The sequence below is a fragment of the Platalea leucorodia genome (assembly GCF_965183815.1).
Source record: "Platalea leucorodia genome assembly, chromosome: 11".
NCBI lineage: Eukaryota > Metazoa > Chordata > Aves > Pelecaniformes > Threskiornithidae > Platalea > Platalea leucorodia.
The window spans coordinates 1,705,099-1,849,277 of NC_138833.1; the positions used below are offsets into that span (position 1 = coordinate 1,705,099).

The window sequence follows — 144,179 nt, forward strand, 5'->3', positions numbered from 1 at the left end:
CCTCAGCTTAGCAATTGTTTACAAGAATATAAACCAATCAATAGCATCACACAGGGGAAATGGCGAGTGAGCATCTTGCTTCATGTTACCCCACAACGTACTGGTTAGAAGGCTGTTGTAGGTGCTGTAGGTTGAGATCCCCTTATGCAGTAGAAGGAATTGAACCTAGGTGTTACCCAATGCTGGATCAATCACAATTTTAAACATCCTTTTTTTTTTCTCTCCCTGAAAACACAGGAAGGGTCTTCCCTGTGCTTTTGGCAATTTGTAAATCTAACTCTTTGTTGCCTTTGCTATTGCTTCAGGTGTTTGATAATTTAAAAAAAAAAAAAAAAAAAGGAAATATTCTGGTTATATGACGATTTTATTTGAACTACCTTAAATTTTCTTTTAACTAGCTGAACTGAAACCATCACTTACTTATACAGTTTTAGTAATAAAACCTGTATACAAAGGGGTTCTCCATTCATTGGTGAAAAAAGTGAACAAGTTTAAAAGAGTAGAAGCATAATCTGAAAGTAGGATAGATGAACAGGAAAAAACCCCACTGTAAATGATTTAAGAGATGAATGTTTTATACCGACTCACGTGTTCCTTTGTATTCCCTGTGAATGTTTCACGTTAATATTGATTTAAAGTGGGATCATAAAGTATTCTGAAGCCTATAATTCCTACCAATAGTTTGTTTTTTTTCTTGACTTGTCATGAAAATTGCTGTACCCAATTTCTATTCCCAATGTACGTAAACTACAAGTTTATTTATATTACTAAAATTTTTTAATTGTGATTCGTCTACGGTACTTTGAAATGATTTGAAACTTTTTATTTTTACCCTCCTGCATAATATCAGCCATTTGCATCATAACTTCTAATGGACCTCATGTGAGAATGGTAATCATGGGAAAATATCACCTTATTGCTAAGCTCCATTATACTAAGCCAAAATGAAAAATCCCTGTAGTTAATTCATGTCTCCCTTGTTCTCATTATTGAACCTTATTTTCAAAATAGTGGAAAAGAACTAATTTCTAAGGGAACTGAATTAATACCAAGGGAAAATAAAAAAGATGAGAGTGAAAATAAAGCTAAAAGGCAGGTAGGAAGTCAAAAGCAACTAGAGAAGTAAAATGTTAGCAGGGTTATGCTATCAATATCCAAGAATATGCAAAGACTTAGTACGTTACTCTCACTTTTCTTGCTCATAGTAGACAGCCTGATCATCAACTAATACATACAGAGCTACACACACCCTTTAACCCATGATAAGCATATTTACAGCTGTATGATTTACCTCGAGTCTGTGCAAGCCTACAGGAAAAGAAAAAACTAGTTGATTTGGCACCAGAGATACTCCTGACTTTAGCAGCTACTTGATGTATATGCACACAGTAAAAAGTCTGAAAAGTTTCCGGAAACATAGGAACAGAAAATACGCAGTACAGAAAACCTTCATGGCATCATTTTTACCTAGTTTTATTTCACAAGTTTTCTTGTAACGACTGCTCAATCAAGGGGAATAAACTTAATTACAATTAAAGAACGGAGTGCATGGTTCCTAAATTATAAGACAGTTTATAAAAGATCATCGGATATTATTTTTGTGTCATGATATGAATATTCTACTACAACGAAACACTTCTCAAAAAGCAAGATCCAACCACAGAGGCTAACACAATGTAGACAGTTCCTGTGTGGATGATAACTGACCACCTAAAGGCCTTTTTCCACTCAGACCCACTTCTAGGCTCAGTAATATAATGGTAGACTCTTCACCCTGCCTTCAGGCTTGTTTATTGTATTTCCACAAGGTTTTCTCTCCCTCTGATACGATTAACATACATTGCCAGTTCAGCAGAGCCTGAAAGAAGTCTATGGGAACACTTCTATCAAAGCCAGTTATATTTAACAGATAGTGTTATTTACAGCTGGTTCAATTGCTATGGGAAAACTATCAATCGACTCTTGACTTCAGTTTTTCCTCTCTACCACTAGCCTAAATAAGAACTATTTTGCAACAAAATAAAATTGTCCTCCCTGGAAATTAGTCATTTACTTCTAGGAGGAGAGCATCTGTACATAAAAGAATATTTGAATATATATGGTTTTCTTAATTATGATACATTTCTCCTTCTGGTGTTACAAAACTGTATCAAGAATAAAATAAAATAAATATGACACAAAGATTAATAAATCAGGTCAGACATGAAAATACTTTTAAGCCCTATACTAATTCATTATGGACAGATTTATTTATAGATCCATCTGGAATGTGATGAAATTTGATCACTCATTTGGTGTGCCTACTTCTGGAATTGATACAAGCATTTTTCAGCTATGTTAAGACAAGTTAATAATCCCATGGAAAGCCAACATCACTTCCTTTAATCTACTCTGAGGCTTCGCTGATAAAGAAGAGATATTTCAATGCTAAAGAGCACAGTATTGTCCAAGAAAGTGAGTGTGAGTATAGAAAGAAAACTTCCCAAAAAGATGCAGAGAAAAAAACCAAACAACTTTGGGTGAGCCTAGGCAGTGAGCTGTGTACTTTTAAAGGTTCATCTCCTGAGGTCCTTCTTCCTATTGTGCCTCTCAGGCACCATAAATTCCCCCCAAATTAATGGTGTGCTTGATTTATCAAGGTGGCTATTTTTCACAGATTCTTGCCTGGTCTTTAAACAACACAATATTCATAGCACAATTTAGGAAAAATTTACAATTTATTGCAGGAATATAATCCAGTAAGGCTACGAAAGTCGTTGAATGCATGTGAAAGTATAGCTCTTAAATTGAATTTACCAGCAGTACTCTGTCAGTAAGCAGGCAAGTAGGCCAACAAAATGTCTACAAGAAAGATTACAGAGACTGTGAAAGACGTCTAAAAACTGTTTGAAAATCTGAAAAATCCTGCCATTACAGTGTTAAAGCTTACGAACACTAGAGGTTCAGCTGAAGAGAGGATCTGACTGCAGTCTGGTCTTCTGATCTGAGTATAGCACAGCTCTACTCTATAATGTACTGTATTTTAGTCCTTAATGTATCTATTCAATGAACCAATGAACTATACTTCATCAAGATAAACCCCTTTGTCTATGTTTTTTCTGAATCATGCGCTCATCAATGTTTGCCTATGCTTTTAAACAAATATTGATGGCATAAATGGAAGCAAATCCAGAGGAAACAATTTTTCATTTTTTTCCTGGTATAGACAAAGCTTCTAAAAGTAGAGAGACAGTTTCTTCAGACAACTAAATCTGTTAATGGTGAGCCTCATTCACAGCACTCTTTAACATCATGTCGTCTTAACAAATTATGTAATTTAATTATCCATTATCTATTTGAAAATACTTCTTTGAAGATATACAATAAGAACATGATATTAAACATAATTACAAAAACAAACTATAAAATGACAGAAATAAATAATTTTTGCATTCATTCTCATTGCACAGATGAACATGACCCACGACAGTGGCTCACAGAAGAACTTTGATTCCTATGACATTTTGACTAGCATATTGTAAATGACATGTTCTTTGAATGGCAAAGACATCAAAAGGTAAAGGAAAATGGCTATTTATAATGTAGGGGAGCGTTACTTTGTTCAAAGCTGTGAATACAATGAAACTATCTGATTTTCCATATGAAATAGGCACAGTCATAAAAAGGTTTATGGCTATATTATGAACAGCTGCTCAGGTCTTATCTAATTTGAAAGATACATTGTAGCCAAACTAAATGGCTTAGTGAAATGTGTTTAATACTTGTATTAAAAATTGCTTTAGACAGGAATAGAGAAATAGCATGTCTTAAATGAGTAAGTAAGAAAAGTTTCTTAGCTAATAAATCAGTGAAGAACACCTGGCTTCAATACTAAATTTTACCATCTAAAGAGGAAACTCCTATTGTGGTTTGGGCCTTAATGGATTCACTAAAATGCTCAATCTTTGGTAGGTAAATGCATGTTTTAGAAATTATTTTTCATTTTACCCTTTCTTCATCCTCTGTCCTTATTTATATCTTCGATGTATTTGTCCAGACTCAGAAAAGGATTCAAGGACCTGAAGGGAACTTTCATTTTGGGTGTAGGCACCTACGTTTTGATGTGACTCTTGACACCAGTCACTCAGCTTCTGTGTGACCTTGATGGGGCCCAGATGCTGTCACTGAGAGACTCCTGATGCTCCTGATTCTGCTTTTACCCCCAGCACCTCTTTTGACCACACTAATCAGTTCTGCACTTAGTCTTCCTAAATATCACCACAAGTAGTACACTTTGTGTTCTGCTCCCAGTCTCATCCTAGCTAATCAGGCCGGTAAATGTTTTTGGAGCACATGAGCATATGTAATGAAGAGTGTTTTGACAAATTTCAGATATGGCTGATTTCTCCTTTAAACCAGGCAGGCCTGCATTTTTCATTAAAAAAACCCATTCATTTCTGTTACAGGTTCAAAGCCCTCTTCTGCCTTAAACAAATTCAAATCTACATTGCATACCTCCAAAGAGCATATCCTAACCAGGTGCCTAAAAGCTAAGTACTTCAAAATACTTCAGTGTTTTGGGTAGCAACTTTCTCGGGCACGACACAATGATTAACCACTATCCCAGACCATTTTCAGAATCACTGCACCTCTGGTACTACTCTTTACATTTTAAACATGACCTACATTCTTTAATCTTGTACGTATAACTGTGTTTTAATATGATGCCAGGGACAATTTAACAATCTGAAGACCTGTGGATCTGTGCAGTTTCCATTTTACATAATGATGCAAAAAAAAAAAAAGCTTTTGTCTAGTCCCAGCCACTACGTTGAATAACCTTTCACTACGCAGAACATGCAAGAGAGTCTATTCTGTTTTTCTTTTCACACAATAAAATAAGAAGTGCTGCCTGAATTCAGCTGGAAGTTTCTTGGCAATGTTACAAAATTTTGGGTAGTAACTGAGCTCCTAAATAAAGAGTTAGATATTGGAGAAATCAAGCATGAAGTGTGGCAGACAGCTTCAAGCCAGAAACTAGAGACACTCCTCTTTCCTTTGGAGACACGTTGTGGCAGAGTGTCTCTGATGGATATTACTGTGAATTTAACTTGCAAATGAGTTGTGCAGATCCGATCATGTAAAATAATAAATACTGTCTTTCAAATAAATGCAAAAGTCTTAAGAAGCCACACAGATCAGATACTCATAATCATTGTAGGTATCTTTGCAATTCCAATTTAACTAATTAACCAGTTTCACATTGAAATTGGTACTATTTAGCAGTGTGATTTTCAGTTTTCATCTCCATACAAGACAGAGAGAATAACTACCACTTATTAAGGCTATCTGTTTACTTCATTACTGTAGACGAGCTTGGATAGGAGAGTATCAACAGAACATTTCTACTATTAAAAAGGTTGCTATTTACCTTTTTAGTTTCCCTCCTACTGCTTTATGTAATATAATATCTAAAAATGCTAACTTAGGCCATCTGTTCATATTCCTATTTCCAGCGCACTTTCCCCCGCCCCCCCCCCCCCCCCCCCCCCGTTTCATTCCCCTAGTTTAACTCATTTTAGCAGTACTGGAGCTCATTCTGTGACATTTTGCTACGGGGAAAATCCATGTTTATTTCCATACAATTTAATAGACCCAATCAAACAATGAATATGCAAATTCTGGAAATAGCAAAATTTTGAAAAAGAGAGCTGTGAAAAAAAAGAAAACTGCCTACTTATAAATACAGAACTGAAATGTTAGAGAGCAGCTGTAATGAATGTTACAACACAAAACAGTATTATAATTAGCCTCTAGACACTACAAAGGAACATGTGAGACACTGCCCAGATCAACAAATAGAATAAAGAAAAAATGAATGGGGACAGAACTAGAACTCTGTGAAGTTTCGTAGATTAATAGTTTATTCACTGCCAAAAGGAGAACAGAAGTGACAAGAAATATTTGCATATATGGATGGCATTTCAAGCAAAAAAGGGGACAATTTTCTCTTTCAACATTTTGCTTTCTAAGTTGTTGAGAAGGACAAGAATAAGTGGCAAAAAGCCTGGCCTAAGCTTGGCTGGCATTACCTTTGGGATCCTGATGCCAAGAATCTCCCAGCTGCTTAAGCAAATTTCTGTCCGTACTTTGAAGCAGTGTAAAAGAACCAGGGCTGGGAATGTGATCTGACAGAACACATCTGAAATTCGGTTAAACCACCCTTGAAGAAAACAGGAGGAAGTAGCTAAGCCAATGTTGTTATGTATAAATAACTCTGGGTCCTTGTGCAGTCATTTGTCTGTTTAAAAGAGCCTAGTTTATTTGTTTTCCCAGGATTTCCTTTCACAGATGCTGCAAAGAGATTTTTTTTCTGCTCGCTCTTTCTGCAGGATTGTGACTGCAATGTCCATCAGGGAGGATTATTTTGAGCAGTAGTCTCCCCATCTGTCGTCTCTTTTAAACAGTGTTAAGTAGTATTTTTCCTCCCTGGAAAAACCATCCACATATTCTGTTACCGCTGTGCAGCAGCAGCCTGGAATGAACACCTAGGAAACCCAACCGAGTGGAGCAGTCTCAGAGAGCAATGTCTGTTTAACTGGAAGTAAGAATGGTCTTACATTCGGAGAGAAAATTATAGTCACAAACCCAAAGAGTGCATCTATTAACGCACTGTAACCTGTGGCTTAAATCCCTTCATATCGCAACAATGTCCTCTGCCCGCAAGAAATGCCCCTTGTTCTCCCCGCTGGCGAGGCCGCGGCGGAGGGGAGCGGCAGCGGCAGCCCAGGGGCGCAGCACTGCTCTTCCTCACCCGCCAGGAGCAGCTGTCCAAGCGGCACTGGGGGAGCTCCGTCCTTCCCTGCCCCGGTACTTCAAAGCCAAACTCCGGGCAGGAGGGTGAGCCTATCTATTTCAAGAGTGGAAAGAAAGAAATTGCACATTAAAACCCTAGTAAAAAACTGCTGCAGGTCCAGTAGGATAATCAGCTTTAAAACAAGCTAAAGTTTCTGAATTTATGATTTCCCATATCTCCACTGAGGTCTGTGAAATTTCTGTTTTGAATCTAAACTTGTGAGCTTGGCCACACCTCTCTGTGTTTTTCCTAGAATCCGTTTCATAGACCCTGATGAATAATACATAAATAAGTAAATGTTTTGCCAGTGGTTATGCAAACGTGCTACCTCAGAGGCACAAAAAGTGGCTTCTGTTATTCCTCAGTGTTGCTCTAAAATTATACAAAACTTAGTTAAGAAGCATCTCTGAAAAAAATAACGACTTCTTTTCCCTTTGAGTTCTAGTTTAAATAATGGGGCAGATGCCTACTGCTAAACATCCAGATACAAAAGCAGCAGGTTCGCCTTTATTCCTGGATCCACTCCGACATCACTGTTGTTGCCATCATCTGACAACGATGGAAGCGTACAGGCCATTAGTTTCTTGGTTTGCTCTTTGGGAAAAGTATGAAAAATTAAATCAATATTTGCTGAATGAAAAATATTCAGGAAAATACATCTTGGTTTATAGCTTCTGAGACACTATTCTAAAGAAAGAGGAGTGTGGAACATGTAACCAATAATTAAAAAGCACTTGAAAGCCTCCTCCTAATGGTTCCTTGCGGTATCAGTTCACTAGTGGATACACCACTGTGTCAGAGGACAGTACGCTTCATTTTCAAGTGGATAAATTTTCGGATTCTGCCATTTTAATTTCTGCCTGCCTCTAAGTATCTGACAGTGACAGTAGATACAGGAATATTCAAAACGAAGCTTTCTCATAGTACTTGGTCTAATTCAATTCTTCTTGTTTTGCTTTATTTTTTATTAATATATACACTAATATTCATTTTAGTCTAAGCCCCTAGAATAATAGCACACACATGTCATGGCCTTCAGATCTCAAACTAGGCAATGCCACCTAATCATGATTATCACATGATCAATTTTAATAATAGCACAATTGTTTAATAATTACCATTGCTAATAATCATCAGTATCCTAACCTGACTAGACATTATAGTGTTTTGTATGTTTAAATTTATTTGAATGTACATATTTTTTCAATTATTTATGCTTCAAATTACTGAAGTTCTAATGGGATTGTGTTGAAACATGAACTCATTAGTTGTAACAGCCCCTCTGATAATAAAGCCTTTACCGTAAGAGAACTGGGAAACTAAACTAGCTTCCTTTGAAAATAAAGGCAGATTACAGAGAAATTTTTTTTTTTTTTTACCATGAGAAGGTGCACGAAGGACCTAGCATACAAAGCAGGCACAAATAAAAAAAAAAAAAAAAAAAAAAAGCCCTGAGAAGCTGCCAGTGATGGTATTTTACAATTAATTTTATTACTTTAATTTTTTAATGCAAAAGAAATATTAATTATAGTTATTCTCAGTCTGGTTTAGCTAGCAGTTTCACATTTTACATTTTGTTGTTAATAAAATTCTGTACTAGAGGAGACTGGACACACCACGATCACGTTTGTGGATGACACCAAGCCGGGGCAAGCTGTCGACGTGCTTGAGGGCAGGGCTGCCATTCAGAGAGGCTTCAGTAGGCTGAAGGAACGGGCCAACAGGAACACATGAAGTTCAGCAGGAAGAGGTACAAAGTACTGCCTATGGGATGGACTAATCCCCACCAAGGCAAGGGCTGGGGACGGAAGCCGGAAGAAAGGGGACTGCTGTGTGCTGGCAGTGACGAAGGCAAACAGTAAGGAGGTCACCATTCACCTCTGCCTGGCCCTCATCGGACCACCTCTGGAGCATCATGTCCTTTTTCGGGATCCCAAGACAAGAAAGTTATTGATAAACTTGAGCGAGTCCCCGGAGGGGCATGAAAGTGGGTGCACATGGAGCAGCTCCCCAGGACCCCCAGGGAGGTGGCTCAGAAGGCAGTGCCAGAGACAAGGGTCGTTAATCGAAGCGGGGTAAAAAATAACTCACTATGAGCATCATTAAGGATTGGAATGAATTGCCCAGAGAGGTTCCGAAATCTCTGTCCTTGAAGCTTTTCTAGACCTGGCCAGGCAAAGTCTGGTTTAAGTTCAGTCAGTGCTGACACTGCTTTTGAGCAGGAGGCTGGAAGAGAGACCTCATGGCGTCCCTTCCGGCCTGGCGTCCGATTCTATGGGTACACCCCAACAACGCACTCAGGCCTCAGGTTTCAGCCTGACGATAAGTTGCTTTTTTCTATGACAGGTTTTTAGAGAGATTTTGTGTTCTCAGTCCCAGTTCTGAGAGCTTTATAGTGCTGAAAAGAGTCAAGTACTAAATTCCTACAATTTCTGTACATCCTGTCACTGTGTGGCCTCAGAGCAGCTCCTGAAGCCTCACTGCATCTGAGAAAATTAACGGTGGCAGCCAGTTAAGGCCCAAGGTGTGCATATAAGCCTTCTTACGTTTCTTCCAGTTTACACTTAACTTACTAAGCCGCATATATGGATGATATAGAACTACATCACTTCCCTTTGATGAGTCACTGTTTAAAATATATGAGGAAGTTTATATTTTGGGGGCATTAGGGTTCTTGAAAACTTAAAACCATAGGGAAACATTGAAACAGAAACCTGCTAACAGGTAAAAGCTAGGATTTAGGCTGCAGCTGAGATCATTACACAATCTACATTTCAGTGGAGGAGGGGTGATTCAGATCTCATTTCTCTGTTATTACATGGTCTGTGTCATTTATAGGTGCAAAAGAGGACGCCGTAAGAGAATGATGCTACTCTTCAATGGTTACAAAACAACCACACAAAAAAGACAAGTAGACAAACAAACAGGAAAGAGGAATAAAAGCCTTACGGGTCTCTTCCAGTCCCAGCAATTTGAAGAGATTTTCAATGCAGTTACAGTTCTGAGTATGTCGTAAGTAATACAAGACCAAATAACATGAAAAGTAATCAGGTTCAGGTTTTTCTTAGGAATATTTTCCTGAAAGCCATTACTTAGCAGTGGACTTTCATGTCAGAAACCTGAACTTGAGAGACAGAGATAAAAAGAGACTATAAACTTTATGTAACATCCTTGGACATCACTTTCTTTTCCTTCATTTTCTTTTGATCTTGTAAACAATACTCCTAATTTCCCATTACTTTTTCTCCATTTCCTTTTTAACTCATACGCCTGATTTCTCATTGCCTTTAATATGTGTGGTTTTCCTAATTATTTTTTTCTCATCTAAATCATGAAAAATGCATGCCTTTATTTTTGTGACATCAAATGTTTTCATTGCCCTTTAACCTATTAAATGAATGAATTTCTATCAGTTCTTACAGGTAAAAAGGTATGTAGGAGGCTGCCTTTTTACTTTTGCGTTTAAAAGCTTAACTGAACAATTCTCTGTTTGTTTCATCTCAGCCCATTATTTAACTTATACACAGCACTTATCTATCGGTCAGAGAAAGCAACATTGAAGGGAGCTCATATACGTATTTGACCTCAGCAAACTGTTCCAGTGCTCTGGGGTTCCTACCATAGGAAATTTTTTCTGAGTTATCCAAAGACAATTAATCTAAGAAGCTGTGATAAATCTCTGTCACCCTACAAAACAGAAATACCAGCTATTCCCTTCCTTATTCCACCAGTACATATTTGAAAACTTAGCATAATTCCTTTCAGACTAAACTGCATTTACCCCATTTCTTCACTTTTCCTTTAAAAAGGTTTTTCAAGACTTCTGGCCATTCTTTCTGAACATGCTGAAATTCATCATATTTTTTCAGATCCGCTTCTATGTTTTTAAGGTCTAACCCTATTCCCTGCCGTGCCCAACCCCCTCGTGCCTCTGGCTTGGCATCCTCACTGAATATAGTAAGGATATTATTCATACTATCATCCAGATCATTAATTAATATATTTAGTAATAAGAAGTCCAGAATAAACACCTGATGAATCCTACTCAGCACCCACCTGCATTTTAAAAGCAAACCATTGAAAATAACTGAGAACAAATTTCTAGAACTAGATCATATATCCCTAGTTTGCTCATGACAATATCATACACAGAGTCAAAACGTGTACTCCTTGCCTGCTGGCACAGGTGCTCTGCTATCAGGTGTCATTTCCAATGGGTATTTGCATCCACTGTATGGAATGTGATCCTTCAAAATGCCGAAAGTTTGTTTACAGAGATCAAAAGAGCTCACCCTGAACAGAAAACACGGTCACACTACGAGACGACTTCTTCCGCATTATATAAAGGCAGAACCATGAACAAAAAATAAGTTGACCTTATAACTCAAATGACACATGAAAAACGGATGTTGAATACTGTATTGATAACTATTTATACTGTTGTGTATCCTTACTCTTGCATAATTAATGTAACACTGTAGCACAGATTTTTTCTGTTTTTTTTTTTTTCTTGAAAGGAGAGAATGGACTGCTTCCTTTCTGCAGGAAAAAACATTCTTTATGGCCTACTACTTCCATTAATGTTTTGGAGGAAGATACCAAAAGCCATTTGGAATGATTACACAGAATGGACATAACATTCTCTTGGCAAGGCTGCCTGTAAGGCTTTCACAGCAAAGGCTGCACAGAGCTCAGTACTCTGGATCCATTCCTGATGCAGGCATTCCCGCCCCACTCAACCTGCGCAAACACATATGTGTGCCCAAATGTGTTCTTCCACAAATGGCAGGATGTTTTTCCGCACGTTTACTTGGGAAGGAGATACTGCTTTGCTGATGGAAATAGACTTTGGATATTGCAGTCATAGGAACAAATGATACATCAAAATACATCTTAAGAGTATGTAAACTGTCTAAAGGAAATACCGAATCTGGCATGGAAATACAGAGCTTTTTGCTCTGTTAGTGAACACTAAGTAAAATGTCAAACCTACATTGTATGTCAAATCAGATTGTCACCACAAAAGGGATGACAACCACAGAAAAAGTCACTGAGGCTAGGTCTGATAGAAAGAGTGGCATGCTCTGAATGTTTGCTGTAATACAGACATCGGAGACCGGTGTCTTCAAATACTCACTGATGAACAAAGTCAGGTTTTGTGTTGCTAAATCTCACCTTTTTACTTTTAGATCTCACCTTCCTGGTATGAGAGAAAATCAGGGACAGCAAAAATATCTTTACTGAGAAAACAGTGATTACAGTTGTGAAAACTGACATTCTGAGGTCGAACTGTTTTCTGTCAAGTAGTGACCTTTCCTTGCGTTAAAGAAAAAAAAGGCTGCACCTCCCTGTGCAAAGTAAGACCTGGACTTAGATGTTATAGGCGGCAGTTAAACATGCTCTTAATTCTCATCAAAGTTTGTGAGACTTGAGCTTGGGCTTTATTCTAAGCACACATCTCAAGCTGCTTCCTGTGGCCTCTTGTGTCAGGAATTTGCAGGCTTTACTCTTCTGAAAAATACATATATTTGTGGAAAAACTGATAAAATACTTCTTTCAGAAAGAAGTAATCACTCTTAAGATAGCTGAGGTCTTTTTCTTGTGTGGAAACCAAGTACCTGGTGTCGATGTTCTTGTTGCATTACAGATTGGGGAAAACTAATGAGTGAATGAACCATGTATTCTTGGTCTATGAGAATTCTAATTCTTCATCTGGGAATAAAAATAATATTGTCGATGTGCACAGTTTAAATGAACAGATCTCGCATCCTCAAGAGTGTTATTTTTTTGGTAAGAGTAAATAAGAAAAATTCTTAAATTTTTAATTTTCCAAAAGCATAAAAAATCACCCTCTATAAAGAAATTTCAAAGATTGAATTGAACAACTAAAGGAAAAATGCAGGACTCTATTCCTCACTTTATCACTCACCTATACCTTAATATAAAATAGAGTGATAGCGAATGCTTTTAATATAATGGCAAACTGGCCATTAGCAGTATGAAATAACTGAGCGTTGATAGCTCTCGGTTCTATATACAGTGCTTTAGAACATTAACAAATCATTTACAGAACACATTAATCCTGCCCATTGTGAGTGTACAAAGATGGAAATGTATTTGCAAGCATATTGGCCCATCAAATGTGCTGTTTCTTAGATGATTTCAAGAATACCTGTTGGGTTTCATTCCAATACACATATATTCAAGTACCAGAACATAGTTATTGAAAAGTACCCTTTCAAAGTTGTTTCCTCAAAGTTCTAATGTGTCTTTCCCTTTGGTATTCAGCGCTGCTTCTGTACATGTTGTCTTTCTTCCTCTGTCATGGCTAAATAGAGAAGACACGCAGTTACAAGTTTACTTATGCTGTGCAGGTACTGAAAGATAACTTCCAAAAGAAGCGTGCAAGTAGGTTGAATGACCACTGATCATGATCAGACTCGAAACAACGGAACTAAACTTGTCGCGCTGCAAGTACGTACTGTGTGCACAGGGTTCCCTCGTGCCTCCCTGGAAAGATTCTGCCATCATCCCAGAGGAGACGACAGCACTGCCTGGCTGCCGTCCCTCGCTCTTTGCTCTCGGGGGCGAGAGAAGGACAACTCCAGCATTCTCCGTCCCCCTTCAGGCCGGTGCTTGACTGCAGGAAGGGGAGGCTGCCCTCCTGGGATGGTTTCAAAAGCCATGGGTCTTACACTTAGAGATTTAGCACAAGGTATGGGGAGAAAGCTATAGTTTGAACACAGGGTTTTGACCTAAGCTCTTTACGCAGTATAAACACGCTCAAAAGACTGTGCACAAGAAACACTGTTAAAGTCTAATATATATGAATATATATCAATATATCGCTCCTGAAAATCATGCTTTTTTGAAACTCTTGTGGAGCAGAGACTTCTCTCAGGCATTAATAGAACTGTTCAGAAAACAACCATTATTGCGTTCCTCAGAAAGGAACTCCTCTCTTAGCATGGTGAGTCCTTCACCTAAGAATGTAGTGTAACGGAACGGGGTCCTCTAGCTTATATTACAGGATAAGAAAGCTTTCTCGGGTCAGTGGCAGGGAGATGGGGAATGCAGTTTGCCAAAAGAGGTTTATGATAAGAGAATCTTAGATGTTTACAGCACAAAATTGCATTTGTTAAGTCTGTTGCTGGCAGGAGCTTGTAAATCTAAGTACAGTGAGAGAGCGCTCAGCCAAAAACTTGTTTTCTTTACTGTTTTAGCACAAGATCAAAGCATATAAACAAACACAGTAGTTTGGGTTTGTGCTTTGGTTGTATTTAGGCTACCAGCATTTTTTCTTGTAAGTCAAATACTCAGAAAGTGATTGCTTGGAATAGAAACCTGATGAAGCAGTTTAAATAAAAACCTTTCTGAAAAAATGTTCACTTTGCATAAAAACCTGAAATACCACTGTATACGTATTTTAGGAAAGAATTCCCATTTTTTAATTGCTAAGCTCTAAAATAATTCTTTAAAAAATAATTTCCCAAGCAACACAAGATTTTGGCTTTTTTAAAAATGCAGTAGGTTGAATCCTCTAAGAAGTTAGCTTCAGCTTGATCGCTTTCTTGAAAGAATAATTATTTTCACATTTTTAGTCTTATTTTTTCTGTTATTCTGACAGCTCAAGTGAATCATCTTAATTCTAATAAATAGCACTGAAACAACGCTGAAATGATACTTCTTCAGTTAAATAGTAAATTCCATCGGGAGTCCTACTTTGCCAATCTAGGATATCCATATTCTACACAATAATACGCACTTTGTCTGACTCCTCCAATATTTACCAGAGTCAAGTAGCAGTGAGATTCAATATTAAGAATTTACTGTTTTTAGTTATATATCAGTAAATAATTAGACTTAAGTTACCTTTGCCAAAACAGACAGATCTGTATTTGGATACATGATACACTATAGTTTGAGTTCATCTACTTAGTACTGATATGAATGTATAAATTGATGCAGTTGCAATAATGTTCAGTTAGACTTGATTAAAAAAGCTTTGAAAGGCCCAGATTTCCTGTCCATTGGGAAGTCAATAATCACCTCTAAACTATGATTGTAGTCTAGCACTAAAGAGGGTACTTTCAGTCCACCTCCATACCACTCTTGCATGAAATATCTGTATTTTGTGCACGTGAATTAAAAGAGAAGTAGACGTCTGGGTCTTCTAAACGAAATGTCCACCCACAGCCCCCTGACTTGGCAGTAAGTAGTCAGACCTGGCAGCTCCTGCTCTAGTACAGAGTTTTGTTTATCAGTGAGATAATAAACTAATAAGCTTATAGGAAAACACGCCCCCCTCCCACACACAACCACAAACACATATGTACATTGATAAATGTACAAAAACACGAGCTACCTTTCTTCTAGGAGTTTTGCAAGATTCATTTCTAGTTGCTTCCATTTTTAAATATACATTTATACCCCTACAGAAAATGTATTAGAAGATAGGCCACAGGAAAAGTGAGACACTGCGTCAAATCCTGGAATTCCACCTAAGAAATGGTTTCTATTGGATGCTATTTTCCTCAGGAGCTCAGTATCAGTATATTTCCCCAGGGCTAGAATGTGCTAGGAGAATCTTGGAGGAAACCAAAATGTTATCAATGTTATTACTACTACTATAAAATGTATATTTATACATAGCTTTAAACGAGCTATTTTTTAAAATATGTGGATTCATGCAGTTCAAAAGGCTTTTTTTTTTTATAACTAGGATATTTTATTTCTGGATAAAAATAATTTGAAACATTTAATGTATTTTTCTAAGCATCAAAACATTGCTTGATATGTAACTAACAGTCTCCTAAATCATCACTCGGCAATTTAGCTACCCAGATGTTTCCTTCTTTTGCCTTTAAGAAACCATCCTTAACATGACCCATAAAAAACAGTAACCTCTTACCCACATCTTATGCCATTTGAGAGAGAGTGAAGTTAGCATTTTTTTTGTCTTTTGTCTAAAGCAACACAAGGCATTACAAGCTGAAACAAAAAGAGCTTCCAGATACGAACATGTGATAAAAGAAAAAAAAAAAAAGTACTCTTTTTTGTGGATAACCTGGCAATACGTTGACATTGACTGTGTCCTTTTATTACTTTACCTATCTTTTATAACACTTTTATTTTTGCATTTGCTTTTTCATATCTATCTTTTGTCTTCTTTGTTAATGTATGATGTAATGTTTGATACACAGGAAAAAATAATTTTAGAGTAAGGAAAAGCCACGTTTTCTTTGGGCTTAAAGATACAGACACCTAGGGAAATCAATGGGAGCCAAGAACCTCCTTGTAAACGGACAAGCTGTCTGCCAAAGTATAGTAAGATGCTCTTGTGAATGTTTTTCTGGTCTGATACAGAATGCATGTTTTTGGAATAATCGCTTCTGTGTTTAATTATTTTTCATAAGACATTTTTTCCATAAAAAATCTTTAAGCCATTTCTTGTGAAGATATCACATTGGTGCTCAGGGGCAAACTACTATGTGGGATTGGTTTATCACACAAAAGGTATCAGGAAAACATTTCACACTAGGCAGTGTCCTCATGTAAATTTGGTCCTTTGTGATAATTTATTATGATGGAATTCTAAAACATGACTGTCTGATCTGAGCTTGTGGGCACAAAAAGCAGAACCCTGTGCTTCAAAGACAACATGTTGGAAGAGAAAATAGGTTATTAGATTTTTGTTTTCTGTAGCAGTTATATCTGCTACAGATAAACAATTTTTTCCCCAACAAAGGTTATCATTGTAACCAGAGATTATAATATTGAAATGCATTAAGCATAAAACCTGGTTATGCTTTCTCTTCCTTCAGACCATGGTTGCAAAGGACTGCAAGGATAATTTTGCATTTGAAATTACTTACAGCCAAAATTGCTGTTGCTTGATTATTGCTGGATAAGTTTTATGTATCGTAGTCAAGTATTTTGATATCTAAATGTTGTTAGCTCTGATATCTACTATCTAGGAGCGCTGAAAAACCTGACTTGGCCTTTGTGTGGTCAACTGACTGTGTCAGAGGCCGAAGACCCGAATTCCCACTACCTAAGTTGGTGCCTAAATGTCAAGTGCACACATCTGAAACCAAAATTAAAGTAGATGCATCTGAGATGAAAAATTGATCATAAAATTATGATGCAAGTTTTAATATGCAGAACAATCTACACAATCTTCAGTGTATGCTTGTCCATCAAACCCCATTCATATCCAATTAACAATGTGAATAGAAGCTACAGCTAATAAAATACCTACAGGAATAATATTATCAATGAGCTATGTCTCTGTACATCTTAATGAACTCTACGCAGTCAAGGTATTACAGTATCTAACTCCTTTTGACATACCCTCTGTGTGATGGGAAGCCTGGAAAAAACGCTTAAGATTTGACGTCAGCAGGTTCTTCTTCTATTGCAGAACCCTTGCCTCTCTCAACGAGAATAATGAGCTGAACCTCTGGAGTGAAACTGCACAACAGTTTTGTAGGAAGTCCAGGAGCTATTTTCAGACAAGAATGATGTGAAACATTTTGCTATGGGACAAATTTCAGTAAATAAAGTGCAGTGTGAAGCTGATATTCCCTATGTTACAGCAGATACAGTAACTATTTGCACGGTTCAAATTCTTAGCTATCAACAATTGTGATTCCTTCATCAAAATATACACAGCGTTGTTAACCTTCAAACGAATGCTTTGATAACTAATGAGAAAGATTACAGCAATAGTCTTTTTACGAGAGCATGTAGTGATAGGACAAGGGGTAATGGCTTTCAACTGAAAGAGGGTAGATGTAGATTAGATAACAGGAAGAAATTTGTCACTGTGAGGGTGGGGAGGCACTGGCACAGGTTGCCCAGAGGAGCTGTGGATGCCCCTCCCTGGAAGTGCTCAGGCCCAGGCTGGATGGGGCTCTGAGCAACCCGGGCTGGTGGAAGGCGTCCCTGCCCATGGCAGGGGGTTGGAACCAGATGATCTTTAAGGTCCCTTCCAACCCAAACCATGCTATGAATCTATGATAAAATCACAAAAGTGTCGTGTTCACAGGTAATGAAGTGAACCACGAGCAAATGTTGATATTTGAATATGCATATGTATATATACACACACACACCCCGAGAGAGAGAGAGATATACGGGGAGAGCATTTCGAATATTTTATAGCTTTTTATCTCTGATTTCACTGTACTTCACAAGTTGGTAAAGTGACTTAATTAAGAATAGAACCATTGACTGGAAATATTAAGAACCAGGTTCATAACTTGTTACTTTGGAAACAATGATAAAAATACAGTGACAGAGTTAGATATGCGCTTGAATTATCACAGAACTATCCAGGGGCCAAGATGTATTTCATTCAACAAATACCATTGTTCAATTGCTTATTGTTACACTTAAATATATCGTGTTTGGAAACAAAAAAAATTAGCTTGATGGCTGAAGGCTGGATCTATGTTTTTTGAGAATCTGGGACAGCAACTACTGTAACTATCTATTTTTGACACATTCATAAATAGATAAATTTCATTCTGCGGTTGGACATTGGGAATGACCAGATTGGCCTGGGAATTGGCAGGTTTGAGCAGGATCCACACGTCAAATTTGGTTCAGACTAGACTCAGTCCAGAGGAAAATTTTGATGTATTTATTTTATTAGGAGCATTTCATTTTCTCTCCATTTAAGTGTTCTATAGAAGAATTACTTCTTTATTTCTCCGTTGAGTTTTACAAAGATGGGCTTTGAACTGAAATAGTGTCCGGTCACATCTCCCAGTTCCTGATGATTATGCCTGCACACCTCCCAGTTTATAAACAGCATTGGGGAGGCTTGATGCTGTCTATATTTGCCTTGGTTTTAGGCAAAAGAAATTGAGGAGATAAAAAATTTGTTATTGTAGGTCATGGTCCAAGTACTTACTTTAGACTGAGGTGCTCTTACTTCGGGAAACCATGGGATTCCCTGAATTTTTTACTTCACTAGTAGCTGCTAAATTGCATTTTTGGACAATGGAACTTGGGATTCTGGTTCCAAAATGTGGCAAGGTCCAGCTTTTCCAGCCGCCCGGTGCTTCCCCTCTGGCCAGGAAGCATTTCCTGTGGCTGTGTAGCTTGGCTTTATCAGGGGGAGGGGAGAGAAAAACCTTGCACATTCCCCCTAGTCACATCGCTAAATCACCTCATTCATCCTGACTCCACCAATGCTGCTTTCCCCATTTCCTGAGTTACTTAGCAACAACCACCCCTCCCTTTTCCACTCCCCCATCCATCCTTTCATTTTTTTTCCCTTTGCAATCACGATTTCCAGGCTCTTTAGAAAAATGAGGATGCTCAGCAGCATAGGGCAAGCTTTTCCTTCCAACCTCCCTTTTTATGCCTGCCAAATCCTTCTCGCCTCCAAAATGAAAACCCAGGCTGCCTGCATATGTGTAATCAAAGGTTAAAAAGCACCCCGGCTGACACCACGCATGTGTTAATCTGTGCTGCAGCAGAGTGCATCATTTCCACTTTGACCTCAGAGTTAATCTGCGTTCAGGCAGAAGCTCCATTGCTTTATTCTTTCTTTTCTTCATTTTTTCCTCTCGTTTACTCTTTCTATTGCTTTATCGGATTTTGCTGCATGTGCGTGAGTGTTTCTGTAAATGTGTGCATGTGTATGTGTTTCTTTTTTCCCTGACTGTTTTTATTCTGTGAGTGTCTGTGGTTTTGGTTTTTTTTTTTTCCTTTTCTCCCAATTATATTATTCCCCTAGATTCAGAAGCTGCTGCCTGCTGCCTGAGCTGACGTTTTCTGATTATATCTGCAAAGGGCTTGTGCAGATCTAATTTCTGTCCCCCTGCATATTAATTCCCGCAGCTGGGCGCAATGTATCATCCCACTGACGGGACCTGGTAGGGAGGGGGGAGAACCACTACCAAAAAAAATTAAAGAAGGGGACGGATCCATCTGCAACCAAGAGGAAAGGGGAAAAAAACTGGGGGGGGGGGGGGAGAAAAAGAGATGTTTCCTCCAAATCCAACAAGCCTGGGGAGCACTGCATTCTTGAATCCTGCATTTTCTCTCAAAATGATGGTGTGGGCACTTCTGTTCCTCTCTCTCATCCAGTGGTAAGATGTGCTTTCTGATTCTGTTGCGGGGGGGGGGGAGAGGGAGGGCTGGGGGGTGAAGAATCTGTTTGCAAATTTGCAGAGCTGTGGTGCGAATGCCGGAGGTTTGGATAATGGCATTACATTCATCTATCTCCGAGCAGCTGGGATCTTACAGTGTTTTATTTCTCTTACAATTGTTGTTGCTCTGAAATGGACAGGGAGGGTAAGCAGCGGGCGTGTGTGATAGTGGTACATGCCGGGTGTTTCATAGAATTTGATGCCATATTAATGAAGCCTTTTATCTCTGAATTGTTGTTTGCTACAGTGCATGGAGTTATAACGCGTCTGTGTTTTGTGGGCAGAATGTCAGTGCATTCGTGCTTGTTTTCACCTAAGCAGCCACATCATGGCTGTGCCTGGGCTCTGGGCTCCGAAGCGCCGTGCGTTTGTTCCGTCCGTGAGCAGCCAGTGCAAGGATTTAGGACCAAGGACAGAGATGCAGATCTCTGCACAACCCTCCCAAGGCAGGCGGCGAGGTGCTGCCTGCATTTCCCAGTCACCAAAACGCTTTTAATGCTGATGGAACAGGCAATGGGATGCAATAGTGCTCGCCAATCGTATGAGATGAATGTTTACAATAGCACTTACCCCCCCGACACATGGACTGTTTGAAGACAACCTGTGCATACTGCATGCATGTATTGTACACATAAATGTAAAGAGGTAAAAATCTTAACAGCAGAGGAAGAAGGAGTTTGTATGTGGATGAGTAGAAAGTGGAGGGGGGGAGCGAGTACCGCTGCAGCGCCAAGCATTACGCTGAACCAGATATTCTTGCAAAAATTTGTGGACTGTGCATTTAACAGGTTAGATGAGAAAGCAGCGCTGCACTGCAAAGTACCTGGCCTTCCAAGTGGTAATAGACTTTTCCTCACAGCTGCATACGCCACGTTGTCAGTCATACATTAGAGAAGTTAGTGCCCACTCTCTTTTCTACTATTAATGCTGTGTTCATATAGGCTCCTCATTCAAATTTACCTTCTTTCTTCCCCCCTCCTTTTACCTGGACGCTACCATACTAAAAAGTGGGTTCTTTCGGTTTGCTTTTTTGTTTGCTTGTTTAAGAAAAATCAGACTTTGTAGCTCCAGTGGTAGGATTTTAGTTCTAAGCAAAATAAAAGGCCAAAACTATTGGCCAGGGAAATTAGAAGTTGCTGGGTGTTAGAGTAACTTTCTTGCCTCAGAAAGGACTTTGTGAAAAATTCCTGTGAAAAGAAACTTAAAATGGTTGAAAATGGAGTAGAAAGTGAAATAAAACTTGGTGAACCTACCATGAGGGACACTTTAATACTGGGAGTAAGAGAGGTGTTAAGGTATCTGATTCTTCCAGAATCGTTTATGATTACTATGTGAATACAGCAATGGAAAATGAGCTTTTACAGGATTTCATGACTGCAGGGTCTCAGATTACTCTGACACAAAACTCTGACTAAAATAATCCCAGATATTTATTTTAGCATACTTCCTTCTTTTCACTCATCTTTCAGAATAACATAGCCTGAGAGGAATTTTGCCAAAATTATTTCATAAGCTTTAAAAGAAACTCTTCATAATGCAAATTAAAGTTTTATCTCAGCAAAAGATATGTTTTCTGTTCATAGCCATCTGATAGCCAAGATGGTTTCTTCTGACAGCTTCCTGACCTCACCATTTTAAAGAATAAATAATAGACAGAGAAACAGTATTAAAAACCTACAAGTAAAGGGGAACATTATCCTTACTGCTTTATGAAAATATTTTAAATGTGTCAACACACAAATATGACTTTAATTCTAATAATCAGGATGCTTTTCTCCTTCTGTTGTGAAAGAAACCTTACTATTAGTTTTGGAAACTCATGGACCAAGACAGAGTTATAAAAGTTGAACTTAGATACCATTTATTTGTAAGCCAGGATGAAAGTTTCTCTGTTAAAACCTCACAAACACTTCAGAAGGAGGGGAATATCATTGTACTATGTGTCACTTGTCTTGGACACTGAAATTCTTGAAGGCCAATGCAACTGAACACTAACGTACGTGCTCCACGTTAGGCACCCGTGTTGACGTCCATCAGAACGCGCGCACAGAAGTTTAAGTATTTGCAGAATCTGATCAAAGTAATTGAACACATAAAAAATGATTAACAATATTGTGCAGAAGTTTTCCCCTTATTAATAAAAAAAATACTATATAGAGAAAATAATTGTTGCACAATTGTTGATATTCAGAAGATTAGAGAAAGAAGAGGAAAGTTAAGGCATCATTCAGGCATTAATGGAAGTACCTAAATTCTGTCACTGACTTCAGCAAACCACGATCTGAATGAATTCAGAACAAATGTCATATTACACTACTGCAGTATTTTACCTTTACAATAATTTTATGCATTAGTTTTAGTACCTGCACACAGTACATCCTTACAATTGTACACACTAAGGTTTTAGGAAGTGCTTTCTTCCAAATTGTTTCTGACATTCATAACTGTACTGCAAACTCCTTGCATAAAGTTCCCCCACCATCTTACCACTCAGACTAGCATAACAGCACTGTGCAGTCCATCATATGGGCTGAAGCTGTGTTTCAGTGCAAATGAGTCAAACCAAATTCCAAATTTCTGAAAATTGTGCATCAAAATCTTGGGGTTTAGAAACACTTCAAAAATGTAAATAAAATAGTTTAATCTTTGCACACCTCAATATGGGGCTTAATTGGAACTAATTATTTGATTACACTTATTGAACATATAATAGGTAATTAACACATTATATGTAATAGACCTCACTCACTAGCAAAGTTTCAAATAGATTTAAAGCTATACTCTGCACGCTCTTTACATATAGGCTTTATTAGTTATTTTTGCATAGTCCTTAGCTTTAACAACTTGTCTGCAAAAGACACGTGAACACAGCGCAAAGTAATGTCTAGATGTGAAATGTTGGACACGAGCTACTTTTCTTTTTTCACCCGTCAGTGCCCAAGTAGTGTCATGGCAATGTTTCTATGCTGCAGCTAGATACCTAAAACTGAAAACTGTCAAGACTAAGCAGTAAAAAGCATAAATAAAGCAATCATTTTAGCACCAAAACAGTTTGGTGCATATGTGAATATACATATTTTTACCTGGAAATTACTGAACACGGGAGTAAATGAAGTTGTTTTGTTCTTGTAAAGCACTAGCAGTATCAGCTGGGTTCTGGCACTGCGTGATAAGTGATATAGTAACAATGATTAAAAGGGGCATGAATATCCCTGAGCTGAACAGACATTTAGAATTACTGTAAAGGTTGCTAACATCGGTTTGGTATTAATCCTGCAGCTGTAGTTATTCAGACACTAGCTTCCAATACTTTCACACAGTGTATAGCTCTCATACTAAGTCAGGGGTCCCACTGAAGTCACTTGGAGCATTACTGGAACAAGATGTTGCTCAGCAAGAGACAATTTCTCAACTAACGAGGAATGGTCCCTTTTAAAGAAGTGTCATGACAGAAGATGAGAATCTAGGAGCTGTTAAATGACGACTTTATCCTTGTCTATGATACTATGAAAGTCAATGTTTAGTGCTGACTGGCCTATACACTACAGCGTGTGTTTCTGCAGAGCTGAGGCTACATGGACACAGGACGTGCACTCTACTTGAACATTTCTGGGGCAGCAAGGAGAGTGAGACTGCCTTTGAGTTCTTCACAGCCATGCTGCATTCCTGACTGCTATCAGCCGTAATGCTGGGATACAAACTTAGAACAACTATTATTGTAATAAAAAGACTATCAAAACCACTGATGTAAAGTAGATTTGAACAATTAAGTAAAATTCTCACTATATCGTTATTAATAACTTGACGGGGCAAAAAAGATTACACACACTGTCTCCCTACTTGCAAGTATATTATGATTTGGAGATGTGGATTAAGCCCTTTAACTAACTTCTGCTTTAGTGACTATACCACCTAACCATAACCTGCATGCCAAAATTCATGTATTCCAAAATACTCTGATGAATATACACAGTGATGTTAGAAAGGCAGAAAATTTGAATTCTTGAAAATCTGAGAAGTGAAACTTGTTAATAAAAAAATATAGAAACTAACTACAGTAAAAGTAGCTTAGGAAATGAATCTACTCTTAATGCGGAATTTCCCATATGATTCACATTACATATCTTCTTCACGGACATCCAAATCATGCTTTTGGGTCTTAAGTTTAAACTGTTCTTGATTACTGCTGATCTGGAAAAAATATCGTGTTGATTTGGATTGTGATCACGTTGCTTTCCCCTTTATGCTACCTTTGCTCTGTTGGCATACGTCAAGAAATTCTATAACAGTTGCACAAAAATTTAAAAGGGAAGAAGACTCTGATAGGAGCGAACAGATGGAGGGAAAAGAAGCAAATGTCTGGTCAAAGGAAACTCATTTGAAGCCTCAGTCCCAGTACAATTAAATTCTTATATACCTAAGTCATGAGCACTACTTTCTCCAACAAAGAACTGAATTGTGAATTGAAAGCATGAATTACTAAAGGATTAGATAAAGCATTAGACACTGGTGAACAATAACAGATGCACATGCTGATAGGAAGGTCGATTTTTTTTCATGCCCTGCCTCTTATGCCTGCTTAGAGTCTATCTGTACTGATCAGTACAGTACCTGGTAGAGACACATTCAAGTAAGCGCCAAAGCAGCGGCAGCTTTAAGGTCCCTACCGCTGACCGGCACTGTCCTGCAAGGTGGAGGTGCACCAGCTCATTTGAAGCTGGCTCAGGAGCCTGTAGCCTTTCCCTGGTTATGTTCAGCCATGCTAGCTATAAAAGTTCTGTATAGTCCTAGATACAAAGATTTTATCAGGATGATGATTTGATTTTTTTTTAAACATTCAACAGAATAACTAGAGTGTACTGTGGTTCTCTGCTTCATTGGTACAGTCTGAACTGATGCTTTACAAACTATTGTACCTGCAGCCCCACTCACAGTCTTATACAGAAAAAGAGGTAGGTTATGTGAAAATGGCAGTGAAGAATACAATGCGAGCTATGGGCTTGCTTAATATGAATTCAGGCTTAGAAACTATACACACAAAAAAAAAATGATTGACATAGGGATGTTAGAACTGAAGTTTTTTTTTAATTTTCACACTTCATAGCCTATCTAGTGTTGTACTTTTTTTATGGACATTTATTGCAATATAAATTCCATTTAACACAGATGGTAAGGTTTGATTGTCCATTTTCCCAGCTATGTCTGCTAAGAAATCAACACCCTATCCTACACCTAATGCTGAAAATCTCAGCAGTTTTAGGAATCTCCTCACATGATGGGCCTACTTTTATCCTCTCAGTAATCCCTGACCCACTGAAGTCAGCCTGTTGCTGAGGGAAAAGCCAGGACCTATACAGCATAAATTCTTACAGGTAGTTATGTGTTCATAAGTGAGAACTGGAAAATAACCCAAAGTTAAATTATAACTCAGTAAGAATCTTCAAGAAGTGTTTCTTACACTGCATAATGCTTCTACTTTTTGCAGAAAGCTCTCAACCTACATTCCAGCTAACTGATTTACAATACCTCTAAACACTTTTTTTCTCATTCCTTCTTTTTTATTCCACATAGAAGATCAGCTTAAACTTTGCACTCCACTTCAGCCCACAGACTGTAATGTAAATTGATCTTAAGTAGCACATAGGTCTTGTTCTGGCCCTCTGGACGTAAAGGAATTTCTCCATTCAAGAACAGAGCTTGTTTTCTGTGAATGGAACTTCTGAACAAGAACTAGGGAGACTTTGTGGCAATGAAAGAGAAAGAGATGTTTATTTATCTCTTTTTAGAAAAGATATGACAACTGATGATAGAAATAGACGTCCAGGTAACTTCACTGGAAGTAGAGGTATGCTTCCGGGCTTCCAAGGTGGAGGGTGTTTACTTAGAACCCAATACATTCATTATATGATGAATAAAAAGACTGCAGAAAGTACCAGGAAAGAACTATGAATTGCAGAATAATAAAAGTCCACCACCATAGTCAGGTAACTGTAATTATTATTAGGTAAGGAAGAGCCTATTTCATAGAATGAGACTAAAACCAAACTTGTTGAGCACTAATGAAATCAGGGACTACAATTGCGCCTAGTGAATATCCAAAGCACAAAAAACAGGGTGAAGAGCTATTTTAGCTGAAGGAGAGATGAGAAAGGAACAGCATAGAGTGTCCATTCCAAATGTACTCATTTTTTTAGACTTTAGATTCAATATGATGAGTGACTTCTGATGACTGAAAACTTAACATTCATTGCGTCCTTCCTTTTGATACTGGGTTATGGCCCAAACGGTCATGATACTAATAAAAAGCATACCACAAGAGTCTGAATTCGCCTAGTGTGTACACCTATAGAGGTGTGTTGTCTTTACAGGCATTTTCTTTAGGTGAGCTCCTGGCTCAGAAGAGCTTCAGTGCAGCAAGTAAGAGCTTTGCTGTTTTTTGAATTGGTTCCAGTTTTCCATTTATGATGTCCAGAAGTAACCTCCTTGTCTGATTCTTCCAACTAAGAAGAAATTCTGCTTTACACTAAGCCAGAAGGTGGAGAAAAAAGTATTAATTTTATCTTTGGAAACAAGAAAATAATATTACTTGCTTTTAAACTTGTCACATGCAGTGGTTAGAAATTCATTTATATCAGAATGTGTAACCATCTCCTTCAATGTGAGAAACTTACAAAAACCATTTTTTTTTTCATCCGTATGAAAAAAGAGTGGGAAGAGGGAGATAGTGGGTACATATTTTCACAAGTCCCAGCACCTACCAACTGGCTGAGACAAACCGAGGTAAAAGAGGGCGCAGGTGGTAGGCTGAAGAAAGCTACTGAGAGAACAGTGAGGATGGGGTATTTGTACAGTTGTGACAGCAAATTAATAAGCAAGTCTTGTCAGACTGAATATTGGGTATTCAGACTGACACATGGCGATATCCTCTTATTTATATGACTGGGTAATATTTTTAACACAACTACTGTCAAAAAAAGGAGAGTTTAATGCTGTTGAAAACCACCAGCGACTGCATAAGCAGAAGAGAAAACACAGCAAACACCTTCCCATGTAAATAACTACCTCAGCTGCATAATGCTCTTTCATGTGATGTCCTATGCAACACGGAAAAAGCCAACTACAGAAGCGTTACTCGTTTTCTCTTACATAAAGGGCATAGGGCACCTAATGAAATTATCATTGGCTGCCTGAAAACTTATGAAAATGGTTTTCTTTCTAATCAGTGAGGTAATGCAGAGCCCAGAGATTTATATAGATTCACAAAGAAGAAAATACTTCAAAGTGCATTCAACTCAGTGAGAACATTTCATTACAGGAAATCTCTAGCTGCATGTTTCTGTAAGCAGAGAGATTTTACCAGGGAAGCATCATTATATTCTTGCCCTGATCTTTTGCTCTTAGCTTCTGCTATTGGCATCTGCCAGATGCAAAATACATGGCACGATATATAGCTGATGTGGCCCAGAGTAATCATTACATTATGATTACCACAAAGTGATAGCAGGTAATAGAACTTCAGTAATTTATACAAGAATCTCAATGCAACAAATGATTATCATTAAGGAAGAAAATCACTAATGCATAAGTCAGATTTTCTTATCTACAGGATCAGTTCTATTTTTTTCAGATTTAGTGGAAGGACATTTTCACACATATTCAGTAAAGTACAACACAATGCGTAGGCCTAGCTGTGAAATCTGGCCATTGTATATGAAATTAAATATTACTCTTACAAGATAGAACTTTCATCTGTTTGCAGACGACCAGCAAAACATTAAAGAAATAGCATTTTTACAAAACCTAAGCCGACGTATACAGATAATGACCAGAAATAAAACATCAATACACAGAAAAAAACCCTATTTAAAAGAAATGAAGGATAATAACGAGCATTTGGAAGAAATGGAATGAGAAGAAGATATCTACTTTTTATGCTTGCATTAGCTCTTACCAAATGATGCAGGTAATCACCTATGAAATTGTATTTTTACTGAATGTCATCTTGGACTTTGGTGTGAACCCTTGAGATGAAAGACTAGCTTTTTTCTGAGTTATTTATCATCTTAAGCTTTTTGAATGCTCCATGTTCTACAGAAAAATACCTATCGTTCTATACATTGATGAGAAATGCATCTTGAAGAGGATCTCATGCATACCCAAAATAACCTTCTGACAGAATTCCCTGGAAAACAGTGGGTGAGATGAGAAAATGAATGTTTTCCTTCAACAGTGATTCAATGTTATATTGTGTAACACAAATAGCATGTTCTGGTCATATGAAGCTTTTGTTAATCTGTACTAAGATATCTTCAGATCTAAACAGAAATCTGCCTGCTGGGACAGATTGAGGATTATCTACTGAATTCCACTTTCATTTAATTCCCTTAGATTATTTTTCAAGAGAGAGAAAAAGAGAAGGAGAAAGAATGAGAAAGAGAACAATTAAGAACAATTAATATTAATGAGATAATGCTAGAAAGCCTTACTAAACTATTCAATGTATTATTCAATATATTATTAAGTGATAAGGCACTTTTGGGACATACTGATCCATGCATATATTTGATAAAGCTGGAGAAAGTGTGTCACCAAACTAGAATGAATTATACTCGTAACGGTCAGATAAAGAGAGCAGTCATCTCTTGGCCATTTCGTGTATATCCTATGAAAAGCTGGTATAGGATGTACTCTGCTTTTCCTCTCCAAAACCTGATGAAGACACAGAGACTTCACTGCAGATTAACACTAAAAAGGCTTCAGTCAGGTGTATAGCAGGTGCTGGTGCAGGCAAGGGAGAACAGTTCATCAAGGAGTCTGCAATCATCTTTCCCCTCCTGCTACCCTGAACGACGTCTCTGGTTTCTACTTTTATCGGCCTAAGAGCCATTCTTCGAAAATCTAGGTATTCAAACTGCTTCTGCGTGCAGAAAAGTAATCACCTGACCTCCAAAAAATCAATAATATAATTCTATATGCAGATCATTAGCTCAGGCTTATTTGTGGTATTGGCCCATATTTTTAAAACAATTGTGAAGCCATTGCCCAAATAGATACCGCACCAAAGGCAAACAAGCACACAAATGTCAGTGAATGAAGAATGCCACCAAGTCACTGAAATATAATTGAAGTTACAGTCAGCTTGACCTCCTACAGATGAATCACTGAGAGCTCTTAGAGTTACTTAATACAGAGAGTAAGGACTTTAACTGTGAGCCCAGAAAGGCTGTACAGTTACTGTGAATAGGAGGCAGAACTGAAGGAGATATGGAAGTGAATTATGAAGGCTGGAATTATACAGAATTTTTAACACAGTGACAAGAAGTCTGATATTACTTCAAACAGAAAATTGGTGCAGGGATTCAGAAGATGAGTTATTATGATCAAATTAACAAAGATGACAAATGCAGAGCAACCTTTTACATGAAGTGAGGACAGCCTGTGTATAAGTTTTGGAAGTTAGAGGCCAGGGAAATGCCCCACCCAAATAAGAACACCGGTGAGAAAGCTGGTAGCAGCTCTCAGTAATGCAGTAAAAGGAGACAGAAGCAGAGAAAGTAACTCCCTTACTACAATAAGTAACTTTGGTTGGAGGAGTGATCATGCTATAAGATGGCTTGGAAAAGAGGATGAGGCATGTGAATCATGTAATAATACCTACACTGCCAAGAACTGTCTTAGTAGCTGAACTTGAAGACTGAAAAGACACCTTTTGGCTACTGCACGCGTAACTGAAATGATGCATTTTGCTCCTACAGCCTGTGAGGGCTGTGAACCCAAATATGTTGGAGTACTACACTTTTGTTTTGTAACGCAGTAAACGAATCACTATTTTCTTGGAAAGTAAGGATTTGGAAGAGGGGAAGGTTACCGGCAGTAAAGTATTCGGAGGACCTTAGAATACAATCACAAATATTGCTGCTCATTTATTGGACGAAAATAATTAACTACTATCAAAGACTGCATTGTATTGAATAAACATATTGGATATCTGTAAGCTCTTTGGGGAAAGGACAATCAACATTACACTAATAATGGCTTTTTTCATTTTATTTCCCTGGTTTATAAAGGAAATGCTAAAAAACCTCACTAAGCTGCTTTAAAGACTTAAAGCATGCACTTAAAATGACTTAAAACCTTAATAAAGCTCTAATGCAGCACATGAGATTGAAGTCGCCACAAATCTTTAGGGCCAAATTCTTAACTTCCAAGTCCAGCACAACTAATGAGGCTCTGAACACCATATTTAAGAGGCAATGGCGATCAACATGAAAATATTCTTCTCTGCCGCTCGTTATTGTGATACAGATCCGCAACTCTGCCTCCTTGATGTCAAAAGGCTGTACACCGAGGATATCTCTGTTTCACCCAGGTGAGGAGCGTGTTTTGTTCCTCTCGCGACATTCCACCACTGCCTCTAGAGCGTTCATTTCTCCGAAATGAAATGAAGCCATTCCAAATTATTTCCTGTTAATATGCAACCACTTTTACATCCACTTAATAGCTTTAACCACTTAATATCCAGTCACTTTTACTCTGGGTCTACTTCTTAATAAGGATTATTTCTATAACAAGTTCCAGAATTTACTATTCAGTCATCCAGGGATTATATGTGTGAAAACAAACCCTATATAGACTTGATTTCAAAAGGGAATAGGTATAATTTTAGCCTTACAGATTTCAAAAAGTGGGTTTTATTTTAAGCTTTGAAATAAAATTAATCTTTGGCCAGAAACCAAGAATTTTAGTTCACATGGTAACTTTGAAAAAGTTCGGAGTATGTGAAGGCTTTTGGAGAGTATTAGAAGAGAAAATTGTTTGCTGCTTTAATTATACAATTTGTTAAGGAAGAAAAAAAAAAGAAGAGGAAACACACTATATCTGTAAAATCAGTTCTGTTATGGTCCCCAAAATACTACCTCTTCTAATCTCCCTATAGCAGATAAGCAGCAGAGGTGATTACATTCAATGCAATATATATTCAGATTAAAAAATGAGAAACATTTGTTATCTGCAGTTGTTGCCTGAATACGCAATGTTCTGAGCTCCTCAATAAAACAGTAATGGAAAGATTTAATGAAAAAAACCAGAAGCTTAATAGTCAAATTATGTTCAATCATAAATAGTACATATTTTAAATAGGACTTCTCATTTCAGTTTACCTGCAAGAATTCGAAACAGCATGGGAAGAATGTGTTTCTTTAACAGAGATGTCATGTCTGCAATGACACCTTGGGAAACTGGCTGAGGCAGCTAAACTGGGGTTCAATTCTGCCAGGTTTTAAGCATTCAAGCCTTCATCCAGGAAAGCACTTTTACTTGTGTTTAAATGTTTACCAACATCATTTTCTGCACCAGGATCAGAACACTGAGCAGGTGGCAGTATGAAAAGCCTAATCCTGGAAAATCTGACAGATATAAGCTAAAAATGCCAACATCGCCAGCAAGTGTGTTCCAGTTATATCCTCTCTTATAAATTTTTTCAGCCGTAATGTCTCCTGGAAAACTGTAGGACTTGGAATAGCACCTGTTCTTTATTTAACAAATTATTTTGAGGTAAGTTTGCCAAATTCCTCAGGGATTCAGGAGGATAAATTGCACGTAGAAGTTTTGCTTCAGTGGCCTCCAGTGGAATTTCTTCTCGTCAATATTCTGACAGTTATTCTGCTTAAGTCTGTAGCTCATAAAAAGCTGCTGGAGCTGTAGCAAGGGAAACTGAAGATGAATTTATCCACATGGAAGATATGCTATGATTAGTAAAACATCTTTATCCTTCCTTAGTTTCTGCTCATGTTCCATTAAGTTCAGGGGTTTGTGCTCTTCCCAAGTTTTCAGGTCTCCATCCTCACCTGATGGTCCCATCTGGCATCTGCTCGATTCATGAAAAGACTCTTCCTGTTTTTCAAATGTTCCCGATTATGCAGTTTGGACAAGATCCACAAAGGACCAACAAAATCTCTGAAGCATCATGGTGCTTTCTCTGTACCCATAGAAAATGAGATGTGAAACCATCTGCATTTTGCCAATTAGCTTATTCTTTGTTGCCATGATGCTTTGTGCGGCTACCCTAAATATTTTCACGGATCTTGCTTCAGTGCCCACAAACAGTACAACCTCCATGAATGACACCACATGTAGCTGGCACTCACATCTCTTAAATGGAGCCCCCCCAGCTGGGAATGAGCTAGTTCAAGACGACCTAGTAACGTCAGATGGTAGCAGCTGCCTATCGCTGCTTGGTCTTGTATTGATTCACCTTTAAAGCTTATTGCTGTCATGCCATGGTGGATGCTCCAGAGAGCTCCGAGAGAGGGCCAAGGAAACCTGCTGGGGATCTGGACATTGTGGCCTGAATATATGGATGTTTTAGTTTACAGCTGAAACAGTCTTTGCAGCACATTTACTGGATCCTTTGATATAGCCACAGTACAGAGCTGCAGTGCAGACAAGGAGGAAAAAAAATCCCCTTATATAATCTTTTGAACTGAAGGAAACATTTTCACCTCTGTATGTCTTTCTGTACTTTGTATCATTCTCTATAGTATCTTCTGCGCTCTGTATTATTCCATTGCTAAACATATTTTGAAACTCTAGTTACATGAGTCTACATTCCCTCCAGGAATTTCAGAAATAAATCGGTAATAGTTGTACCTTATAAACTTGGTTCCCAATGGAATTTTTCAAAATAATGTTTTTGGAATATGTTTATGGCTACATCTACTGCCATTTCTGACCCTTGGAGCCAGTTCCACAGATTAATCAATGCCACTCTTAGCTTTTGCTTGTACTCGGTTATTGCTCTGATTCTTGCCCGCTTTTTGAGTTATGAGGCATCCATCTTTCTCTGTCCCTAAATACCATCTACTTATAAAATAAGTTTCTAGTAGCTTTCTCTTTAAAGGTTTCTTTTCTTTTACAAAGACAAGCTTCTCTGATCATAATCAGAACAATGACAATTTATGAAACAAAATTCTACTATATCGATGAGAGAGAGTCAAAAAAGGTACGCCAAAATATTTCTGGAGGAAAAAGAAAAGTCTGGGAGACATGTTTGTATGTGTGTGAAATAGATATTGCTCCTGTTTTCCTGGTGTTTTGACTAGCCTTAATAGTCACATTTAAATATAAGGGATGGGAAGATGGGTTTTGCAGTGATCATTATGCCTAGCCCACTCAAATGTCAGAAATTTCAGAGCTAGGTAGAATTTGCATGTTATGTGCCTTACAGCTTACGTATTGGAGACTGATAGAAAGGCCAAAAAGAGAGAAATAAGACACTGAGTGAACCCGTACGCAGCAGCTTCTCATTAAAATAAAGTTGCAGAGTCAGCATGTTATCTATCAGCACCATTAAAATTATTTACCATTTTTCAGAAAAAGATTCTGAAGTTCTTGCATAAAAAGCTGAACATACTTAATAGTAAGATTTTCTTTCTATGGAAGAGATATCCAAAGCATGCATTTTACATCTTTTTCTGTACCCCCCCATTTCTTTTTGAAATGGTGTTCCCAAACATTTGTCATAGTGGGGCATAAGTAAGAAAGGAAGATGTAGCAGCTTTGCATCAGTATCTACCTCGGAAGAACATCTGTGACTTGTAGCACATAGCCCTGCAATGCAACGCTGCCATCGCTAATGACAGGCCATAATCTGCACTGAGCTTGCAAGGCCTCAGGACAGAGGCCTGTCAGGCCTGCTGGGTCCGAACCTTTCTTGACCTGCCCACAGCTTTGCTGTACTCGGTTTAGCTGCCACAGCAATTTCTCCAGTTGACCAGGCGTCTATGGCTAATTTGTTTGACTTTTTGCATGGTACAACCATAGTTTTATATAGACAATAATAACAAGCAGTGACCAAGAAGAATGAGTTACTTACATAGTTACGTAGTACAGAGAAACACAAGCCTAGTACGACAGCAGAAGCCTTGACAAGTGGACACGGGAAGCAGCACAGAGGGGTGACACAACACTGAATAACACCACCAACACATGCCTGTGCATGGGGTGACGCTGCCATTGAATAACCCTGCCTGGGTGCACATGACAGCAGAGGTGCTAACAGTCCTTATCCAGAAGCTAGGATGTACATATGCCCCGCGGAGTTAAGGAGAGCCTGACCTGAAGCTATCCCGATAGTACCAACCACCAAGGAAAGTCCATCAGAATTCCACAACAAAACCAAGAGAGACCATTTCATCAAAATAAATAAATTCCATAGGGGAAATTCAGGCACACTTGTTGACAATTTTCCTACTCAGCTGACATGGAGACATTAGCTTGCCACTTACATTCTTAATGTATCGCACATCTACCCTGTTATCAGAACTAAATTCCACATCCACCCCTGCACAGTCTGTTTTCTGAGCATGAGTGCAAACAGCGTCTTGCATGATATAAGTTGGTTTATGTGGGAACACATGGGTTACTATTGGTTACCATGCATTAAAAACGAAGTTAAATCAGAAGCATTGTTTAAAAAAAACAACAAAAACCAGTTTACTTTTCACCATTTGCTTACACTCATTTTGTGAATGAGTTAGCTTCATGATGAGTTAATTAAAGACGTGTATCAAGCAACTATTTTCTGTTCATTCAACTCCTTCTTCAAGACACATTTCTGTCTAATAAACATTTCAGTAATGATACTTCCGTGATCTGGAAGAAGCAAGAATTAAGAATATACTCAGAATAAACCTATACTGGTTTTAAATTTATTTTTGACTGGCTCCCTAAACATCCAGGGTTCATCTGACCCACTTGGTTTACCAAAGATATGGGCTGTAACGTTGCCGATAAGCGCAATGGGAGTGTGATTCCCAGCAATGCAATGTCATTTCCCAAGGCATGGTTAGTGAGTGTTTCTTCCTCCATAACGAGATGGCTCACCATCATGCCTAGTCTTCACCAAACACAAATATTAAGGCACACTTATGTGCTTGTTTATGTTGTAAAAATGGTTTACTCTTACATGCAGAGATGATATAACTTGGCTTATCATAGCAAGTAGAAGGACACTAGTCCTTTAACTGGGGTCAGCATTCAGTGTTCCTGACTCCCAGCCCAACGCTGGGAACACCACATTATAGCGCTTTGCTGTGTACTGAGACACAGAAGAGGAGAGCGAGAACATTCCCTGACAGATTTAATTCTATTGAGGATTTATATTCAGTTTAACTTGAATTTTAAAGTTCACATCTGTAGACAAAAAAAGGTATTCTAAATCTCAACAAAATGCTCAGGAGGGTTACTCAGTAAGCACAACTGCTGACATTTCTAGCACCTCTCGTGTTTGTTTTTAAATATTGACAGCCAGGGATGTGAAGATGACTACATCACTACTGATTCCAGAAGTGACTTCCTTCCGGGCGAAAGTACCATGCTGACGAAATACAGAAAAAAGTTGTGCAAGGATTCTGAAAAGCTATGAATATGAGTACCTCATCGGGTATTACAGAAGAAGAATCTTTATTCTTTCATTTTTCAAATCCAATTGAGCAATAGGATTGGTTTTTTTTGAGCTAATGTTGTTTAAATAGATGGCTGGAGGGCATCCATGTTTTCCTAATCTTACTGAGAACAGAATTAAGCTTTTTGCTCCTCTTGTTAATTTATGGGGAGATTTTAGAGCAATCTTTTCTAAAAGCAATGTACCTTATTGGGGAAGAGAAATGACACATAATAGTAACAGATGACAATTACATACAATAAAACACAGCCAGAAAAAATGAAGAGAGCTCACACTAAAAAAGACCTAGTCGGATCACATTTCAGTAATGGCCATTACCTTCACTCCTTCTCTTGAGCTCTCCCAGCTATAGTGGAAATCTGCAGGAGCTGAGTAATAGCAACAGACAATAATCATGTCCCAAGTGCCTTAGATTTCACATGCAGAGATACATAGAACAGTTTTAAAAGAAGTGAAAAAAGAGGAGAGAAGGGGATGGCAGGGGAGTGGAGGGGAGACAAGTGGAAAGGAGAGGAAGGTAAACCGAAAAAATAAACCTTCTCAGGTTCACATAATTCCAAAGTTACACCTTTTACAATTAGATATAGGTAGGCCATTTCAAATAAAGTAGAAGATAACTCAAGCTCACTCTACGATGCAGAATATCTGAACCTATTTCTCCCTTTTCTGTTTGTTTCTATCTAATACTTTCCTTCACTTGCCACTAAAATGAGTAGCCATAACTGCAGTAAAGAGAAATACATGAGTAAATTATATAACTTCCAGTAAACAAAATGTAAGAGAACATATTCGTACAAAATTCCAGCTCAAAAAAATTTTAAATAATCATCTTAAGTCATGGAGGCTTCTCTGAATCATCTGATCACTTCTTAGACTCCTCCAGAGTTCTCATAACTATAAATGCTGCACTTCAAGCTCAGGCTGTTCAAAATGAATGATGTGCACTTGTTCCTATAATTATCCTCGCGTTCCTCGCTGGCTATACAAGTTTGTTTCATCCCTCCACATTTTGCTATCCTCCCTGGGGGTAGCATATATTTCCTCTCCCTGCCCACAGGTTTTACACTGTGGTGTAATTCAGTTGTGGTCAATTACGTCGGTCTGTTCTGACAGATCTGCAGATGGAAATCCTCTATCAACTTTTGTACCCAACGTGCCTCGCCCTTCTGCTGGAGAAACTGCTTCTAGACTGGGTGCTGCGTTGCAGCTTTTGGTTCTTTGCCAGGACTGCTAACACTGGTCCCTGTTTCTGGTAATTTTGGTGACAATTGGCCATGAATCCATTTTGTTGGTACCAGAAATATTTAAAAAGGGACAGTAATCCTCATGCTCACTCATGACTTGAATCCAATCAGTTGTGCAGTGTGAAATTGCACTGCAATTTTTCAGTACAGTGAACTAGAAAACACAGTAAATACTACCAACCAGGAGTTTTATTGGTCGCACTCTCAATAAATGCACTCCAAAGGGCTTTTTTAAAAAGCATTTTCACAAACTTACAGGAAGAAAACAAAGCTTAAACCAAGTTAAATATTTCATTTTCAGCCTTTCTGTGAACACTTGCTGTAGCCATGTTCAGCTGAATCTGCAAATATGGAAAACAGATGCTTTACCTGTAACTAGGAAGGGCTAAAATTTATGATGTGATAAGGTGCAGTAGCTAACTGAGTGCATGTCTTGGGGAAGAATGAATGTAGGACAAACCAGTCTGCTATGACTGATGGTTTTATAGTGACTAATACAAAAACACCATTGCCAGGTAATATTTTAGAAGTCTGTGAAGGGGTTTAAGAATTGGACTGAACGACTAGAAGGCAGCCTGTAAAATCCGCAGCATGACACTCAGGTGCTGCGTTGCCAGGTGTCATCTCATTCAGTGGAAAACAGTGTAAATGTTCACAGGAATCTGGGCGGCCTTTAAATCTCAACATAGGCATAGTTTTCAGAAATGACCGTTTGACTGCTGGCAATCCAGGGCCTTCCTGTACTGTAAAGATGACTGAAAAGTCATCTGCTGGGAGTACTCCTCTGTGCTACTCTAGCGATTTCTGGGTCTTGAATACCCATTCTGAGACTTGTGTGCTCAGTCCCTACTTCATCCGAGTGTTTCAGCTGTAGTGATTTATGAGAATTGTAGTATTATTTTAATAATATTTTTATTGTACACTTCAGTACCTCCGTGACTTAGGAATGACAGAAAAACTCAGCTTTGTTGTGTTTTTAAGTAGTGATCATTTGACAAGTTTTTAAATACTTTACACGATTTCAATAGTTCATGGAATGACAGCTGTAGCAGTAGCAGGTGCCTGGGAAATTAACTGTCTTCTACAGGTGACCTACCTAAAATCCGACATACCTAACCCATTAAGTAGAGGTAAAAACTATTTTCTTTCTCCTTGTGAACTTCTTCAGCCTCCCTCGCTGCGTGACTAGGTCAAGTGGCTAAAATACAGCTCTACTCCCTAGTGGCCAAGTCTGAAACAAGCTTTTCTGGAAACACTGCGAATCTAGTATTTCAGGCTCCTCTGAAACAAAGCTCCGCCCAGGTACCAACCAGAACGGCAGTCTCGCCAGCACCAGAGCTCTAGGTGAGGGAGCAGGACAAGACACCTCCTCTCTGATTTCTTAGCCCAAATCTCTCGCCACAGCCTCCGTTTCCTTTTACGGAACTTCTGATAACTGACTGGATCTCCTCTTTTCCTCTCTAAGCAAAGCATTATCCTGAGTTTCCATCTCTGATGTGTGAATCAACTTGGGATGAGATTAATCTTTACATTACATGATTTGCAATCCTGAGAAAAGTGAAGGTTGGGTATTGTCATGAACATTTAGCAGCAAAAGAGAAAATAGGTACCATTTTTATGCTAAAGATAGGAGCATGGTCCTAGGCACAGCCTTAGGATTTAAACAATACAAATGGACAGAACAGAAACATGATCAGGGAGAGAGAATTCAGCATACAGCTTTGTGAAAACATCTTCTATTTCAACTGAGACAGCTTTACTTAAAATATGATTGGCAGTCAACAAGAGAGAATATAGATACAGTTAGATTTCCACAGACATTGTAATCTCCTGCAAATATGCTATTCCCTGCATACTCATATGTCACATCTGCATACAGCATCTCTGGATCCACAGTGGGAACTTGGAATATGTCCTTCCCTCACAGTGACTCTATTATCATCATGAACAACATATGACCTATAGGTTAGGGTAATTTTTTATGCACGTCACAGAATGAATTTAGCTTGACTATTCATTAAGCTAAACAGCGCTGTTAGGTAAAATAGCAAGCCTTGTTTCAGGCCTTCACTGAAAGGCAGAAAACATTGGTGCTTTAAGTGGAAGGCTCACTGTATGCGTGAGTAGTTTATTAAATCTTTGCTGTAGGCTGTGTAGATTCTAGAGCCTACTTGGTATAAAAGATGAAATTGGTCAGATTTTCTTGACAAATAAGCTTAAGTGTTTATTTAGAGTTAAACTAATCAGTTGTTGGCTAGTCAGTACTGCTATGGGTCTTTTTCTTTAGGCACTTTGTGGCTACTCTGATTTTGCTTGCAAACAGCAATGCAGTAGCGGGCAGATTCCAGCAGGGATAATTGACTCTTGTGTGAAGTTTCTTAATAGAACACTTGGAAATAGTTGAAATTCATTTTCTATATTTAGAAAAGCTAAAGGACAGAGCCACAGGAGATACATATTGGCATATCTTATTTAAAGTCACTGGAATTATAGAGATTTTGACCAGCTAAATATATGACCTCGCATCTGAACGCTGAAAGACTGAGCAGTCATGGTAGGTTTTTGTGTCAGAGAGGAGCTTCATTCCCCCTTCTACTATGTGTAATAAGTTGTGAAAATCATGTTCCCGTGGGTTAGTAAATATTTACCTTATTTCAAAGGGATGTCCTTTGTGAGTTATTGCTCACTAATGAAATAAGATGTGCCCAATCTGTCCCTCAGTTTAGACTGAAAAATTATTGCCGCTGTCTGTGATTTTAAACAATGTATAGTGTATCTTTACCAACACATAGTAGAGTCTTTCCAAGAAATGCTACGTATAATCCTTCTGGAAGTTACATTACAGTGTCTCTGATATAGAGATGTCATGGAACAGCAAAGATCATCAAAAGTTATAATGCCGACTTTACGTTAGCAATTAACTAAAATACAGTAATTTTGAAATAATTAACCACCCTTTATTTTGAATTTTGAACTAGAGAATTGAATTTGAACAAAGGGCTTGAAATTTGAACAAAGGGCTTGAAAGGATAATAACGTAAGACAGCTAAATACCGTTAATATAATTATTTGTTAAATTTTACTAAAGTGATGATTATTTTTACATAGGTATCAATCTTACTTCCATGGAAATGAAAGTGAAAAAGAAAAGAAATCTATCAATAAGAGGAATGGATTCCCAAACTGTAATGTCCAAACTGTAATGTCCATGGTTTTGGACTGCTAAGAGAACAGTGTATCAGCACAGTAACAAAACCTTTGACTAACGGGCTTTGCTGTGTCTTCTGGACACGGTTCAGAAAAGAAAATGGAAAAAAATTATTTTCCTAACGCATCAGTGATTTCTCAGCAGAGATATCCTCTGGGACTGACTGAACTAATCTTCTACTATTTCAACATATTTCCAGTATAGAAATAATGCCTTTAGCACTAAGGGGTCTGTAAAAGAGGCTACGCCAATGAAACAGAGCATCTTTTCCTTAATTCTTTATCCCTTGGTTGGCGAACCCAGTTCTACCTGCAGTAGGTACCTCTGCCCACAGGGGTTACACTTGCTCCATGAATGATTAAATGTTGCCCAGATGGTATCGCAAAAATCTTCTGGATGATGCGTACTAGCAAAGATTTGGAGAATCTGGTCCTGAACATTTAGTTTGTGTAATCTCGGTTTGTGCTAAAGTTACACGTCACAAACAAGCACTCGAAAGAGCTGTATAAATGTTATAAATCAAGTAACAACTTCTTCAATGCAGAATTAGGATTAGTATGTGTATTTTATAGTGAGGAAGACAAGAAAAGGGAGTTAAAACTGTTCTTAGCCCCTACCATGGTAAAAACCTCATTGGCAGAATGAGGTTTGCATCTAACTGTAGAGGGAGATACCAGTTCATAGATCTTTGCACATTTCATCAAAAAAATTTTAAAAATATAACTCAGTCTTGTGTTGTCACCCCCTCCAAATATTCCTGTAGTCCCAATTAATGCACTTTCTGACCTAAAGTAATAAATGCTTATTAGCATGTAGTGATTTCTGCCCGCTGCTTTGTGAAGATGCATTTCAAGTAATCTGACGCATACAAAGAGCCCCCCCGAATGGCAGGCACGCGCGTGGTTATACATATATGCAAGTAATGACAATCACAGCTACCTCATGCAGGCTTAGCTGGCAAACTGAGCAGGGATTGGACCAGATGACCTCCAAAAGTGCCTTCTAACTTTAACCACTCTGCGACTTAGAAGTTCCAAGTTTGGGTTCTGACCTTCTTAAACCATCTCTTTTCCAAATAGGCAAACTGGATTTATGCAGAGCAGTTCTTGCACACATCTTGCAATGGCATTAATGTCAGAAGTGGGAATATCTCAACCAGTGAGATTTTGGAACAGTATCTGAAACATTAACCTTCAAAAAATTATACTGTAATCTGCAAATAGATAAATATGTGTTTCTTTGCATACCTATATTACTAGATTTGAAAACTTCTGGCAGTCATAAAAGTAAAACCAGATTTCATTATGCATTTGGGTATAATGTGGGCTTTATCAAATTTGCTCTGGACATTAAAAGCACTTGCAAAATTTAGGCCATATAATCAGAAGGACTGATCTGAAAGTCTTACGGACATGAAAAGGGCTTTGTCATTATAACTTTCATTAGCATTAATGGCATTGCACAGCTAAAGCCCTGCTCATCTGGACAGAGATGGACCTCTGATTGTTCTGCCTGGTATGCAGTTTTACACAGACAGACATTTAGACAATTGGATACCCGTGCTAACTTATGATCCACTTGGAATTCAGATAAAAGCTGGAATTCAGTGGCCTTTTTCCCTAGTTATATTGGCTGTGATCCCTCTCCTCTCTCTCACACTAATTTCATAAAGCATTTGCCATTTTTTGAGATTTGGAGTGACAAAATAGCTTGAAATGGCATACGAGCAAACAAATAGCTATTTCTTTCCTACAAATAATTACCGAGAGGAAATGGAAGTTTCAGTGACTGTGGGCTGCTGTTCAATAAGGTTGTTCTAGATTCAAGACAAATGCTAGACAAACATACTTTTCCATCTTCTAATCTTGCACTGTCAAGTACCCCACACTCTAACTAGCTGTTTGACTTCTGAAGCTGTCTCATCGCATTAATATTCAGGAACACATTGCCTTTGTGAAAGAATGTATTTGATTTACTTTTTCTTTTCCGTTCAGAAAAACTATTCTTTCTGGAGAATGGACGTTTAATTGGTTACAAAACAGGAGTATGGCTTTTTATACATAAGGTTAGGTTTTTTCATTCACTTTGCACAGACTGAAAGCATATAATCTAGTGTCTTCTGTTTGCAAAGACTTTATTTAGAAGGATTTCCTTTCCTCCAGGAGGGAGAACCTTGCTTCAGTTATGTTCCCTTGAATTGCAATTAGATCTTTGAACTCCAGACAGCTGAATAAACAAATTTTCCCCACCAATTTAATCATCCTGGCCTATTTGTCAGTACCAGCAGAATACTATGTAGCACATTGCCAATTAAATCTCCGCTTTTGATTGCCAATAAAACACTACAGGTTCAGGCCTGTGTAGCCAGAGGGAGGAGTTTGGGTTGCCTATTCTTGATCCGGGAAGCTGAAGCTCCCAGATGCATATCGCTGGCGCGGGCTGGGTTAGATGGTGCCTGGAGGCTGCAGTCAGTGGTGCTTGGTACACGTGATGAAGGCATAGATTAACCTAGCTTCACTAGCAGCGTCCAAGCTCAATACAACGTGATGCAAGACTGGCTCTCCGCGCATTCCGAGTTACTACAGCCCTACGCGCAGTCTCAGGCTGCTTCAAATGTCACTGTACCTTCAGCACCTCCTGGGAAGCAGTCTTACACAGAGAGGCATAGATGTGCTGTGGCTCTTTCCTGTTAGGCTGTGCCCACGGGGAAGAAGCTAAAGCCTCTTTCGTAGTTAAGTTCTATTTGTGCAGTTGGCTTCCAGCTCCTGAATGCCCAACACGGGAAAGCCTTCAGGCCATCCACCCTGGGTAGGTATAAGCAGGATGCAGCAGGAGAGCACTGCAGGGGGAGCGGGCAAGGCCTCAGCGGAGTGAAGATCTGTGTTAACAGAACAGCTCTCTGAGACTCTGGGACCAGTCATCCCTTTACTGTTGCACCCATGACCACGGTCAGCTCTGTCTGCTTTCAATCTCGCTTGCCAAGCATGAGTTCTAGCCCCCATGAGAACCTGCTTCTCTGTGCTCTTTCCCACTTCTGTACAGATTCTGGCTGAACAGGAATATAATTAGATTTTCTGCTTTTGGCCCATTCGTATCCAAACTCCACCCACTGGCTTAAGACATCTGTAGTATCATTAAGATTTTTCATATCCAGCAGTGTTCAAACTTTGTCATGGAAGCAGGTCAGGAAAGAAGGGCACTGGCATATTATGCAAAAAACATACAGCTGCCTAGCACCATTCAGCTGATTACCACTGACATTCTGAAATGAAAATATCTGGTGAAGTCATATACTAAGGTAGTTTCTATGTTCTCCTCTAGAACTGGAGGCACAGATCTTAAGAAAACAGAACATCCATTAAGGCTAGTCTACACATTTCTGATTCCTAACTTGCCCTTTTTACTGTGCTAAGCAGGTTGAATTATATTAGACCTGCTGCCATACTGCTCAGTAGCAGAAAAAAATGGTACATGGACTTTTCACCCTCTCTGGGTTCTGGTTAGCAAAAGTGAAAATAAAAACCATTGGCAAAAATTTGTGCTGAACTTTCCAAATGCACAGTAAGCTCAAGTTCATCAGAGTGGAGAAAAGCTGTGTGACAGTTTGTTTGAATGAATCTAATTATTGGTCTTGTCAGTACTGTGTTGCATCAAATCATCCTCTCGAAGAGAAGTAACACAACAACGCTGCGTACATACTAAGTGGTATTTTGGTGGAGAGTTGCATAAGCTAAGTGACAATTAGATTTGTTTCATAACAGGTCCCACCTGAGTCAGTGAGAGAAAAAATAGGCATGCCAAAGGTGATAAGCACCGATGTTCCCTCAAATAGACAGAATATGATCTCAACTGTACTAAAAGGAAATGTTGCTAAAGTGAACTGTAACCTCAGCTGTTATGTGACATCTTTACTGTGAGTCTCCTTTTATAAAGCAGACAATTTTTCTATGTTCTGTACAGTAATATTAAAACCTGGATTATGTATGTATTGTCTTCGAAGATGTTGCCTGCAAATTCATATTTTTCAAGGCTTTCCATTTCTTCATTTTTATTTCTTTAACAGTTCCACCCAAAAGGGAGATGATGATTACGAAGATTACACTTCAAATAAGACTTGGGTTTTGACTCCCAAAGTCCACGAGAGTGATGTCACTCTTATTTTAAATGGCTTGCTGGAAGGATATGACAACAAGTTGAGACCTGACATAGGAGGTATGTTGGTTTTCTTTTTAGACCAGTTCTGATTAAGTGGTGAAGAGAAAGACTTTTCATACCATGTTATGCTACACAGGAAGCATAAGCCATTCAAAGTAGCTACAAAAACAAAATACAATGTAGTAAAACATCAGTGGCATGAAAAGTAGTCATCATTTTGGAACCTAACATGAATTAAGATTACTAAATCTATCCTGAGACATCTAACAAGACTGTTGCTGAATCAGGCTGCTTGTAATGATGCACCTGCATAGAAGTTTGGAATTTAACTTTTGGGGGATGAAAAAGCAAGTTTTTATCTTCTTTGTACATCTACATGAGGGTGTTAGAGAATCACAAATAACATATGGGGAAGGAAGGCCAAAATGAGGCTAACGCAGCCTGATTCTTGCGTGACGTGATGGACACAGACAGAGCCTGTAACAGCAGCAGGTCTGAATTGACTGATGCGGCATGGCCCCTCGCTTGCACAGCAGGGCAAGAAGTGACCGGGGATGGGGCACAGAGGAAGAGGTTCACAAGAGATAACTGCAGTCAAGTAAGGCCAACCTCCCTAGATTTCCCCCACAGCCAATATAAGTACATAGACCCAAGCTTGGAATCATAATGGAAGTCTTATTTGACTGAATCACCTTTTGCAGGAATCTTCCTCTCCACTGATTACTGAGGGAGCTCGAAGAGATAAATCTCCCTGAGTTGCTGCAAGTCAGTTTGAGAAGGCCCCATGTGTGTGCAGAACAGGCAGACAATACCTCTGTAGAAGAGGATACAGCAGTAATAAGATTATAGAAAAATGCAAAGAGAATTCATGGATGAAGCAGGCAGAGGAAAGCAGAGAGCAACAAGGTTAATGAAGGAAGCTGTTTCTAACAAGTTTATAGAGGCTTATAAACTAAGGAATTTTTGACAGTGAGGGACAACATGAGTATTTAACCTTCAATGTGTATATACAGCGTAAACTAGCAGAGGAATTTGTCTTATTCTCCTAATCCAAGACTTTAGAGAAGAGAAAGGAATTAAGCATTCATAAAAGCATCTTGGAAAAAACAATCATGTTTTAGTCAAGGTGTATAAGAATAATAAAGCTACAATAGAGTAATTTCAAAATAAATTAATCTAACAACTGTTTTTCATTCCTGTTTTAGACCCTTGAGTATTATTTTTGCTTTGGGCTCACAAAATTGTTACTTACCTACAGCCACCTCTGCAGGCAATAACAGTCATGTTGCATTTGGCATTATAATGTAAATGAGTGATGCAAGACATCATAAGAAGAACAAGTTTGCTTTTGTGGATAGTGTTTTGTCAGATGTGTTGCTGCGACCTGACACAAAATATACCTACTCTCAGTCAGATATGACTCACTAAGGGAATGACACTGGTTTCAGTATTTGTTCTCATAGCATAAGTGAATTTGTTCTCATAGAACAAACGATAGAAGAATTTGTCTCAAAGTGTCTCCGACTCATTTCAAAGTAGAGACACCACTGCAAATTTATATTTATTGTATATGCACGTTTAAATGTGAGGCAACCATAGCCATACTATAATAACCTTTTGCTTGTGTTTGACTTTCATGTAGTTGATTTTGACCTTCACTCATGTTACTGATTCTTCTTGTTTCTCTTACAGTTAAACCGACAGTAATTCACACTGACATGTACGTAAATAGCATTGGGCCTGTGAATGCTATCAATATGGTAGGTAAATGATTGCCAGTTTTCCTACAATATTCACTTTGTTACAAAGCCTCCATCATTTTTGACATCACAAAGCTTCCATTAGTTTTAATGTTGTGCCATACCTAAATTATTTTAAAAAATCTCATTCTTATGATGGATGTGAGGACTATATGAGCTATGAATCTCTACAAGACAGGGAAACTGAGCTCTATGCTGGAAAAAAGTAATAATACGACTTTTAACATATCCTCACACTTTTATGCGCTATGCTTTCAAGTGCTTTGTGACAGTTTAACTCCTGTAAAACTGAGCTTCCCGATTGGTACAAAATAAGGAAAACCATTCACCAGTGATAGCAGCGCTCTTGCCACCAAGAGATGTAAAGAAAAAAGCCTAGATCCTCTCTCCTCTCCTCTTTCCAAAGTTCCTACAGAAAAATTTAATTATATCTTCATATAGTTGAGGGAAAACTGTCTAACCTTAGCACAATGTCTACTTCGTTCTCATAGTTTTCATGCGTAGAAAGAAATCTCAGATTGCTCTTTTCCATTCTGTAATTCACTTTGCAGCTCCTGGCTGCCCAGTGGTGCCAGGGAAAGTGAGACTTCACCAATTCTGATATCAACTGGGGGGCACAGGCAATTAAGGCAGCCAAGTCAGCTCAAAATTTTCCTGTCCTAGATCCAAGGGAATCAGTAATTTTTCTCTGACCTGATCAGGCATGGGTTGAGGTGTGGGGCCACAGAATTGGAAAGGTGCATATGCCACTCAGCTGCATCTTGGTTTCACCTATCAGTGAGAAAATAAGAGAATAAATTGTTTCTAAATAATAATCTTTGTTAAACCATGCCCTCAAAAACTGACAAAAAATTGTTTTTATCAGTTCTAGTTTCATATTCTGTAGTTCACGTTTTTTCATATGAAATTAAGGAAAGCATATCAGGAGTTATGCGAAATGCTGAGTGCTATGTTTTCATCAGTATTTCTGGTTAACACAACAGGAATATACAATTGATATATTTTTCGCCCAAACGTGGTATGACAGACGTCTGAAGTTCAACAGCACTATAAAAGTGCTCAGATTAAACAGCAACATGGTTGGGAAGATCTGGATACCAGATACATTTTTCCGAAATTCCAAGAAAGCTGATGCTCATTGGATAACAACTCCTAATAGGATGCTCAGGATCTGGAATGACGGCAGAGTGTTGTACACATTGAGGTATTTATACCTGACTTTAATTTCAGTTTCTCTAAGGAAAGCCAAAGAGAAAGGTCCTGTGAATTCAGGTCATTTGACATTAACCTGAAGGAAAATAATTGTTTTTTCCTATTTATTTATGCATACAACCCTGAAAAAGGGAAATATTTCGAAGATACTACTTGCATGCAATTTATATTATATTGGCACAGTAAAGAGTTTTATTTCCTCCTATAGATTGTACTGTCTTGCTCCACAATACTAAATTGTGTGTTCCTATACTAAAATGAACATGAGCATTGTCATAGTAATTCATCTTCATTTTCAGGTATGTTTTATTGTTTGCCACTGGTTTGGTCCATATTACCTTTTACCTTTTTATTGGATTAAAATGATGAATTTGAAATATCCTTGAATTAAGTAGATGGTATAAAAGGGGGTATTATATACATCAAAGGCCTCTTACTCTGAACTGATTACAATTTAGCTAGATGAAGCTCCACCCTGCAAAAGCATTTCATTCCTCAAATATCTTGTGAAAATAGGGATTATCATTTCAGCATTGGTCATTTAAGATTTAATCCAAAACCTACGGATATGCTCTGTTCCACTAAAATTTTCATGAATCTGAACTTGATATGCTCATCTCCAGATTTCTTAGGCACACGTATAGCTTTTGTTTTGAGAAAGATTACTTCTAAAAACTATCTTTTCGATAATAAAGTTATGCGTATGCCTACATTTAAGTGCCACATATGCAATATGTAACAACTCAAATATCATATTCCCAATGACTATACGATACTTCCTAAATGTGAAAATCCTAAGTGCATTTTTTTTTTTTTTTAACTTTTCCTTACATGTGATATAATATTCGGTTCGATGTAAAACATAGATAAAGACAACATTTGTTGAAGAGAATTTATAATTTAAAATAAGAGTACAGAATCAAAGATATTAGACATAAGAGCATCTGAGTTTTAGACTGCTTTTTCTTCAAAGTGTTTTATTGGTGCCAAAAATAAAGTTTTGAAGAAAAGTACACTCATTATAATTTTAATGCATAGACCTGAAGCTTTGGTTAAGACAACCTTTTAATGTTGCAACTGTCTGAATTACAAAAAGGAGTTTTATTTCATCGTTATTTTACATTCATTACACATCGCATCGCCAGAAGAGGTAAGAGAATGATCGAAACTGAAATCCAGTGCAAATCAAAGTCAGTCTGATGAAGAAGATCCTAGGTCCACTTTTGAAATGTTAAATTTGGACTTAGCTACACTACTGTCTCTTTGGATTTCGTTACCTTTCTCTTCAAACCCTTCGGTTTCTCTCATTAGAGAGAAAGATATCTGATAGATCTTAGAAACAGTCATCTGTTATTGAGGCATACTTAGTTGCTCTAGTGAGTCACAGCAAGCACCAGTAAGGATTCAACCTGGATTAATCCAGAAGTGAAATGTGATACTACCATCACAGATCTGGGATTCCATCCTGATGAGAAGAGGGCTCAGAAAAGCTGGCTGATTTCCTCAGTCGCCTCCCCCCAGGGCCAAGACCAGTCCGTCCTGCCCAGCAGGAAATCAAGCAAAGCCAAAGCAAGCCAAAGGCAGTCTGCACGGATCAGCACAAAGCTCCTGACAAACCTCAAACGTGAGAAGAAAACACACTAGAGGTGGAAGCAGGGACAGGTAATCCAGGAGTAATACAGAGATGCTGTCCGAGCACTCAGGGACAGGGTTAGAAAAGCCGAAGTTCATCTGGACTTGAATCTGGCTAGGGACATGAAAGCAAGAAGGGTTTCTAACACATACAGCCTCAGCAAAAGGAAGACTTGGGAAAATGCGGGCGCGCTGCTGAAAGGGAACAGGGACCTTGTCACAAAGGACACCGAAAAGGCCAAGGCACACAATGCCTTCTTTGCCTCAGTCTTTACTGGTAAAACCCTCCCTTCAGCAATCCCAGGTCCCCAAGACCAGTAGGAAAATAGAGCAAGGAAGACTTACCTTTGGTGGAGGAGGATCAGCTATGGGCTAAATAAGTGAGGTGGATCGAATATGCCTGAACTGCCAGGCTCAAAGGGTTGGGACCAGTGGCATGAAGGCCAACTAGAAAGCAGTCACTAGCAGTGTACTCCCCAGGTTTGTACTGGGCCAACACAGTTTAACATCTTCACAAATGACCTGGACAACAGGACAGAGTGCACCCTCAGCATGTCTGCAGCTAATACAAAACTGGGCAGAGTGACTGGTATATCATAAGCTTGTGCTGCCGCTCAGAGGGACTGCAACATGCTGGAGAAATGGGCCAACAGGAATCTCATGGAGTTCAACAAAGGAAAATGTCATCCTGAACCAGGGGAGGAATAATCCCATGCAGCAGTACAGGGTGGGGGCCGACCCGCCAAAAAGCACCTTGCAGAAAAAGACCTGGGGATCCTGGTGGATGCTCACCATGAGCCAGCAAAGTGCCCTTGAAGCACAGGCAAACAGCATCCTGGACCGCATTAGAGGAAGACTGTTGCCAGCAGGTTGATGGAGACAATCCTTCTCCTCTAGTGGGACACATCTGGAGTGCTGGGTCCAGTGCTAGGGTCCCCAGTACAAGAGGGATATGAGCTTACTGGAGCAAGTGCAATGAAGGCGCATTAGGATGGTGAAGGGCTGAGGGCGCTGCGACTGTCCAGCCTAGGGAAGAGAAGGCTCGGGGGATCTCATCAATGTGTGTAACGTGGGTAGGGGTAAAGAAGGCAGGGGATGGAAGGGGTAAAGAAGGCAGAGACAATCTTCTCAGTGGTATCCAGTGATAGGACAGGAGGCAATGAGCACAAACTGAAGTACAGGAAAGTCTGTTTTTTTACTGTGAGAGTGGTCAAACAGTGGAACAGGTTGTCTAGAAAACTCTGTGCCTGGAGATGTTCAAAGCCTGGATGGTGCTTTGTGCTGGGGAATGAAATCTACTCAATTCCACAGGAGAAAACAAGCAAAAACCAGCAGTAAATCAGAGCCTATCCCAAATTCAAACAGTGAAAAATACATTCACCAGAGAAAAGGCAATATCAAAGAACGAACTTAATCTTTGGATCCGTATTACAATGATCTTGAAATGAAACTGAGGATGATGAAAATGAGAAGAGAAAGAAAGTGCAATAACATTAGCACATAGAATCGGCTTCCCTTCTATGTCACAAACAGAACTTCCCTTAGTTTCAAAGGAAATTAGATTTGCTCCTAAATCCCTAATGCAGAAAAGTTTCCTTTTGACTTCATTAACTTGGTGGCTAGCGGTCACAGCACCCCCTGCATCTCACAGTATGAGACTCCGGGAGTCATCTGCATGCAGCACCTATAGGCAGGAGCCAGGAGCCAAACCCAGCTCACAGGGTTGCTCATTTGGACACCCAGGAATCAGCAAAGACCAGAAACCTACGGTTTTCTTAGAGACTCATGGAACAAATAAACATCGCTCTGCTCTCCCCCTCCTCCCTTTCCTTTTGCCCTCTCTCACTCCACCTCCTCCCTCCTTTCCAAAGTCCAAGTATCATGCAGCTCATGGCAGGGCTGGGGCTATGTATAGGCTACCAACAATGAAGGGACTGAATGAAAAATGGCAGAGTTTTGAGCAGGCATATCAGGGGATACATCTCATCTAATTTTGGATTCCTAAAAGTACACGTCTCTACCTGATCTATAGCACTTACACCACCTGAGTTATCATGGAGACTCTCCTGATATTCAGTGGAGAAAAACACCTTTCAGTACATTCTTCTTCTGATTTAATTTAAATGTCTTATTTTGGAATGAAATTAAGTATATCCTCAGAGTGCCTTTCCACTAGCTATGAAGGTAGTCTAGATGGCTGTCTTGGATGCAGATGTCTAAATTTGGACTCCCATCTATCATTTCTGAAACAGAATTTTTGTCACATAAAACACATTTCCCTAGTGCATTATGGCATGTTGTGACACAGAGATTTGTCACTGCTCAGGAGATGACCTGTATAGCTACTCATGGATTTGCCAGTCATGGGTAATGCTGCCATTTTGGATGCATAGGAACAGAACTTTAATACCTTATTCTGTTACGCAGTCCAGAAAGTAGATGATTAGGGCCTATGTAACCAAAAAAGAAACACTGCTTATCAGTAACCATGATGTCTTCCTATGCTTGGAATATCCAAATTAATACATACATATCAATGGTTTAATTTTGCTTTATTTACGTATATATCTTATATTTGCATATTTCATAGTCAGGTTCCATACTAGTAAGAATCTCGTTTTGCTTGCCATGATGTAGCTTTCAGGACAAGCTTCTCAAGTGCGTTCTGTATATCCTGATCTCTTTCTCCTCAGGCTGACAATTGATGCTGAGTGTCAGCTACAGTTACACAACTTCCCAATGGATGCCCATTCCTGCCCCCTGGAATTTTCAAGCTGTAAGTAACATGCTTAGAAATATCCCTTTTCTGACCCACACTGGACCACTTATTATAAATTTATATTTACATACCTTGAGTCAGCAAGGGTTATGTTCTTAACTGGACATAGTCCAATAGTTTTCAGTTTTATTTTGACCTTATTTTCAAGTACATGAATATGTTCACAAATATAATTGAGGAATGCTATATAAAAAATGATACAATTTCTGGGACCTATGTGATTAATTTATGCTTCTATCTTAGCATAACAGTACAAATTTTTACTTTCAACATCAAAGCCTCATGGCCTGATACTTTCTCTCTGTGCATGGGTGTTTTACTATTGCAATAGTTGGAGTCAAGAGTTTGACATTTTGCAGTCAGGTCAAGGTGTGACTTCCTGGTCCAGCTGCAGAATTTTTGGCCGTAATTGAAGGATGGGCAAAATTGCATCCTATTGGGTCCACAAAAGTGGAAAATTCATTTTTGAAAAATTTATCTCAAGTGCTATTTTAATTTATAATAAATAAAATAAAATGTGACATTAAGGGAAAAGCACTACTAAGTAACTTGAGAAAAAACATATCTACAGTTTACTTGCAATAAGCTTCTCCAGAGATAGAAAATAGTATTTTTACTCCCCAAAGTACACTAAAATCCTAGCAATGACTACGAAACAAAGCATTCTGTATTTTCCATTGCAATAAGATGGCTACCCAAGAGAAGAGATTATTTACCAATGGAAGCGCAGCTCAGTGGAGGTGGGGGACACCAGGTCCTGGAGGCTTTACCAGTTCTCCTTTACAGGATTAAGAAATACAACTGAGGTGGTGAAGACTACTTCAGGTAAGACAACTGATCTGTTACCTTCAGATTCATTTAGGATTTTATTAACAGAAAGAAAAAAAGGTAGATATCTCTGTTTGGAACTTAGCACTGGCACTTCACTGAACAATTAACGGCTTTTAAATACCTATGGAACCATCCAGGCTTCAGTGTTTCTGAAGAACTCCTCACAGGAAGAAAAAAAAGTTGCTGTCTACTGTCCATTCTCATCCTCCAAGAAATACCTAGAACTGCCAGGAGAAAGGCACTGCTACAAGGGGTGGGTGCACGAGGGAACTCCCTGTCCTGCTTCAGTGTAGGGAACAGCGCAGCTGAGCCACTAAATGATAAGCTGATACTGCTTTGAACACTTTACAATCCCCTTCCAACTTCCAGAAGCAGAAAGTAGGCCTGCACAGAAATGAAATTCAAAGTCCCAACCTTTTTACTACAGCACCTCCAAGTTTATTTTGTTCCTTGACACAAGGCATATCCAACTCTCATTAAAGAGAACAGCCTAACAAATCAGAGTCTCAGATGATTTTCCTGCATATTTTGTGTCTCCTTGGAAACAAGTAATGGAATTTAAAATGATAAATGAGGAAGTACTCGGCGTTTAATAAAAACAGCAATTTTAACCCTACTAACTAAGCAGGCAAACACATTCTTCTAGACACATATATTGTTTTATTTCTCAGTGGAAAGAAAATCTGAATATGAGAAAGGATGTAAAGGGGAGTTGCATATTCATATCATTGTATGTGCATGATATCCCTTGTCTTTGGTTTCTTACTTTCAAATGAAAATGAAATTTCATTTCAGTGAAATGAAACCAGTTTTTCTTTTCAGGTTGCTTTTGATTTTTACCTTATTTTATTATTCTGGCAAATATATTGATTTAAATTCAGACATCTGACTTCAGAAATATCCCCATCCGTTCTATTTCTAAAAGGTCAGCATTGCTGTTCTATTCAAAAGGAGAGTAAGAGACGCTAGAGTTGAGAGGAGCCTGCTGTGCATTACTCTGGAGTGCAAAGAAAGAGGTTGAGAATTAATTCAAGTTCCAGCTCCTGAATCACTGGACATTAAGCACCAGTGACATGTTTAGTCTTATGAGCAGGGCAAAAATGGAATGAAGCCTCCCAGCTGTAGCCACATTTGCCTTATGGCATCTCCTGCCATTTTAGCTGAGAAAGATATTTAGTCAGCTATTCAAGAAAGCATTTGACCTTTCTCATTTTCCCAGGAAAATAAAAACAAAGGTGCAAGAGAGGACAAGAGTGCAGTGTGTGCATGAGCCATAGCTGCTAATAACCACCATTACACATGACATGGCGGAATTGCTCTCAGAGCAAAAATATAAACAGCAATACATCTCACCTCAGACTGCCCCCGCAACAGGCAAAGCACAAAAGGCAGCAGTGTACCCAAGCGTGGTGTAAGGGCTCGTCCTGCCCTGGTTGAAAACTAACTTTATTTCAGCCTTAATTCGAGTTTCTTTTATTTGCTCCTTTGCTTTCCTTTTCTGCTTGAGCCATTCTCTAATAAACTTTTTTTTTGGCCTGAGACAGAAAGCAATAAAATCTTAACATGCTACAAGCTTCAGATCCACTGATCTTGCACTGGTGAATCAAAAGCACTCTCTAATGTTCTGCTAAGGTAGAGAAAGTGCATACTGGGAAACAAACAGTAAAACACAGAAAACAAAAAGATACTTTCTTATGCAAAGAAAACCTTTTCTTTTTTCAGAGGATAGCCATTCAAGCTTGTAGTACTCACCCAGAGTACTACCATAATGTTGCATCAGTAGTTTTTAATATGACGATACACACCAGCCCTTTTAATTTGCTTTAAAAAAAAGTAATTAGCAGCTACCACGCACTTTAAAGCAGCAAAGAGTCAGAGTAGTCATCACTTGATTCCTAAGAAGAAATGCTCGTGAAAGGTACTCAGCCTACTGAGCTGCTTTCAAAGACCTGCTGAGTATAAACAACAGAAAAACATCCTGTGTATGTACTTCTTCTGCTGCAGTTACCTTATGTTTGATTTTCCTTGCTCCTCTTCTTTTTATGAACACAGGTATGCAAGCAAATTAGATTTTATTTTGATCTAGGTGCAGTATCTGAATAATTAGAAGGTGGGAAAAAAAAAAACCAACAAAATAGGGATTGCCATGGATGGTCATCACACACTAAAGAGCGCTCATTGCTTACCTAAGGGGCTTATTCGCATGCTAGGAACTACATTAAGTCCAACGTTCCTCAGCCAGACCCATACTCTACCTGTAACTACTCTCTTACATGCACACGTTTTCAATAAAGTTTCCCCAAAATAAAAGACAAGAAAAATATTCCAAGCTTATAGATTTATTAGCAACCTATGGGCAGCCTGAGCACACAAGATAAATGTTTGAATGCCCATATAGCCAAAATAAGTCTTGAGACTTTATGCAACTAATTGCAGTCCTGCGCATAAAAGAATTTAGGTATAAACTAACGACAATACCATTGCCAATGCTTCGGTGGGGATACGAGCTGAGGTACAATGGAGGAGGCAACGGAAAGATTAATGAGATGTTGGAAAGAGGACTATACTATACTTCTGAGAACTCTTCCCCAAAACTAAATTTAGATGACAACAGAAACCAAAGAAACCTGAACACAAGAAGGGGGGATTAAGAGAATATGAGATTGAACAGTCACAGAACAGAAGGAGCCTGGGAGTAGTGTTAAGGCATTTGAAACTGGAATAAACTTTCTATATCTACATTTACTCCATTTCAAAACAAAGTCTTTTTTTCTAGCTTCGTTCCTCCTAGTGACTAACACATTCTAGTCCTTGAGGGCTATGCTTGCTTGGTGACTGGAGCAGAGAAGAGAACCAGAAAGGATGGCTGAGACTTGGTCATTACAGACTCCGTTACCTATCTTTCTGTCATGCCATAGCTGAAACATTTGAGATCTGGGCTGAGCTATGGGCAGAGAAGGACAAGGATTGTTTGAGTGTAAGCTTCATAGGAGCTGACGGACTTGCTAAAGTGACTACGTTTATCTGCTGCTCTTCCTTTGCATGTGCTGCAGAAATATAAGATTAACTGAAAGGGCCAGATGTTGGAATTCTGTCCCCGATCAGTTAGCAAATCCCGATAACAGCAGAAAAAAGCAACTGGAACATTACAAACCATCCTATCTGTATCTCTTATCTGAAGCGAGTCATCCTGAATTGTCAGCTTGTTTCTCTCCAAACTGAACATTCACATATGACTCTTAACTTTCCTTGAAAGTCACAGACCAAGCAATAAGAAATGGCTTAGCGAATAGAATCCACTGTCCATTAATAGTGGATACTGTTAAGAAAAGTTAAATCTCAACCTTCTGCACTATGAATGTTTCATTAAAATGACTAAATAGTCTGTATATTTAAGAATATATTACCAGTATATATTTTTTGGTCTTTTTCCACTACAACCTATGCTGTGTAAACAGCAGTGGTTTGGTTCAGATTATTTGGAATAAAGTGGATGTTAAAACAATACCATCCGAGTTAGGTAAACTACTACAGTTGACCTCACACGCTTATAAACTGAGATGGGTTTAAGATTTATTGTATTACTGAAGTACGCCCACAATCACTGCTCAAACAGTGCATATCTCAGCCACTTATTAAGAAACTATAGTTTCTCTTGGGTGACCTTCTTGCTCACAGTGTAAGGCGCCATCCACTGAATGCTAGTGAAATTCTCCAATAAAAAAGGGATGAAATAAGGGAAAAGTCTAGAGAATAAAAATTCACCAACTTCTGAAATTTGGACGGATACTGCCATGTCCTTACAAAGAAAGTATCAGATTTACAAAATCCTACTTCAAACCTAATGTTGAGGTTGCACAGTAAAGCCAGTTGCTTTACTGACATGTTCAGAGTTCGTGTTATACTTACAATGTCTTCAGTTATTTAAGGGTGTGTGATTTATTAGACATGTGGCCTATACATGGGACAAATGTAAAACTAGCTGGCAAATGTGACAGAGAGTGGACACATAGCATAAAACAAGGGAGCGTTGTATCATACAATAAGCAGCAATAATAAAGAGAAGCAAAACCAAAAATTACTGCCGTGTCACAGGATGTACTTTTCCATCCTCCATGTTCTCATTTAGTATTGCACAAAACATTTAATTCAAGTGAACATCAGTTGTTCTTTTTTGCTCTAAAAACTATTCTATATCTAATTTCTGACCTTTTATATTCACTGTGGATTAAAAATAAGAAACAAATTAGGTAAGAAAATAGTCCAGCAAGTCCATCATTTGTGAATCATATCAGCAAATGATGCTCTTCCTCACTTTTTGGATGTCAAACTGAAAATATTATAGAGCTTAGCTAGAACCACATTAAAGAACAAAAGGTGTCTATTGCTTAGGAGGGACTTCAAGGAAGTTTTTCTAGAGAACTCAACTCAGATTTGACTAGCAAGAAAAATAAGCTTTAGTTTTTCTGCTTGTTACGGCAATGCAACAAGTCATATTGATTTGCAAAGTATAATGCACAAGTTGATGACACCCATCAGGGACACGTTGCACTTTGGGAACAGGAAAATAGGAAAATTCCAAAATTTATCATTAGTTACTTCAAATAAAGAGTGAAAAGATTGTAGGAAGGAAATAATCAAATGCACAAACATAAAAAAATCAATACTTGTGTAAAAAAATTCTGAGGGCTGTAGTAGTCCACGAACACACAAGGACAGAGAACGTGATTCTGTTGCAAATAAGCACCTTTTCTGGGATGCATTACCCAGAGTGTCGTGTGTAAACTTGCAAGGAATATTCCCTGTTCTACTCTGTGAAAAACTGATATCAAATGGTTGCTGCATTCTGCTCGATTAAAAAAAAAAAGTTCACTTCTAAGTCTAACATATGAAGAAAAACGGAGGAGTGCAGGAAAATGTAATAAGTAAACGGATTAGAAAACATGACCTATGGAAACGTTTGGAAGTACAGAACTAGTCTGGAGGAAAATCTAATTGGTGATCAAAGGAGTAAAACAAACACACTCTTCATAAACCCTAACAATAATCAGCACTGGCCCATAATATTTAGGGAGATTGTAGAAACCCTAAAATCAGAGGTTTTATGAAATCATACCTCAGACCACAACGAAAGGACTAGCTTATATCTTGAAATTCTTTCTATCAATAAATTTCTACGAATTTCATAAAATTATTAGCCAAACTGCATTTCTACTTACTATTCCAGTATTTTTGAATGTACAAAACACTGTACTATGCAAAACAGTTTGTGAATGTATAATTATTCAGGACAGATGGAGCTTCTGGTATTCCCAGTTCATTTCTGTGACTGGGTAGTTCCTTTTTTAGACCAGACGTTGTCTATTGCTTACTCACAGAGCCCATTCTGAATTTTTAATTAGATACAAAGGCATTATATGACTACTCAATAAACAGCAATACAACAAGCTGCACAGGATCCATGAGACTGGTGAGCCAATATCTGTAAATTCCTTTTTATTTTCTTCCTGTTCTCTGTTTTACAGAGCTAATTGGAGCTGTGCAGTAGAGACAGTGTATTGCTCGTAACTGATAAACAGTGTCAAATTGGTAATTAAATATTTATCTTGCTGTGCATCTATTAAGCCACATAAATGGATCTGGGTCTGGTTTCTGTTTTATCAGGAAAATGTGGTCAAGGCTATTATCTTGTGGAAGAAGATGTATTTGTAGACTTTTATACTTTATTTTAATGCTGTATCATAATGAATTGAACTCTTGGCAGGCATGCAGTCCCCAGAGGCTTCATAATACTCAAAAAAACCCAGAAGTCTTATTCCTATGCTTCTTAATTAAGTCAAAATATGATATGACAGGTGCATATCCTATTGGAAGATCTGTGTTGGGAAATAGGCCTGGCATTAAAAAAAAATCACCATAGGTGGATTGTCACTGTGCCTAGAAATCCCTGACAGCCCCATACACAGCTCTAGGTTCTAGTATGGGTTGATTATAGCATATGGCATTGTCGGGGGATCCCTCTGAGAACTGAAAACATTCCCTGTCTGAAGATTCTGATCTAGTGAACAGGTATAAGATACTAATACCTGCATTTTCACAGAACCACGGAATGGTTGGGGTTGGAAGGGACCTCTGGAGATCACCTAGTCCAACCCCCCGGCTAAAACAGGTTCACTGAGAGCAGGCTGCACAGGATCACATCCAGGCGGGTTTTAAATATCTCCAGAGAGGGAGACTCTCCAACTCTCTGGGCAGCCTGTCCCAGCGCTCTGTCACCATCAAAGTAAAGAAGTTTTTCTTCATGTTTGCTTTTGGCAGAATTTAAACATACTGTGTATCCACTTTGCAGAGGAGCAAATGGCGATATAAGCTTTAAGTCAGAAAACCCAGCCTATTATTAAATTGTTCTGTGTATCTTTATTTGTGTCTTTATGGTTTAGGAGGGTGTTTCTTTCAATACCCTTGGTCTTTTGAAAAGCTATATTAAATTATTGCCTAAACATACTTGCTAAAAGAATACTGTCTCCATAGGACAGTGAAACATTTAAAGCAGTAGCCAGACACAATAGACTGAAAGGACTATTTTTATGTTTGCTGCTTCAAAGGAAATCCTCAGCTCTAAGCTAATACCCTTAAGATAACGCTAAAATATCTTAACAGGCATACCTTAATATTTTACTCCAAATATAAATATTCTTGTTACCTGTCCAGAAAGAGAGCAGCAGGGAATATTTTTGCCTTTTTTTTTTTTTTTTTCATTTAAACTCTCCCTGATTGTAACTCACATGAATCAATCTTTAACATTACTGTGCCCAACATATCATTACTTGAAAGCAAATACAGGAGGAGTTATTTAACTTTCATATACCACCATTATGAAGGGTTACAGACAATTCTGTGAGCAGGAGGTGGACTTTTGTTACGGTGTTACAGTGGTAGCTTCCAACCGTTTGATATTGCTGTCAGGAAGTAAAACCAGTCTAAGGTAACTACTCCTGCATATTTTTTGAAGAATAACGAATAACAAACATTTATCGAATAGGAATAAAAAAAAACTTTTCTCAAATAATCCAGATATTCATATCTGTTCAGTCATTCATCAAACCGTAGCAATTAACGAACGTTCGCTAAAGTTATAACTGTTGAAAAGTTTGTTCATTGAAAATAGTCTATGTTTCAGGATCATGTCAACAAAGAGTAAAGATGTAGTACAGTTCCCTTCCTCCCACACCTGCTGTATACTCCACATTTTCTCATCCACATTAGTTAATTGTTTGGCCAATGAGTATTTACAGATGAATTCACATGATTGCCTAAATGAACTAATTCAGTAAGCAGGCTTTTTGGTTCCTGCCTGTCATGTAGACATCCAAGGTCTATGTACATGCACTTTTTCAGAACCGCACAATCAGAACACCTTAGAACCACTTCCCTTTATATAATCCCTGCGAGGCAGAGAAGATGGCAGGGACAAGGGGAAGGCTTCCTGAGAAACTGGACAAGGAGCTGCAGACAAGAGGGACAGAGGCCTCTCCTGGAACGGCTGGGAAGGACTCGAGTCAACTGCACTCAGGTCTCTTCTGTACTGGCTGCTTCAGCACTTGGCAGCATCCCAAAAGACCTGAGAAAATCTGCACAGTTGCCTTCCCATTTTCTTTATTCATCCAAGCACCTCTGTTCATCATCTGGTCTGTAGCTGTTTTTGAAATCACTATGGACCCGTTCCTGTGAGGGCACAGCAATAGGAAAATCCATGCCACCTTAACAGTATAGGCCAAGGAGCAGGGAATTTAACACATATGACATATCCAACAACAACGTCTGTGGATCCAAGTAATACATATAATTAATAGCTAGTTTTGGCCTGTTTTTCTGCTCCTTGCTCAGTTATGACCACATAAAAAGGATCTTTTCAGTTTATGTGGCAAGTGTAGTTGTACCCAAGTGAAATACATTTCCATAGTGTTTTTAGCTGCTGTTAAGACTCCTTGGGAAGAAGCTTGATGGTACGCAGGGAGAACCGCCAAGCCATGGCAGTAGCGACGGAGCTGTGAAGGAGGATTGAAAGGCCATCATTGCTTTGGTGATAATGCAAAAAAGCATCCAGAGCACAAAGACTCCTTAACTTTGCTATCTCTTTCACAGTGACGGGCTAGATCTTTGTGGTTCAATAGGCAGGAAAAAAACCTGACTATTCTTGTGGAATCAATATGTTTACAATTCTTACAGATTGAAAGAATCTGATTTCTCTGTTCAGATTTGTATCTGTATAGCTTCAGATTCAGGCATTCAAGTTCACCTGCTTCTAACTAATCATATAGAGTTGAAAAGCTCTTTGATGATTATTTCTTATCTTTTGAGAGGCATTAAAGGCTTTCTTAAAATTCCAGTGACAGTAATTCAGCCCTTTTTTACTCTCAGTTTTTCCTAGACTCAATGTCAACTGAGTCACCCCAGCAAAGTGTCATCTCTGTAACCTGTAAACTGATCAGCATAGCACTGATAGTCCACTTCCTCACTGAGGTTTCACTTCTAGACCTTTTTTGTGTTCAAAACACATCCGCAGTACAATGATTTTAAGATAATTTCTGTCACATTTTTTTCCCTTGGTCTTACCTTACTTATCATCTTCCTGCTCTTTCAGTGGAGAAAACCAAATTCATTAAGGATGTTTGAAGGTGATGACAGCTTAAGGTTCATGATGTGTAGAGTGTAGGGATAGTTCATTTGAAATAAGTTTGGATTTGCCTGGAGAACATATATGTCCTAAATAATAAACATATGCCTCTAAGGCTGTTCTTATAGAGTTAAATCCCTTCAGTTTGCAAGTGCAATTTCTAGCTTCTCAATCTCATGTCACTACATGGCATTTTTAGTAACCTACTTATCTAAGATGCTGTTTTGTTGGGGGAGGTTGTCACTGTAGTTGAATAGACAAAATTGAAAGGATGAGTGGAAGTAAGACATACAAACCTGCGTAAAAAGAATATCCGAGTCAGGCGGCATGGATGGAGCTAATAATACTCAATTCCAACCAAATATCCCGTGTAAGAAGCAAATTAAACTAATTTAACACCACTAAGTTTAAAGAGACCTTCCACGTGATTTTTCATTTTTTGTATCAAATAAAACAGAAGCAGCAAAATGAAAATAGACTAGGGTGTTAAATGAAATTGTGTACAGTATGTACAGACTTCTAAAACTCTCTACAGTACCTTGTAATTATAAAATGTTCAACTTACATTTTTAGATATGTGTTATCCACAATTCCATAAAAACATCCTGTGATGCTGACAACACATTCTCACAGAGGAATAAAGTAGCATAATATTAAGCATGGTAGTAATGTTCAAATATTTATCATTATCACTTAATGTTTCACAAACATTAACTCCCTCATTTTTATTGTCAAAACAAATTCTTAATTATAAATTGTGTGTGTTTTAACATTGTCTTTTTAAACAAGGCATAATCGTCCTCATTTTGATGTACATTATAGAAGCTATAAATATGCCACTTATCTCAAAGTGATACAGGCTATTAAGTGAGTTCTTTGTTACTCTCAAGAAGACTGCATAATCAAGGCTAAAGAGCTGCAGGATAAAAATTATGTAATAATACTTTCTTGTATCATGCCCCACATAAGAGAATTTAAAAACATTTTTCAAGATTTAATGCATAAAGTACCACAACGTCCTTCGTGTATCTTAATGCTAGGAACTAGAAATTATCACGAAACTAGTCAGCAAATTGCCATTTGTTCTGTCTTATATATAGTTCTAAGAATTGAGAAAATGATCAAAAAACTTCACTATAGCAAATAATGTGTCTTCGTTGATTGTAGCTCAATTTCTTCTCTTTTAGTCTTGAGAATATGAGTTTGAAGAGGAAGTAGAGTTGTACTGCGTAGGTAACAATCAGTCATACAAGGTTGCTTCTGTTCTGTGAGTGTATAGGTTAAAAAAACCCAAACAACTCTCTTCCCTTGCCCTCTCCAAAAACCCTAAAATGAGTTCACACCCTGTCCGTTCAAATTACAGATAGCAATAAGTATTGGACCTTAACATCCCTTCTCTAGTTATGCAAAATACAAAAATATACAGTCAATAAAGAACTGGTAGTGATTTCTCAGATTCTTTTCAGCTGTCATCCAGTAACATTTATTTAAACCCAAAATAAAACAAGTTTGAACACTTCCAACCACCCTTGTAGTTCACCAAAACTTCCTTTCTTATACCACTGTAGCAAACTACTGGTCTGGAACAGAGCTGTTAGATTGCTGCAGTTGCAAAATCATAAAGTGAAACAGCGACGTCTCGGAACTGCGTATCTTAACTTTGGTTGTACAAGAGCAATAGCAATAACCAGGGCAATTCATGACAGCATACTGTCACTCCAGCTACGTTTGCTCTAATGCGAAGGATTTGAGCTATGAAACAAGAGTTCTTGAATAACTCTCACCATTTGTTGTCTTCCTAGGAAAAGCAAGAATATTATTGAATATGAAGAAAAGAAATTACTTTTCTTTTTCCTGTTATTATATTTTAAAAATAATAATTGGCAAGAACTGTATGACTAGATTTAGCAATACCGCAGAAAAAAAGAAGTAGACTTTCAAGTATAGATATAGGCAATCTGTGATATCCTTCAGTTCTGAGAGACACTGTTATCTCTGTTGATAAGAAAAGCAAAGGATTTCACCAGGAGAATTTATTACTAGCAAATAGTGCAAATATTAAAAACCCATTATGGCTCTGTAAGTCAGAGAAGAAAAGTGAAAGAGGAAAAGGTCAACCCTCTGAATACTCTAATACGGAAACACGACACTGCTCTGAACGCATGAACTGGCTCGTTTCATGTGCCAAGAGCAAATCCCACCGGTTCCCCAGGGAGGAAAGGCACCACGGAACCCTCCCACAGAGGGTATGGCAATTTGTGTCAGCACATAGTCCTGCCGGTCGTGGTAGCATTCTTTCAGGGCTTCGTCATGACGAAGACTGCTGATGTTGAACTTCCTACCAGCCAGCTGATCGAGGATAACCCAGCTGGCACATCACTAGATGTGGTAGTAATTTATGCTGTGCAGGAGGACGAATGCTTTCATACTTGCAATAGGTTCCACGGCTCTGGTGACATTCTGAAACAAGTCAATATAAAAGCAACCACAAGCAGACATTCCCCTGCTGAGTCTGCCAGCTTTGGTGCCCACCTCTTCTTCATTAGGGGGCTTTACAATTAACCATACCCCCTAAACATAATGCTGTGCTGATGAGGCTGATGAGTTGGCAGGAAAAAAATCTGTACCTCTTACCTCTTTCTCTCTGGCCCACCTCATTCTTAGTACCATGTCCTTAAAAGTTTAAAATGGATTTTTGTTTCCTGGTATGATAAGGTATTTTCTCTAGGAAGAATTAAGTAAGAAAAATGAATAGTTCTGTGAGCAGAAGGGCTGTTTTCTTACGGATTTGCATCTCACAGCAGAACTCCCTACTGTCTAATGAACGTGTAAACGCCAATTTAAGCTTTTTTAGCAGCTGAAGCATTCCTCACAGGCGTTCACTAAGCCATTTCTCTGGAGTCTAACAAGAACCAAATTCATGCCTTAACCTTTCTTGGGAGGAAGAGTGTATGGAGCGGCCAATGTTGTGGAAAGCAGTAGGGCAGCATTATATGACAGTCCCTCAAACCACTCTACCTGTCGTTTTGACACTTTGCAACTTCTGACTTAGTAGTTATAATTGATCAATATTTTCAGCACTATAAACAAGGAGGGCCTGAGATAATATAACCTTGATTTCTCTTAGAGGAACAGGATAAAAAGCAAGACGCTTCTCTAAGTTTTAAGAAAAGCTTAAACGGTACCAGCTTTGAGGCTTATAAAAAAGGGCTATTCATTATTTACTTCATTTTTAATTACATTTCACAAGCCACTGTAATTCCAGCCTCTGGATGGGACTCAAGCTCTATGAGCCAAAATATCCCAATGAGAATATTAGGAATTAAACTGAAATCAGGAAACAACTGAAATAAGCTGAGAAGTGTTCAGCCTAATATTTGTAGGTTGAAGAATGTCAATTATTTTACGCGCAATTCAGGCAAACAATTTGGATTTGGTGTGTGGAATTAAAGATAGTAATTTTCTAATATATACTGGACTTTTATATGAAGATTCTCTAGCAGACTTGAGAACAAAAATTTTACATAGAAACGTTCTTAAAAGTACTACTTGACTCTAGCACCTCTGAAAATGAGGAAATTCATCTCTAGCTAAAGTTCTTCATATACAGAGCCTATACTTCACACTAGGTTAGCTAATGAGGGAGCTTTATTCCACCTGTACTAGCTAAAATCAAAGATAAATGTATGATAATTGTTAATATGCCTATCTGAATGCAGTGCCACAGGTACAACCCATGCACAAAACTTAAAATACAATATCAAAATAAATTTAAAGGAAAAAGTAGCCTTTCAGAAAAGGGCAATGAGGAATATTATTTTTGATATGGCAAAGCTGTAATTCTATAATTCACTTACTTGGGGAACACAAACTTGGGGGGACACAAATTCTTTTTTCTTCTAGATATAATTTCTATGACAGAGAAATTTTAATCTAAGATCAGGGCTGCTAGCTCAAATAAATTGTTTCATGTTGAGAGCTGCTTGGAGAACTTTGTTTACACCTATGTTCATATTTTCAAACATTTGCTTTGCTTAAAAAGGTGTTCGCATAGAGTTGTTAGGATCAAGAAACAGGGAGGAAACTACATCAGTAAAACATGTATTTTTTCAAAAACTGCCATCAGGCATCTTCTTTTGAACTTATTCTACTTCTAGAAATAATAAAATGTTTAAAATTCATCTGGCTGGGAACTGTTGGGATGCAATTTGAGAACACTGCTGTCATTTCCACGGTAAAAACAAAGTCATGACAAAAAACCAAACCTCCGACTTCTCTTTTTCACTCTACTGAAGTATTTTAAATGCTCTTTTGGCTCTGGCTACTCTTTCTCTCCCACCTGCCGTATGTGCACACGAATGGAAAAGCGCTTGCTAGGGAACGGGGCCAGCAGCGCTGAGCCAGAAGGGAGGCCTGCTGCCGCGCACAGCGCAGTGGAGGAGGAGTGCTGCATTTCCCCGGGTGGGAATGTTGGTCTCCTGAAGGAAACTGGATTGCATTTCCATATCCACATCCCTTCCAGGAAACTCATGAGCCCCTTCAAAACAAATATTGTTTTGTTGGGTGTAAGAAGTTATTGCTTAAAATTTTATTGCTTTGCCTCTTGGGTTTTGAGTATCCTTTTATAGCATCTGAGGTAACATCATGACTAGAGCTTTGTCTCACAGAGGATCTCTATAAAAGCTACACCTGCAAGATATGAATGACCACTGCATCATTTCTGCATCCAACCTACCATCTCAACCCTTATGTCTTATGATAGCAACCTCCACAGAAAGATAAATGCAAAAAACATTGGATGACTCTTTTGAGAATATTAACCTTTTCCAGTGCCTAGCACCAGATGCAGCCTTATCTCTGTGGAGTTACAAACACAGCAGCTGAACTTCTAAAAAACAATGTAGGAGACCTGACAGAGATTCTAGTGACTTCATATTACATCACCGATGTGTAGGGTACACTCCAGCCTACGTGGTAAAGCTCAATCCACAGTTCCCTCACCACAGTCCTGTGGGACTCCAAATACATCCTTCTCTGTATACGACACAGTGTTTCAGATCCAGAATTGCCAGTTCATTTTTAAAAGCTTTCCAGGACATAACGCTTTCAAATGTTAAAAGAAGAAAGTCTTAAAAAGACATAACCCATGGGATCCACAGTGTTATAACCTCACTTTTAAGAAAAGATTAAGAGGTTGGACTTCCTGGCCTGAAAGTGTACAATGTGATGGTATTCACACTGCAACACAGAATGGAGATGCCCAGGGGAACCTGTTTTGTAGTAGCTGTGAACGTTATCCTGAATATGTCTATTTGAGAAATAAATAGTTCTTCAAAGGCCTCCTCTTGAAAAGGGCAAGCCATTTAAATAACTTGTAGGATTCGGACTAGGGTGATTACATACACCTAGAAGCTCTACCTTTATTCCTGTGAAGCTGGTAACTGAAACTTCAAGATGGTATCTGTAGTCTTTACAGAATTTTTTTACATCCTAAGCTTGATCTGTTTGACTTTGAATAGCAATAGTTGTTATAAATTATTCATGATTCATAGCTGTCTCTTCTGAGACATGATCTTCAAACCAAGCATCCTCTTCAGCTCTATTTTTCCCTTCAGGCCTGTTGCGTGCGGGCCTGTGGCCTGTCTTACTCTTGCTCTTGGTATTAAGTATAATTTTGGAACATCATCTCATTGTCTGCCATTTTTCACAGTTTCTCTCCTTCTCTCTCACTATCTCCAACACCTTCTACTTTTTAAACTCTACTATTTTAACCATAACCTAGTTCCTTCTACTTCGGTGCCTTTAGTTCTTGTTCTCCGATTTTAAAAATCATTTTTCCCCCCCTTCTAATAGCTAAAGAGATTCTGGGTTTGACAGCTTCTTTTTCTTTCCTCCAACGATTTTACTTTCTAACTGATGTCAATAATATCCTTCTAGGAAGCTCAAGAGGTTAAAAATACACGCAAACACATTTGCCATCTCCTTTCTTAGCATATAAATAGCTGTCCTATTAGAACTAGTTTTTTCCATTTCATTTCCTCACCAGTCACACCTTAGACTATTTTGCGACACCTACTTTTGCCAGCGGATGTTTCTGCTGTTACATGTTAGCTGTGGTTGTGAACAAGATTAATTTGCACATTGCTGAAGGTTTGCACCTGGCTTCTGCAAGACAAAACGCGTAAGGAACCAGAAACAAATTGGAAGCTGCACACAGAGCAGGCATTGTCCTCAGGCAAACCGGCAGCAGAACGAGGATACTGTTTACCTCTCAAACATTAGTTCACACTAGCCTTTTCTAGAGGAATGTCTCAAATTGGAAACCAAATACGTTTGTGATATTTTTATTTAAAATTGTTCTAAGTAATTATAAAACCCCACGAGTATGATTCAGAATATCTTATTTTTAAAAGTCACGGATGTGAACTCTGGAGCACTCTTTTCCAGGTAATTTGGCAATCTCTTACAGCAATATAATGGATTTATCTACTTAAGAATATGCAACAAAACGCCTCTGAAATTCTTCCACATTTCTCACTGGAAAAATACAGTTTTTAGAGGTAAACGGCTTGCCTTGATGTTACACTTTTCAAGTACGGTTCTAATAAATTTTAGATGTTTACAATAAAAAGTTACTCTCATAACAAGTGAACCTAAATACAGATCCAGATTCTTCTCACGAAAATAATTCTAAGCTTTTATGTGTAGGATTTATGATATTTTAAAAGCTTTTTAAAAGTCATGTACGTATGACTGTATGTAATATAGCCATGTATGTAATATATTACATGGCTTCGTATCATGTATATTACATAAATAAATGATCTTTTATTAAGCTCAGTTCATAGCAAACTGTAATTCTAGAGCTCTAAATACTAGTAGTCACCAACTATCTCGGGGCAGATGCATGTCTTCCTGAAACATGTACACCAACGGGAGTAACCTGCTCCAGTATAGCCATTTGCACGTACAGCAGGAGAAAGGCGCAGCTTACGTGGGAGAGAATGGGCTTGTGTCAGACAGCGCGTACTGCTCAGAAAGTAGGCAGGCAAGAGATATATATCCACTGAGAGAGAGAAGGCTGTTCTTCCCATGCCTCGAACAGACCACGCAAGATAAACAAAAATGCTTCGTTCTTTTGAGCAATGTAGATCTCTGTAACAGCCAAACACAGCATATTTGTCAGGATTCATATATTTCAGATTAGAAAACTGATTTCTTCTGAGTCACATTCATTCTCTTAGGTCAAAAAGTACTCTTCCAACCAATCCAAACTGTGTTTTCTCTGCTATGGAGAAATTTTACAAGCCGAAATTCTGTTAGGACCTATGAAACAAGCTTACATATGTATATACAGACATGTATAAATTAGCAAAATAGAATATATGTTCTCCAGAATGACCAAACTCTGAGTGTGGCCTAACCATGGGTTATTTTAATTCCTGGTTTTATTTGGGAGAGTTAAATGCAACTGAACTCAATGTATTTGTAGAAGTTAAATGCAAGTATCTCAGCTTCAGTTCTAGGCAGCCACATATTAACAATTAGAGGAAAACAAGTACACTTTCATCCCCCTTTAAAAAGATCCTAACGCAATCTACATAGACCTATCACTATTGTAACTGCAAAACATCTGGGGGAGGGACTCAAAACTGAAGTAGCTTTACAGGTTACAGGCATAGGAGAGAAGAAGCTTCCTTGTACTTGAAAGTCTAAGAAACCCGTACTTCTATCAGGCAACTGTTTCTAAGGGGCGTTATACCAGTGTCCACGTGTCAAAAAAAAGTAATCATTCCATTCGTAAAGAGTAACATGGTGTTAGATCTAAGTAGGAAAGAAAAATTACCTAGCCCATCCATGAGTAGTACTGATGCTGGGAACCCTGACAGCAGCTACATTTGGCTGCAGTTCAGAAAGGTGTCATACAACTTTAGCAGAAGGAGCACAGGGCTCACTTTCCTAGTGTACAAACGGACCATACGTTGCTACATACAGATAGTGAGATTACCATGGTAATCACTATTATAATTAAAAAAAAAACAACAACAACAACAACAACAAACAAACAACAAACAAAACCAAACCACCGATGAATACTAAAACTTCACGAATAGTCACAAAGAGTATATTATTCTTCTCCCTTCTTCCTTCCACTTTACGTATGATACACATACACAGACACGTTCAAGACTCATTCAAACAGCAACTCCTCCTGGTGTAACCAATGTACACATTCATCTGCTCATGCAGATGAATACACCAAGATACGCACTGGAATTCCTACACAAACACTAGCAAATCTTAAACAAGAAGTTAGCACTAGAACTCGGTTTAGCAAGGTGTGTGAGCATCCTCTCTTCCTACCTGTGTATCTGGGTAACCAACAGGTTTCTGAAGAACTTTGTATGTCAACAAGTAGAAGTGGAAAGCTGATTGGGAGGATTCCCTGCAGAATTTGGCAAGCTTTTCAACACCAAGAGCCTTTATGATAAAACCATGAATTTTTAAGCAACAGAATTATCTTTTGCTATGTAATTTCTTGTAAGTCAATATTCAACAGAGGCAAATAACAGAAGTTTAAAATGCAATTATGTATTGCTGCCAGCTGTGTCTGTCACTGCTAAAAGAAACAGAAAATTGTGGGCTGTCTCTCTCAATGGCATAATCACTACCTGATTTATGCACTTACATTTTAATTAACTACTGAATGAATGATTTGGTTACCCTTCAACGACATTGGGGTATCCTGTAAGAATCAGGAGTATCAGAAGTTCAGAATTACCATAACCATTCAAGAACCCATATCATTTAGTGGTTCGCCAGATTCTGAATATGGGCAAGTTCTTCCCTGGAAGGTGCAGGGAGCCAATCCTAGATGACAATGAAATAATCTAACTCTCATGCATGTGTCACCTTTAATATTCTTCTTTTTCTTGTAAGCCCTGGAGCATGAGGGTTTTTATTCTTTTCCAAATTCTGTTTTCTGAATTTTCTTATCACCTATAGGTATCACCTTGTTTCCATGTTGTATAAAAAACTTTCTCGAAGCATAAAACCTGCTCTTTTCTGGCAACCCAGAAACATGACAAGATAGGAACATGACAAAATTGAATTAAGTTTGTTTTTTTTCTTTGTATTTTAAGAGAAAAATGTTTGGAAAAATGCAGAAAGTTTTAGACCAAGCCTTGTAGCACTGATTAAGGGGGACTGATTTGAGATAGGAATATTTATGAGTTTGTTTTATTTTGCTTCTTTGCATGACCATGCCTACATTGGTACTTTTTAATATCACCAGAAACATAATAATCATAATAATCAAACATTCTAGAGTTTCCTTTTATGTCAGAAGCCAAATAAAAATTATTATATAATGAGTATAAATATAAACCATTAATATTATGTAATTACATAAAATATTAATTTTTTTCTTTTTCAATCACTCCCATTAAATATTTCCACGTAAGTTTAGAGCAGATTCTGCCAGATGTTGTTGAAGCACACAGTGTGCACATGTCCCAGAGAACCTCCACGGGAGGAAAGACGGGTTGAGAGAAGAGAAGTCGCTGTCCTACAGCTCTACAGCTGTTCAGCGAGAGAGCTGGGACGTGACCTGCGGCATCTTGCCTGCCACTTCAGTGTCCTAATCAGTAATCCGCACTGCTCCTTCGAGATATTATTGGGCTATGCTTTTTCCAACAAGCAAATTTACTTTTTACTATATATCTTTGTTGGGTTATTGTGCTCAAAGTCATCGTCTTTTATTACTGAGCTGCCCTAGCTCACTGAAATCTATGATGTTTGATTACACTGAGCTCTGAAGAAATTTGGGGTTGATCCGTACTACTTTTGCTCCTTGATGTTTTGCCTTCCAGGATCTCATACCCGGGTGACTTTTAGTCTTTTCTTGGTTACTTAGACAGGTTTCCTGAGGGCTTAAAACTAAATATTCACTGATGAAATCTTCTAAAATATTTAAAGGAAGCCAAAAATAAATGGAATTGAAGTCAAAAAAAAAAAAAAAAAAATAGTGCTGGAAGTCGAGCAATAAAGCATTCTGTATTCCTCCCGGCATCCCTTGGGCTCTTTGTTTATGGTACTGTCTTTCTAGTAATCTCCCTGTGCATTCAGCGGAAGCAAGATACTGGTGTTCCAGTGGTACTTTCTTGTATAAATATTTCTTCTGCTGGGGGGTTCAGACAGAATGAATCTAAAATCTGTAGCTCCCCTGCAGAACATCGCCTCCAAGCAGTCATGCCTTCTCTTCTCTGGAGAGGAAGGAGAAGAAAACATCAAGTTTTATTGCAGCCTCAGGTTACGTAATGCTGTCTCCTGGCTCTGAAAATAACTGGGAACATCAGGATCAAAGATGAAATGTACTGTATCTTCAAAGTCCTCTCCTCTAAGAATGAAAGGCTTTCAGAGGAATTCCAGAATGACCTTTGCCATGCAAGACAATTTATAAAGATGTAAAAGCAAATCTGAGAAGTAGTGTTTTACGAATCGCACTAGACCTGTGCAGCCATTCAGTAACAAGGACATGCACAGAGCTCGTTAAACAGTACTAATTTCAAGGGAGTTTTCTAACATGTCTGTATGTCTGTTGTTATTGTTATTTAGACCAAAAATATTAATACTTTTTTTTCTTCTATCATGGCATTCACCAAATAGGCCTGTATCTAATTTTCAAGCGCTTCGGAAATTTTAGGAAGCCTCCAGTAGAGTACATAGATGGCCTGTGGGTCTCTTGTTCAGCCAGCCTGGGAGCAGTTCTGTCCACAGACTCATCCACTGACCACACACAGAGCCCTGATGCCCAACATCAGATTAGCTGAGATGACATTGTGAAGGGAACTGGTCCACCTAAGATCTGACTCCCTTCGGGAGTTGTCTGTCCCTTTTGATTGACCATTTGCTTTTAGCTTTGTTATTTCAGGTACTTAATGTTAGCAGTTTTTAACCTAAGCCTCAAAATGCCACCTTTAACTTAATTCCCATTTTTACATCTTACATTTATCTTATTACCCCGAGTTGCCCACACTCCTTTTTCACACAAATCCCTTGCACAGTTGTCTAGGAAGTTCAGATATGTAGACCCATGATACAGTATAAATGTTGTGCTTTACCACCCCTGTAAAACAAAACCAGCCACCATTTTGTGCCGTTTTCCTCGATGCAAACTGCTGAAAATTTCAGCATGAAAAAATTTACATAGCTTTGACAATTCTTATTTCATGCCATTTCATAATCCTGATAGTGTGTTTGATCTAAAGTACCAGGGATGTGGTGTACTCATGCTCTGAAGTATGGAAAGAAAGCAGTTATTTTGAATTGTCCCTGTATGTAAGAGCAGGCAGGGTTGCATGTTGCCAGGAAGTGGTTATACCATCTGGATACCTTGAAATAAATTAAATATAATAAAACATATTTCTTATTTGCTCACATTGGTGGTTTCACCATATCTCATAACCTTTATTACTATAATGATAATAGGTCAAATATTCAAAATTAATCAAGTCATTGCTGTAAACATGCACGAAGCCCTTAGCTATAGGTGCATAATTTTTTTGAAGCAGACAGCTTTTCCTTAGGTATTCAGATAACAACCAGACATCCAAAAGAGCCAAGGACACAGAATGCTTGACTGTGTCAGGCGCAGCAAGATTTCTAACAGAACAGCACCCCAGCCGGTTGTGTTGCCTGGAAATTGTGGCGCTCTACTTTCTCACATTACTTGAGATTTCTGTCATCCTCACGTTTTCTCGTATCTTTGTTCCAATTTTCTATCACAGTAAGTCAAACAGGTTATTTAGAAACCTAACCACTCCTAACCGTTCAGAGACGAGACGCTGAGCTTTCATCCTGGGTTGATGCTTCCTAGGCAGGAGGGAAGCGGGAAAGGGAGCAGAAGGTTCTATAATTTGCAGATTATTCACACACTGGAGCGTAATGGTTCACTCACAGCAGTTGCAACCTATTACATCATGCTGCTGCCACATCTGAACAGTAATCCTGCACGCTAAAAATCCTCCCGTGTTTGCTAATGCCAGTGTAGTAGCTTAGTTGTCTTCAAAAACAAACAAAAAAGAGCAGTTGTTTGTAATTATGTCCCAAACTAGGAAAGAATCATATGTAAATATATAGGGTCAGTAATGTTCATTTTCCCTTCAAACTTCTAGTATCCACAGATGGAACCTTAGAAACAAACACACCTAAGTTTATCTTCAGTCCCTCAAATACATTTCCACATATTGACATTTTTCAGCAACAAAATATTCTTAGGGTGAATCTTGTCTCTGTGAATTGAAAGGTAAGGTGGGAATAACAGTAATAGATTTTAATTACTGTCTAGTGTCATTACATTCTTTCCTCCTATAATTAGAAACTAATGAGAAGTGGAACACATTCTGTCAAATGAACTGAGAAAACAGCACTTCAAGTGGAATGAGTGGCCAAGGACCAAACAAAATCCAGAACTGTCGGGCAGAAAGTCATGTCATACATAAAGAAATGTCATTTGCTTGGATGGCTGTAATGATTCATCTCATTTTGCAGGAGTTTCATCAGCTGGGGTTGTCATTTCACACAAACAAACCAATTCCAGTTCTCTTCTCCCCGCTCCCGCAAGAAATCAAGGTGTTTGATGTCAGACAGACATACACGCTACTCTTTAGAAACAGAAAAAAAAAAAGAGAAAATCTCCTCCGATCCCCTGCCCTCCGCCCTGCTGTGCAATGTAGTTAGGATTCATCCTCTGGAATGTAAATTGAAAACCAGGCTTGCAGCTACCCGAATCCCAGAGATGATCTTATATAAATGGACTATAGCATAAGCTTTGTCACAGTCTTAACATTGTTTTACCTCACTACATAATCAAGCTATACTCGTGGCTTAGAAATGGATATTTAGAATAGGGGTGAAATCACACAGTACAGTTGCTGCGCTGTATCAGCAATGACCATGAAGCACCCCGTTCTTCATCTAATGCCCGGACAGAGCGAGGGCTGACAGTCAGGTAGAGAACGGCACTGCTTCCAAGTGCTTCAAGTCTGTTGCAAGCAAATATCTACAATGCCATGGCAGATTTTTTTCTTTCTTTGCCCTAAAGGCTAAACATTCACTGTATATTATTTCACATCATGACTTCTCTATGACACAATAGTGGTATTTTGCTGCTAAACCTCAGAGGGAAAGAGGTTGTCGAGTATTTTTGAAAAGAAAGAGACTTAATTATTTTTTGAAACTGTGCGGCCCTTATGCAGTCTAAAAATGAGTCAATGAAAAAACAAAAAACTGTGAAGGACAGAAACAACAAAAGGGGCATTTGACAAAGGATGAGATAATGAGAAGATCTCATAGTCAGATATCTAGGGGACTGCGTTCTTTCTGATTTTGCCTTTTCCCCAGGCTTTTCATTTCTGGCTGTGGACACCAATAAATCTCAAATAACAGCTTATGATCAGCACTGTGATCAAATTTCTGTCCTATCTTTATGAAAATTCACTCATGTGCCCAGTGATCAAATATTTCAGCTGAAATTATTTTCCTGTGATATATGTAAAAACATATTGAACTGGAGGAGCTAATATCATCTCTTCATATGATAAATGACTAATTTTAGGAGTACTGTTTCATTAGTACCGAACTAGACAGGCTTAAGAACTTTCTGACCTGTGGAAGAAGAAAAAACAAACATCAAAAATAGGTCACTTTAGGTTTTATACAAGAGAATAATTTGAATAGGTTAAACCTGAATCCTCATAGAAAATTGCGTGTTTAGAAAAAAAATACTGTTTTCCTCATACCACCATAACAGTGCAAGACATCTCACTAAAGCACATTTGCAGGCTGACTCAGTACCCTCGCCAAGACAGTAAATGCCAGAAGAATCCCAAATATAGAGCCTGTCAAGGCACGAAAAGAGATGGGGACAAAAGCCAAATGAAGTCGCATCAGGATAAATACACCAATCTTAAACTATTTACATGATTTTTCATCCTAGATTAGAGCTGCACTGTACAATGTAGTGCACAGTCTGACACTGGCCTGATTTAGGAGAGAGAGGTCTGACTCCAGTCTCCCATTCTCCCCTTTTCCTGCCTTTCCTGGAGGCAGTAATCTGCATCCAGCCACTGCTGAGTGGAGCATACACCAAAGCTCTGGTACCATCACCTGTTTTGACATAAAAGAGGAACAGCTTTGTCCACATTTTACCACTCCTTTTTTTAAAAAAAAAAAAAAAATATATATTTTTATATATATAAATATATATTTTTTTTTTATATATATATTTCTCCACTTGTAGCAGTTTTGGGGTAACCCTGCTGCCCTCCAGTGTGCCAGAAGCAGAAGGACCACTCATTTGCAACAGAAGGGCACACAATGTGAAGGAAATTGGTTGTTTTACAGGCAACGCCCCACAAGCTTACCAACTAGTTATTATTTATCGTTACAGAACATCTGTATAAAAATGGCACCAGCCTGACTCTTTTTTAAAGAGGAAAGATGCATTTAGGATCCTTTTGGTCCCATTTGCTATTCTTTTTACAGCCAGTACTGGTCCAGTAGGTTAGCATTTTAAGAGCTAGAGAGAATTAGAAGTTTACCTGGATTTGGTAGGATTTGGGTACGTAGCTCCAGCCCAGAAATATAAGGCACTGAACTAATACACAGCAAGATGCAATAATGCCAGCTCTAGAAAAATAACAGATGTTTTTCACATGTTCTAGAAATCTGAATATTGCAGACTTAGCTAATAAACCCTTTGGGTCTGGGATTGTCTTGTTTTATCTGTGGGTACATCATGAAACAAACTGGTCAATGATTAAAGCCTTTCAGTTCTATTAAGATATTTTAGACATTTTTTAAAAACTTTTTTCCAAATTCATCATGAGTGTCTTTTTTTTTTTTTTAAATACGATTAATTTAGAGTGAGAGTTTACTTAGAGCATTACTTAGAGCACTGACAGCAACGAACTTACAACAAAGCTCATACCTGAAAGGAAGTATTTGTAGAAATCATATGTAACTATTTCAATGGTATTTCCATGTACCACGACTAAACCCAAGAAAATACATATGTTCCATTAAACTACTATTTACCTGTTCATTCTTTTAAAAAACCCCCAACAACAGTGCTAGCTGTGATCTCTGCCTCACAGAAAATGAGACTGTTGGCCATGTTAACAGTAAAAGAGAGAGAGAACAAGGATGTATCTGTTAGTTATTTATGAGGAAAAGAAGATAAATTCTGCTGCCACAGTTGTTCTTCATTAACAATTTATGCAGTGTATACTCGTTACTTGTAGCATAAAGGTGATGTTACTTTGGTAATATTCTATCATTCAAGAGTCAGATTAGTTCTTACGAGTGCTCCTCTGTTAACAGAGCCACAGAAGTCAGTTATGCCATTTGAGTGTTTGTCTAAACACTCAATGGGGAGAATAATTAGAAATTTTTAAGGTTCGTTTTTCCAATGGCAGACTTGCAATCGTTTCTCATTTCTATTCTGAGGTGACAGTGCCCTCCTGTGGCACGACACTTTTTATTTGCTTTTTTCCTATGTATACTCCATCCAGAAAGATAAACTGGATAGGGTTTCCCATACATAAACAAGTCATCTATTAATGTACTTGTTTATATGAGTTAATGTTGAGGAAAGGTTCCATTTCTATTTATATTTTCATATGGTTCTCTAAGCAAAACTTTTAAAAGTTCTTGCTCTTTTCTGTATGGTTTCTGTGTAAAATTAGGAGAGAAAAACCCATTGGAAATCGGGACAGCTCGTACATGTCTGGGTCTGTATCAACCATGTGGCCACGCTAACAAAATTGCACCCATTAGTTACCACATAGACAGTGACCCACATTAATCCTAGTGGCTGGTCATTTGATCAGTCCTTAAAGAACAACTGATGACCTGAAATTTTGGGAGAGTTTGGCTCATACATTTCTCTTCTCCTGTCCTTTTGTTTTTCTCAGCAGTTTCACAAATCCATCTAGCAGAAGAAAACTTCAAGTTTTAGAAAGATAGAATAAAGATACTTGGTAGCGTTTTTCTGCCAATTCTTGATTCATCATCAATATTCGCCTATATAATTTATTTTCTCCACAGATTTTTACATTTAAGGCACAAAAAGCACTAAATTATAAACATGATCAGAATTACTAAAACACACTGATTTTCATACTACTAAGCACTGGCAAAAATATTTCAGGTAACCAAATACTCAAGGAAAATCCTGTTCAGACCCTGGGAGAGAACCCATGCAGTTCCTAGGGGAGCTCCCTGACACCACAGGATCAGCTCGCATGCTGTATACTTTCAGCACACAGAGAAATTCTGGAGATTTTCGGTAGTGGACTGTATGATGGGACAAATAAAGTTTGAGAAGAACAGAGCCACCTCTACCATCCGTTTTTGCTGTGCCCTTCAGAGTGGCGTGTAACTTTGTAAGAAACAGAGATAGCATGGGGCTAGTCAGAATAAAGTCTTATAAACTCTCAAAAAACTTCTTATGTCTATGAACACGTTTATGCACACATTGGTTGTTTTAACTTAGCCATGAAAGACTTTCACAGAAATGCCAACATGTAAAAGGGCCAGCCCTTCACCTAATTGAATTTCCCTGTTCAAAACTCCATATATTTTACAGAAATGAAGCACTGAATTTTCTCCACTCCAAAACAATCTACGAGAATGAACAGAAATTACACATACAAATAACTGGACCAGGTGACAAACACATAATTTTTGAAGCTCTTCTGCAGTTCTTTTAATAATTTAAACCTAGCAGTGTCTTAAACAAGAGGAAACAGAATCTTTTAATAGTAAGTGTGAGACAATCTCAGCTATAAGTGTTGCTACCTGAACTATAATTAAGAACCAATTTCCTGTGATGTTAGAAAGCTGTTCTTTTCTCCAGCATTTGTACTAGTTTCCAAATCACTTCTGAGTACAAATTAGAGGCTTGTTTCCCCAGTACCTTACACTTTGCACAGTCACTTAAACTTGCATAAAGAGAGTACTAATGGGTATAATTTCCCATTCACTTCGCACAGGTATAAATGATTCCACAACCAGGAAGCCATGAAGGATCACACCCACTGCGCTGATTAAATCAGTTAAGTGCAGTGTACGTTCCCCCGGCTATGCTTCCTGGCACGACTAATTCCTTCTATTGAACCTTTGGGACTTAGGCCAGGATTTATGCGCAGATGGTTCCTCAAATCAGGAATTCACTCTCCCTACTGTCTAACAGAGCCTGAATCCTGGTATTCAATTTACTGTATCACACAAGTGTACGGCAGGAGGAGCTTCCCAGTTTCCAAAGTTCGCACAGACCGCTTTGAGTCTGTGTAAATTCGGATAGCACAGAACTGTTAGAAATAAAACCTTCTGTAAGGGCTTACTAAGGTCATGATCACTGGATACTGATGGTATGCATCGCCTTTTCAAAATACCTCCTACTCGAGAAGAGACTTAAGGCCCATGCACTTGCTCTATGTGCAGCAGGGATTATTGCCACCTAGAGAAATCTTCAACTTTCCATTCAGAGCAGCAGCATGAAGATGCTGTGGCTCTAGTCAGAACCCTGCCCTGCGTCTCGTGATCTTCCAAACAGAATTGGCAGGAATATGCATTTACTAGAAAACATGATATGAGTATTTATATGTGAGGATAAACATGACCTGGATAGCATTTTCCCGAGGGACCGCATTCTGGTTTAAATATATGTCACTGAAGAAACTGATTAACTGGTTATTGTATCTTCAGCCGAAGAAAACTATGTCTGTGCATCTATGTATATAAACACAGATGACTACAGAGGAATAGGAGAAATACATATATTCATACAGAGTGAGAGAGAGAGAGAAAGATGAGATCTAAATATATTAAGAATGATTTAAGATTATTTTTTCTAGGGAAACTTTATATTTCTTTAAAAATTGAAAATTACCTAGATATTATTTTCTAGACATATGTAATAGTTATATATACCTTAGAATGGGCAGCAGGACTGTAAGGTCTCTGGTGAAAGGCTAAGTAATCCAAAATCTTCTAATTAGGGTGCCAAATGTTAAGTACTTAAGTATGTTTTCTTACAGAGATACTGCCAGGTTGCATTATCATTCACTTCTAGAAAAATGCAAAAGTATATTAGCCCTCCAAACAGCAATCTGGCACTCTGACAAGCTTTCTTGCTGTAGTAGACAATATTGGATAAACAAGAGCCAGAGCTCAGGGAAAGAGCATGAAGTAATAATGAAAAGATTATCAATTTGCCAAGTGAGGGCTAATGAATGACACTGTGCTAAGGATCAAGTCTGGCCATTTTTTACTAAAACAACGTCTTAGTTTGACAGCTTCATGCAGGCATCACACTAGGAGTGAAAAATCACCTCAGGCACTGAGATAATCTAAAAATAACAGAGAGTATTTAAGCTGGTCCCAAGCTGAAGAGCAGAGAAGTCCATGAACAGAGTCGGAAAAAACAAATGCGGATAAAAACAGGGCTGGGGCAAGATTCCATCATGAAAGGTGTGATTAAAGCAAAGTACTGTCAAGTCCATGTTCCATGGAGGACATAATACATTTTACGTTTTGGATGTACGTGTTACGACAGCTGATACTAGGTCCTAAATTGCACATCTTTGGTCCTGCATTAATTTGTACGCTCAGAGTACTTTTCTTATTCAAAATCTCAGAAGGCCTGCTGATAATCATTCTAACATCACTTACGTAAATGGGGCAATACTAGCAAGATGCTTCTCTGGAGCATCCTACCACTTAGTCCTGTTTTCCTTACTGCTTTATTTACAATTGCTCATATGACTTCAAGGCTAGAAGAGATATTCAATACATTTCAGAATTATTAACTTGCCTTGTCTTGGCATTTCCTAACTATATTTGTTATTCTCACTCTTATCTTGAAAGAAATCAGGAGTACATCCCACTTCCCAAAATCCCAACCGAGCAAGGTGAGAAATAAACAAAACACCTCTCTGTGGTATAAACATTATTCCTTTCTTTAGTAAGATTCTCTGAAATAGTGGAATTTACTCCACAACGCAACAGTATCTGCAGCACCAGCAGGCTTTCAGATTAGAAAACAACATGTAATTTAAAAGAATTTATGCATCCTTGAATGATTCTTCAGCCTGGTCAACTCCACACTGCCTGGCAAATTATAGCTGACACTGAAGTTTTTACTTCCTCTAACTTCTCCATTAGTAGAAACCTTAAAGCCCATATAAAGTATATATGGTCTCTTATTTCCTTGAGCTTTCAGTAAAATGTTTCCAACCCTACAACACCTGAGAAATAAGATCTGCCAGAATAATTCTGTGGACTTTGTCTATAAGTATCAGGAGCTGATACAGTGTTTCCTATGGATATCATTCCAGAGTGTTTTGGATTTTTTTTACACACATATCCATTAGGAAAGAAAGTCTTTGCATAAAGGAAGGTGCAATAGCATTTGTGAGGGTTGAACAAAATCTAGAATAATTACACCACTTTTTAACTTTTTGGAACATGTTAGCAGAGGTATGCTATTTCTAAACATAATTGGTTAAGAAGTCCAGTATTTTAAAAAAAAAAAAAAAAGCAGAGGGAATTGTGTTCAATTAGATATAAAACACTTCCACCCAGAGTGTCTCCAGTTTGCGTAGCAAATGCTCTGTGACAGGACACCGCTTTTGCTCTATGGAAATGGATGTCCTCTGAAGTGCATCTTTGAGGTGAGAGAGAATTCAAAGTAATGTTTCATGGCTGCTGAAGGGACCGAGGCCTTTACAAGTTAGTTAACATTTTAAAAGCTCTTCTGCGTTACCTTTTGGAAAAAAAAAAGTATTTTGAAATAATGCATAAAATATTGTTAAAATATTATTGTAATAGCTTACTGTATAAAAAACACTCCTTGCATTAAGGGAAAATCCAAAGAAGTCTCCATGGAGACTAGATGATCACCACCAAGCTTTCTAGAAAAAAACACGATAAAAGAATGTATGTGGAAATGGTCTATAAAATAGAAAGACTGAGGGCTACTGTCTCTATATACACATATATGTATATTCGTATGTTATCCATACCACCACTTGGCTTGGTTTGCATACACTGTTATTGAACGAGGACAATGCACGAAGTCTTGGCTGTATGCCTTGGTCTAGGTCATCTGGATTTATCTGTTTGTTTTCTCAGCACAGGTACTGAGTTTTGGATTTGACTCTCATACCTGTAGGAAAGTGCTGGCTTGGGTACTAGATTTCTGATATTTTCTGTTCTTTCGAATAAAAGATCCTACACAAGGCAAGAGTACTAGAACTACAAAAACAGTTGGGAAAAAAGACCTGTCCAAGTACAGGACAAAATACCCAGAGAAAGTAGTTACCTAGGATCTGATATATCTCTCCAGCTACTCCAAAAGAGGCTATAGCAGCTGCAGCTTCAGAAAAAGAAGCAATAACAGAAAGAAAACATCTAATTTTTAATTTCAGTTCTGAGCTAATCCTTTGTACCTTTTTATGTTCTCATCTATGTTTGGGTTTATATTTCACCTCTCTCTTCTTGTAATTTTTTGTCTCATTAAAGTAATATAATAACACTAAGCATGAAAACAGCCTTCTTAAAACTGCATGGAAGTAATACAGCTACTGCTTAAAGTAATGTCTACCAGGGAAAAAAACAAAACAAAACAAAACCAAAAAAACCCAAACCAAAACAAAAAAACACCCACAACAATTTTGAAATACCAATGCTATTAACAGCATATATGAAGGTGAATGAATGTAAAAGTTAATTCCCAAAATTGACAAAATAATCACTTTGCAGGAAGTTAATACATGATCCAGAGAGATGAAGAACGAGTCATACTGTAATTTTATGGCTTCAGTTTTACAGTGCTCCTGATCAGTGGTGTTTTTTTGGTTTTGAGTTTTTTTGGGTTGCGTTTTTTTTTTTAATATACGAAGGGGACATACACATATAATGCAAACTTAACTCTGAATTAAGAGGATAATCAGACTGCAGTTATTAAAATTGGTTGCTCATATTCAGCCATATCTCCTTGTAAACCACACACATATAATTTGTTTTTTAAGTTTTTGGTTTAATTATAACATAATATAATTAAATTAAAACCAGTTAATCCTTGGGATATGGACATTCACATTGAAAAAAATAATATCACAAAGAAGCACCAGCTGAAAAATTATCTCTGAAGTTTCTTCTGCGACCAGGTTCAAAGGGATTATTCTGGGGGAAATTAAAATTTTAATTATGCCTGAAAACAGAGAGCTCAACATTAACTAAAGGTACCGATCTAAGCAGAATACACGTTAGCCACAGAGTCTCTTTGATAACACTGGAAAACTATCTCACTCTAAATTTGCAAATCCTATTCTGTTTCAGCTGAGACTTCTCTGGACTGCATTTCACTGAATTGCAATGAACTCTTTTGTAGCCTGGGGTTCTGTAGTTCTTTTGCAATCAAGATTTCCCAGGAGTGCTGTAATCTGAAGTAAAGATGAGAACTAGGGTTTTTTAGTTTAGGAAAAAATACATCAAAACCTGAAGCTTTGCTGTATTCCTGAATCCAGGTGGAATTTACTTAATAGATTGAGAGGGAAAAAAAAACCTGGAAAAAGAATCACAAAACTATTGAATGGGAATGATGTGTTATGCACGCCAGAGTAACATACAGCCTCGGTATCTGGGGCACTTTGGAGATGTGGGTTCAAATCCTTTTAGAGGAAATAATACAACAGAAGATCTGCAGGCAAATAAAAAATTAATTATTGACACAGCCTAGCCCTGAAGAATAGTTGAGAACATGAATGATTTAGAAAGTACATCTGAAAGCATGAATTATTTGAGAGCAGAGCTGAGAGCATCCTAACAAGGACAGCATGGTGACTGGAGGTTTGCTGGACCACCACCACTCCCTCAGTTGCTCTAAGAGGACTATACTAGGCATTTGCAAGTTATGAGGAATGACTCTGGTAGAAAGAAGCCTGCTGTGCTATGCAAGGGAGGTTACCCTTGACATCTTAAAATACAAGTTACCTAAGTGAACCTGCAAGACTCTTTACTTTCATAGCATGGAAAATCCACCAGTTCTTGAGCTATACCAGTGCTGAAGAAGAGGTATGCATGTATTTGCCATCAGTATATCTGGTGAATCACAGAATGGGAAAACCTTAGCTATTATATAGAAATTTTATTTTGGGTTTTTAACATATTATTCTACCTCAGTATACTTTTATTTTACAGGAGACTATGTAGTCATGTCTGTTTACTTTAACCTGAGCAGGAGAATGGGTTATTTCACTATTCAGACCTACATTCCCTGCACACTTATTGTTGTGTTGTCCTGGGTCTCTTTCTGGATTAATAAGGATGCAGTTCCAGCCAGAACATCACTGGGTGAGTCGTTTTTTCTTCCTGCTTTTATTCAAGCGTTATGATGTTTAATTGACAGCTCTGCGGATCACCAGTTTGTAAATGTATGAGGAGAGACAATTTCCCACGAGCTCTCCTCGTTTAGAGGGATGCAGTCATTTCCAAGGAATAACACAGCCTAAACCGTATTTGCATCTCTTCCTTTTTACTATGTCAGATTCTTAGTATTGTAGATTGCCTACAATAAAAACTTGCATCTTTTCTGACGACAGCAGTATTTTTTATAAACATCAAGAGGATTGGGACCATTGCTGGATTAGAGGCAGGGACACATTACTTTTATTTGCTCTACGTCCATATCACGGTGACTAGCAATACAAACAAAATAAATACCAAGAAGGAACCAATCTTTCTGGCTGGCTGTGTGCTGTAATGGTAAAAAGGGGAGAATGCAGTATCCCGACTTCTATTTTAGGGACCAACAATCAAATGTAGCCTTCAGACCACAAAATCAACTGAATTTGGTGGCTTCTAAAATCGTATACATGAAAATGTGACATGCAATTAATCAGAATTAGCAATTCCTACACATTTAGTAACCGTTCCACAAACAAACAAAGAGAGAGACCAAATTAACCTTGCTTGTGCAAAGTAGCTGTGGCTGTAAGAATTCGCAAAGTAGAAACATTCAACCAGAGAAAGTTAAACACATTTTCTACTTCTGCATTAAATCCATACAAGTGAGAATCATTTTAGTTTTTCCTTCTGCATTTTCATTTCTTCGCAGAACTACAGCACAGAGCACTGGAATGCAAAAAGAGGGACAGCATTTTCATTCCAGAACTCCCCTGAAAGAAACACAGAAATAGAGGACCAGTGGCTCCCATGACAGAAAGTTTTAAGCGCTTTATTGCCTTTTTCACATCCTCTCTAAAAAGAGGTTATAAAATCTGCTTTTAAGAAGTATAAAATTAATAAAGGTATTCAGCTGTTATTTTAAATTTTGCTTAGATATACAAAACAGACCGGTCCCTCTGTTGAGAATTCGCCTATTTGTACCACTGAGGAGGTAAAATCAGTGGTATGAAACTTGCTATATAAAATGTGATGGATTTTAACTGTTCTGATGCATTTTTAATATCCTTCACATCATAGTACAGGGAATAATGTTCTGAAAGGAGAAGGGATGGTGAGGCATGTCACAGTACTTCTCAGTTATAAACTACAGTCACTGATGAAGGCCAGAAGAGATACCGCTCTGGCACAGAGAAATCCGACCTCACAGTGTTACAATTATAAGGAGCCCTGAGAGATTCTCCCTTCCAGCTTTATATGCAACAAATCACTTAAATAACAAGCAGCGGATAATATGAGTGTGGCTAGCATCTTTTGCGTACAACTAGAATGCATTTAGGCCAGAGAAAAGAAACCGTTTTATTTCTTTATGTAGCGCACATACAAATCTACGCACGTTTTGTCCTGAAGTTCCTGCTGGATTACATGCTCTCTTAAGAATTCTCATTAATTTCTACCTCATATAATGGCTGCAAGTGTGTTTCTTACTGACTCTGGTATCACTACCCTGCAACTAAAAATAATCAAAATGTATCCCAACATCACAGAAGTTTGAGATTGGTCTTCAAACTAACCTGAAGAATGGAGTAAAGCAATTTATATTCTCCACCATGATTTTCTCACTCTGAAACAAGTTCTTTTCTCTCTAGCTCTGCTTAAGGGTTTGAGCACACAAACCCTAAAACTAAATTTTTCAATTAAAATTAAATAAAGGCTCCCTAGAAGTAGACTACAAAACTAAAAAACTGAATTAAATTTCTTGGAATCAGAATCCATCCAACCAAAGTATTCTGCAGAGCAGCACTTGCAGTGACCACGCAAAGATTTTCATACCCCGTGTTAATCCTCGAAGCTCTCATTGAATCCACATTTCACTGCTGGGATGTGCTGTTTAATATCTTCGCTCTATGTTCGAACTCCAGGCGTAATTCCAAACCAGTCAGAGAGACATAACCGGCAAAATCAGTTTGTTACTTGAAGTAATAATATTTCTGTTGTTTTCTATCTATCTGCCAGGTATTACAACTGTCCTGACAATGACCACCTTAAGTACAATTGCTCGTAAATCTCTTCCCAAAGTCTCCTATGTGACAGCAATGGATCTTTTTGTGTCAGTCTGCTTTATTTTTGTTTTCTCTGCCCTGGTGGAATACGGAACTTTGCACTATTTTGTCAGCAACAGAAAGCCAAGCAAGGATAAAGACAAAAAGAAGAAAAATCCAGTATGTATCTTTTTACCAGCAAGGTCTAAATTTCAATTAGGTTTTCTGAGAGAGCATTTAAATCCCTCTTTATGCTTATACTTCCTTTTCAGACTTTGCTATTACATCTATAGTCTTCCTTTGTATTAATAGGAATGCAAACATTCACCTTGAGAATGAAAAGCTCATACTTTATGGTTGTCTGGATACCAGAGAAACTAATTTCTTAGACTAAGGATCCTTTTAACCAAAGTGTTCTGCGAATCACAACTATCACCGAAACCATTATTTATGTTCTAGCTAGAGCTCTTGCTGTGACCTTTATGGAAGAACTGTCAGTTTCTCTGCATTAGCTTTAGCAATATTCTCTGCCATTAGCTCATGTCCGTATTATTGACATGACTGTTTTTTTTATTATCAGGACTACAGTTAAACTTTTGTATTCGAACTACGGAGTGTGCTTTTTCTAATTTCCCCTTAAGCATCTGTTTCCTTTTTATTGTTTCCTTATCTTCTTTGTCTTCTATTTCTTACCTCCTTTATCTACTTCTCTCCCTTAGAAAGCGATTTGGCTAGCAGTTTACAATGTTACTTATGGATGCATGCTACACAATAATAATAATAAAGTCTATAATAGCCACAATAAAAAAATCCTGGAAATATCCTCAGTAGGGGTTTGGGGTTTTGCTCAGACAGGGAACTTTGTTGCTTATTTTGTCCAGGACAGATTTCTCCTTGCCTTTTGCAACTGAGCTGAAAAGCCTGTTGTCTAGAATCTCCGAGATGAAAAGAATTAGTGTAAAATCCTAGAGGAAAAAGTAGCCTAATTGTCTGCAAAAATACCCAAGTATGCCTGTGAAAAATGTGAAGAACAAGTGTTTTACATTAATAGAGAATATTTCCAAATCCATTTCAGGCATCTAGGAAACAATGAAGTCACTTGGATTTGCTCTCCTAAAATCTTCAAAGACTTTTGAAGATACGCTCTTTTAGTTATAACATACAGCACAAAAAGAACATAGAAAAAAATAGTAATTAAAGAATCTTTTATTATACTTTATTGCTATAATTTCAACTTTAAAAGCTGTTGAGAAGTAGACAAAAAAAAAAAAAAAGAAAAAAAGAGAGAGAGAGAGATGTACTCTGTAGTGGATAAACAGCCAGAAGAACATCTATAAGAGTGTAGAGGAAGAATTCTCCCCTAACTTCAGGTATGCTGAAGCTGGATTTGATCACAGGCCTCTTTTGGTCAAGAAGCACTTCTGGAGGGTGGTGCGGCCTGGCCCTTCTCAGGCCAAACTGCAAGGCTGGCTGTCTGCACGTGTGCCTTCCACAGCCAATTGAAGAAGCAAAGATTAACTGCCCCAAACTTCGCTATCTCAGAGATGTCCGTATAAGGGCAGATTACTTGTTCTTTACATTACTTACCTGTGAGCATTTAGGGACAAACAGAACTACTAATGACTGCCTGGATCCTAATCAGACTCTAAAAAACTTAAGTAGAGTGTTCAGGACCCAGTCTGCAGGTAAAAAGATTTTTTTTCTAAAAAGTGTTTTTATAAACTGTGAATGGTCTCTTTCAAAATAGTTCAACATAAAAGATTGGAATCCCCTGGGAATATGAAAAGATCTCAATGGAGTTCAATATCCTATGTCTTTGGCCCAGATGTAGTTATGGGACAGTGACAAGTCAAAAATGTGTGGGTTTTATATTACAGATACTTGTTTAAATTGCTATTATCCCAACTTCTCTATAAATTTAGTTCTTTTTGACTATGTTTTAGAAACATATTTTTAATTTACATTATTTTTGTCTCTTTCTTTCCTTCCTTTCTTTAATTTAAAACAAAACCCTCTGATTCTCTTTTCTGTCTACAAAATGAAAGCTTCTTCGGATGTTTTCCTTCAAGGTATAATGTTTTTTGGAATGGAAATTCACTGCATGCGACTGCTGAATTTAACTATTAGAGCTTTTACAAGAGTGGTGTTTTGTTGGGGGGTTTTTTTGTTCTTTTTTTTTTTTTTTTTTAAATGAGACATCTAATCATTCTACTCAATGTAACTTCCTGATTAAGTAGAATGGTTACATATTTCTAAACAATTTGTAGAGTTGATTCAGCAGCCCAAATACTGATTCACTATGGTTCTGAACTTAACTAAGTTCAAGAGTGACCAACATTATTGGATCACATGAATTAAGAGAGTTTAATGTTACATATCTGCTCCTCTCTTTCTCAATTTGCCATGGGATCCAATAGAACCAGCTACACCAGAAACCTGCAATACGCCCTTTTAGAACTCAACTCTGACACTGTCTTTTTAACATTTGTGATTTCACTCCAAATTATAAAACCAAATCTGTTTCGATGTTGACCTGCGCAAAATTAAACGTCATCATCAATTACTCAAATGCTGTTTCTTAGGCAAAAAAGTCAGAGTTTTGAAAGGGTTTCAGATGCATATATATATTTTTAACGCTGTCACTGGATCAACACAATCTTAGCAAATTAGCAAATATACCTAGCTATGTTCCACATCTAAACCTTATCTTCATTCAGAAATGCAGAGATTTCATTAAAAAAAAAAAAAAACAAACACAAACCAAAAACAAACCAATAAACAAACAAAAAAACCAAACCCCAGGGAAAAAAAGAAAACACATAAAATAAAAGCCAAGAAATTTACATACTTATGGAATGGAATTGTTGTTATTTTACCCTAATAACTGTCAGCAGGAAATTTCAGTGCCTGTCATCCTAGTGTTCGCCAAGTGCTCAAATGTGTTTTAAATGCTTAATTTGCTCACTTCATCCTAAATATATACGTGTATACATATGTACAGCTACTATATAAAATTTAGAACATGTTGAACCTTCTAGTTAGTGAACTGCATATATTCAAACAACTGGAGAGTCTTACAGAGATTCTCCTAACCTTATTCAAAAGACCCAGTTTTTGCCTTTTTTCCTGTATACATATTTGTTCCGGTCTCAACATGAACCAGCCCTATATTAAAATCCTGCATTTCCAATTGATTATTTCAGTTCCTTCCATGTACAATACACAAATTACCTTCAGATATCAAGCAGCTGTGTAAAATATAAACCACAAATTAATTCAAAATGCCATCAGTTACATTCCTGAATGTTTCCTTTAACCTCTAATGTTTACTTAGTTTGGCTTTAAAGCTAATTGTCCACAGCTGTTAACTTCATATTGATTTGTGCTGCTTTCCTGTAAAGTTAAAGCATTTGATGCAATTGATTTTAACAAGTTCAAGGTAATATTACCATTAGAACTCCTCAGCAATTTCCCACGTACCCCACGCAGAACCATCATTCACATGTTGACCATTAGTCTCTGTCTCCCTCTTGGTCTGGGGTAATAACAGAGTCTCTCCCTCCTGCCATCTCTTTCTTTTTTTGCCACTCCACCTTAGGCACCTACAATCGACATCCGCCCTCGATCAGCTACTATTCAAATGAACAATGCTACACACCTCCAAGAAAGGGATGAAGAATATGGGTATGAGTGTCTTGATGGCAAGGACTGTGCCAGTTTTTTTTGCTGCTTTGAGGATTGTCGAACAGGAGCATGGAGGCATGGAAGAATACATATCCGCATTGCCAAAATGGACTCCTATGCCCGCATCTTCTTCCCAACTGCCTTCTGTTTGTTTAACCTGGTGTATTGGGTATCATATCTTTACCTTTAAAAGCAGAAGGAAATCAGTGATATGAGCCTTACTCACTGAATTTCTTAGAGAGATGGTTTCCTAAGTCCACTTGAAGTATTTATGATGCGCTTTATAATGGTCTGAATTCTTTAGTGCCATAATCCGGTAAATATCAATCATATCATTTGTCCAAAAATTGCCATCAGGTTATTGTGAAATAAATGTCTGTTCAACACGCCAAAATAATTTGAAATAAAAATCATATAAACAGGTAATATACAGCTATACCTGCTGGAATAGAGAGAAACAGCAGACAGGGCAAGGGGAGCATGGCAACATCGCTTAGTAGTTGGTCCTGCTATTTCAAACCGGAGTGAGAGAGAGGAGAATTCCCAGGTAAAGTGCTGTACAGTTTGTCAACATTGGCTATAACTATGCTATAGCTTTATTCTCTGTGGGCTTTTCTTTTTGGAAGAGTCATCTCTCACTTTGAATAGGTATTATTAAGCTAGGAAAGTAACTTCTACTCCCACCAAGATAAAAATAGACCTGTCCCTTTTCCATCCCTTTAAGAGCACATGTACAATGCTGTAAATATTTCAATACCTTGTAGTACATAAAGTCTAGTGCATGCATCTTTTGGGGGCCAAAATAAATGAAACAAAGGTACCATAAGGTTTTGTCTTTTATTTTGTGTCTCTGGATGTGCTACTGTAATTGAAATGTGGACAAATTTTTTTTTTTTTTTTGGAAAAAATTACCCCTTTCCCTCATGCATGGAAGATCCAAGCAGACAGCACTTTCATGTACCACATTAGAGAAGCCTTAAGGATTCAAATAAATAACATGTAGACAAATCTGTATGGCCAATATAATAGCTCATAAAGTATACTGTATGTGTCTGCTGCAGTTGTAGCCTTCATTTCCCATTGATAATGTTGCTATATTTCAACTGAATTTCCAGTAATTATACATTGCAAAATCAGCTTCCGAATTTAATCCATGTGCTTCTATTGTTCTTTTCCCATGTTGAGCTCTACTTTTCTCCTTACACAAGTGTTTGTGGGTTTTATTTATTCGTTAATCCAGTCCAGAAAATAGCTTTTCTTCTGGACATTATTTTTACATAAGAGCTTCAAAGTTCATTTCGAAACATTAGATTTTTGTATTATATACACACGTACAATTCTCTGCCCATTCACGTCCTTGATCAGCAATAGTTGTTGTCAGTGCTGCTTTTCACTCGGTGAGTACCTTTGCTAAAACAAACCTTTACCATGGCTAGCACACAGTTTATAGATAGCCTTGAAAATAAAAGGGAACAAAGGGTGTCTTGGCTACTAAATCACATGTATGCAGTTTATGTGTATTTAAAACCTTCAACCCACCCGGGTGAATCTTGAAAACCCTGTATCCACTGGTTTTCAGAACCTGTATGATGCTCAATTATGCAACCTTAAGCACATGTAAATATGACTGACTTTTTTTTTTTTTAATTGTCAAAGATATAAAATGTCACCTTCAGGAAAGTGGGTTTGCAGATTGAAAAGGGAGATATATAAAACTTATCATTACAGAATTATTAATAGCTAAAATGGAGGAAAAGGAAAGTTTTCCAATGTTTGTATAGTTTTGGAAATAAAAATGTATAAAAAAAAGGAATAACACTTGATCATCGACTGCTCCTTGTCCAATGTATTTGAAAACATTTTAATAAAGGAATTGCACACACCTGTGGACTTTTTCAATAAAACTGCTGCACTCAATTCCAGTTTTCTTGTGATTAGTTTCTTAAAAGCATGCTTCAAGGACTAGACTGCTTGACTAGTTTGATTCATCAGCTCCCTAAATATAAGTGATTATAATCCTCATAACCCTCTGCATTGTCTCATTTTGTAGTCAAATGGCTCACCCACATAACTTTCAAGGATGAAGACTAAGTCTTTAAAACCATTTTGAAGATTATCTTATTCTTAAGGAAAAAAAAAAAAAAAAAAATCATTGAATTGGAAGTACCCTAATGAAGAGAGATAACCTTTATCTATTTAAAGTAGAGCGCGTCTCCACTCCCTGAATGAGCGTCAATCATCTTGCACAGGGAAATGTGTTTCAGCTGGTGCCAGACAGATGGCTTTTTTTTTTTTTTTTTTTAGTGGTCAGTAATATCACAGCTTTCTGTTAGTTCCTTGCAGTTAATAAGAGTGGCTGATGTTATACATTTAAGGTTTCAATTTTTGCCTGGATCTTTTCCCTGCTACCAAATAGGTTTTATATAGATCATTATGAAGCTCAGCCCAAACCAGCCCTCTAATTCCCTTAGTCCAAATACATTTCAGTCAACATATATAGATTTTTTTGTTTTTTCAAGGTCTGTGAAATTAAGGATTTGGTGACACTAAGTACTTTACCCCAGTTCAGCCATAGGATTACACGTGCCTATAGAAAGCCTGTGACACTGAAGAATCGGATGCAATAATGAGGAACAAGCAGATCCCTCACTTGTGCAAGTCAGCCTTCTCCTTCCAGTAAGGGAGGAGTTTAATTAAAGATTGATATACCCCCTTCTCAACAATGCAAACCACACAAAATGGAAGAGCGTGCCACACATGCAGTTACGGAGCTGAGTGAGCTTTTCTTACCATCCATCACTACATAAAGTAAAGGAAATAAGCTCTTGATCAGTCATTACCCAACACCTTGGCCCCTGCCACACCTATTTAGGTGATTTATCATTCCCTCCTGGGGAAAATGGATGAGATTCAAAAGGACAGTTCATGGAGAAACACGTAATACCCAGTGAGAAAATGACACCAAAGCAGAACCTTGTGCTAACTAAACAAAAAGTATCGAGTTCCTCTGAGTAGAGATTATATTAGCTATTCAGCACAGAATCAAAAGATGACCTTTGTATTGTAAAGCCAGACTGCCACCACAGCAAACAAAACAGCAAGCAAAAGAGCATTTGGATATGATGAGGGTTATTATTCAGAAGAAAACTGCTCAGGAACCTATCTATATAGACATATTCACACATACATATTACATATAAAATATTATATTTATATATACATTATACATATTAACTCTCCCAGTTGCATTCTAGGGAAGAAACTCACTCCTGATGCAACAGACTTGCTAAAATGTTTTCAAGCTCATCACACTGCAGACAGATATTACCGCTCTGCGATATGTCTGAGGCTGTTCAGATGGCCATTAAGAGTTTTGCCAAGTATACACTAATGGCACAGTTATTGACTTGCTATTTATATCCCAAGAGTATGTAGATGTCCTGACTTAGACAAGGCATTGTTGTCCCAGGGATTATGTCATATACACACATCAAAAAAGAACACCCTCAAAGCATTTATAAATCTTCATACATTTATAACATTTACAAAGTCCAGTTTGTAAATAAAGAGCTGGTATTCAAAAAGATAATGTGACTCCTCCTAGTTCCAGTGTTAGGCAACCACAAAAGACTGTATTTTAACTAGCTAGTATGGAATAATTTTAGCCTCTGTACAATACAAAATGCTAAAGTTCCTAAAGGTGCAGTTTCCAGCACAGATTATATACACACACACAAAAGGGGGGGGGGGGGGGGGGGGGGAAGTGATTTTTTTTTTTTAATCCACTCATTTCTACCGCATTTTTCCACAGTCACATAAATCCAGCTAACATGAATAGACTGGTCAAATATACGTGTATCAGTTTCAATGACATAGCTACAGCAGCAAATATTGGCATATATTGGAGGTCAAAATATTTGGACCTCCTTCCTCCTATGCTCCTAAAGCCCTTCAGTCTAAAAAACACAGGTAGAAAAAGGAAAAAGAATAGTTATGAAATACTCAATGCAAATGAATAATGTGACAAAAGGAAGGCAAAAGCTTTGTTAACTGCACAAATTTTAGGAGATGGCATTACTTTACATGGAACCAAAAAAAGAATTGGGAAAATGTAGTTTTAGATTATCTGCCTTGTCACAAAAATCTGGGTTTTGTAGGCTCGTGGTAGAGATGAGCTGTAAATTGGGATTTGAAAGAGGATAAGCAAGGATTTTTTCAGGTTTGCTGAAGCGTTTCTCATGCTAGAGAGGAAAGGCAGGGCTAAGTGAGAAAGTCTTTGTGGGAGAAGCTGGTAGCTGAGGAATGAAACCAAGGCATGACTATGACATAGAGGCTGAAAGTTAATATTGAGCTGATCTGCTCTGTCCAGCCTGCAGCCGAGAACTGAATGAGAGAAGCAAACAAAAGAATTTGCTAAATTATGTAAGAATTATGTACGTTAATGGACTAAAAGAGGCAGCCCAAAGCAACAAGCTAAGAAGAGGAATTCAGAGGCAATATGATCCATAGAAAACACAATAATTGTCAAGGCCAGAATAATGAAGGGTGCAGTTCTCTGAACTGCAACAGAGCACGTTTAGGGTTCAGGCTTCATCTACATGGATGAAGAACCAGATTTTGGTGATGCTGTGGCAGAAAGTTAATGTTATTTGGAAATGAATACTAGGTCCAAGACAAGGACTTAGTAAAAAATAAAGCCTGTTCATGGGCTTCTGCAGCTAGAAGAATAAAGCCTGTTATTTTAAGCTAAGTGATCCAGGGCAGAACCCAACACTAAGTACGAACACAAGAAGAAAAATGAAAATACAAAGGAGCCATCTAAATGAAACTTAATTACAGCCCAGGGGAAAAAGTGACATTTAAAAATGCAAGTGTTGTCTTTCAAACGAAATTTCAGTTGCTTTGCAAAGAGAATTTAATTAAATCTTATGAAAAGCTTCACAGGTAAATCAGTTTATTATAGCCATGAGAGATCTATTGTTCCATTTATAAAAATTAAAAGCCAATGCACTTTCCCTCCTTATTTAGAAGCATCCTGTAGATGAAAAGATTTAGACTTCCGACCTACACATTACTGTGGTTTTCTTTTTAAAGTCAAGATTTAAAATGAAAAACATATCTGTTGAATATGTAAAAGAAAGGTCATGACCTTTAAAAGATCTCGAATAACAGACATGAACTAAAAGCTTTGCTTACAAGTCAGGAAACGCATTTGAATAATTCATTCCAGAATGTTGAATTAGTTCAGAAAAACATATTAAAAAAGGTTGCCTTTCTTGTAGGGAGGAAAAAAAGCACAGTATGATAAGACTGGATAAGATTTTCTCATTTGGACTCACATAAAATTCATATTGATTATCAAAATGAGAAAAGGGAAAATAAGAAATGAGAAAAGATTAATATAGCTTTAATTCCACCTGTATGAAAAACATTAGAAATATTGATCTTTCCACCAGACACATGCTTTTTTGATACTGGCATATGGAAATCTATATCTGATGAGGTTTAATCAGCCATCACTCTCTTTAGATTTTTCAGGTATATGCTATAAGCCTAACTATAGATTGAGTAATTTTGCTGTGAGAAGCCTAACCTTAATTTACCCCCAGGAAGAAAAAAAAAAAAACCAAAACCAAACCAACCAACAAAACCCTCCCCCCCAAAACCCTCTAAACCAAGACTTCTCATTTCATTCCTAAAATGAGACGCAAGCTCATGGACACATCTATCCAGCTAATATATTTACAAGATGTCTATAAAGGTAGTAGATGAAGATATAAACTCCTTGAAAGTCAGATAGACCTGCTAGAGAGGACTTAGCATAGCTGGATACTTTGTTGTATTAAAGAAGAAAAAAAAAGCGTAAATTTACCACGCCTTTTCTAAAAAAAAAAAAGTCTGCATGTTTATATTGATAAAACAATGCATATTCATGAATTCTCAGAATTCATTTCCATGTTTCCCTTAAGACTAGAAGTGAAAGACTAGTCTGACAATTTCAGCAATTCTATAATCTCACAAATCTATTCAGGTTTCACAGGTTTTTCTGCTTCTCGTTCTTGTTCTACTTATATCCGTGCTCTTTAATCTGCTGCCACAGTGAGATTTCTTGTAGAAAAAGGCATTTTCCTTTGGCTCTTTCCAATTCCTTTGCCCTCACTGAACACTCACCTGAATTTGATGGCTTTCCTGCTGATCTAGCAGCTCTGCATCTTTCCTGCATGTATAATGCTTCTGTCCCACAAATCACCAAGCTCACAGCTTCACCCAAATTTGTGATTCCATTTCAACTCTAAAAAATTACTGTAATTTGACTATCACTTTTAAAGAAACTGCAGGTGAAGTTGTAAAGTTAATCGACTCAATACTAGAAAGCTAAAAAGGGATAAGACGACCTACTGCTAACTTCAAGCTTGCCTTTATTTTACTTGTTTTCAGGAGAGCTGATGCCAGCTCTCGTTCAGACCCAGTCTCTCTACACTGAATTGTAATAGCCCAGAGTACCCATATTCGCACAACCTGCCAACCCTGACAACATATAGTTGTGGCATAAAACTCACCAAAGCCGTACCCTCCTCTTACAGCAGCACTCCTGCTGGTTTCAAGCACCTGAGGATGCTGTCTACAGATGCTGAAGCTCCTTGAATATTTCTGGAAAGCAAAGACTCGTCACAATGAAACACCTGTCACTAATTCCTTCAGACCCCAAACAAGACTTCATGAGCATTTTTTGGCTGCCCTCCCTGGTTCCAGTAGTTTTGCTGTTTCTTAGGAGTCTTCAGCCACTCTTTTGGAAAGACATACACTAGCCGAGCATAGCCTGGATGGCCCTTGGGAGAGTCTCAGTGTCAGAGAATCACAGGTACAGACTACACAAGGATGAGAGAAGGTAGTTTACTAAATGTTATAATGTTCGAATCAAAACAAAATATTTTTTCTTCAGCTCAAACACTTGGGATATAGAAGAACTATCAAGTCGAAAGAATAAAAACACTCAACAAAATGATACTGCAAGAGCAGCTTAAGAAATGGTCATTTAGTTATAAAAGTGTTTTTCCTCCTTTATTTCTACAGGTTATTTTGCAAAAATACCACAGCAAAAAGAAAAAAAAAAAATCTGTATTAAAACAAACTACAAAGAATATAAAGTACACCTCTAACTTTGATTTGTCAGAATAATTTGTTTACTTTTAAATTTACTGTAGAAACATCCTAAGTTAGACTTTGCTACAAAGGTGAGTGAGCAGCAGGGAGCGTGACTGTCTATTTGTTCTGCTCCCCTCTAGGTCTGGCGGAGCATTTGGACAGACAGGTCCAAACCACCAAAACAGGCCGTTTCCCTGAGAGAACGCTACGTGGGGAAACGCACGACCTCAAATCACAAAGCTATCCAAAACCTGTACAGTAGAAAGCAAAACTGTGTCAGAGAAACCACCTTGCAAACTCCTAATATGCACGGAGAGATCTGTTTCAAACTACCCTGTATGATCTGGCACAGTTGATCAGAACTTTCTCTGTTGGAAGACTCATCTTGTTCTAGTACATTAGTCTGTGTTTTAATAAAGTAACATTTTTAGGCATTGAAAGCCTTTTCTGCCTTTGGAGCATTCACTTTAAAGAAAAGGTAGAGCAGTTCCTCCTTCCAGCTGTTGCTGACCTCATACCCTATCACTTGTGTGCAAAGAAACAAACCCAAGTCCCGAATATATCCGAGAGTAGGACTGAACAGAACTCTCAGAAAATTTCTGAGATTCTTTTAACCAAAATCATAGCTTTCTTCCAAAATCCTCTAAAGAGCCTTCTCACCCACCCATGAAGGAATTTAGATCATGGAAACATGACTCTCGTTAAGTGTGCTGCAGCTTGTGTAAGCAGCTGTGTGCTCCACTAGCATATCCTGTCCATTGCCTTTTTGAATTATTACTTGAGTGCTCCTGGTTTCTTCTCACTCACGTTTGCTGGCCCAGTCTTCCTAAACCAATGCAGTGACACAAGTTCTGGGCAGCATGTAAAAGCATAATGTGGAAAAAGTAGTACGATTAAAGTGATACAGCATCAACGATAAACAGGAGAATTTATTAATGATTCAGTGATATTATCTAGTAATAGTCATTCTTAAACTAATGTTCGTTTCTACACATAATTTTAAGAATCATAAGCTTTTGGTAATTGATCTACACCCCTCTTGTTTAGCATCTGGCTGCTTCTTTTAGTAATGGAATCAATTGGGACCAAAAATTGCCAAAGTATAAATGGTAGCCTACCTCTTCTCGGTAATTGCTTATTTTAGAGCTATGGTGAAGTGAACAGAAATACAGGATGCCTGCCCAGTAAAATCTAAGTGTTTAGCTCTGCTCAAGGTCTCTGAAATTTGAGAATCATTTGATCCTCTTTTTTTTGTGTGATTTTTGTCCTTTACAGGGAGTTTATGGATAAAACACTGAACTTCTGAGTAGTCTTAAAATTCATCCCAAACCTGAAATAAGATACACTATGCTAAAACTTCCTAGGGGATGAACTGAATACAAGCTCATTGTGCGAGCATATAATTTAGTCTCCAGAGTTTATTTTTCCTACCTGTACAAAGAGGAACAACCAATAATGCTGAGCAGTTAACGCAGGCACACGGGCTTTGATTATGTAAACAGGTTGAAGTTCACATCCCGTGCACATTTGAGATAATTGTAAAAATTCTTCTGAGGATTTTGCCAAATAAATGCTAAGTATTATGTTATTACTCCTTCTACCCTCCCCTCCCACTCTTCCTGCCACCTAGGCACAGAAGGAGCTAGCCCTCAGTGCACTTGAATTCATATGTGGTGCAAAGGAAGAGCACAATGTGAGAAGCCGCTCCTTTCAAAGATGCCCTTATTTTACCCTGTCTGGAAAAAAAAAAAAAGCACAGAACTGAAAAGTGGTATTTGGGGAACTTTTAAATTAGAAAAACATTTAAATTAACTCTGCAATCAGCTATTCTAGGTAAAGAAAGACAAAAGTATTGGCAGCATAGTTCCTGTTTATTTTTCATACTAAAAATCATAGAAAATTAAGCAGCTAATAATTTAGAAAACTTATCTTGGTAGAATAAGACTATCATGACCAATCCTATGAGAAGTACAGTAGATCCTTACATCATTTTGAGTACTAGTACAAGTAAATAATTCTACCCTGTCCAAATAATTTGTCACAGTTCCAATAAATGGACTGACATTCTGATGTTGCCTAGAAAATGTGTTCAGTGAACATTTTGAAACAGAAAGTGAAAGTACCAGTTTTTCAATTTTAGTAGCAAAAATCTTATTAACTTTTAAAGCTCTGTTTAATTCAGAGGTAGTAGGCAAAATACTAATCAAAATCATTCATGCTATAGTAGAACAGAATACATTTTATTCTAAACAGCAACAGCCAGTTTCTAAAGATGCTCAGCAATTATCATCCGTTATGAGAAATAATATCCTTTTCAAAGAAGTCCTTTACTTATTAAGAAGAAAATGAAAACAATTACATAGGAAATGAAAGTAAAAAGAAAGCAGGCAAAAGAACTATATCGCTGAAAATACACTAAAATAACAGAATGCATAAATTAACAAACTCACTAGCTACGTTTTTAAGAATACACTTGAAAAAGTTTACAATCCTCTTCTTTCCATCATTTGAAATATATTGCTATTCAAAAGTCAGAAGCATTGGAGAGTTATGTCACAGATACCAATGAATACATCCCCACTTGAAGGTAAGTTAGTATCTGTACTTAGCTCTGTAAATCTACACTTTTATTTAGTTTTATCTTGTTCAGAGAGACCAATCTTCTCTCTAAATCCTTCCTTAAATTTAATTTTTTTAAAGATGAATCATTTTACCTGTTCCTTTGTGTGCCTAGACAATCAAAACTTAAGGAGAGAAGTCAGAACACAAAAAACCATGTAACTTGAAGAGAGTTATCACTTAGTCAGCTATGTGAACTTCAGAATTCATATTTTCACATTTTCTCCAGAGCTTTTATAGAGAAAACACCAAAAACATTTCATTGTCATATGTTGGAAAACTGGGGTGGAAAATGGCCTTTAAACTGATAAAGGGCCTGGTCCCTTTCTGCTACTTTTTGCTGCCCTTTTTGTAATTAGCCTAAGATCCCAGCCCCCCATCTATCTGAGCTTAGAGGTTCCAAAGCAATCCCTGATGCCATCTACCACCCAAGTACCCAACTGCAGAACACCACTGTAACCTGCGTGAGCAAAAATGGCCCCCGGAACAACAGAAACAGCTGTTTGCTGTGACTTCTTGCATTTTGTCAGGGATTTTGCTGACTACGCCCAAGCTCAGAGATATATAGATGGCAACTGAGATATATAGATTAGCATAACAACAGAAACATAGGAGACAGTTACAAGGTTCTTTATAAGTTAATGAGTATTCTTTCTTCTTCTCAGACTGTTTGACAGGTACATACAGAATTAAAAAATTATCAGTTCAATGATACATTCTCTGTTTGCCACATTTCCTTATAAAAAGCTAAATATTAAGGTGCCTAAAAAGGCAACAATATTCATTAGGGTGTGTCTCACTCATACCTTTAAAGTGTTTGCTCTACTACTTAACATTAAAAATACCATTTAGGTATACAATCTTCTTAAGTAATCTTCCGTTTTATCATACTACATATTTTGAAAACATTTTTGAAAACAAGAAAGTGTTCCGTTTTATGAGATTCATAAACATTACCCAAATAGTCTTTGTGAAACATCGTGCTACCTGTATATGTTCTGAGAGTAGGTGAAGCATTGCTTTGCATTTTCAAACTGTCTGGCAAACTGCCTAACCCCATTAAGGAGGGAAGCGCTATGAATGTCGCATCAAGATAGCAGCAGCCCTACTTGTCTCAAGTGATTTTTGGTTTGGTTTTTTTGCAGGTTGCGGGATGACTATATATAAAGATACACTGCATTACTTCTCCTCTTTTGAATCTAAAAAGCCCCTTTACCTCACTTTAACAAAATCTATAGCAACCTATAGCCTACGTCCAGGCTCTTTCAGCTTATTTATTGTCTTATAAAAATAATGATCTGAATTTTTGGCTGCTAGCAAGAAAGTACGATCTTGCATGTCAGAACAACATACACGTGGGCAGCGAAAATGCCAGGGTTTAGTCTCTATGACCCCATAATTATTCCCTAATGATTGATTGATTAATATTGTTATATAAAATTAAGATTTTTCTGTTTCAAGAAACAATAGCTAAAACCAGAATCCTCCTCTAAGCAATCACGCTCAGCTAATAACACAAATTGTACCTGGAATTAACTGGTACAGGTGTCATGGTTTAACCCCAGCTGGCACCTAAGCCCCCCCAGCCGCTCGCTCACTCCCCTGCTGTGGGATGGGGGAGAGAATCGGAAGGGTAAAAGGGAGAAAACTCGCGGGCTGAGATAAAGACAGTTTCATAGGCAAAGCAGAAGGCGCGCACGCAAGCAAAGCCAAGCAAGGAATTCATTCCCTCCTTCCCAGGGGCAGGCAGGCGCTCGGCCATCCCCAGGAAAGCAGGGCTCCATCACATTTTGTTTTGCCAAACCATCACAAATTCACTTTTTTTACCGGTGCAGAAATCTTCACTTGACTGCTACTGTAAGTCTAGAAGACTGAATACCATGTGAGTGCTCACATAGCATCCCTATACACAAAAATTAGGCTAAAATAAAACAAGGCATGTTACTCAGCTGAAAAGGAACCTGGTTTCATGATGAGTTGAACAGCATAAAAGTCAGATGGGATATAAAGCCACAACAACTAAACGTGAACAACATCAAAATAAATTGCCTTTATGTCAGATAACATGAGTAAAAAATAATAGCTTCCAATAAGCGTGTTTTAAAGTGTTGATATGCATTTCAAATTCTACTGAATTTGCCCTTGGAATATCCACTGTTGTCAGTGTAGCATCAAAAAGATGAATATTCAGTTGTGCTTATAGTTCAGAGTTAGCAACACACTGAAATATAAACATGTCCCCATACTTCTCACATCACTGAAGAGAAATTTGCTTAATGTTTGTACTATGCAGATTTCATATTGCTAATAGATGCACTGTTTGGTACATTTAATTTCTCTGAAAAATACTGTATGTTTTCCTTCTTCAGCATCAGTTCAGGTGACATACACAGAGCATGCTCTTAGTCTGACTTTCCAAAGGGATGAGTCATATGCACAACTGCATCCTTGAACTGGAGTTATTGTATAACATTTATCAGGCCTAAATTTCAGATTATAGCAAAGTCAACAGTTCCAGTGCAAAAGACAGCATTTTGGTATTACGACATCTAAGTAGACAGAGGAATGCTATCATTACAGAGAAGAGGAAAAGAAAGAAAAGATACAGGCAATGCGAAGCCTAAACTGACACCCATACAAAGTTTACATCAAAAGATGTAAATTGAACTAGAATCCTTTGAGACCCAATCTATGCCTTAATCACAAATCTGTCCTTTCTATGCCATAAAATGAAAAATCTCTCCACCTGCCTGTCAGCCAGCGACAGCGTTATAAGAGGATTAAAGATGAAAGGCTTTACAGAGGTTTTTAAACTGCAGATCTTACAGATTCTTTGCTTTCTCTCTCATGAAGATTTTATATTTGTTCTCACTTTGTATTTCAGTTTTCCTAATCTAAAATGAAAGTCATTGAGACCGAAATGTATGTTTTGCTCTTTATGCACCAAAAACACAGCAAAGAAAGCTGTCAGTGAAGATCAAACTGTGAAAAACAACAAACTGCTCAGAGAGAGCAAAGAGAAGGTGTGAAGAGGATTCTTGCATAAGAAATAGAAATAATTAAAAGGAGCAAAAAGAGTATGCAACCAAGCAAGCAAACCAGCCTATTGCGCAAACATAGAAGTTTTCAGTTTAATTAAAAATACGTGAAAAATCTTGTTATCCCTCACAGAGAAGCAGTTAATATTTTCTGCAAATGCTCCTGAATAAATGAGTGTTTTTTAACAGATTCTGCAGCCCTTGTAATTTTCCCTGGGACTACTCATGGAGTAAAAAAAATGACACAGTGCGAGTCCTAAAATTATTCACAATGATATCAATTAGGCAGTGCAAGTTCATTTCCCTTTTCTTGGTATCTTGAAGCTATACAGAGCTCTAATAAAGTTCCTGGGAGTGAGGACGGGGGATAAACAAAACTTTATTGTGGATAAAGGCGTGTTAGGACACCCCATGTCTGAATGTGCAAATCTGGAGAGGAAGTATCTTGAAGGCAGTGTGATAACACAGCCTCATACCTCAACTAACACACTTAAAAACTATGAGGAGCTCCCACACATGTTAGACCATAACAGTGGTCTGCCACAGTGCATGGAAACCCAAGGGTTCCCACTTCCACCACAAGTTACATTCTCACCAGACCTGCTGATAGCGTACTTCAATCCCGCAGGTACCCTAGATCAGAATGGAATCGTATTAAGTCTCACTAATAGTAAAAAACAGATCAGGTTATATCACCAGCCAAAATCCCTGATCTGTTTTCTACTCAAAATCACCTTGAATCTTGGAAGATGTAGTGGAACATTAGCAGTTGTATACTGTGGCCACACAGTATAAAAGGTGAGCTGTCTCGAGCCAACATTTTCTGTTTGTCTACAGGGATTTCACTACTTTGTTTCTAAGTGGTATGTCTTGTTGGTTGCTTCTCCACTCTGCATTATGGGTGTCAAAAAACCCTAGGGGTGTTGAGAGATGGCAAGACCATTTGCTTTGATTCTTCTGGATCCCATGGCTCTCTTTTCTTAACATACCATAGCTGTTGCCCGAGATTGGATGGAATGTTTCCTCCTATTTCTTGCACTGGGATTTAGGAAAGATGTTGCACTATGGTATTCATCTGTTTGGGGTGACAACCTCCTACAACTGGGAGGAAACCTCACATTACTCACCCCTGTCTCAGATACTGCTTCCTTTTGCAGAAGTATGAAGTATTATTTTGACAGTGATAGTTCCAAAGACCCCAAGATCATACTGTGGTTTTGTTTTACATCTTTCTCTCTCTTTACATTTCTGCAGCTCCCTGAAGGTTTAGACATCAGTTTCTAACATTGCAGATATATTTGTTTCCAGTTTTCTCTTGAACAAAATGTCAGCAGGTCATAACCATTGCTCCATTGTATTGTAATTTAACAGTGCTAAATATAGAGTAGTCTGACTCTACACGGCTTTCTACTCCAAGGTCTCTGGCTGAAGTAGTATCCTGAATCATCATCCTGCGCACAGAGCACTCTCTAACAGTCCAAGACACCTTAAGTTTATCATGGGCTAATTTGAACCAAACTAGAAGACCATATATATCTAGAAGTTCTTAGGAGAGACAGCAATCTGACCTATTATTAGGAATATAGAAATTTGCAACCCTTTTTCTAACTCCCCGGTGTGGAGCATTAGCAGACTGCTCTTTGTCGTGGTTTAACCCCAGCCAGCATCTAAGCCCCACCCAGCCGCTCGCTCACTGAGGCAGCTGAGGAAGAAAAGGTACATGTTATCTGGTAGTGATTCCTTACATTCACATCATTAAATAAATTCTGTGGTGGTATTATGAATGGAACAGCCATATACTAACACTGTGATAACGATTCATTTACTTGATTTACCCTTTTTCTCTCTCAAAACTATCTATATTTTATCAATTTATTACAAGTTGTGAGTTTCAACCTTTTGAGAACTCTCAAAATGTGTATTGGATTATTCAAGCATTCAGTCCTTGCACTGTGATCATCAAACTCAGATTAGGCTGATTCTGTGCCTGATTGTGTCATCTGACCTTTGTAAACTATTTCTACTTGTTATAATCATGCTTTGATTATACAAATCTTAGTACTATATCAAAATCTGCATTTAATCAATATTCACACAAACCAAATCACATTTGCAAAAGAGATTATGAAGACGCAGTGCAAGAGAGGCAAATATGGTGGATATAGTATTCTACTTAAAAGTAAAAATATTTAGAAATTATTTTTCCCCACTACATATTAACTGTGCTCATGAAACTCCAAGTTTCCTTTTTCTGAAAAGAGAACTGTACACCATATAGCGCTGTTATTTCACTACTCTGAGGCTAGTGCCCCTTTCAGGATAGTAGCTATTATGCCAGAGAAAGGAAGACGGTCGGCTGATATTTTACATCCCTCTCTACCCTACAAAGAAATTGTAAATACTTTTGTTTGAAACTTCTGAAATACTAGAAGTTATTTAGACTGGAGAACGGCATATCCCAATACAGAAATACAATACCTATTAAATTCAGGATTAGGACTTCATTATCCAACCCCAAACTGTAAATTCAGCTCTTGACATTTCTAGTCCTTCTATTGTAACAGCTGTTTGGAAACTTAAGAACAAGAGGTATGGCTGTAGGGACTTTAAGTAGTCTTGAAACAAAAAAAACCTTAATTTTTAAAGAATAAGAAAAAAAACCAAAAACATTTCCTAAAAGCCAACAAGGAACTTTTACAGAACTTTTGTAATAAAGCAGTTTGTTCAAATCCCAAAGATGATTTTTCTTTCTTGTGATTATTCAGGTTGAAAGTATGCAAATTGTATTCACAGCCAAATGCAACAAGTAGACAATTATTGTCTCTATGATATGTAAATTATTTACGGTAGGTTCTTTTACATAATGTGTAATCTTAGACCTCCGGTATGTACGAGTATTAAATATTTTTAAATTAAATATTTTGTATACGTATTTTTATCTGTTTCAAAGCAGTAATGAAAATAAACAAATTAAAAAGTTCATTTCAATTATCTTCAGAACAAAAATTTGTAATGTTTCATTTTGAAAATGTTGGTGTTTTTCTGTTTTCTAGATATTTTTAGTTTCCTCAAGCCAGAACAATAGGACACCATTTTTTTTTCCTTCTTGAAGAAATTGTTATCCCAAATTTATACATGAATTAATTTAGGAAAAGCATCTGATCTCATTCATAGGCTCACTGTATTCTATTCTGCTCTTAAAATCTGCTATCTTGAATTAATTGGAAAAAAAACCCCAAATATCAGGGATTGATTTGGAGTGGAGAAGTGCAAGACATGGGTTTACTGAGAATTCATAATTCACAGCCTCCCAGTAGCAGCATTGACACCAAGATCATAAGATTACTCAAGGACTTCACTCATCAGTGAGGAAAAGCTTATCCTGGGAAATTCTCCTCTCTGGCTCACTCGCTTTCTACCTGTCTCTGAAAATTTCTTTTTCCCACTGCAGAGACTTTTCAGCTGTTTATGAAGTAACTGTTGAATCATCACACAATAAACAGGCACTGACTTAGGCTATGTTGTTGTGCTCCGCTGCAAACAGTGGCAATTACACAAGCAGGTGAGTCCCCTCAGTACAAGGGAGATAGGAATTCTCAGCAGGTAAGCGGAAATGCAGCGCAAGACAAAAATGTCTTACAGCCATCAGAAGATGAGCCATCACCTCTCATAAGACTGAGCTCCCTCCAGAGCTCCCTCTAGAAACAAGCAGGCTATGATGGTTTATGACTTTTACCAAAACTTAGAGTTTAGAAACTTGCTTTCATTTCTGTTGATGTCAGAGCAAAATCTTCCCAAGATTTCCATAAGGAAAACAGATTTCTCAGCTGTGTCCCCATACTCCCAATCCCATGAAAGTGCATTGTGAGCCTACCATAGGTCTTCGAAGGCTTTTTACTGGAAACTTAACTGACAATAATACTCCTGTCAGAAGCCTTAACCGCTGTGCACCAGCGTTGTGTTTAAATAAAAAACAAATTGTAGGGAGTAGCCAGTTTGGTCTTCTCTCTCCAAAATATTATCATATTGTGTAAGTAAATGCAACTCAACACAAATCTACTATGCTTTGCTTCTCCATTTTCAAGCCAAAAATTATACTTAAAAAGGTTTTAAACACATTCTCTCCTTAACTCTTACTACAGACAAAGTGTTTCACTGACACAAGACATGCCTCTCTAGTATCTCTGCTGGCCCAAAGTTGCCTTATGCAGTGTGATTATTTCAAACTTGAAGGCTAGTTTTCACTAGAAAATAGAATAAAATAGGTCTAGCTGAATTGCAGAGTCTGGCTTTTAGACTTCTGAAAGACAATGGAGATACATAGTAAGTGCTGCTGCAAGCAAGTTGGCTTTATTCGAATTTGCAGTGAGACTAAATCAGCGCTATCGTTAGAAAAAGTAGGATTCAAAAGCATGAGTCATTTAATTAACCTTTCCTTCCAAAGGACTGATTCTCCATGTCAGGGTTCATGTACATTGGTCCTATAGAAATTGGCACTGTTACCATCTGCTCTGCAGATGAACAACAAACTTCACAGTCCTCACCTTTTGGGAGCAAAAAGTTCAGATACATACAGAAAAGTGGTTTTCAGAAAGCTTTACGCTCTGGCTGCAGTCCAGGAAAATGGCCCTTCGTAATTAACTGTGTACGAATCCATTAGAGAGGGACTGAAAAATCACAAGTTACTGGGCTGTCAGTGACCTAGAAAGGGCAGGAGAGTATTGACAGGTCTGCTGGTGCCTTGCCTGGAACTCACACTACAAAATGGATGGTAGTCAGAAAGACAAGTCACTGCAGTGTTTTTTGGAGACAAAATTGAAGTTTTTTTGCAAATGAAAACTTAAGAAGATTATGTTCAAGCTAGCTAATTTTGTCTTCATTTTTCATAGCTTCTGAGCCCCACAGCTTCTACTGCCTTCAGATTTGAAATTCAGGTCACTAAAGCAACCAAAAGCAGTTTTGGGCCAAGTGCCCAGTAACAGCTAGGTATTAAAAATTATTGCTGATGCAGGCTAGAAAAAAAGGGACCTGTTGGAAAAATTATCACTAATAAGCACTGCCAAAAAAAAAATCTAAAAGATTTCTGGAAAGCTGATAAAATACTTTTATAATGGAATGGATATGAATGAAAAACTATTGGATGAAAAGAATAAGGTGCGATTTTGAGGGGAAAAGAAAAGAAGCAATGAGAATATTTAAAGAAAAAACATTTTTAAAATCCCAGAAGATTGGGTTTGAATCATGTTGCCTTAACTGATTAAGTACAATGCCCTTACACATAAGCACAAACACACTGAAGATTATACATTGCTGACAAGAGAAAGGCTTGTAGATGTAAATGGAAGCTCATTAAAATATACTGGATTAATAAAGACATAGTTTCCCTGTTTGCTTCTCCATAGTCACAACTACCGCAAATAACACAGCAAGTCAGTTTTCTAACCTGTTTTTCAAGTTCTCTTTTTATCCATTTTCCCAGAACTAGCACATGCAAATGAAACAGAGGTTTAAAACCAAGTCCTGTGGAATATATATTTTTTAATGTTTAATTTTGAGGAGGGAGGCATATTTAGATGTCTCCCTCATTGCACTGCTACTGTTTGAGTATTTTCAGTTCAAGCATCACTTCTTATTTCTATTTTCACAGACAAAAATACTGTGGCACAACCCAAAAATTATACTAAATTCAACTCCTTGACCAAAACTCTGATGATTTTACTAGAGCTACCTTCTCAAGAAGTGTAGTTTGCTGCTCCTAGACTTCTTCCTACCAGTTTCCTTGCCCACTTCTGTCTGCTCTGTTTTTGAAGTCTCCTAAGAAAACAACAAATAAGAAAAAGATACCAGCTTCCAATCTCCAAGCCTTCATCCTTCATTACTTTTCCTGACACATGAAAAGATTTTATTCTCTTGAAGGTGACAAACTATACAAGCCAGTCTAATTCTCAAAAGGTATTTTCAAAGAGATTCATTAAAAACAGAAATAAATGGAGAGAAAGCGGCAGCTGTGTAGGAGGAATGGATGACAGAAAACATCAATTCTGAAACCCCTCTAAGAAAAAGCATTCAGTAAAGCAGTAACTGAATGCTAGAAAGAGGTGTCCATTCTCAAACTTTTTTTTTTTTTTTGGACATTATCCATTAGACTTTCATTCCCTTCCATGTTGCCAGGTTCTTGTTCTCTGTGTGCCCAGATCTATTTTTCAAACCCCTTGTCAGGGATTTAGTTCCTTTGATGTGCCTGGCTTGTTTTCAGTGCAGACAACTCCACAGAAAGGCATTTTCCCAAGCTGTTACACTTCATTATCATAAAATATAAGCTTTTTGCTAGCCCACTCATACATCTTCCCACGTAGCGCCAAGATGACCATAGCTGGTACAGTATATGGATAGACAGATGTAGCTGCTAACTTCAGAGCAGTTATGTTCGCACTAAAATTCACTTACTGGCAAACAGACATATCAGAAAGAAAGCATCTTTACTCTCATTGCCTCATAAATATCACTATCCATTTGGGAGAAAGAGGGTCTTTGGGAATACTAATAGTCTCCTTTCAAACAGTCTACACCTCGATACAATATATAACCTGTTCAGCAGCATGCATTTCAAAACTTTCTCTATGTGTTTGAGCAAATACGTATTTTCATAACTCTTTCTGTAAAGTTATCCTTTGATATTAGATTACTTCTGCTGACAGATACCGAACCTCTGTTAAAGTTTGTTTAGAAACATGACTCCTTTAAGACACAGAGAAAGCATTTCATTGTTTTGATAAAGAATAAAGCAAAGCAAAGTAGAAGAACACCCCAATGTCCTTCCCCTCATTTGGGCTGAACAGAACAATGACAACAAAATCAATATTAGAGTCATAACATAGTAAAAAAAGGGAAGAAGGGATTCCTTTAAGTTATATAGCCTATTCTCCTGCCCCAAAGCAGGCTCAGCTATGCCTATGTACTTCCAAGAAATTTTTATCTAATTTGTTCTTAAAGATTGGCATTGATGAAGAATCCAAAGACACTGCATTTCTGTGCTTCGGTTTTTTGGTCTTAAAAAAAAAAAATTCTCTCATCAAATCTGAAACTCCACTTCCATATTGTAAACTCATAACTCCTTGTAACTTTGGAGAATTTGTCATCTTAATCTTTAGGTTGAAAAAAAATCCCTACTCTTTCACTTAGTCACTTCCAATTGTAGGGGTGAGGTTTTTAGTTTTTGGTTTTCTTGAAGTCCAAGATCTCTCCTAGATCTCTGCACCTGCTCTGTGTCTTCCCTGATAGACAGCAGCTAAACATGGACATGATCCTCTGACTGACTGACAGCTAGCTATAATACAGGCTGCCTGCACACAGAAAAGACCAACTCTTTCCCTATCCCTAATCACAAGTCAAATGCCAAATTAGTTCTCAGAGCTTCAAGCATCAGGATAAAGAAAAAGAACAGTAGAACAAGTAGAAAGGAAGAAGAAGGTGGGGGGGAGAAGTTACTTTCCTACCTATGAAGCGCAAACGAGTGGCTGCTGCTTGTCTCCTTTCTTACCAAGGAAAAAGGCATGGTCATCAGCAGCGGTTTGGCTGGCGCTCTCCTCCCTCCTGGCAGAGCATTTCCTATAACTGTATCTAGTACCTAACGATGGCAGAAAAAAATTTGCTAGCAGCCACTCCAGCCTAATGTGGGGGTTGAAGTCCTATTGCAAATTTTAATCTGATGTTTGCCATTTTCCTACTGAACAAGCACAGTTAGCCAACATTTAGCCTGTAAATTCTTAATCATTTTCTTGAGAGCTGTTATGACTTATAGTCTGTTACTTTTTCCTCTTTTCTTTCTCAAGCTGCCTGTAATTTCCTTTATCAATTGAAATGTTCGATCTTATCACTTAGCAAACAATTCTGAGTCCATGAATCTCATTTGGAGTAGTTATCACAAGCACTTCATGTTCAAAATATGTATGAGGTGTTAATAAACTAAGTAATGCAATGTCATTTTTAAAATTTCTGATTAGGTGCTTCATATAAATAACCAATACTGCTTAAAGTGAGAGCATTCTCTTTGCTGCAAATTACATTTCAATTGCAAAGGCATTTCTGTGGACTTTTGGCTTAGCAATTAAATCTAATGAGTATACATTAAGTAAGTTTCTTATCTTGAACATCAGAAAAAAGTTAACAGAAAAAAGAAACAGCAGGCAAGCACTAAAAATACAAGGAAGTATTTCTGGTTTTGTTTTTCTTTCAAGGTAAGTTCCCAGTTCTTCTCATTCAGGAACATAAAATGGTTAAAATCCAATGGTTTGCTTCCTAATGTTTAGTTAGCTGCCTGGGAGGGCTAGGATGGCTCCCTCCCAGGTACGACAACGCCCTGAACCTCCTTGCAGGAACCGCAGTTATGTGCTGGGCCTCCTCTGTTAACATAAAGTAACAGTGACACAGAGAGTATTGTGGCAGGTTCCCAGTTGCTAATACCTGCTCAGTCACTGCCTTCAGTACCGAGTCATCTCTGCCACTGATGACTTCTGTTCCTGAGGTAAAAGGAGTTCTAAAGAGTAATTATTTTGCCTCTGGAAAATGCCATGTGTCAGGCAATTTCCAGGGGAGAATGCTGTTAAATTACAGATGTTGAGCCGGGACTTTAGTTTTCAATAACAAAGCATAAATATTTCTAGCAAATAGCAACTAATATTAGTTTAAATGCCATCTAGTGCACCTTGACTTTAGTTTTTGGTTATGAGAAAGCACATCAACATACTTGGGATGTCAAATCAAACAGTTCCCAGTTGCCCTATTACAATATAAACTCCTATCCCATTACATGAGAGATTAAGATTGCCTAAAGAGACTTCCCTGCTAGGAATCTCCTGTTTAAGCGCAAACAGTTCCAACAGTACTAACTAGGTGCTGAGTTTAGCAGTGCAAAGCAGCATTAGATAGCTTGTGTTATTAAAAGCCATGTCATGATTAGAATAAATGTCTTTTCAATCTACTGTTTCACATCCTTCACTTTTCATTCTCTCTTATTGCAATGGTATTGCATTTCTTCCTTCCCACTCCCTGCTCCGTTACCTTCAGCCCAATGACAAAGACAAGTTTTTCAGTCTTTCCTAATCTCTGAATTTTTATTAATGCACTGTAATGGGGAATTATACCTCTGTACTCTCCTCTAGAGACTGGTATCATGAATGGATTTCAGAAGCTTCCTACCCTGGGTACTTGAAGAATTTGAGGAAACCCCTTTTACTTTGGGAGGACCTATATGGAAAATATTAATGAGAACATCTGCCTTTTTTATAAATCAAGATTAATTAAATACAATAAAATACAATAACGCATTTATAATATATATCATGGGCACTGGAATAAACCCAAGTAGATTCTATCATTAGTACTACATTCAGCTAAGGTACTAAGAAAATAAAACATTAAACGAAAATAAAAAGAGCAGCTTCCTGTTCCTGGAAAGGTACTAACTATTCTGCTAGTGTAGCTTTTCCAGTTCAGAATGTGTTTTTTTAAAAATCGAGATAGAAACGTCAGTACAATCCCTAATCCCAGACAGAATTGCATTATTACAACATGTCATATGATTTATTCCCTTTCCTCCTCTTGTTATTCACAGCTGCAGTTTTTTAATCTTTTACTGTAGTGGTGCAACAGCCTCCCACTGAAATGGTTAATTTTTATGTTTTCTTGCCTATAAGTGCTCATGGATCTGATTTCTATCTTAGCTTGCAGAAGCAGCATGGCATTACCTCTAAATTGTAAAATTACTTATTTCTCCTACCTATATAATGTATGTTACTAGAGCAACTCCAATCCCTCTATCACAGTACTCTCTTTAGGATGCAGTTTGGATTTGTTTTCTCTGTCAGAAACCTACTTCCACTTGAAACCCAGCTGTATAGCAGCCCCATAGCATTCTTACTGCACATCGTTGTGTTCTATTTATCCTCTTCACTTGCTCTGCTTTTTCCTTATACTCTGTAGCATGAAGTATGTAGTATTCATTTCTGAATCAGCTCAGTTTTGAAAACGAGGAAGAAATGAGTTTCTATGTACTTCAGAATAATCTTCAGTGCTGTGCTATGAAAATACTGGACTTCGTCTGCCACTGTTACTGATACCCATTACGGAAAGAATGTACCCAACCTGTTCATTCGGCACCAAATATTTACTCTGACAAAAATTCGCTAAGTTTCTAAATCTCTTTGTACATAGGAGGATCCTGGTAGAGCAGTATTAACATAAACCTTACAAAATCATAAAATTAACAGTCAAGAAATATTTTATAGAGTTAAACTTTTTTGGCCTGTCTAGGTATTACTATCTTCATAAAAGGAATGTTCTCTGCAACTGTTTTACAGTTAAATAGATTCGTGCTGGTATTAAAGGACTTTTAGGAAAACTGCCCTAAACAATGTCTGCAGGATCCAAAACGCAATAAGCCTTTAGTTACAAGATATGGAATGCAAAAACTTTAAAGATAAAAATATTTTTCTTTAGCTTGTTCTGACATTTCTCTTGGATCAGATCAAATCATAATACTTCAGTGGTTTCCTGTACTGTCCCCCCGTTTAATAAAAGTTAGGATAGAAAACTTATCATGGATTAGTGCTGCTTATATGTAAGCAGATTTTGTCCAAATCTACTTAATATTCTACATTCACTTCACATCAAGACTCCCTGGATATTCTTTGCGTGTGTGTTTACTTCTGAGCTGCCTTGCAACAATCTAGCCCGTGCAATGCAATAAGCCACTACCCCATTGCTCAAAATTCCACATTTTTCTGTATCATTTGGGAAAACAATATTAGGAAAGTAGTTATTGCATTTTATATTTATTATTGTAGTCTATAAAACTTTATACTCCCTGAGTACTATCACTTCTAGGTCACCATTTCTATCTGTTTCTTCTCTCTCTGCTTTGTTGAACATTGGAAAGAGTATTTGCTGAATACTGGGAAAAAGAACAGTTCTTTCAAAGTACATATAAATATAAAATTATTGCTGCTTTAACAGCTAGTAGAGGTTGAACTCCACTTGTAGAAATGTTCTTCTACTTTTCCCTTTCTCCCTCAACTTCGTTACTGAGCTGCAGCTCACCCACGTGACAAATGATGGTTTCCTTCATAGCTGTAGTTCCGTCTATTCCATAACTGGACCTGCAACTCAGACTGTAATAGTGAGTAGAAGCAAATTCTTTGTATTACTAACTAGGAACAGACAAACAAATCTTCTGTCACACAAAGAAATACTGCATTTTGAAAACAGATGAGAAAAATTCAAATGCCAGAATTCTCTTGCAGTTCATGAATTTATTTAATAAAACCTTTGATCTGAATAACCAGCCAAATACTTGGAGTCTTGAAATTTTTTTCTAAATGAAAGGAATCTATTTCCAGTGTTTAAAAATGCAATATCAAGTCCAACAGCATTTCTTGCTTGTTTTTCTTTAGATGGTGCATAACAGAAAACAGCTGTTGCCATCGCAGTGCCACACCTGAGGGACAGTTAAAGACTCTGTAATTGCTAGACCTACCAGAATAACATATGATGTGGTATTTTAATAGCTCCCTTATTTGTCCTGTTTGTAAAAGAAATATTTGAGAATTTACAGGCGGCCCATGACTTTTTCTATATGACCTGATCTTAACCTTTATAATTTTTCCCAATCATAAAAAACGTTTCTGTCTTTAAACTCATCCTCTTATATGTTCCAAGTGGAAAAAAGATCATTGCGATCTACGCTTACCAGACTGCTAGGTTACACCTGAGAAGTCTGGATTCTGTTTTCAGGTGTCTACGTTAAGTGCAGCGGGATTCCCTGGAAGTCTAAGCAGATCTCGCTCCCAAAAGCTGCAGCACGGCTTGTGTGCTGTCAGGCTCGGAATGTCATCATAAGTCCCCTAGTCATTGCCAGCAGAAGCCAACATAACAGCATTTATTTCTACTCAGGATTCCCAGAAAGACCTGCGCAATGCAGCTACCTGCATAATTGTCGTGGTTTAACCCTGGCCAGCAACTGAGCTCCCCCCCAGCCACTCGCTCACTCCCCCTGCCGTGGGGTGGGGGGGGACAATTAGAAGGGTAAAAGTGAGAAAATTCGTGGGCTGAGATGAAGACAGTTTAATACAATAATGCAAACCATTTCAGATCCATAAGGGGCAGCAGTGCCGGGACACACTTTCACCTGAAAAGGAAGCAATTCATTGAGAGAAGCCATGCAGAGTATCCTACACTTCCTTAGCTGTTTTCCGAGAGTCCATAACAAAGCCACTGTGATTATGAACAGGTAATACCTGGACACGCTAGATGAATGTTGTGGGGTTACAAAATATCTCATGATTTAACAATATGCAAATTAGTGTCAGCTCTCAGACAGCAGTGATGCCCCCAGTTAGAATATCTGGGTTCTCACTGCTTATAGAAACAGCCACTTACAAGTCCTTTTAGGAGGAGTATGATATGCAAATTCACATTCAGATGCATCAGTCACAGATGATAAATTTGATACAGTCTTTCTCTAAACCGTTTGTGGCAACTGAACTAGAGGCCGTGGTTTTCTGGGAGAAAGCTGGTTGCCAGCAAGGCTACCAACTGCAAACACGTTATAAATCACATTCCAACTTCAAGGCAATGTGTGTCTACTCTCCTATTCTTTGTGCTGTCTGCAAAAAAGAGTACTTTCTTAATCTGTATTTGGACTGATGAAGAAGTAAATTGTGGAATCAACACTCTTTGATCTTGATCTTGTAGGAGTTTTACACCTCTATTCATTCCATTAGAATAACCTAAGAGGTAATGTGCATTACAATCTGTGAGAACATCTGTACACTACCATTTATAATCCATCTGGAAGTCAGAGCAACGTAGATAAGCACAATAAATTTCAAATTAGAGAGAAAATATTACAAAGTTTGCTGACCTTCACAGTCATAAATCCTGTTTGGTCAGGACCATGCTTATTTTGTAATATATCTGTCACAGGGAAACTCTACTGTGCAGTTTGAGGTCACTTATATCCCAGCCTGTTACTTCTGTAAATAATTTCTAGAATTTTACTCTAGACAAATATAAGATAATCTTATTTTTAAAATAAAATACAGCTGAAAATACAGTTCCTCTTTGTAAGAGAGTAAGGATCTTTCTATAAGTATATATACACCACTTTTATAACTCCCTAACAGAACTGCTATCACTACCAGATAACATGCACCTTTTCTTCCTCAGCTGCCTCGGTGAGCAAGCGGCTGGGTGGGGCTTAGATGCTGGCTGGGGTTAAACCACGACAGTGGGTAAATCTGCCTGGAGATACTTCATACTAGCACACAAAACACCTACTTAAAAACGTATTTTAACTTACTTACTTCAAAAGTCTTTCACTAAATCTGGGGGCCAGTGCTACTGTCAGCACATTTTGATTTGATTGCAGAGCCAAGTTCTCATTTTCTCAGTTTCTTTGTCACTACAAAAATCTCTCTTTGGTGTTTACAGTTATTTGACTGCTTAAGGGAATATTTCTTTTAGTAATCTTTTGTCCAAGATGATTACTAAAGAGGAAACATTTTATAAAAACATTGAAGCCCTCCTGCCCATCACATTTCACCTTGAATTCAAAAAAATCTATTTGTTTGAAAACTGATGCTTTAGAATATTTCGATGCATACATTTTTTCTCATTTACCTGTATATAGCCCAATTATCTATAAAGCATGTACAGACAAGGTTGCATACTTCCAGCTGTGAGACTTCTTACAAGTTACAGTTATTTCATAATGTGCACAGGAGAATGTAGATAGCTTGCTCACCGATTATGCTATTTGTAACAGGACAGCACAGTTCTTGCTGCTGCGTTTTCTCATCTATACGTAGTTTACATTTTCAAATGTACTTGCTGCTATCAATGCTGTACCTCAGTATTTGACTATTTAGGCGAGTCGTTAGTCATTCCAACCTGCACTCCTACTTATTTGCAAGGCAGAATTCACCTTATTCTCTGTCAAGGACTTTCAGATAAAAACATCTATCTACCATCACATGATAGAAAGTATGTACATAAAAAACCCCAGTTAATCTCTTAACTGGGAATCCAACTTCACACAGACATGGTGTTGGCATCCATATACTATTTATTAGCTTAGAAAGTCAACTTCATTCAGTTCTGGGCTGCTCTTTATGTCAAGTGACTTACTTTACCACACGTAACAAGCTACCATAAAGAATACAGACGAGGAGAACAAAACAAAAAATTCACAGAATTTGCTATAGTCTTTCTCAAATCTAACAACTATGAGATTTTTGCAACACTGCAAATGCAAATTGGCAAGTAAATCATAGTATATAGCACTCCTTAAAAACACCAAAATACAAAACCCGAAACATTATGGAAAGAACAATGCAAACTGTGGGCCTGGGGAAATAGCTACTTTTATAAATTGCCTTTCACAGCGGTGAAATAATCCGATAGTTCATCAGTTATGCTCTGCTATTCATCATCATAAGTATGCTCTTAGCATACTTCTGGGTTTGTATCAAAAGCAAGATTCATTACTTAATCACTGCATCCAGTAATGCCACCACCACCTTGGTCAGTCCTCACACACAACTGGACGCTTTGATTCCAGCAGGTGACTTCCCCAAGCATTAAGAATGGACAGTGAGTTTTTCATGCCCACCTGAATTGTGTCTTTGTGTGGGTTTTCTGAAACTTTTACCAGGAAAAGGCAAAACAAAAAAAAACCCCATGGCCAACAATTGTTACCACTCAAGACAGGAAAAAAAGGCAACTAAACACATCCTAAGGGTTACCTGAAATGAAAACGAATTCTATGGATATACTGGAAACTGGGAACAGCAGCCTGTCTGGTAATAACCAATTTTGGGCACCTAATTTCTTCTAATGCCCTTATTCTCCTTCATCAGCTTATTCAAATATTCAGTATGGGCAGGCAGATGTGAGTAGACCTGGTACAGGTACACCTGGAGCAGTGCACACTGGGAGCCAGTGAATGCCCATTTTGCAGTCACTGCATCATAAGACACCTGAGAAATATTTGCAGACAGGCACTAAAAGCAAATCAAGATTGTACCTTTTGGACATCTTCAAAAGAGATTATCCAATTGGTTTTCAGAAAACAAATAATGAAAAAAACTAACCCCAAACCCACTCTCCTGCATAAGCTACTAAAGTTTAAAATGCATTGTTGGCTCTTCAAAGAGCCCCCAGTGATAACAAGCTACAGCTCTGGAGTTAAGCCACTAGCACTCCATCCACATCTGAAAATTTGAACTTGTTTGGGAGCAAACATAGACAAGGGAGTTGAAAGGTCTAGTTTTGAATTTGTTCAGTCGAGGGGAATTGTCACAGACTATCAGTGTGCTTCCTTGCAAAACAAACTGTAGGCTCCTACACAGAAGAGAAGGTATTCAGAAGGCCTTAAGTGAATTTTCTCACAGTTGTGTGAGAAACTGTACAAAAAGGTCATGAACTGTGAACACAGTGAGGTTGTTAATATCCTGAATTAAATAGCCAGTTGAAAAGGTCAAGGTTAGAGTGAAAGGAGAGCAACAAATATGTAATGAAGGTTTGCCTCATAGGAAAGAAGTTATGGCTTAGAAATAGTAGCTATCCCTCTGTTGCCCATTCTTATGGCTCTCCAGAATTACCCAAGATACCAAACTATGTATTTTTCAAAGACAGTGGAGAAATGAAGTAAATGCTGATTCATGGCTGCTTCAGTGCCTCTCAAGAGCACAAATTGAGCTGCCTGTGATTCAGCTTTGTAATCTGACCTACAGTATTTCTTAAGTAAAAAATGCAGAGCATAGAACATTTGCTAAAAGAATATGCTGGAATAATACAGCGAGGAAGGAATTCTGGACAATTCTGAAAGGCTTTTATTCTTGATTTCAAAGACAAGAATATACCATTAATTACTTAGTAATATCTTATTGTGCATTGTGATCTGATTAATAGGTCAGCAAGTATTTAAGTTTACCTATTTAAAGGAATTTTCATGGTGCTAAATTTTCTCTTTATGAAAGACTGGAGGATACTTTCAAACATGTATTGATTGAAATAGTATTACTTAAGACAGTGGATTTCAAAGGAGAATGAATCTCAGATTAGCAGGTGCTGATATGTGGTCTCAAATTGCCACTTAAACACGCATCAGAATGTGACTGCTTTCAGGAGCTGAATTTTTGCAATGAATAACAGCTATTTATAGACACCAAGCTATATTTGCCAGCTTAGGAGGCAGGAACCAGCAGGGGGTAAACACAGCAACAGTAATAGCAGTGGTAACAAAATAAATATTGGAAGAAGTGCCAGTCATTCTGTTAGAGCAATTTAAGGACTGCGTTACAATCCTCCAAAAAAGTTACTGTGTTTAATGTGAAAGGTGGCTCCCTTCTCAAAGGCAACACAGGTACCCAAACATGAACCAAATACATTTCCTGACAGAGTAATTCTGTGGAGTTAAAAATCTGGCCTCGTGCTTTTGAATTTGAGCAGCTTAATAAAACAACCAGGATCTGTAGTCCTCACTCCATTTATGACTTTGTCTTTGTGTACATTGTTTTAGTGCTGATGCCTGAAGCATTATGTTTTGCCTTCAGGATGCAAAAAAATTTTACCTATAGTTGACTCTGCAAGGCAGCGTTTCAGTGAAGCATTGTTCACTCATAACCCTTTATTCATTCCTACACTATAACTCTCTTCCTCAACAGCTTGCTATAAACTTAGGACACATTCAGTATATCAACTGATGGGCTCAAAACCTATTGAATAGCGCGACAACATAGATTGCACTCGGGTTCTTTGTAACTATTAAGTTTGGGTTTGGTGTGTTTTTTTTTTTTTTTCTTTTTTTTTTCTTTTTTTTTTTTTTTCCCTCTGGTGGCCTAAAATGAAATCTGAATAACTGGCAATCACCTTTCTTGAAAAAAGTCAATCAGCGTGTAACACATTTTGCACCTTCACAAAGGCTTTTGAACCATTACCTTTTGTTGTAGATATTGTACCTGGTTTTGAGCAGGCACAAGACGACGGCTACAATTTCTGCCTACTCATACTTGTAGTGCTTCAGAAAGGAGCCAGCTCTCCCTACCTTCCTAGTTCTGGATGTTGAAATAAGAATGCCTGTGTGATCTTAGCTGGCTACCTTCACATCTCCTGTATAAGCACATTCATAGCATTGGTTTTGGGGAAGGGGAAAAGAAAAAAAAAAAAATCACCTTTTTGGTTGGAAAAGAATTTTAAGCTAAAACATAGAAAAACCACTCTAATAACAAAACCCAGAAACTTAATATGGGAAATAGATCAGTAAAACCAACAGCTGTAACAGGCAAGATCTTCTTGCACAAGAAAGTTTAAATGAGAACGTACACTGAAGTAGCTCTGTGTGACAGCTGCATTTTTCTGTACACCATTAACAGTTATTTTTCTTGTGGAGTTCAAAACAATAATTATGGTACTTAAAGGTAATGGTAAATCCCCAAATTTGACAGATTCTTGTCAAACCAAATAATATACTGAATTTTTTATATACTGAATTATTAAACAATTCCTACATTATTCTCTCCTATCTTGCCTCCTGCAAGCCTGAAACGTTGTTTCAGGGATACTTATGTTCCAGTCTACTTTCAGTTCTTCCCAGGGCTCCACACAGCTGACATTTTTTGATCACAGCCTGCACAGAGACAGCTGAAGAAAGAGGACCTAGATTCAGAATGGTTACAAGTAGACAGCAACATAACTATAGAAAACACATGCAAATGATACTGTGGACTTTACTATTGAAAGCCTGCTGGCAGAACCGGATCAAGAGTTTTCAGCAGTGCCTTGCTCCTCCCGCTGCTGCAGGGAGAGTCAGTGAGCAGTGCCCATTGCTCCTGATGCCACACGGGCAGCTGCTGGGAGAAGCCACCCTCCAGCTCCGGGCAGCGGCTCTGGGTCTGGCTCTGTCCTGCACCACCAGCAGCACCGGGACATGGACACTGGCTGTTTGGGCAGGCTATACTGCTGGAAAAGTCAGGTTTTTTCTACACAGACAGTCAGGCAGAAAGCCATCGCCCCCCTCTGGCAGACTGCCACTCTCAATAGCCACTGCCTTTGTCTAACCCTTTCTTTTTTTAAATCTTACGCTAGAAGCTGAGCTGAAGGTGCGCATTTTGAGAGGTCAGAAAATACAGTTTGCAAAGGACTGTGCATTCTACCTGCATGATTAAAGCTGAAAGGGCCATGCGATTATATTTTGTGTGTTCACCGAAACCTTTAGAAGCCATCATTCCTGGTAAATGAGACAACACAACGTGACTCTCTAGCCTCATGATAGTATGACTTAATTTAACATTATCTTGTTTTGTACTTTTTGTTAGAATTAGGCCACCATTCTTCCCTTTTTCCTCAGATGACTATGAGACCTGTATTTTTCCTAAATCTATAGCAGCTTTTGAAAGAAAGATTTTCCATTTTTTTCCAATTATTTTCAGTAAATTCCTGCTGTTCCAACATTAAATAAAATTTGGTATTAATGAATTCTGTCTGTAGGTGGCCGATTGCATTTGGTATCACATTTAAAAAGTCACAAGCAAACATGTCTGTCCTTTGACCTCTCACCATCTTTTTCTCCTTTAATCAACATAGAAGCAATTGTTTCATTATAGAGCAACTATCTAGAGCACCAATTGTTTCTCAGGCTGCTGAAGTTACTGTGGCTTTTTCTTTATTCCAAATATTCAAACACATAGTTGTTTCCCCCCTTCACTCCCCCAGAAGAGTAGAAATCTGATATTCGGATAACTCTTCTGGAAGACTGAATGCAAGATTTTAGAAGGCTCTTCAACTATATGCAGTAACACTGAAACAGAACAGCTAAAGAGCTTGCAGTATAGCTGTCTCTTGGCAGTAATCATTTATTCCAGCTGAATGCTAACAGCAATCATTTACTCTAACTGAATGCTAACAATCCTTTCTTGAGACATAGTGCCATTATCCTTCTACCTATTGCCTGCAGCAAAGTCAATACACTGCTTCTAAAAATAATAATAATAATATAAAAATAATAATAAACCTTTCTTTTTTAAAAATTACATGCTGCAAGCTAGTTTAAAGTTGTACATTTTGAGAGGTCAGGGAATTTAGTATGTGAAGGGCTCTGTGCTCACACTCACATGATTCTGTTCTGCAAGATACTGAGCCGGAGTCAATAGCCCTGAATTCAGCTCAGTGGCCTGTGTCACTGACAAAACCCATAGCTTACTACTACTGCATTACTACTTTCTGTAAGTCTGCTTCTGCACTAGGACCTGACCATGCCATTGCCTTTTGGCACATACTCTGGTTATTGTAGGAAGACCCACTCTCTAGGACAAGACTGCTATAAGCTGCACTGATCTCTGCCTGATTGGTTGGGAACCAAGATCTCAAAGCTTAAACATGTGCCAACTATACCAACGCCATCAGAGTTTGTTTTGGTTTCTTTTCACTTTTTTTTTTTTTTTTTTTAAATACATCTTCAGATATAAATTTTCTTAGGTGAATTTCCAGCTTTTAAGCAGTAAGTACACCAGAATAAACATGTGAACTTCTCATGACTGTATCCATCTCACAGAGCACGTTCTCAGTTTAAATGATGTACTTTATTACTCATTTTTAATCTCAGATATTTCTGTCAATTCAGGAAATAAAAATATTATTGAAATATCTATTAGTTACCATCATTACCCAGGAAAATTCAAATTAGAGCTGTACTGTAGAAAGAGTCAAACAGACCAACGAAGAAGCAAAGAAACCTTTTCACATGAGTAAATGTGGATTTTGTACAACTGGTGAAGAAGCAGTTGACCCAACTTCCAGTCAGAGTCACGGGTGCTGTAGTACAGGTATAATACATACAACAAGACCACCTATACACCCCAGTGCATTATGAGTGACCCTGAACTAACTTTTTTACCAGGTGAAACACGAGTTTTCTGTCTGAAAACAGGCCATTGTGCTGTGCCCTGCCCCTGCCCAAAGCTTAAGCGAAGTTTAGCTTGTACTGGCCATACCAATTAATCTATTTCTGCTATTGCCAACTATAAATCTAATTTACATTCTGTATTAAATGAGAGAGAAATACATTTGTTCTTATGCCTTTCAAAAATACAGTATGTTCCACACTGGGGTGGTGAATAGTTCATTGCCTAGTTAACCATCCATGAACACTGATATTTGTCAGCATTCCAGGCAGTCAGGCATGCCCGATTCAGGGCTGTTTAGAAAAGATTTGGAATAACATTAAGCAAATAAATGCAGCACTTCATAAAACATTAATGATTGTCATAAGCAATAGAAAACATTATTGCACAGAAAAAAAGCAATGGGTTTAAAATGCCCACAGAGAGAGATGCAATACCAGTTTCGTTTGCAAACTAAATATGTTTTGGAGATTTCTCTTACAATGGTTGATAAAATAAGAGGTTTGACAGGTGGCCAAGCTGGGGCAGCCTTTTTTCAAGTTCTGTCTGACTGTGAGCCAGGCAGGGAATAGCCTGCTTCATAGATGAGTGCTTACTTGCAGGGATTTTCCCTATAAATGTGAGTTACCGGTCAATAACAGGAATAAGAGGTTCATAGTCATGGATTAAGGTAAATAGACTTGATGGTATATTCTGATTTGAGAAGAAATAATGGCATTTTCCCTTCCTTTCTCCTAGTTAAAGTTAGCTAAAGTCGTAACTTTTGTTAAACTACAGCTTGATTAGCAATATTAGTTTAAAATCAGTTTCCTGGGAAGGGGAAAAAAAAGAGGATCAGTTAGAAAAAAATAGCTGTATAGGTTACTGCAAACAGCAGCAACATAGCGTTACTATTGGTAAGTATACTTTTAATTTTATTTGTTGATGACCAATCTTATAGATAATGATATGGAATATGCAGAAGATGTATAAAGTCCATTGAGAAGGAATTACAATCTAAATTAAACAGACAACGGAGCCAATATTCCTAATGGAGTAACTGAAAATCCCTGAATGATTATGACTGATACAATCAACTAAACACTAATGCCGCTCAGCATCTAATAAGAATTGGCAGAGCATGCAGAAGGAAGGTTCCTCTCAGATGGAAGAGGCAATAAAGAAGAAAAAATTGCCAGTGGCTTATTTTAAGAACAACCAATTCTGCCAAAAAAACCAGACAATATACAGACGATCTGTGAGGGAAGAGATCTGTCAAGTAAAAAAATAATATTATGGGGAAACAATACAAGAAATATAGTTGGTAATGTATTTTAATGTGCTTTTCAATGTAAAGAACCGAATGGTGATGGGCAAGGCTATGGCAACAGATTAATATAAGAAAGTGGAATGACGATGGATTTAGACATGTGTTAAAGGTGCTAACCTGGATTTGTATTCTAGCTCTACTGCAAAATTTCTCATAGCCTTGAGCCACTCCGCATCTCCCCATGCCCTACTCTAGAAATAAAGGCAGTTCTTCCCTACCCACAAGTACACATTGAAAAGTAATGTTTTATTTTGTTGTTTTTCATCTTTTACATTCTTGGACTCTCTAGTAACATACATCTAATAAGTCAGAAAATCTAGGGAATGATTTCACAAGCACAGCCAGTCTCCATTTCCCTCAAAATATTATCACTGGGGGAGGAGGAGAAAAAAAAAAACAACAACAAACCCCAAAACCTACACAGCTGTCACTTTTATTTCATGACAAGTTTCTCACTGTTCCTCATTCCCTGATGGTTAATAGACAAACTCTGTCATAAATCACTACAAGAAAATTAACTGCCTTTCATTGGTTACAGCATTTGCATCTGAAAGGGCATTAGGTGTTTCCGTGTAAAGAGGGTAAGGTTTTAACATGGAGAGCTTGTTCTCCACTTAATGTTTTTGGGTTGGAGAAAGAAGTCCTACACAACTTACATTCAAAGCAATGAGGAGAAAAGCATTTTTGTTTTCAAATTCAGGTATCATCTTTAATTCTTCCATTTTATTTTTTTGAGCAGAAGTTGTGCAAAGCCGCAAAACAGATAACTGGAAAACAAGTAAATTTTAGAGTTTAGACTGCAGTCAAAATAGAGTAAGAGAGCCACTAGAAGCAGGGCGCTTTTCTCAAGGGCAGGTGGTGGTGTTACTCTGTGTCTAAGAGCATTAGCATCAGGAAGTACTCCATACCATAGAGTTGCATAATACCTTTATGAATTCAGGCACCCTCCTCTATGCTCCTTATTATAAATTGTTAAAAACCATGAGCCATTTCCTCATCAATATTCATTTGTCAAGCACAGTGTTCTATTTACTTTATTGTATCTGATAACTAAGGATCTAAATGGTCAATAGGTGAGAAAGAGGTATGGTGAGTTGATAAACTAGGTCCTGTCCTGTTCATACGCATATCACCAGGCTGACAGGCTACATTTCATACGTGCTGCTTTTCTGAGGTCCTTCTGTTTATTTTCCATGAGGCTAATTCAGCACACATTCAAATTAATAAGCATGATTTTGTCAAGGTCAGACTGTGGCTTAAATGCTCAACTTCTTGTCATTGTTTTCCCTATTAAAATCAGAGTTTAAATAGAAGCTCAGCATTTCAGACACGAGTCATGACCAATTTCATTCCCCTCAAGGGTGGATCATCCACTTTTCCCGTTGGCTAGCACTGACTCATTCTGTACTTCTGTTGTTCCTATTTTTTTCCCCTCCTTAAAAACATTAACAGAATGTGAATATTGGTTAGGTGGAGGTTTTTAACTCCAAGAACGTCCTCATGAAGTTACACATCCATTTTTATGTGGATCTTCTTTTCTTTTGCTTTAAATTTATTGTACACTTGCTTTTATGGTTTAAATTTAAGCCACTAAGTAGTCCAAGCTTTTTGTTCCTACAGCTCATTTCTACAGTAACATCTAACTTACCAACTGCTCTGGTTGCTAACACAATAAAGCTTTTACCTAACAAAGACAAAATTTGGTCCAGTGTTTCTTGGCTATCTTAGATTTGTTGCCATCACTTGCAGTACCCTGTCCTTGGCTGCACAAACACACTGCACAGGATCTAAATAATTGACATCAGTGCTGGTAAAGTTTTTTTATTATTCATAGTCAGCTCCCCCTTACTGAAATATTGGTGTTTCAGATTTTAAAGTGCTTTGCAACACAAGTAGCAGTTTCTCAGTATGAGTACCAACGTTCAGTACAACGCATTTCTAGCTTGGGTTTATTTGATTTGTTACCCAGTTGATATCTAGGTAATACAAATCCTTTCAAATCAGGCATGGTATCTTGCAGTATGGATTACTTTTACAGCTAGTGCAAGGTTATTCTTTCTCATTTGGTTTACTGCAAATGTTGTTAGCATCATTTAATTTCTGATTCTGTGAACATTGATATTAATACTAAAACTCACATATTTCAGTGATATAGCATGTTGTGAATCTTTTCTTAAACAGATAACTTATTAGAATTTATCTGAGGGGGTTGGAAATAAATTTTTTTTAGAAATAAGGGGGGCTGTTTTTTTTTGTTTGTTTGAGGTTTTGTTTTTTTAACAATTTGATGAAGGAAAATCAAACAAAAAGGGTGATAAAACATTACCCAGTGCAGTACACAATCTACATGAGCAGTTGGGAGCAAGATTTTAACCAGAAGAACTAAAGAGATGGAGAACAGTTTATTCAACACTGCAGAAGAGACAAAGCTCAGCAACAGTCACGCCAACTTTAATGCAAATCTCCTCATACAGTAGCTACCGTACCATAAAAAACTCTTCAGTGAAGGGCTTCTGTAGCTTTTTTTTTAAATTGGAAGTAGAATTTAAAAATCATTATGTGCCTCATCATGTACAAAGTAGAATCCCGTGATTTTTTTTTTCCCCACACAGAAATAATGGACACATGGAAAGAAATTAAGAAACTGTCTATTGAAGAGCATAAATCTATAAAATTAGGATATGCATACTACATGCCTGACCCTCAGCTACCAGAAAGCAGCGTAGGTCCATGAAAGACAGCTCAACTACATTTACATCAGTGGAATATCAGCACTAAAATATTAATTTTAGAAGGCTGCACTAGAAATAGAATAGTTGTTAGCTGGTAACTTTCCCTCTTTCTGCAAAATTAATCTATTTTTCCCTAATTTCCCCACCTTAATACAAACAGTTGACTGAATACACCTCATAAGATAACGAGTAGTAGCCTCCCTGAATGTAAGGTAGTATGGAGGCAAGAGGGCCCACATTCTTTGTGCAAAGCAGTACTAACTCATAAGGAATTTTCTAACTACCACCTCGCAAAAAAAAAAAAAAAACCAAACCAAACAAACAAAAAAAACACCAACAACCAAACCATGGCAAACTTTCAACTGCTTGCAAGCCAAAAAAAAAATGACTCTAGCTTTCATGAAAAACATCGTTCTCAGAAACTGTTTAGAGAAAATTAAAATCCGCACTTTGTAAAATTTACTCTCTGTTTTGTATGGAAAATTTACTCTGTTTTGTATGGAAGCAACTTCTCTCCACCATCCCTTTTTCTTTCTGCTTCTACTCACAGGTCCCCCTGGAATTAATAAATCTTACCTACCAAAGGTGCGTCTTAGTTTGACTGCAGCTATTCTGAGTGAGAGATGTGGCATTCCAAATTATAATAAATAGTTTGTCAGATCAAATTTACATCCACAAAGTGTTAAAAAACGTGGTGCAAATCTCCTATTTTTGGAAAGTCTCAGTAGGTTCTGCAGCACGCCTCTGGCAATAATTTTTTTTTTTCACCCACATATTTTAGTTCATAAAATGTATTTTGGGTCAAAACTTTTTAAAGATATTTGTTGCATAGAACCTTTATTTCTAGGCACCTCCCCAAACCTCCACCTCCCAGCTTACTTCAGATAAATTAGCTTAGCATTTGTCTGTGACCTCTCTGAGGTTTCCTGAGAGTTTCCTACCTGAGAGGTAGACAGGTGTCAAAAAATAGTGACATCCCACTGGTGATGTTTAGCCTCCCACTTCATGACTGACTGTGGTATTTGCTCCTGTTCAAAATGGAAAACTTTCCTTCTTGCTCATATATTGTTCGATCACTTCTACTCAGGGCACATACATTATTCCAGTGAAGACATACAGGCATCAGAGGGGCAATGGGCTAAATATTATTCAGGCAGTAGAAATTTAAAATGTGGAACCCATAGCAATGTAATAAGTTACGGCTGGAGCACGCTGAAAAGGGCAGATACCTTGAGGACAGGGACACAAAGTGGAAGAGAATGTACAGTTACTTGTAAACGCAATGAAACACGTAGTACAACAAAAATAAATGCCAAAGACAAAGTTACAGTGGCTTGAACTTCTTACATGTTCTTGAAAGAGGCAAAGCTAGAAGGTATATGCTAATAGTGCAGTGAGAATCACATGCTAAGTCTAGAGTGCGTCACTGCTATCAAACAGTATTAACTGCTTCGCCTTTTAAGTATGTGGTCCTGCAAGCACTGGCACGAAAAATTCTGGTTTTCAGTAATTTGTATGTTGTGACTAACTGTCTTTTCAAAACCGCAGGAGTGCACTCTTGATTACACATCAAGGAGGCCACACATTGTGAAAATCCCAGTCGTGGCAGATTTGATCACTGTTCATGTCAAGGTTTATTGGTCAGCATTCTGCATGCTTCATTGTTTTACCAAGCAAAGGTATTTACAAAAAAATTCATTCTTTAGGACCTCTTCTTTCATGCTCAGATGGAACTAGGTGGCTGCTTCACAAGGTCTCCGATACGGATAATATGGATATACATGACAAAGTATATAGGCATTATTTAATTCAGAAGCAAGAGTAAAAAGGATCCTAGACCATGAGCAGCTGACAAAGCTCCTAAAGACTCTCAGTGCTGCCCTCACTGTACATGATTTACTCCTGTGAACCACTGCTAAATTTATCACCCTTTTAATAGACAACTTCCTTGCCTTTAAAATAGCTGACAAGCTTCGCTTTCAGTCAGGATAATACCTAAAGTTTAATTTTGGATCTTATCAGTGCACATCTTATAGGTCATTTTTCTAGTCATCTAGATGATTTTCCCCTGAATTATTTTTATGCTAATTGTGATACATTATCACCTCGAATCTCTTATAATAAAAGTACCAATTTTTTTTTAAAAAGCAATAATTACAAATTTATAGATCTATAAGTAATTAATTGCAATTACAATTTAGAATCAAAGACTCCCCAAGCAGAAGTCATGAAAGTCACTGAACATACTAATTTTCATCAGATCACATTCCCACATATAGCATGTAAGCTTGGTAACAGCTGCCATCACTCTGATCCTGCCTATACCGATATGAAAAGGAAGTACCAGAAATTAAGTTTTCTAACTCAGTTACCCAGCCTCCAAATATTCATATTTATCTCAGAAATCTGTCATTTTTATGAAAGGTGTTATAATTTATTCTACTCCTGCCACGTTTACCACAACATGGCAGATTCCAGAGAAAGAATTTTTAATAGCTATCAAGAGATCATATCTTCATTGCTTATTTTACAGTCGAAGTATACTTTCATCTATGGCTGACCAGCTGAACTGAAAAAAGACTAAGGAAAACAACTGCTAGGTCCTGGCTTCCTGTCCAGTGTCAGAGCAATTAAGCAAGTTTAATTCACCACAGTATAATAAATGAAAAATCTTTTAATGTCTCATATCTCCTATTTATAACCTCAATGCCAAAAAAAATTTTTTTTTTTTTTTTTACTTTTCAAAAAATTAAAATTAATCTTTCTTAAAACAACAGAGAAGCAGATTATTTTTCTCAGCAACTTAAAATGAACACTGGCTAAAATATGTCAAAGTGTCAAACTTCTAATATTTGGAGGGTAATCTACAATAATAAATATTCCACATTTGTAAAGAAGACAAAAACCGGTGGTACTCAAACTAGAAGCACACAAAAATGTGTACCTGCAAACACAGAGACCATGGTTTAAATGTTTGGCTCCATCCTTTCAGGTCAATCAATAGGAGATTCATTAAAAACTAAAGATTTGTCTCTTATGGAGCTGGACTTCATTTTAAAGAAATCACCGTAGTACCATTTAAAACATAAAAGGCATTCAGGGGATTTGCTCTGTGTTGCCTTTGGTATTTAAAATTATTCCCCTTTTACATCCAAGTGATTTATAGCTTTTGTTAACGTAGGGGAATAGAGGCCACAAATCTAGGTACCAGTAAGCTTTTCCTTCTTCCTCTTTGATTGCCATTTCTTGGTTAGAGCTTCATTACTTTAGCAAACAAAAACAATTTTTGTGAAAACACTGTCAAACTATTTACATTAACGAATAGACTTTAAATTTTTTCTTGTTAATATGTCATATTTGCCCTATAAAAATAATGGCACTGTGCATGCAGTCTGATATATTTTACATAAATCAGACTGAGTTTCTCCTGATAATTAATGAAATGTAATAGCTTACTAATTAAGCTTAACCTTCCCAGTCTCCAATAGAAGTAATCTTCATGATTTAATAACCAAATGAAAACAGTTTTACTGTATACTATCAGGAAAATTTTACACACATAAATGTTGAAATTTTACAAAGTGAAGCTTTCATAAGCAAATCTAATTTACCCACACCAAGTTTTTTCTTCCCTGAATACAAATTTGGTCTTTATTAAAAACCTGTCATTTCTTATTGGGATGCATGGGGTTTTGCTTTTGATTTTCATTTTTGTAGTATCTTCCTCAATGTTCTTTAATCCAGTATACGATTTAGTTACATCTTATTAGCAGATAATTTTGCACTGCAGTTTGATGCACCTTAAAACTCTAACTTGTATTTATTAGTTTGATTGTTTCTGAAATGGTGACACTTTCATTAAGTTCACAATTAGTGCGATACATTATATAGGTTTGTAAGCTCCTGAATTTTATTTGGTACTCCGCACTTTCTCTGACCGTTCGATTTGCTTTTCAGCCCTTATTTTTTACCCCTCACAGATAACTTTTCTGTAAGTCTTTTGGTGTTTTTCATGCTTTTATTCCCACTTCCATGACCTCTACTGGTATTTGCCTTGTATTGCACCACATATTTAGCTTACTGGATCGATTGACATTGTACAGGACATGGCAAACACTTACATATTAGTCTTCTGTTACTGAGATTCTTTGTGTTAAAGGCTCACCACACCACACATCCCTTTTACTCGAATTTTCATTCATGAAGTGGCAAAACTGATGGCACCTCTCCGTTCTGTGTGATGATTCTGTAATACCTGTTGCTCACCTAATTCTTAAGGCATTTTAACCATATAAGCACCACGTATTATAAACCTGAATCCTTCCGTATGTATCATCATCACTTTTTTTACACTGGTGTAATGCAAAATTCCAATTTTGGCTTTCTAGCATGTTTCTGATAAACTACTGATTGTGTTCCAATCTCTCACTTTGTACTGCTCAGACTTGCTAAGCAAACACTAATACTTCATCCAGTGAAAGCCCACAGCATTGCTATACTAGGGAGTAGGTAATCCGTGATGGTGTTTCTTCAGTGGTGAAGCAAACCACTGATAAAACAGATGAAAAAAGGCTCCTTTTTACAACAGAGAAAGAACAGAATAGACAGAGACACTGCATGACCCTGAGACAAAAAAAAAATTAGAGATGTAGGTTCTAAGACTTTGCCAGAAAGTAACCTGAAATAAGAAAAAGAAACTGTTGTTGACTGTATGATTCACCTGACTGATGTTCCTTTAAATTGTCTATATGCCAGATCAATCATCTATTTACTCAGTCTTAAATATTGCTACTTATGCAAGAAGTTTTTTCAACCTAACTGACAAGAAAAGAAACTGAGTGTGTACAGGGAGACAGATGGCAGATACAGAAGAAAAAGGAATGGCTAGGTTAGGGACAAGGTAGAAGTGATTCACTGCAGAAAAGTAAGATAACAGGATATATGTGCAGGCATAATACTCCCCACATCAATTGAGATGGCCTAACTCTGTCCCGTTAAAGCCACAGGAAACTCTTGCAACACATTTCTGAAAATGCAGTGCTCATTACTTAATTCCAAGATATTGTTCTGTTTGCTTATTTAAATTTATCAAATCTACTGGTAGAAAACCACTTAGTCTATCAAAAGGCTACTGAATAAGATTGAGGCACACTAGGTTTGGTTCCATTACTCATGTGCTTTAGATGAGCCATTTCCTTTCTTGGTGCTGCTCTTTACCCTGTTTCAAACCTGCCCTGGTGATTTCCAGTTGCCTGCTTTTCACCTAAGTTGCATGACTCGGGGGGACGCCATCTTCCATGCGGCTGTACCACACCCTGAAACACACTAAAGTTTTCCATGAGCAAAATTTGGGGGAGCTAAAATACTGACTTTTTAAAAATCAAAATGAAGTTTTGTTGGAAGGCTACCAATTAGCTCCATCTGCAAGCTGTAATTATCCATCCACATGCAATTCTCTTTTTGCCCACAGATTTTCTATGGGATCTCTTAAAACTCACTTCATGCAGACTGTTTCCAAAATGGATGGCAGCGATATTGTCTATTATTTAAACTCGATCTTGGTGTCAGCTCTGCCTTGCCACCAGGTGACTCCTCAGTATCTTGTCCAGTTGGATTTGGCAGTATGTGAGGTGATATGAAATAGTAATAGTAATCAGCAGTTTGAGAATCAAACACATTAAGTTTTAAGGAAGATACTAACAATCATTACCTACAGCAAGAAAAGTCCAATCTCATTTGAAGAAATGGTTTAGCAATACTCTAAGAGTAGTATGTAAAGAATAAGCACTATTTTAGTGCTGAGGTTACAAAGCCAATTTTGCTTTCTTAATGTAAGTGATAATCACACCTGGAAAAATTGCTGTATGACACAACAGGCTTTGGCATGTGAGCTTTCAGACAGTGGAAGTTAAAAAAAGAGATCTCAGTTATCGTGTAACAAAATAACACTAGAAGTCACACAAATAGAATTAACCCAACAATAACCACAGTAAAAATATAAACATTTTTAAGCATTCAGAAAGCTACTTGAAAACAAATCCAAGTTGCTATTTTTGGATCCTGGCTCAGATTAGCCTTTTTTCTTGCTTGAATTGCAACTGTAGAATTTTCTACTCTGTTCTGCCATGTACACACACACACACACACACATCTGCTGTGTGTCTGCTAACATATGGTGTTTCACTAATTAATTGCTAGCTATCAGCCAGGCTCCTATTGCTCATATCAAATGTGAGTACCCTCCAGAATGTTTCACAATAATGATCATTTCACAGATTCATTGCAGTAGCCACTGTATGGTCAGAAAGCAGTTTTCCATGAGAAAAATGCAATAAGTATGTCATCGTTTAAAATCTGGATCTGTTGTTTTAATATTGCAGGTTCACTGTTACATAACAGGAAAGCATCAGAATAAGTGCACGCTAATAAATACCTGCAAATGGAAAAGCTGTAGGAGTTCAGCAACCTGGTTCCTCTGATGAAAGCAGAAGTATGGACAACACTGGGACAAATCAAGTCCAATAAACTTCCAAGACATCTTTTCAAAAGGGATATGGCTTAGTACTTGGGTTCTTTTTTTCCTAGCAAATAAGCTACTGAGATGTCCATATTTTATCATTAGACATAAAAGTTATTTCTGCATAAGCTTTTAGGTGTTGTACAATGTCAAGTGGCTCTTCCACTTCTCAATGTGAAGTAGATTTGGTGATGACAGAGTAACTCCCTTCAGCTGTCAGTCACCTTCTACTAGTGGGTTCATCTTACTGAGCAGCACGTCCAGAGTTACTTGCTAAGTGACATGGCTGGGAACACATGCGACAGAGTACAAATATCATATCCCAGTCAAATGAGACATCAGTGTGCTGGAGGAAGCATGGCCCTCTTTATACGTTCTCAACCATGCATTTTTCAAATCGAGGCACAGGTACAATAGTAACAGCCTGGAACCCTAGTGAGAGGAAGAAGCAGTTGTGGACTCCATTCACTGGAATCAAAAGTGAAAGTTCTGTTTCCTAATGTATTTTTTGGAGACCATCTCATATGTGACTCTTGCTTACGTGTTTAGGTGTTCATGGCACTTGAGGGCAATTTAACAACTTCTGAATTGACCTTACAGGTGATACTGTGTCTGTACTACTAGCCTAAGAAAAGGTGCATGCATATGTCCAGGTATCTGCATGCAGACGGCTTTCTGATTATATTCAGGTTTGTTTCAACATGAGACATCAAGTAAACCTACAGCTTTGTCAAGATTTAGTTTAACTTGGCATGTAAGATTTTGCAGCTCTGTCTAATGTATAGAAGGATCTGTTTGAAACTGAGCAGGTAGTACGGGATTAATCTTCCCACATGCAAACATTTCAGACAATTGACAAAGTAGCCACTGACAGATAAAAAAAGAAAAGCAATATATTGCCTTGATAAGGGTTATCAGAAGTCAGTCAAGAAATATATGATACTAAAGCCTGTCAAGACATTATTCTATTGAATAGCATAAATTGGTGTGAAATAAAAGAAACAATTCAGAAGTACTTCAAAGGAAAACACATATAGAGTTTTAATGAGCAAAGGAGAAGAAAAAAAAAAACAAAACACAACCAACTTGATAAGAAAGAATCTTCCTGCTTGCATACTGTATCAACGCTTTGTACTGTTCAGTCATACGAAGTATGGAATCCTAGACCTGAAGGGCAATGAATAATAGGAAGTCACGACCACAGTACGGACACATTACGGGACTGTAAAACTATGCGTTGGTGTAATCCAACCCAAAAAGAACATCTGCAGATGCTGACACTGGCATTTGATGAAGCACTTATCCATGGACTTTGGAGCCCAGAACTGCATGAAACTTGCCAGTCACAGGGTCCAAATAGAAAGACTTTCCAAAAGTGAGAATAAATTCCAAGATTAAGCCTCCAAAATTGAAGGATTTTTGTCCCTAGGGAAATATGATACTTTTCATGAGAAAAAGCTTTCAATTCTACTGTCTGCTCCTCAACATCTCACTGACATGGGTCATAGGGTAAAGTTAAATCATGAAAAAGACTTGGCACTATTTTTTAATGTAAAATATTTTTCACTGTGCAAAACAGACTTTGTGGCTATATCTCGTTATGACAAATTATAGCTAAATATAGAACTTCACTTACTTGCAATGGAAGGTTTTATTAATAGAAACATTAACATGACTTTAATTGTAGCAGCAAGGTTACAATTATGAATATTTTATGACTAAACAGTTTTCAGAGGGATAATAAGATAAGCAAAACTATTATTTAATGAAAAGCAGTGAATTACTGACAAGTAGGAGAACTGCCTTTAGAATTTGAATACAGTTACTGAATATAATTAATAAGTCACAATAGTCTCAAAGTAGCTCGGAGATTTATATTGTTTTCCTTTAAATGATGTAAATCCTTTGGCAGCTAACTAACAGAATAGGCAGATAAGAAGTATGACACAAAGAACTGTCACCTTAAGAAAGGACTTAAGAACTGAATGGAGGAGCTGCTTAGACTGTAGGAAGGTGAGCACACGCTTTTCCAAAGATCACGTTTACTTTGAGTCCAACCACATCAAAGACAGTACATTAGGGAGGTTGAAGAAGAAAAAAGAGAAACACCAGTCTATGAACTAAGACCAATTCACTGTGGTAAAACAAGTGATTTTATAAGGAATGAACAATAATGCTCACAATCAGAAGAGCAAGTTCAGGCAAAATAGCAAATACCAATAAACTGCAGTTCTTTCCATACCTGCCGATTAAGGCTGGGGTTTTCAAAGAAGCCTTGAGGTCATAAAGTTCAATGCAAACTCCCATTGTAAAACCCTTTTAGGTTGATCCATGAACCTCATTGGTCTTCAAATTTTGACACTGATATCCTGAATAGTCTGGCTGTTTGATCCTAGTCTGAGTTTGAGGATTAACACTTACACCCATCTTCCCAGAATCTGCAAATTGTTCAACACATACTAGGAATCGTTAATACTACAGGACTAAATGTGAATTCAACCACACCAGTTTTAGAAAGAAACTTCTCAAACACTGTGTATGAAGCCCGCTGCCTCGGTCTCCAAGGCGTCCATCTCTAAAAAAACTGTTTGATTTTGAGAACTTAACATTTGTTCCTGTTTTCTAGCTCCACCTATTGACATCCCATGAAAAAGTTCTATCTAAAATCCTTTCTAGCCTTTGACAAAGAAGAGTGCTACCTTTTATGGTATAGTATGGGTAGCTGATCTGAAACAGATGAGAGAATATAAGATGGAAACAGATTGGTACTCTCCTTCTGTAACTGGCTTGTTAATCCTTGATAATACAACCATGATAATACAGGAAAACATACATGCACCATTGATAAAAAGCACTGGCTGCTATACATACAAATAGTAGCAAACATTCAAGTACACTGCTTTGTTCTCAAAGTGGGAATTACAACAGAAAAACAGGTTTGTGTGGCTTTTTTTTTTTTTTTTTTTTTTTAAATTATTCAAGTACTTAGTCTGACAGATATGCAGGTCCATTGTTTTCCAGGGGGAAAATTTTCTTACATTTTCAAAGTTCCCCTAAAAGATGGATGGCATATTAAAGATACTGTTACAAATGTGTTTGCTTTACTTTTTTTTAATTTTTAAGCAGTATTTAGAAAAATATAGACTAACCTGTTCTGATTAGGGCACAGTCAGTTTCAAGGAAAACAAGGTCATCAACATATCTTTTGCTAAATGGGCTAATTTTGGAGAAATGCAATATAGGTTGATTTTGTAGCAGCAGAAGCACACGTTCTGACTTAATCTTTATAGAAGGATACCAATCTTGCCTGAAAATTAATATACCAAGAAAAGAAAAAAAAGCTGGTTTTTTTCCCTCTATTTCATGTAGCTAGTTTCAGTGGAGACAGTGAACAGTAAGTGAAGGAAGCTGTATTACTCCCCTTGCTGAATAACAGAGTTTAAACGAAGAGAATAAACTGCAGCTGAAGGTGGCTTGGGCCAAGGGGCTCTTGAAGAGAGAAGTGGACAGTCAGTTCCCTATCCCCATAACAATGACATGAAGAAGTGCTAGTGAAACAAGCTCGCTCGACAACATCCCAAAGGAGGTAGCCCTGATATAACAGCATAGCAAAACACTGAATTGTGAGGTGCAAATACAGACCAGGAAATACCCTTTAATAGGTACCACAGCCATCTGCCTAGTTATGGTTTTTTCTAGCTTGACTGAGGATTTGGTTTGGTAGTTCAGTTTACCTGAAGTCTACTTAGTTTCCAGCAGGGCAGTATTAGCATCACTTTTGTTCATCCTCCCTTGTCAAAGAGACCGATACATGAGCAAAACCACTTGAGTTAATAACAAAAAAAAAAAAAAAAAACAAAAAACAAAAAAAAAAACCAAAACAAAACAAACACCAAACCAAACCACAAAACAAACTCACAGGTACAGTATGACACTGCTGTACTCTCAGTAGAGTTTAACTCCGTTTGTCCACTTACTCAGATTTAAATAGTGAAAAAAAAACCTATAAATTTTCTGGGCAAGCTGCCATTTGCATTTACTCTATAGTAATGCCTCCAGAGGCAAAGTAACCATTCATGGAGGAACAATAATTCAGCCAGAAAGCTCTTCTTCACTCACCACTGTTGAGGAGATATATCTTCAATTCTCTCCAAAAAGCTTATCAAACTGATGGCTTTGGCATGCTGGCAGTTACTAAACAGAGTCTGTTCCAGACCAGGTAAGAGAAAGAGTTTCAGAGCCCCACGGACTTCGTAAGAACAACTGCCTTTCAAATCCATCTAGTCTATAGCAGAGTGGTTCAGTTATAATACCTCGTCTAACTGATATGTGGCAAAAAATAGCATCAGAAGGCAGACTGTCTGAAGTGAACTCAACAGAACCGGTGCTGAATTCCTCAAAAACCTGAAATTTGATGAGAAAACATGTCCTTATGCTCCTTCAGAAAAATCTAACTCATATAGCTGTACTTCCCTGCAAGAGTGCAGAATGAACGGGAGTCTAAAGCCTCACTAACTTTATAACCTAACTCTATATATTCACACCAGCAAAATTACAGCACTTGTACTGTACCCCCACAAATTGCCCTGCTAAAATATAAACAGCATGTTTTTCCAGTTCTGGCTCTGAGAACCTTCTAAGAGGAAGACTACATCAGATTTAATTGACCAAGATCAGCAGTATGACTGTGCTGCAAGTACAGAGGCAGACAGATCAAGTCTAGTATATGTGTCCATAGTTAATGCAAAAAGGTGGTATGTATGATCTCTCCCTAAGGGCTGTTGTGCTCCCAGTTTGAGCAGAGGCTGACAAACTGCAATCCAAACATGTGTCCATGGTGAAAATACAGTGCAGATGAGCCCTCCCCAAAAGGGAAGGATAATCTTATTCCCTATACAGACAAAATGAAGAATATTACCTTAAGGCAGAAATAGATGATGATTTACTTCACAGGAAATGAGACAAAGCTCAGTCTTGGAAGTGAGAAGACTGTCTTTGCAAGCAGTCCTTGTCCGTCCTTGGAAAAAACAGATGCCCTCATGGTATTCCAGTTTCCTAGTATATAAGCTATGAAGCCCACAATTCTGTCACAGGTATGGATTATTAACTCCATGATACTAACATATGCAGGCTGCTGTGAAATCCCAAAATAGAAATTTCTCCCTAAGTGCAGGGTATTGTATATAATACCTTTTTTCCCATTACATATGAATTCCATATGTATTAAAGGAAGTGTTTTAGCATCTTTTCCAATACTTATTTATCTAGATAGGTTTGTAGCAAGTGATTATGTGCAGTAGTTCCTGGAAAGGAATTATCACTGAAAAACGTTCACTCGTATGCCCTCATGGAACAAGGTATATATGCTTTTTGGTACTAATTTGCCAAATACACCTTCAACAGCGAGCACCTATTTTTGACTGAAAAAGTAACAAGAAGATTTACATGCAGCTTTCTGGAAAATTATTTTTAGCAACTTACAGATAGAGGGAAGTGAAAGACCAGGATAAATCAGATTCTTTAGTTATAATCTCTATTACTTTCAGACTGTATTATGTTAATTTAGAAATACAATGACCACATTTAACAAGGCCTCTTTTTGCTTGTTTAGAATGCTTTAACTCCCCACCAGATAATACTATTAATCTGTTACTATGTTCAAGTGTTTGGTTTTTTTTTATAGCAGGCCATTTCCTCCAAGGAATCAGTCATTATTTATCAGTATTCCAGAAAACAAGCTCTTGCCGAATAGATACCTGTGCACAATAAGCTGTGTTCAAGATGTTACAAATCCCTGTAGCCATTCTTTTGCAGTCTACTAAGAGAACAATACAGAGCCCATTAAAATAGCAATCTGTACTTTCAGTGCAACTGACTATTTAGGTGAGCCAACTCACCCCACTAAGAACAAAAGCATATAATTAGTAATGATTAAGAAGCAGTAAAGAGATCTAGTAATAGCTGTAATATTTATATGCATATGCCACTTCTAACCCCTCATACATCCTATTCACCCAAATGAACATAATTAGAATGCAGGCAAGCATACACACAAAATGAAAATGCTCGCTAAAACAGAGGAATATAGGTCTCCCTACAGCATCATGGCTCACTACACCATGGAAAGACACAAAAGCACACATAGTTAGAGCACAGCTCTGATGAAATACCATGCTTTTCCTTCAACAGAGCAAGGTTTTTGTGTCAACAATGACTAAGTCTTTATAAAAATTAGAATAACGTTATCAAGCATTCCAGCTTAGTCAATAAAACATGGAAATAGCAAGGATTTTGCTCAGACTGCAAGAATGTCTGGCAGTTATTTATTATTCTCACCATCACCATTTTGTGTGCATCAGCTACATTCTGGGTTTTCTTCTACTAGATTTTAGCTTAAAGCTCAGAAGCAGATGTACTTCAGCAGATCTAACACAGACCTTCATAGGGATTTTTGCAGGTCTTCAGAAACAAACATGAAGGACTTCTATCCTTCTACCCATACAAGGTGCTACCTTCCTTAGTATCACAGATTTCAGTAACTCTCAGCATATTTACATATGTAAATCAGCAAGCATAAGGGCAACATTTTGATATAGCTCAATCAGAATGTACTTTGGTGTTTTCCTCAGTTAGGAAACCTGATAATATCTGGCCCCTAAGACACCTGATTTTGTTCTGAAACTTACTCTTTCTTATCCTACAATAAACTATCTCAATCTTCTGTTTACAGAGGTTTTCAGCTTGGGATGGAGTTCTTTCCCTGCTTGATTTGGTACTTGAGTCTCTGCCGTTTCTAAAAGCCCAACTTCTACCTGCTTCTCAGGCAGCACTTAGACTGTAACGGTAGTTATGTCGGGTAACTGTATGTAAAGCACACAGTTCTGAAGATTAAGAAATAAATGTCTTACAGTCATTGTGACCAGAAGTCTAAGACAATTCATAAATAACTTAGAGCCACTCTTTAGTTATCTTCTAAATATAGCATTTTTCTCCATATTATGCTACCTCCCATCTATTCTCTATTAACATACTTACTTTCAGAGTATTGGCATAACATAAGCAAAAAACGACAAGTGCAGATGTTTTAATTGCAGGTCAGCCAAGTGCTGCAATGCACTTCCTGTGGCAGTTAATTTGTGGTAATACATTTCCAGAGCTCTACTCAAAGTCATCAAGGAGAGGGGCACCAGATTTGAAAGCTCCATACTCAGAAGTTCATCAATATCTTCTGCAAGCAGCGAAGGAAGCCTCCACTAGATTTGCTGCAGTTGAGGAGAACTTGCAGAAAATGAAAGCTGGAGTGAAATGTGATGATTAACTTCTTTGTACCTCATTCTTTCCTGGGAGTTACATCATCTTACTCTTGCACCTCCAATTTCAGCAGGAATACACACCATCATGTCAACGATAGATAACTTTCTTTAGTTTTTATCTGAAATTTCACAGCTGCTGAAGGGACACTGAATATTAGAAATTACGCAGTGATAGGAAGAGAGCTCAGAAGACTCAAGTTGCATGGGAGACAGGATAAAAAGTGTGAATGCAGTATATGACAATTCAGAAAACGTAGAAGGCAAAAGGAATATGAAAGATGGAGAAAAAAAAGAAAAGATTCAGCTCATACTAAGATTCCTGATGCACTTGTTGCTGAAGACAGAAACCCCTGGGAAGCAAACAGTGCTAAAGCCACACTTCCTGGTTACACTACTAGGCAACACGAGCAAAAGAGAGTTATTGTGGATGTGTGTCAAACAACCTCTCAATTTTATTTGTTTTTCAGGTTCTTGGCTTCCTATTGACCTCAGAGATTGAGGTCATAATCAGTTCCAGTTAAAAAGAGTTCCATATTACAGTACAATAAAATTTGTTTCCAGTCATAATTGCCAAGTAAAGTTCAGTAAGTGGATTTTCTCCACTTTTAAACAGAGTTGTGGCTTCTGGATTTAAGCATATTGGGATATAGGTTCCATGCCCACATCAAAAAAATACCATTTATTTTACTAGTTTTGTGTGCAGACTGCATTTTGTACAGTTTCAGTGAGCCTGCTGGGGAAGTGCAACAGCATAGCTCACAAATAGTGCGTATTTGTGAACATTGCAGAGCAGAGCAGAGCTGGAACTACCCAAGAGCAGCTGAGACTGTTGGCAGAAGAGAAGATGATCAAACATACATATGGGGAGAGCTAAAAGCAAAAAGGCATTGCCAAAAGCACAAGGCACTCTTGAAAGGCTTGTAATCTGAAAGCAACTCTGCTTCGAAACTACATTAGGCAAACCCAGACAAGTCATTAAAAGAGGGAGGGAAGAGTAGAGATCATCAGAAATATCGTCCATGATACTACTATTTTACATCAATCAAATGGTTAAAAATAGATCAGAAACTTGAAGATTAAAGTGAAATGAGGCTAAAATGTCTTACATTGACTTTTTTGCAAGAAGGGGGTTCCATTTTCTCAGTTTTGAAAGGACTCTTGTAATAACATTTGCCCAAAATATCACTACATTTTTTCACCCTTTCTTCATGTGTTTGAATTTTACTTCCATATCTAGAGAAATAAGGAAGGATGCACTCTACTTGTTTGAAAAATAAACAACCAACAAACATGTGACGCATTTGTCATATCAAATGGTGTAAAAATAACTTGACTTATATTCACAGCTTGATTCGGGGTATTAAAACTTCATTAGTCCCTTCTAAGGACTAATCTCTCCTTATAAGACAATATTAATTTCAATCAAAACTGTAGAATGTTACTGTGCATAGAAAAGAGCCCAATGCTCATCACGCATTTTACTGTTACCTCAGCTCCATCACAGAATGTGATTGTTGTCTCCATTGATGGATTCAAATATCTAATGCCTTGATGAAAATTGACAAATATGACTAGATAAGGCAACAGTTCAAGATGTGAGGGACTTGGTATCATTGTTCACTTCATCAAACAGCAGCAAGATACTTTTTCCATAGTTTACTAGTACCTAACAACATTCAGTTTTAGCTAAAAGTTTATTCTCGATATTTGTATATTGGACTCTAGCTCCTACTTCCACCAGTCATGTAGGGAACAATGAATGAGAGAAGACTTAAGGCTGAACCTTGAAAAGTGCTGATACCTTCTGCAAGTCACCAAGTGGCAGAACCTGGTCAAAAGTTTTCATTTTTGTTTTTCTCAAGGAATGAAAAACCATTCTGAACGGGAAAGCAGTACAGCGGTTCAAAGTAATCATATATTGAAAAATTAAACAAGGAGAAAGGAAGACTTGAGTTAGCAAATGTTCTTACATTTGTCTTCTGGACCAAATTCATGTGGGAGAAAAGTGACAGAGCAATTTCATGTCAAAAGTAATTTTTAAGCAGGCTACTGCCTCCAGCTGTGATGACAGACTTCTACAAATTGCAGGATTCTTTTGCAGTTGTAACTAGTCTCCGATCAGATTTCAGTTGCTCTGTAAAGGAAACCCAATCCATAGATTCCTCAATAACAACACTATACAACTCTGCATCCACAGGTCCATATACTTTATCCTCTACATTTCATATCCATCTTTCACCAGTTGTACTGAGAATTATCTTCATGATGAATGCAAGTATATGCATACTCTTCATCTGATTGCCATAAATTCTTTCTATTACAATTTTATTAAGCATTTTCATCTAATTTGCTAGGATATCGAATTGAAGGTCGGGTCTGAAACAGGAATTATTGGTTAGCAGTGTCTACAGCCTATGATTCTGCCTTAAAAATAAAACAAAAAATATCCTATGAAAGCCCTTTTCCCTACCTAGTTTTAGATGTTGAAATCCTTGATTTCTCAGCCTTCTGGAGAATCTGAGCCAAACTTGTACCGTCATTGAAGGTCTGAATTACTGTTTTTTCTATGTAATGTCCCTTCATCTCTCTAGTTCTCTTCAAAAGACCAAGGGTCATACTTTCCACCAGCCAACTCACACTTAACAATTAGTGATTCCTCTCCCTCCTTGCCCTCACTCTCTTTGAGAAAAGACAGACAACAAAGCCTGCGAAGTAACAGGAAACTATATCAAATAGATACAAGAAATAATATGTTCATTCTTCATTCCCAAATAGATTCAAGAAATATGTTCATTCTTCATTCCCACTCTGCCCAGCTTTCCCATTCATCTCACCTTCACATTTTTAACTTCTTTGATACACTTGTACAGAACATACTTGTTTTTAAAAGAACTTATTGTTATTTGTTCACTGACAGTATATAAGCAACATCTGCTGTATTACTCAAGGCTACCCTGCAGAAATTAGTGCATTTCTATTCGTATGCATGGGTTCTATTAATTAGAACCGAATTTTACTACCTGTATTTGCTCTCCTCGTTCTCACCATCTTGTCTTAGTAAATGGAAAAAGAGTTACAAATAAATCACCTATTGTAAAAAGAACTGGACCAAGTGTCTTGGAAGTGGGGCACGCAGTATGTTTGGCACTATACAAAAAAAAAAAAGTTTCCCATCAAGAAAAAAAGATGTGACATTTCTTTGTAACAAAAAAAAATGTAGTGAACACTGCCACAAGGTTGTCTTACACCAGCCTAAACTGAATTTATTCAATTCATCACCTAACCATAATACCAGAGCAGTATCAAATAGACTTAGCATACCTGAATATGTCTGGGTTTGGGTTTTTTTGTTGTTGTTTACTTTTTTTTTTAAAAAATGAGGAATTTTACACTTTTAGTGGCAGAGTGCTATGAAACCTAGATCATAATATACACATAGTTGTAACTTCTCTCTACAAAAACAATCTCTGCAAAACAGTTTGGGACAGAAGAGAGGATACTAGCAATGCACAGAAAATTATTACAGTCTTTCAGAACTAGGTCACTTCTAAGTGAACCATGTGTAATATTCCAAGCCAGCACATTTTTTGGAACTTAAACTGCTGTCGTCTTATCTCAATAAGTATAAATTAAGACAAGCTGGCAGAGGGTGAGAACTTAAATCATATTTTTAGCTACTGTCAATTACCAATAAAAACTCATAGCTGAAATCAAACTTTTAAAAGTTAAGCTTACAGCTGCTATGTCACTGGAGTGACCTGAATATGCCATCATGATCTTTCCTCATCCCAGGAGGCCAATAAATGCTATGCCGAAACAAGGAAGGAAACTGTCTTTTTTCACACAGTAGTTCCCCATAATTAACTTCAATAGACCCAGTGACACCAAAGGCCTGAATTAAGCTTTCAAATGTGCCTTCACAGCAGCAGCAGGGGTCAAGAGTTCTTGGCTAGAAGCTCTGCCTGAAGACTAGAGCAGAGCCAAAAGAAAACTCTGAATGAGCTTTCTAAAGTTGTTTGAAGAGACGTGCACCAATCTACAGAAAGACCTTCCATATACAGAAAGTGCTGTTTGGAATTATGAGTTTATCCACGGCCATAGTTATGCTTCTGGTTCCAGTAGTTTGGTCATTCTACGCAATTCATACTGTTCTTTTAATGGAGTCAAGTTTGAAGAGACCTAAACATAGCATGTATAACGCTCATTTAGCATTTTATATGAAGTAACTCTGAGGGAGTAAAAAAAGGCAAGTTCGCAGAAAGGAAAACAAACAGATTGGAGAAGCTAGCTCTCATAGTTTTTTCTAATATGATTCTTCAACTGAAAGTAAAGATTATACAGGTAGCTCCTCTGTTTGTATGCTTCGGAATAAAGCTTTAGAAAGAT

General features: G+C 37.7%; 1 protein-coding gene across 5 annotated transcripts; it reads left to right on the forward strand.

Moving 5' to 3' along the window:
• Positions 1 to 19,834: 19,834 nt before the first annotated feature.
• Positions 19,835 to 89,351, forward strand: GABRG2 (gamma-aminobutyric acid type A receptor subunit gamma2; the record flags this gene model as incomplete). 5 transcript variants are annotated; one of them, XM_082323976.1, is made up of 10 exons in its annotated part: positions 19,835 to 19,941; positions 43,980 to 44,128; positions 45,764 to 45,831; positions 46,815 to 47,035; positions 51,369 to 51,451; positions 52,142 to 52,279; positions 83,232 to 83,384; positions 85,452 to 85,657; positions 87,523 to 87,546; positions 89,076 to 89,351. In XM_082323976.1, the coding sequence occupies 10 exons, from the start codon at positions 19,835 to 19,837 to the stop codon at positions 89,349 to 89,351; spliced, it is 1,425 nt and encodes a 474-aa protein (XP_082180102.1). The 5 variants fall into 5 exon arrangements, with proteins under 5 accessions (XP_082180102.1, XP_082180105.1, XP_082180103.1 ...); XM_082323977.1 differs by lacking the exon at positions 19,835 to 19,941 and having other exon boundaries at positions 43,993 to 44,128; positions 52,142 to 52,342; XM_082323978.1 differs by lacking the exon at positions 19,835 to 19,941 and having other exon boundaries at positions 43,993 to 44,128; positions 83,235 to 83,384.
• Positions 89,352 to 144,179: the final 54,828 nt, after the last annotated feature.